Source organism: Urocitellus parryii, chromosome 7 (genome assembly GCF_045843805.1).
Source record: "Urocitellus parryii isolate mUroPar1 chromosome 7, mUroPar1.hap1, whole genome shotgun sequence".
Taxonomy (NCBI): domain Eukaryota; kingdom Metazoa; phylum Chordata; class Mammalia; order Rodentia; family Sciuridae; genus Urocitellus; species Urocitellus parryii.
The window spans coordinates 105,842,659-105,964,554 of record NC_135537.1 but is presented as its reverse complement, the minus strand read 5'-3'; the positions used below and the strand labels follow the sequence as shown (position 1 = coordinate 105,964,554).

Genomic DNA, 121,896 nt, shown 5'->3' with positions numbered 1-121,896 from the left:
CACCCCCTCCCCAGCAGCTGGTCCTGGCCCCAGCTGGGAGAGAAGCCAAAAAACCAACAGGTGGCAGTCCCCAGTGAAGCCCTGGTGGGCCTTGGGCTGAAGGGGACCCAGGCCCCCCTTCTCCTAGCCTACCCCCATTCCCAGCCGCAGCCCAGGGGAACGTGGGCAATGGGTCCAGATGACAGGGCCTCATGTCAGGACTGGGAAACTGCTGAGGTGGGGATGTGTGGGGGAGGAGGGAGGTTCCTAAGTTTGTCCCTGAAGGTCTTCGAGACTAGGATAAAAAGTCCAAGGCAGACAGACAACAGACCTTGACTTCACACCGGCCACTCTCCACATGAAGTCAAAGCCAGTTCTTCACATGGTCTTTTCTGTCAAACGGGGCCTGCATACGGTGAGCCGTGGCCCAGGGCTGTGTGGAGGTGGAAATGAGCTGTCATTAGGGTGCACTGCCTGGTGGGTAGGGTGGGCAGGGATTTGGGCGACTCAGTCATCCTAGGTCACTGGGGCCTGAGGGGTTTCTTGGGAAATGACAGCTTCAGTTCTCCAATCTGGACAGTCTCTGGTAAACTGGGACACACTGGTCATGCAAACAATAGGCTCCACTATGTGTCTCTGAAGACTCCCTCCCACCCCACATGACTTCTACAGTGTTTTGCTGTGTAGAAGACTCCCCCCACAAATCTCCATGATTCTTCTTCAGGAAACTTCCTGGCCTTATGTCACTGGGCATCTTCTTCTCCATCCTCTTCCTCTCTCTGCATCTGCGTCCACAGGTGTTCCTGCCATTCTAGGCCTTGTCCCTTCCGTCCCTCTGCCACAGGACCCATCGTTTCTCCTCTGAGTTCCCTGTGTCCCTGCCACACAGGCACACATTGACTATTGCTTCTCCACTCTGTCTAGGCACATGGACTCAGCCCCATCACACACACACACACACACACACACACACACACCCTGTTCACCTGAACCTCAGCAGGAAGGATTTCAGTTTGGCTGAGGCACCTGCTGACCCACAGTAGGATCAGGCTTCAGAGATAGGTGAGAGAGGAAGTCACACACTTTTCCTCCTCAGGAGCAGAGCCTTTGAATCTAGAAGAGTGGTGAAGAGCAGGGTGTCATCTGGGGGAGGAGGGTCAGCTGCCATGAGTTCTTCGTAGCCCATGGTCTGCTTCAGGGGCCCCGGGTGGTATCCTTTCCCCACAGCCCCTGCATTTGAGGCCTGGACATCCCAGGCCAGGAGCAGCACACCCCTGAATTCTATCCCGTTGGTGTTGGATGGAGGTGTTGGCGGAGTGTGTGAACTGTGTCTATTTTGGGGGGCATCAGTGGTAAGGAAGCAATGGTGGGGAGCAGCCCCTTGGATGCTGTTCCTTTTCTTCAGCTGGGGACATGCCCTGAGCTGGCTGGGGCAAGGGACACAGGCATGGGAAGGACACTGCCCTCTCCTTGGGCTCCTGGCTGCTGGCTCACACTGCCCCTCCTCAGCCCCAGAGGAAAGCTCCATCAACAGAATCCCTCCTACCCTGCTGCTGGGGCCATGTTGATCAGCACAGCCAACCTCCCAGAAGCCCTCCTTGTGGTGGCCTCAGGAACACAGATGGAGGGAGGCCCAGAGAGCTGGAGTGAGGGAGAGACGGGTGACTCAGAGGCCCACAGTGCGGGAGACCAGAGGGACAGCAGAGCTGGGGAGACACCGTGCAGCTCACAGATGGAGAGCAGGAGACAGACGCCAGGCAGGCACCCCTGTGGGTCAGCAAGATGGTGCTGCAGTGGACAGACCCAGCCAGCAGGCAGGACCCTGAGAAGAGCCAGGGCCCATGCCAGAGAGGACGGCCAAACCAAGACAGAAAGAGGCAGAAAGCAAGCCTGGCTGAGAGAGAGAGGAGGAGCAGCAGAGAGAAGAGAGACAGAGAAACAGGACTGGGGTGGCCACAGGAAAGGAGGGGCCAAGGAAGTCAGAGGCGGCAAGAGAGGCCTGGGGGGTCAGGATGGGTGGCCGCAGTGCCCCTTGGGCTCACAGACACAGGGCCAGCCCAGCTGGGCCAGTCAGGGCTGTTTGCAAAAGGAAGCCCCAGCTCTGTGGTCAGGCGCCCCAGGCCTGGCAGCGGTGGCCCCTGCACTTCATGACATGTTTGTTCCAAGCTGTAGGAGAGGAGGCCAGTCTGTGGAGGCCCTGCAGCGCCTCTGCTCCCACCCAAAGGGGGCCTGGGCCTGGGCTGGGCCCCGGGCGGCTGAGGGGCTATGCAGGAAAACAGCCAGACCAAGCCTGGCTGCAGAAGCTGCCAGTCCTCTACAGCAGATGGGGATGGTGGTGGTAGAGGGGCCTTGTAGCCTCTATCCAAGCTCTGGGGAGGAAGGTGAAGGGGGAAGGTTGTCCCTCACCTTGGGGTAATCTCCAGGGAGAGCCCTCCTTTCTCTGTGGGCCTTGATCTCCCCATTCACCCAAGGAAGAGCCAACTCAGGCAGGTGAAGGCCATGGAGAAGCCGAGAGTACGTGCCCTGGCTCCAGGGACAGCTGCCACTTAGCCCCAGCTGTCTATGGCCTTGTGAGTGTGAGCCCAGGATTACTAGATGGTCAGTGTTTTTTTTTTTTTTGAAGTTATAAATCTGGATTTTTATGTAGAAAACCCCTTTCAATGATGCCACATCATTTGTTCTTGATGTAGGCATGATGGGAGCCAAAGGAGACACTCAGAAGGTTCTAAGTGGCCAATAAGATGCCTGTTTATTGCCGTTTCTGGGGCCCACCTCACCTCTGACCATTGGCACACGGATAGCTCCACCAGCATCCTAAGCAGAGTCCAAACCTTGCCTAACATCATGCCCTTGGAGAGCTGGTGGAATGTTCCACCAGGAGGAAGCCACCTGGCAACCGCACTGCAAGGGTGGCAACACATGGTCCAAGATGCCAGGCCCCTGGATGGCCCATTTACTGGCCAGGGGTCTTGCTCTCTCTTTTCCTTCCAAAGCCCCCACCTCCTCCTATCTCTGTTCTTCAAAGCTTTGGGGACACCCTCTGCCTCAGCCTGATCCAAAGGCCTGGTCTAGCCCACACATGGCCAGAGCTGGCCTGGACACACAACCACTGATAGTGCTGTCCTTCCTTCCTCTGGCACTTGAATTCCCAGGACAGCACCCTGGCAGGGCCTGTTGCAGAAGGGAGGAACGGAGAAAGGGGACAGTGTGTGCTGAGAGGGGCCTTCCTCAGGCCTCATCCACCCCTCCCCTTCCCACTCTACAGCCCACACCACCAGCCGAGCATGACAAGGGTTAACTGGTTACCCCCAGCTGGGATCATGGAAACATAGGACAGGAACGGACCTGGAGGTCATCTGTCAGGGGTAGAGGAGTGATTTTAATGACCCAATTCTGCTGCACTGGAAGTACCTCTCGCTCCCACCCCCAGCCTGGGTGGAGGAAGAGGTGAGGCCAGCAAGGACCGCGAGGCTGGGAGCCCCTGAAGGGTACAGCCTGGCCGCATGGGTCCCCTCGTTGACAGTGCCAACCCTACCCCAAGTAGTGCCACGGGTTGGGAGGAGCACACAGCCCTTGGCTGAATATTTGACTAACAGACAGGACTAATGGCAGCAGGAGAGACTGTTGAGTGACAGCATGCTGAACCGGGAGCCAATGCTGAGGACCGTAGGCATAGCATTGCTCAAAGTCACTAAGCTAAGGAGAGGCTCCCACTCTAGCAGACTCTGCTCTTCATTTTTTTTAAACTTTTATTTTCAGTTGTAGATGGATACGATCCTTTTATTTTAATTTATTGTTATGTGGTCCTGAAGATAGAACTCACTGCATCACACTTGCTAGGCAAGTGCTTTACCACTGAGCGACAGCCCCAGTCTGACTCTTGAGTTCTTTAGGCTTCCTAGTCCAGCCTATGCTTCCCAGTCTTCTCAGTTTCATTCACAGCATGACCTTCAACAAGAAGACTCCCTCTGACACTTCTGTGGATAGAATGAGGAGAAAAAAAAATGAGTTTGTTGCAGCAAGAAGGCTTCAGGTCAGACATCAAGAAAGACTTCCAGAATGTGGGACTCACCACCAAGGCAGCTAGCTAAGTGCACTCTGCAGTCTCCTGGACTGAAGAGCCTGAAGCCCCATGGATGGGGAAGTAACATCAGAGCTAGGCGAGGAGAGGCTGGGGTGACATTTCTCTGTTGGCTCCCAAGATGGTGGGAGTAGCAATGCACCTAATTTCCAATCTACTCGTTTGGAGAGAATGGAAGCCAGGAATGTTCCCAGCCCAACATTGAAGTTGCTGATTGGAGGTGGAAGCCCATGGTCCCTACTGCTTTTTTTTTTCTTCCCCCAAAACCACTCAACGGGTAGAATCCAACCAAGGCAGATGGAGCCAGAGAAGCCCCTGAATCAATGTGGACTTGTTGGCTCAAGGCCCCAGGGCGGGTAGGGCTGGGCTGGAAGACAGAGAAGAAACTGGTGGGAGGGGGATGTTGCAGGAGACACCTGTCTCCATCCCAAGGCAGGGGGAAGAGAGAAAGACACGGACGTCTCTTGGGAACTCTCCATATCACTTTAAAGGGTGTTCCTAGTTCCCTTGCTCTCCACTTTAAGAGTCCTGAGGGTTTAATGACACTTTTAAGTGGCATCTTCTACAGGGAAGTTCCCATTGGCTACAGGCCCAGCCTGTGTCATTTCCATTCCAGCCATTTTCCCACAGACAAGCAGGACATGTACCCCAGTCCAGGAGTCAAAGCTTGATGGCAACTGGAAGTTCCTCTTATTATCCATCCTTTATCTTTCCTGCTGTAGTACCCCACTCTCTTTCCTTCTGGCCTATCCCAAAATGGAAATGAAGTCCTCTCTGGTCCCTGTAATGAACAAAGCTCAGGTTAGCAAATGAGCCTGCTGTTCATGAGGTAATCCCAGCACCCTGCCACCCGTCCTTCCCCACCCCTTCTATCCCCAGTGTGTCTGTCCTGGGAACTGGCCTAGGCTGTGTGGATTGAAGAGAGGCCTGGGAGGAGGCAGACGGAGTGGGCCCGAGCACCTCAGGAGGAGGGGAAAGAAGTGTGGAGAGGTTGGACTGGGGGCCCTTGGGCCAAGTCGGATAATAAACACAAACCCCCTGCTGATGGAGCCCAGAGTATTGATCTTTAATCACTTGGGGACTCTCACATCTGCTAATGAATTTCTCTGTTCCCAGAAGGTCCCTCCAGGGCCACCCCCCTCTGGGCAGGAGGCTGAGATGGCCGTTCCAGGGCTGGGGTCAGCTCTCTGCATCTTCCAAACCTGTTCCTCCTTCTCCCCTTTCCCCCCCATTCAGGTTGCTGTGTCTTCCTGCTTAGTGGGGGTGGTGGAGGTGGGGCAAGGCTTGGGGACAGCTGTGTGCTCCAGGAGCCCTAGACAAGAGTGTCCAACCCCTGTAAGCTTTGGGTCATTCAATTGTAAAAGGGGACCATCACATCACACCTGCCTCATGGGTTTGAGGATGAGTGAGAAACATAGAAGAGAAGCCCCTAACCTAAAACCTGGCACATACTAGGTGCTCAGTTTGTCCAGTTTAGTCTCCTTCTCTGCCTGGAATATGACCCTGAGAAAGGGGCCCAGAAACTCTTGGGCCTCAAGAAGGAGTGATGAAAAATGGTCACCTAGGGCAAGAGGTGTGGCTCAGCGGTAGAACACTTGCCCCACATGCTCAGGGGTCCTAGGTTCGATGCCCGTGGGGGCGGGGAGGGAAAGCCATTGAATGAACTTGATGAGGAATAAAAAGCCTCCTGCTTGCACTGTTCATGTCAGCAGTTCCCAGCACCACGTGCGGGGACTGCAGGAGTCCGCTGGCCCCAGAGGTGGTGGCCGTGTGGACTGACATGTCCTGCCTTAGTGTACCTTATGGCTTAAAGACAAAGGGCAGTTCTCTGGGCACAGTACCAGACTGCTGGTAGCAGGCCTGCCCTGGCCCCTGGGGACTCAACCCCCAGTTCTTTGTTCTGCATGTCAATGTGGCCAACTCACAAGGCCGTGACCCAGGGTTGCGGTTTCCTGTTTATCTGCCTCGAGCACATGTGCCTCACACGGGAACATCTTGACCTGTTTGGAGCCTCCTGTTAGGGGACGGTGGCAGTAACCCAAGGACGCAGTTATTATTCCTCCCTCCTTGCTTTTGAGTCATTTCCCGCAGCTGTTGTAGAAGATATATAAGGGGAACAAATTTGGCAATAAAACACATGCTTCATCCTGGATGAAGAACCTTGGTGTCCTGTGTTTTTCTAAACCCCACCGTCCCTCGCCAGACTCGGCTCTGTTAGCCGGACGCGGCACCAGACTGCAGGGGGAGCCAGGCCCGTGTCTCCAGATGGCCACAGCTGTCAAAGCCCTGGCCATGGCTCTACCTGCGCCCTCCCCATCCCCTGCCCACTGGCCGGCCACCCAATGCTCATGCAGACTCTTGCAATGGATGCGGAGATGCAGGGACTAGAGGGAGATGCTTAAGAAAGTGGAAGAGTTTTTCTCAGAGAGATGGCAGGTCAGCAGGAGGGAGACAAAAGGGGATCAGTTAAAGGGCATAGTGCGCTTAGGAAGGATACCCAAAGAGGCTAATCAATGCTTCCTTGAGGGACATGAACTCAGAGCCACAGCTCTAAGTTTCTGTGCAGGACAAGCTATTTGATAATGATGCTGGAGTAGGGTTCCATGCATAGGATTCAAGTTATGCAGTGACTGCAACTTGTTTTCAAACCTATGGCTTAGAATCTTCTTCTGGTTATTTTCTGCGGGGACATGCTAAGGTTGTATGATCATAGAGCCTTGCAGGGAAGTTCATCCTCTTATGTGACCTATATCCCATGGACCTTTTAGTTCTACCTGTAATCTCCAGAGAAGCTAGACCAGTACTCACCTTTGCATCCTACCTGGTGATATGGAAGTGTTGGTCAATGTACACTGATCCTTTCTCCTCTCCTGCCCTCAGTGTCTCTAACTGTACAATGGGAAGGATTAGATCCAACATATTCCAAGCACTCTCCCATGTTTAAGTTCTTCTTGAGGCCAGAGGAGGGCCAGTTTCAAAGACTGACCTTGTCACAGTTACAACAGAAAGCTCTTCAGAGAGGTGAGCTCAAAGATGATGACCCTGTTGCCTGGAAGTACTGTGGCGTTTGTTTGCAGTTTTGTGGTTACTGACTAGCTGGGTGACCTTAGGGAAGTGTTTTGCTATCTCTGAGCTCAGTTTTGTCATCTATAACATGGGAGCAGAGCTGGCAGTAATCCCTTACGAGATGTTGCCTCTATCGTTATAAAGCTAAATTCAGCAACTGGTTCTAAAATGGGGCGAGGCCAACTCAGTTCTGCTTGGTCCCAGCCTCAGGGGTCCTGGCCTCCTCCTTTCCTATAACTCTCCCAACAGGTGCCAAAATCCAATGCTTGCATTCCCTGGGGTGTTGATGGATGGAACCCAGACCCACAGCATGGCTCTCTAGAGCAGTAGAGCTCAGCCTAGCCCTTCTCTGGCCAGAGGCCCCACCACATCACCGCTGGATGACAGCCTAGATGAGCCTCTACCCCAGGGACACGGGCTGCTGGAGGCAAGGTGACCCACAAGGAGGAGGAGGAGCTGGTGGTCCCTGTGTGCCTCACACCTCCATTTCTGCCCATGACTCTCTCCCATCAGTGGACTGATACCTCCCAGTTCTGAAAGCCGGGGACTTCAGGACCATGGTGCTGACAGACCCAGTGTTCCGAGAACCTGCCTCCTGGTCTGGAGATGGCCTTCTTATTGTATCCTCGCATGGCCGATGTCAGAGAGGAAGCAAGCTCCTTAGTGTGGTGTCCCTTCTTAGGAGGGTGACAATGTCCTCATGAGGGCCTCACCTCCAAATACTATCACATGGATTGGGGAGACAGGCAGAAACAACCTGTCCACAGCACCTGCCCCCCTCCTGCCTCTGTTCATGGAGATCTCGAGAACACCAGGCCTCACAGACTGCATCCATGACAACAGCAGGAGTGAAGAAAAGGAGGCAAGAGGGCTGTGGGCACTGGCCTGGCCGAGCCATTCCCACAGTGAGAACAGCTGACTTCCATGGGGCCTCCCTGTGGTCTAGGTTGTGGCATGCACCAGCTAAAGCAAGGCCACACACAAGGGCCAGGAACTGGAGGTCACCACTGTCTCTGTCTTATAGATAGGGAAACCAGGGGTTTCAGGCCAACTGACTGGCCCAAAGCCAGGCAGCCTGCAAGTGGCAAAATCTGGACTTGAACCTCGGAGTATCTGCCCCCAAAGTTGATCCTCCCAGCTTGAGTGCTCCAGAGACTGCCTTGGATTGATTCCCACCTCTTTCCCTGACAGCATGACACCACTGCCCCTGTGTCGGAACTGACCATGGCATTGCAGGGTTTCTAGGCTCTCCAAGTTCACATGCCTGCCTTCAGGGTGAAGGAAGGGGCAAAGAAAAAAATGTTGCTTTTTTTTTTGGTACTGGGAATCAAACCCAGGAGCACTCGGCCACTGAGCCACATCCCCAACCCTTTTTAAATCTTATTTAGAGACAGGGTCTCACTAGGTTGCTTATAGCCTCACTAAGTTGCTGAGGCTGGATTCAAACCTGCAATCCTCCTGCCTCAGCCTCCTGAGCCGCTGGGATTACAGGTGTGCACCACTGTGTCCGGCAGCATTTTTGTTCTTTAGTTTTCAATTTTTTTGTTTTGTGTATGTCTGATCTTAGAATCAGGATTTTAGTTTCAAAAAATGAATTGGTAAGTGTTCTTTCCTCTTCTATTTCCTGGAAAGGGTTGTATAGAATCAGTATTAGGTTTTTTTTGTTTTATTTTGGTTTTTGGTACCCAGGGGTGCTTAAGCACTAAGCCATACACAGCTCCACCTTTTAAAAATATTTTGTTTACACAAAGAGTCTCTCTAAGGTGCTGTGGCTGGACTCAAACTTCCAGTCCCCCTGCCTCAGCCTCCCAAGCTGTTGCAGGGATTACCAGCATGCACCACTGCACCTGGCCACAGAGCAAAGAATATGTGGAGAAATATTTGTGGTGGATGGCATATGGGAACACCAGGGTAATACAAAGGGGGTGTCCAGAAGAAGAGAAATGAATGCCCTGCTGGTCTATGGGAAGGGAAACATAATTGAAAACCACCATCAGATACCGCCCTGCCCCTGTTCTGAGGGCCACCATCAAAATGAGCAAAAGATGGCCAGTGCTGGGAAGGGTGGGGAGAAAAGGGAGGGCTTGTGAACTGTAGCTGAGAGTGTCCAAGGATGCAGTCACCAAGAAACATCATGGAAGTTCCACAAACAAAAATACAATGACCAGATGATCCAGCAAACCTGCTTCTGGAGATTTCTCCAAACATATTGAAACCCTAGATGTGGAAACAGACTCTCTCTCTCTCTCTCTCTCTCTGTCTCTCCCAGTTTCCCTCATTCTCTCCTTCCTTCCTTCCTTCCTTCTCTCTCTCTCTCTCTCTCTCTCTCTCTCTCTCTCTCTCTCTCTCTCTCACAAATACACACATTCAAAATGCAACATTATATTATTCAACTTTAAAATAGATGGAAATCCTGTAACATGCTGCAACATGGGTGAACCTGGAGGACATAGTGCCACAAGCCACACACAGTACAAAACCTGCAGGATCCCACTCACATGAGGAATGTGAAATAGTCAAATTCATAGAATCAGAGAACAGGATGGCTGCAGGGACTGGCAGAGAGGGAGCATGCAGAGCTGCTGTGCAATGGGTAGAGAGTTTCAGTCCTGCAAGATGGAAGATTTTAGCCAGGAGCAGTAACACATGCCTGTCATCCCAGCAGCTCTAGAGGCTGAGGCAGGAGGATCACAAGTTCAAAGCCAGCCTCAGCAACAGCCAGGCCCTAAGCAACTCAGTGACACCCTGTCTCTAAATAAAATACAAAATAGGGCTGGGGATGTGGCTCAGTGGTCGAGTGTCCCTGGGTTCCATCTGCAGTACAAAAAAAAAAAAAAAAAAAGTTAAGCTGGGTGCATTGCCACATGCCTGTTATGACAGCTACTCCAGAGGCAGGAGGAGCACCAATCCAAGGTCAATATGGGCAACTTGGCACAGTCCTGTCTCAACATGAAAAGGTCTTGGGATGTGGCTCAATGGTAGTACACTCTTGAGTACCCAGACCAATAAAAAGAATATAAAGTCACCAATGGCTTTCCCTGGTTAGTAGGACTCTGGATTCTATTTTCTTGTGTGTGGTTTTGTAATCTCTATAGAAAGTGTGCATTACTTTTAAAATTTCCTCTGTCCCTCAAAAAAAATGAAGAAACAAAAGAAAGCAACCAACCAAGAAAACTGGCAGTTTCGGAGTGACACACGCAGAGGTTCTGTCCCAGCTGTAGCTCTCACTGGCTGTGCGACTGTGCACAAGTCACCCTGGGCCCTGAGACGCAGTGTTTGCACCTCCGTGCTGGGCACTGCAATATCACATGTCTTGGTCTTGGCTGCAGAACCAACTTTTCTTTTGGATCCTCAAGGGAGATGGAGAACCTAGGTGAAGGAGCTGGCACCAATCTAGAAACAAAGCCTCTGAGGACAAGCATGCTCTGAGTGGGGCCCCAGGCCAACCATAACTACCTTCTCCTGCCAAATGAAGACAAGGACGAGAGTGGGGCTGGATCTCTCTGAGGCCTCCGTTTCTGAACCTGGAAAGTAAGAGTGTTGGATCCTCTGTCCTGGGTCAGGAGCGCTCAAGGACAGCTGCGGGTTTATCCTCCAGGCCTCCTTGGCAGCAGGACAACAGGGCTGGGGTGTAGCTGTCATCTTCTCCCACCTGGCCCACTCTGCCAATCACCACCAACTCTAACCATCTTCCCTGATCCTGGTGACTGACGTCAGTACAGCTAGGACAAGCGGTCAATCAGGGGGTGAAACCGTGCCCCACAGAAGCTAAGCCCTAAGCCTAGAAAAAGCCTCAGCTTGTCCAAAGGGGCTGCAGGTTTACTGGCAGCAGATCCCAACCCCTTTCCAGCAACCTTGAAAAAGCTTGCAAGCAGAACCAGGCACTCTGACTCTAGCTTGTAATCAGGCACTCGGGAGGCTAAGGCAGGAGGATCACATGTTTGAGGCCAGCCTCAGCATTTTAGTGCAACCCTTAGCAACTTACTGACATCGTGTCTCAAAAAAAAAGAATTAAGGATGCAGTCTGATTATAAAGCACCCATGGGTTCAATCTCCATTGTCCCATTCCCTGCAAAACATCCTGCAAGCAGAGGGGTAGGGACCTCTGCAATTGACCCTGCAGAGGCCTCTCCCTGTGCCAAACTCCACCCTCCTCCACTTTCCACCTCTGTTTTCCTTCCAGCACCCTCTCCGTCTTTCACTGCATTGGTCGGATGCAGCCCCATGTCCCAGGGGCTTCTCTTGACCAGGGAGTCAGACATTTTGGAGTGTTCAACATGCCACATCTAACTCCTCACACCAATTGGCCCTGCCCTGTGCAGCCCAGGCCTGCTTCCCAGAACCCGTGGGTGCACCGAGAGGCAGGCCAAAGGAGTCATCAGCATGGCTTTCTAACTCTGTTGTCTCTTTGTTTTGTTTTGTCTTTTCTAAGAAATGGAACCCAGGGACACTTTGCCACTAAGCTACATCCCCTGCCCTTTTATTTTCTCATTTTGACACAGGCTGGAAGCCGGACTGGAATTCTTGATCCTTCTGCCTCCACCTCCCAAGTCACTGGGATTACAGGTGAGCACAGCTGTGCCAAGCTCCGCCTTTGGTTTATAGGAACATTCACACTCATGCTCACTCCCCATGGGACAAATGACTCGAAGAGTTCCCATCTCTCCATCTCTCTGTCTCACACGTATCAGTATATTATCCTTCTCTTGCCTTGATCCCTTGCTCAGTCTCCCAACTCCCCCAGTCTCTGCTTGTCTTTACACCTCAGGCCATTTTTTTCTCCCCACATCCACCCCATATTTCTTGACTTTTCTCTGTCTCTCAGTGGCTGGGGCTTCTTCTCTCTTGAGCTCTGGATCTGGCCTCCTCTCCAAGTTGCCCTCCCTTGCTCTTCATGCTCCCTGTGAGGGCTGAGAATGACCCTCACCTCACCTCTCCCTGGAGTGAGCAGGGATATCTGGAACATGCTCCAGTGACACTTTCGGGAATTTCGACCCATATCTGGAGGCCATGCTGAGCCACGACAGAATGGATGGTTGGCAGGTGGCTCCAGGCCTGGCTCTTTTTGGGAAGTCCCCTTCCTGTTGTGTCAGATCCTTCCTGAATCTGGCCTTGGGAACAATTGTCCCAATTAAACCTTGAGGGAGGACAAAAATTGTTCTATATTCCTTGAGCTTCAGGAAGCCAAAAAAATTGTGGCCCAGGACATACAACTAGACAAATGGCAGATCCAAAGAAAGGGTCAAATCTGCACAGCAAACCCCCACTGCTTTGGACTGTCTGCACTCCAGCTGCATTGGGAACCCAGGTGCTCTGGGCCAAGGAACCCCGAGGGGTGCTGCATAAAGTAAGGACTCAGTCCACAGAGAATCACTCAAGTCCCACTTCAAGGAAGAACCTGGGAAAATGCAAGGACAGACTCTAATAGACGCTCATGTCTGGAAGAGATGCCATTTGCAAAGTCGTCTCTCCTACATCATTGCATTCGCCCTTCTCCTGACAACCAATGTAAATAGTGATCCATCTCCTGCTCCTTGTGTGCTGGGGAGTGAATGGCAGGAGGAGTTAGAGTTGGCTCATCTGAGCCCTCATTCACAGTCTTCCCACATGTCTCTCCAGCATCAGGGCCCCTAGCAGCTCAGTCACTCTGTGACCAGGAAAGTTGGTAAAGAGCACAGGACAGACATGAGGGCCTGCTCAGAGTCACCTCTCAGGGCAATACCTCTCTTCCAAACAGGTAGAGCACTGTGGGCAGGGAAGGGACGTGTCCCCAGTTCTGAAAGTGGCCATCTTTCCTTCCAGGACCCAGACGCAGGGATTGGCTGGCCTAATGTGGGCACAGGGGCTTTTGTGGGGGAAGGGCAGAGGGGCTCCCCTCTGAGACCAATGCTCGAGAGGAGAGAAGCTGGCATGACCCAGAGACACCTGGCCTTGCTTCCTGCCATCAACCCTTACATTGAACCCAGGGATGCTTAACCACTGAGCCACATCACCAGCCCTTTTATTTATTTATTGAGACAAGGTCTCACTAAATTGCTTAGGACCTTACTAACTTGCTGAGGCTAGCCTCCAGTTTGTGATCCTTTTGCTTCAGCCTCCTGAGTCACTGGGGTTACAAGTATGTACCCCATACCCAGATGAACTGGCTTATTAAGGAACATTACCTGTTTCCTATTTCTCTGCCCCGTATTATCTCAGTCCCATGAAGGCAAGGATTCTTTTTTCATTTGGGACAGTAAGTTTTGGAGGGTCCTAAAATTCACTGGGTCTGTCTCTGCATTGCTTCACACCTGTTATTGCATCATCAGCCAACTGACAGTGCTAATCAATCACATATACAGGATCATTTTTAAATCATGAAATATAATAAAATGCTCAGAAGCTAAAGATTTATATTTCAATTTATTTTTTCAGATTTCAATTTAATTAGCAATAAGCAGTATAATTTTAAGGTGCAAAATAAAAGCAAAGCAAATTGCTCTTTAGTGAAGTTTTCCACTCCCATCCCCTTTTTCTTTGTATCTTTACAGGTTTAAATACCACATACCAATACAGCAAAATATTGCATGACACATACCTTGTTTTGTACCTTGCTTTTTTCTACCCAGTAGATCTTGGGGATTTTTCCATATTGATACATAGAAAATTTCCTCATTCTTCTTTAAAGACCATGAAATCTAAATTTCAATTCAAATTCTATGAAGTCCTGGATTAGACTTTTCATCTCTCCCTGACTAGGACCCTTATGTGTTTCTGTTTCTTAAAGATCAGTTAAGATCTTTAATTGGCATATCAATTCAGACCTCCAAGAAACAAATACCAGGACAGATTTAGGAAGATAAGAGATTTACCAGGGGGAACACATGTGGAGGGTAGAACCCATAGGAAACATGGATAGATAGGGAAAGCCTCTGGATCATAATACAGGTCTGAAACTGGTGAAAGGGAAAGAGAGAAGGAAGAATTGTGCCAAGGAGCCTCAGACTGCAATAGCCCTAAGAAAGTTTCAGCTAGGTCAATAGGGAGATCAGAAAGTATTACCCATCAGAGGAGGCATGAGCTGAGAAGGAGTGACCCAACTTTTGTTATCCCACTGTGCTGAGTTATTGGCTGGAAACGGCTTGGGTAGCCTGTGGCATTGCCAAGAATACTGTGGGGGATCCAAACCTGCAGCAGCTTGAGGCTGTTCATCAACCTCACTCCTTGCAGCAAATTCTCTTGGAGGAGGATCTCTAAATGGTGCATATCCATGACCACCACATGGTCCCCAAACCACTGCAAAGATCATCTCCACATATTTGGAAGCAGCTCCCATGAGCCTCTCTTCCTGAAAAGAAGCTTTGAAAAGGGAAATTAACAGGCCAATAGCAGCCCCTGTTGCTGTAGTTGATTTTGAGGCTACAAATGGTTCTCATCTTCTCCCTCATCTCCATTCTAAATTCCTCTCACCCCCAAGTATGACATCAGCAGGTTCTGGTGGTTTCTCTGGTGGTGTGACCCAAACCTTCATTTCAGGAAAGAATGAACCCTTTGTATGTCACACCCTTCTCACATGTGTATCCATAGTAACAAGGCACCAGCAGAGAGCCAAGAAGCACTCTAGTGCATTAGCTGGGATCTGCACATACTCCCTTCTGTCCCCATCATATAAAAATCATCCTTGTCAGTATGGTGATTATTCTTTTCATCTGAAGGTCTCTGGGCATAAGTCACTGAAGTCTGCCAGGCAGCAGACATAGGTTGTAGTTCAAAAGAATTCCTGCTTTTTACTCTAGATTCTCCTCTAGAGACCCAGAAGAGCCCAGTTGCCTCTGCTTGGCTGCAGGCAGGGTTTGGTGAGGCTTCTTCTGGGGCCCTGGCCCTGTGTGAGCACTATGGGTTATCAGAAGTCTAGGTGGCCAGGTGGAGATGGGACTCTTGAAGATGTTGCCTTTTTGGGCACAGAAAAGATAAAAAAGCCTGAGTAAGTCACTGGATAAGACCAACTAGGTACTGATGCTTCCATCTCTTAGTTCCCTAGTGTACATATTCTTCCTATTAGAGATAATGTCATAGAGCAGTCTTATTTAGTGCATATATTGCACCCCAAAAGACGCAACTGCATCTTTGCAGATTATACCAGAAAACTGCAACTTTGCTGTACCTCTAAGGAGATCATTCTACCATTCCATGAGGTTGGCTCTTCATAGATAATACACATATGGGGTAATGTGGTATGTGATAGGATAAGGGGCGGGTCTCATGATCAGAGCCCACTCCAGCACATTCTTCACTATGAAGTGGGTCACCTGGTCAGACATTTGTTGTATGATATTCCATGTCTATGGATCTGGCACTCCATTAGCTCCTGGATTGTGGTGGCAGAGGCTGAGGCTCTGGACAGAAAGGCCAATCTATACCCAGAGTAGTTGTCTATCCCTAGTAAGGATGAACCATTTGCTCCTCCAGGCTGGAAGGAGCCCAATACAGTCAATCTGCCACCAAGTAGGTAACTAGTATCCTCATAGAATAGTCTCTGCTGCTGGCGGTTTAGATAGTCAGAGGCAGCAGCCACTAAACTGGCCTTGATAGGTGGGAGTCCTTGTTGCCCATGTTTAACCGGAACCTTTGCCACTGAGGCTGCTAAATTTATGTGTCTCTGGTTCCAGATGTGGGATGGCCGATGAGGAAGTTGACTAAAATCAAGTAGCACAACCCTGTAGTCTACTTGGGTTTTCAGTCCCTCCTCCATGAAGGCCATTAGCCTTCAGAACAGAACCCTTCACATTCTGTCTACTTCTATACTTTCATCCACATGCCTCTACCTGGACCTTTATGTCTCCATTCTTCTAGTTCTCCTCCTTAGAGGTCCCTGACATGATGACCAGGCTGTTGGTCATTGCTCAGAAATATACATATACTCACACACTGGGCCATTTTTCCTTTCACATAAAATATATGTCGTGGTTCACAGCTCACAGCTGTACCCATTGGAAAGATTTTCCCTGTCTACAGGCTTTCCCTGAGTGTGGGTGTAATGCAATCCCAACTCATTTCCAGCTAATTCATACCCCAAGCTTCTATCCAGAAACTATATATGGTCTTTCCTCTTCCTTTAGCTGGTTGTATAGAATCCCAATCTGCCCAGAGAGCTGGAATGCAACCCTGGTGGAGGACACGGAGGACTAGGCAACCTGTTCTTGGAATTCTTGTGCCCTCTGGTCCTGCCCAGTCTGGTCCTGGATGTACCATGTCTAACTTAGATTTCTTCAGATCTATTCAACTTTGTCTTGGCAGGTTCAACATACCCAGTTTATAATGGGAAATATTGGACAAATAGCACTTGGTCTCATTGTCAAATATTTCTTTTCTTCCAAAGCCAAGTAACTTACCAAGAAGTATTTTTTTTCCCCGCGGGGCTGGGGATATAGCTCAGTTTGTAGAGTGCTTGCCCCACAGGCGTGAGGCCCTGGGTCCAATCCTCAACACCACAAAAAAAAAAAAAAAAAACCAAAAACAAAAACAAGAAAGAAAGACACTTAATTCTCTATTGTAGTTAATACTGTCTTGCTTTAGGTTCTCATAGACCTATGTTGTAGTTCTTCCACTGGGGCTTGCCATATCTTCACATGTCTTTCTCACCACTCAAACCTCCAACACCACATACCTACTTGATCATACAGGACCTAAGAAGCAGGGATACTTGCATCACAGCTTGAACCTCCAAGCAAACCCTGTCCTTCTCTAAGCCTTCTCAAAGCTGGTAGCTTTCCTTCTGTCACCCAGCAATAAAGGCTGGAGCCGTTTTGAAGGGTGCCACATGTTGCTTCCAGAACCCAAGAACTTTACCAGGTGCTCTGCTTCCTTTTTTTTTTTTTTTTTTTGCACTTACGAGACACAGGATGCAGTATTTGCCTCTTAAACTTGGGAGGGTATGTCCTGGGCAGAGCATGACCTCACATGAGCACTGCTGCACAGCTGAAGTCACAGCAGCTGGACGCTGTTTGTCAGGCTCCATCTTCACTCCAGGTTCTCTGGAAGGGAGATCTAGTACCTCCATGACCTCCCCATGGAGGGTTCTAATGTTTCAGTAGGCTTATAAAGTGCTTGCCATGTGCAAGTAATAAGTGAAATGCAAGCGGTGACAAAAATGCTAGAGCATGATGAAGGAAAGGAAGAGGAATGTAGGCTGAACATGGAATGCAATCAGTATCCGAAGAATCCCACAAGGGCTTTGAGATGTGTGTGCTGAGGTGCTATACAGACTGAGGCTGCAACACTCGGCACGAACAGAACACCCCCCCCCCCATCATGTAGTTACAAGAAAGCCTTCACTACTGTTGGCTATTGTTTCAAATCCAGTTCCAGAGCTCGAAGAACCCCATCATTCCTCAATTATAATTTACATTTCTTTAACTGCCTAATAGTTAATTTTTTCCCTTTCCTTCACTATGAGTCACTTAGCTGATTTACTCCATAGCCATACTTTCAACAATATTGTGTGTCTTCCCTCTTTATTCAGCTGCCTTATGAAAAGGTTATCACACTAATTTTCACAACTTTTAATATCTTAATACTGACATTCCCAAATATGCTTTCTATTCCTTTGCCATCCCACATTTGCGCTATTTCAAATACCGACTTGCCTTTCAGCCATATCTTCAGAACAAAGCACTGTGATTTTTAAATGCAGCATAAGGGAGATGAACTCATCGTATTGTCCCTCAGATACCAGGCACACCTTTTCCAGAGGGTCTCTTCTATTCTCACACTTTTATATGGGGTCCCCTCATTCCTTCCCTACCTCGAGTGTCTCGGCTCAAGAGCATTGCATAATGATGTCTGGAAGGATACGCCTTCATTATATCTAAAGGCTAAGCAATATGCCCATGATTCCCCCCAAATCATTCAACCATAGTAGTCCCTTGTAATTCTATTATTTTTTCTTTTTTATCTCCTGTCTCTGTAGAGATAGAAAGAAAGAGCAAGGACTATGCCTTACTTCTGTGTCTCCAAACCTAAAATATGTATCATATATACACACATGTGTACACATACACACATACTTATACATTTTATAATTTTTTTTTCAGGTACTAGGTCTTCAAAATAGATTTGCAGCCCAAACTGTATCCTCAAGTTCACTACTCTTTATTAAGTATCCCTTTAATCTGTCAATACTTTTTTAATTATTGGAACTTTCCTGAAACCCTCTGTAAATTTCATCACTAGACACGGATGCTATGTAGGTCTACGTGGAGCTTTCCCTACTAGGGAGAATAAGCAGAGAGCCACAGGGGACTAGTCATGGGAAGAAACCAAAGTACTGCCCTTGAGATTTAAGTAAGGCTCAGCTGGTGTTTTATATAGGAATTAGACCATTTCTAAATTAGACTCTTGGCCTCTAAAGCAGGATTGCCTTGTTGTACCAGCCAACAAGTATCCAGCAATCACATAAAATTCTGGTACCATGAACCATCCTGGCTGGAACACTGTATGTAGCCTAGAATTAAGGAAGCTAGAAAGGGATACAAAAAAGAAAAATAGGAATGAAACAGTTGAAGTGGTGGGAGAGGAAGAGGGAGAGAAGCAAGAGACAAAGATTTCACAGAAGCCCGAGAGATAAGTGCTCTCAAGTATGAAATTCATAGCTGCCACCAGCAGGATGGAAACGGATGAGATGTCACTGCATCTGTCAAATAGGAGGTCCCCAAAGGCTAGAGAAGCTTCACTAGACTAGCGATAACATAATGCAAATCAAGTGGTGGAAGAATCAGAGGGGGAGAAGTAAACACTGGAATGTAAAGAAGGTCTGCAGCTTCAAGACTAGACAAAGGACACAAGGACCAAGTGGGACCAAGAAATTAGAGCTATTTTAATATGGAGGACACAAAAGCACGCTTGCTGGCTAGAAGGGAAGAAAAACAATAGGGCCAAGCAATCATGTACTGAAACCTGTGGAACTGTGAGCCCCAAACATAGAAGATGATTTTCTCAGGTAATCTGTCACACAGTGATGAAAAGTTGATCAACATAGACATTAAGTTTTGAAAAGAAAGCAAGCAAGGGTGTTCCCTATATGTTTCCTCCTCTGTAAGGAAAAGACAAGGTCTCATGCTCAGTAAGAGGCCTGGGGCTGAGGGGGTCTCCAGGACAGTGTTAAACATCTGTAAGTTTAGGAAACTAAACATCTAGGAAAAGATCTCCCACGGAGGATGGAGGTGCTCAATGCTTGCAACCACAGTTTGCAGTGGCAACTGGTAAATGATGTACTTACCTCCGAAGGGCTTCCAAGGAGCAGGGGATGGAAAATGAATCTAACATGACTTACGTATGTACATATATGAATACACCACAGTGAATCTCCACATCACGTACATCCACAAGACTGGGATCTTAATTAGAATAAGACACACTTCATGTTTTTACAAATATGTCAAAATTACTCTTCTATCATGTGAGGCAAGAGCTCTGTCACTGAGCTACAGCCTCAGTCCTACTTTACTGTCATGTATAACTAAAAAGGAAAAAATTAAATGTTGGGGACTGGGCAGACAGATGCACCAGAAGGCCACTATGAAAAGGAAACTGAGTGCCAGGGATGGTGTGGCAGAAGTGACTCATAAGAGCCTCCAAGCAGAGTAAGGAAGGGAAGAGCCAGGAGAGGAGGAAGGACATAAAAACAGTGGAGGCTTTGATAAGAGTCGATGGTGTTTGTTCAGTGGGAAAGACAAGAGAAGGCTGTCAAAGGGTGGAATTATAACCTTCCAATTCTCAGAACTTCCCTATGTCTGGGTCAAAGTAAGATCCAGGCTGGGTCTGGGAAGTGAACTTTAAAGCTGAAGGTCATGAAGCTGCAAAAGGCAGTGGTTCTGAAGTCAGGATGAAGCTGTCCAGGACAAGGCAAGGCAAGTGGTCAAAGAATGAGTCATAGAAGAACATGGGAGAATGGCCTAAAGAAGATGCTGATCAGAGTAGGGCACCAATGGCATGAGTGCATAGTTCAAGTGGCAAAAGGAGGTGCTACTGAGAAGCGAAAAAATGAGAGTTATTTATTTAGTGAGAGTTATTATTATTTAGTTTTTGATCTCTAGTATTCAGTTGCCTACCTAACATCTCTTCAAGTGTATATTTCGGGTTTTCTTTCTTCTTCTTCTTTTTTTTTTCTTCAGTACGGGGCAATCAAACCCAGGGCTTACATATGCTAGGCAAGCGCTCTACCACTGAGCTATAACCCCAGCCCTGGTGAATATTTTGGAATCATCCTCTACTAAAAAAACACATCTTCTCCAACCCCTGTAATTCCTCTTCTATCTTTATTTTGTTTTTAAAATTCTAGACAGGAGTATTGACATTTGCCCAGTCAGCTATTAGATAAACCTAAGAAACAAAAGTCATCCTTACCACCCCTTCTCACTTCCCACCCAGGCTCCTCCTCCCTGCTCTTAAGGCTTGCAACATGCTCTCAGCCTCCATCCAATAGAATAAAAGACTAACAAAGAACCACCTGCAGGGTACATAGGCTCCTGGTTCAGGTTTGATCATTTACACTTTGAATAATCCAAGGCACACAAATGTCCTAACCCTTTTGTCTTCTTATTTTCTCTTAGTTATTATGAGACATTTTTTGGAGTGGAGATTGAACCCAAGTGTGTTCCACTACTGAGCTACATCATCTTCAGCCCCTTTTTATTTATTTATTTATTTATTTATTTATTTTGGTACCAGGAATTGAACAGAGAGGTACTCAACCACCAAGTCACACCCCCAGCCCTAGTTTGTATTTTATTTAGAGAGAGGGGTCTCACTGAGTTGCTTAGCACCTCGCCATTGCTGCGTGAGGCTTTGAACTCCAGATTCTCCCAAGCTGCTAGGATTACAAGCATGTGCCATGACACCTGGCTTATTTTTTGAGACAGGGTTTTCCAAAGTTGCTGAAGATGGCCTTGAACCTCTGATCCTCCTGCCTCAGCTTCCCAAAATGCTGAGATAATAGGTGTGAACCACTGCACCCAATATGAGACTAACATGAATTAATACATGTGAAGAACTTAGTATAATATCTAATAATATTATAATATCTAACAAAACTGACAAACAGTTGCCTTTAAGAAGGAATTAAAGATCTAAAGCTGGACCTGGGGATATAGCTCAGTTGGTAGTAGTGCTTGCCTCATATGCATAAGGCCCTGGGTTCAAACCCCAACACCACACAAAAAAAAATCTGAAGATCACTAATTTTAGAATACTGTTTGTTCTTCTGATCTCATTCTGCCTGCAAAGCTTATGGTCATATTTCTTAATTATTGTATTTATTAAACATTACATTTTAAATTTATTAAAAATTTCTTGAATTTTTATAAATGCTTAGATGATTACAAATAATCAACATATTTTATTTGATTTTATAAATCAAGCTAGTAGTATTAATTTTGAATACATCAAGTGATTTCAACTGTATGTGTTTTATACTTTAATTCATTTCCTTAAGGCAATAAACACCTACAGATTAGCTGCTTTGTAATTTTTTTATTAAAATTATCAATAATTAGTTCTAATATATAAATTAAAATCAAATTTTTCAATGTACCTTCATTTAAAAAATAAAACATCATTAAATTCTAAGCAAAACACCTTTCTCAACATTTTGTTAACTGCACGTATTTATACTCTAAGTGGCTCACCATTTGTTATAAAAGTTTTTAGAGTAAAAACATAACAGCTAGGTTTTAAGCATGGAGGAAAACAAACTGTTAGAGTGGTTGTTGGCCCCTGGGCTTTAATGACCTCCCCCATCCCACCTGTCACACCAACATTCACATTGTCTTTTTACTAATCCCTCCTTAAAGCTAAATTCAACTCCCCCTTATCCAGGGCAAAGGTTCAGCATGAGAGGGAAAATAAGGACATTACTAACCCTGAGTACTGAACTGCAGCGTTATTCTACTGCTACGCAGTCATTCTCAACGCTTCCTCTTCCTAGTTCTCATTGCCAATCTTCTACAAGCAAAGATATGGAACCTGAACACTAGGGTTAACAAATACACCTGTGTGACAGGAGAAACTTCACCTGTGGTGGTAGTAGGTGAATGGAAGCATGGCTTATATGGTTACTTTGCCAAAAATTGTTCAGGATACCAAAACTTTCTTTCATGAAGAAACTCAATGGCAGAGTCAGGTTAGAATTGAAATTTAATAGCACACATGCAGTGGAAGGTTCTCATTTTTAATTAAGGTTCCTTTCATGGGAAGAAACCAATGAATGACCAGGTCCATTATCCTACTGAAATCTCCATGCTCTACCCAGATGCGTGTGCAATGTCATCCTTTGCCCTTCTACCACAAATGGACGAGTTATCCATTCAGAAGCCAGAAACCCACTCTATGCCATGTATGCCAGAAGAATTCTCATTTCTGTGAGAACTAAAGAGAACCTACTAACACACATGAGTGGGGCCAAAAGCAAACAGGCAAAAAAGCAAAAGGGCAAAAGCTACTGTGAAGAAAGCCCATTCAAAAAGGGGAGGAAAAAGATATATTAGCTTGAGCAACCACACTGTTTCTCCTATCAAACAGAGCCTCAGAATAGATGGGAATGTGTCCAGCTCCCAATTCTGGTGTATGCCATAACAGGAAATAAAATTATGGCTCAGCTGCAAAGCTCTGGGCCCTCTTTTTCCCAGTGGCCTAAATCAATCCCCAGTCCAGGACAAGATGCTGAGCGAGATGCCTAATTATTTCAGGCCACTAGGGTAAGCACTATTCCTGGCAACTCTGCGGGTAGCGCCATGGATGAGGGTTTCTAATTCTCTTTGGTGATTTGGCTCAGTGTAAACTGAGATTTTTCTTTCAGTCTTTCAGACAGATAAGCAGGGAAGATCAGCTCCAGTCCTAAGAGAGACACAATCAAGGTCAATTTCAGTTCCTTTTCTGTGCAGGAAAGTCTACTTTTGCCCTGCTGCCTTCCTGACACCTGTCCTTACATTTTTTTATCTGCTTATCAAATACCTAGTGAGAGGTATTTGGCAGACTCTGTTCTGGTCCTCCGCCAAAGGCCTCTCAGTCTAAGGAATAACAAGAGTTGCCTGCAAGGCAGTTTTCCTGAGAGGCCAACCTAAGACCCTTGGCTGTGAATCTGAGTATTTTAAGGGTGAGGTTGAGACCGGTGTCTCCTTAAAAGAGGCAATACTGACTGCTTCAACTTGTCCAGTACCAAATCCCTAATTCTTGGCTGGGCACTGCTCTCACAGTATACCCAGTTATTTCCTAACATTAAAAAAGCAAATCTAGTTATTTCTATTCAGAAAATAATGAAACTGTTTTAAAAGTTTGGGGGCTGGAGGGACAGCTCATTGGTAAAGCATTGCCTCATATACATGAGGCCCTGGAGTTCCAGCCCTACCCCCTACACACACTCACACCTCAAACACACACACACACACACACAAAGTTTAGAAGAGGTATCTAAAGTGAATTCAACAAGGCAGTGTTGTAGCTAGAAAGTGGATCAGCTGACACCTGTCCCTGGTTTTGTAGGTCACAGCTTCTTTGTTAGTTTAGAGCACTGTTTTACTTACCCTTCATCCTTGAAAACTTCTATTTACTTTCTTAAACCGAGCATACCAGTGGAGATGTGTCAAGTGTACATTTCAGGCACATATACAATACATACAGACTGAGTCTTCTGCCTGTTGGGTACACAGCTCCAGGATCAAGGATTTCTAAGGTTGTGAAGAACAACAAATGAGGCATTAAGGTAAGCAGGCTCTAATGGAAAAGAAAGCATCCTGTGCCCCTCCAAAGACAGCTTTAAAACCTCTTCTTTATTACAAATAAAAACTAACCAATTTATCCTGTGCTTTTTCAACTGCACTGCTCTCCCTCAGTATCTTCATTAAAGAAACCCAAACACATGTGCTTTGAAATGGGTAGGTGTAAAAAAACATTCTGCACAATTATATCTAGGCTGCCTCAGATTTATATCACATGCATACATATATTTGGAGGACATTAATTCACAATGACAGCTGAGCATGACAAATGCAACAGTACACAAGTTGGAATGCTGGAAAAAATGCAACTACAAACCCCATGCAGACAAACACATACAATGAGTTTTCCCTCATCACACACTGGGCCGCACTTACAAGGAGCTTAAGCACAATTGAAAAACCCCAAACACGGGAGGCTCCGGCGCCGCCAGCTGCCCTCACACATGGAGCCGCGCCTTCATCTACAGGCGTGATTGTCGCGCGGCCCCGGGTACAATTGCCCTCCCACCCGCATCCCACTGCGCAAACACACGCCCACCCGCCCGCCCGCCAAGGAAGCGGCTGCTTCTGGGGGGGAGGGGCCTGGGGGCAGGGCCCGTGGGGCGGGATCGCCGCGGGGCCGGGCCTCTGCGCCTGGGGAGGGGACTGGGGGGGGGCGGGCGCGGGGCGGGCGCGGGGCGGCGCCCGGCTCACGTGGGCGGGCGGGAGCAGCTGAAGGCCCACTCGGGATCCTGGGCTGTCCTCTCGCGCGCGGCGCTGGCCTGGGCGGCGGCGGAGGAGAAGGAGGAAAAAGGCGGCGGTGGCGGTGGCGGTGGCGAAAGAGGAGGGGAGGACAGGGGCGGCATCGGACTGGAGCCGAGCGGCGGTGCGAGCTGCTGGAGGCGCAGTCGTGAGCTCGCCCGCCGGGCCCCCACCCCCGAGCTACACCCTGCTGTGCCTAGCTCTGCCCGCGTCCGTGCCCCCGCGGGGAGCGCGCCGGGACTGCCCCCCGAATGACGGGCGGAAGGTTCGACTTCGACGCTGGCGGCACCTACTGCGGCGGCTGGGAGGAGGGCAAGGCGCACGGGCTTGGCATCTGCACGGGGCCCAAGGGCCAGGGCTTGTACTCGGGCTCCTGGTCCCACGGCTTCGAGGTGGTAGGAGGCTACACCTGGCCCAGCGGCAACACCTACCAGGGCTACTGGGCTCAGGGCAAGCGGCACGGGCTGGGGGTGGAAACGAAGGGCAAGTGGATGTACGGGGGGGGGGGGAGTGGTCACATGGTTTCAAGGGGCGCTACCGGGTCCGGCAGAGCCTGTGCACCCCCGCTCGCTACGAGGGTACCTGGAGTAACTGGCTGCAGGACGGATATGGCGTGGAGACCTACGGGGACGGAGGTGAGCGGCGTCGCTGGCGGCTCAGCTGCTCCACGAGACGATGCGGTGGGCATTGCCCAGGCTGCGGGGAAGCGGGGAGGACGCGAAGCGCACACTTCTAGAAACCCGCCAAAACACCTGGGGAAGCCTCCCACCCACTTCCCGCGCCCTCCCTCCCCCGGGAGGGTGCTTTGGGATGGGAGTGATGCGTGAGGGGTTAGTCTGACCCTGTTCTTGAAGCGGGCGATGTGTCCACACCCGGGGGAGTGAGGCGTGAATATACCTGGCCGGCACCGGCGCTGCACGGCCACCAGGAGGGAGCGCCGCCCGGGAGGGTTGGGCTGGAGAGAGGACGCTATCACTTGAGCCCGTCTGATTACGTTCCTGATCCCTCCCTCTCCCGGCTGGGTTTGAAATCACCACTCCCGTGGAGTTAGAGCGAACGCCCTGAGCTTGTGAGGCTGCGGGTCTGTGCGGACGGCTCCTCGGATTGGTTTCACGTGGAGTCTCGTATTTCGCATTTGGTCCTCTAGTAGCCTAAAGATAGAAGCCAGAACCCCATAACTAGGATGTTGGGGAATTGAACCTTATTTAGGGTGCATTTGGGAACGAACGTCCTGATCAAGGGAGCAAAGAGGCCACCTGATGCAGGTGGGATTCAGGTGGTGTATGTTTTTCTTTCTAGATTTCTTTTGCTTCCTTAAAAGTAATCTTTGCAGACCATTGGACAAATTAATGGGAAAATAGTTTAGAAATGGGCAGTGAAGTTTCCATTTAAAAAAAATTGAAAGATGTGTTCCTATAGCTGCAAAGTTAGCAACAATTTTGCTTCTGAGAATGTCATTACTAAAAACTGATTTGCATTAAGGTGTTGACCTAAACACTATTCCTGACTGTGAATCAAAATCACCTTATTTTAATATTTAACAATATTTGGGAGAGAAATTTTGTATACAGTAGGACAGAAGTTCCTGTTTTAAATTGGGAAAAGTATACATTATTGAAACAGGTCTCAAAAGTTGAATTTGTATGCAAAACTGAGAAAGATGAATGTCATGCATTGGCAAGGTACACTTTCTGATAATAAACATGATCATATTTAATTGAAAAGGATTGTGTGGAGGCGATCACCTTTTGGAATTAAGCCGCTCAGAGTTAAAGAATATTAAAGGGATCCAATTAAAAGTTTCTCCAGCCCACTGCAACCCCAGTTACGCCATTGCTTATATAAAAGCTTATACAATTTGTACACTTCACTTACTCAGAATACTTGGGCCCTGTTTCAAATGCAAAACAGCAGAATGGTAGGATTGGCTAAAAAGGACATCTTTTCATCCTACAGTATAAATAAAAGATATGGTTCTCATGGATTTAAAAAAAACAACTTTTTAATACTTTTCTGTGGGCTGTTTGAGTACTGAATTCCATAGTAGTTAATCAGGCCCCCTTAAATGTTCTCAATGGACATAACATGCCTTGATTGACAGCCCTATATTTGTTAATTTGTGACTAGGTTTTTATTGGAAGCCCTAGCTCATAACTGAATTCCATGCTCAAAAGTGGATTGCCAAATTTACTTTTTAAAAGTGAACATTATTTTATAACCCTTTTAGAAGACTGTGAATAGTTCTCTCACTTCAGTTTTAGGTTAAAAATAGTCTCCTTTTTAAGTTACTAGTCATTAAACAAAATCTGTTGGTTTCGAGTATTCATTATACCTGGTAATCAAAATATATGTAGCACAGTAAGATCTATCTATGTATGTGTTATAGAAACCAAATAAGTCTTCAGAATGACTTTGTGAATCTGTCTTCTGTTTATTAATTCAGCCTTAATATTTGATATTGCCATAGTACTGTAGTTTTCTACCTAAAACCCCAAAATCCTAATGTGCTACAAATAGAAATTAAAATAAAAAAAACTTAAAAAAAATCACTTTTGAATGTCAACAACACTCTGCTGATGACTGTTTTTTCCCTCAGATGTCACTTCATTAGAAAAATCCTTTAATAATAAAATGGTCTAAATGGAAGTATATTGCTATAACTTATTTTTGGTCAAATTAGGAATTATCACTTTCCCTATTCTTCTAAAGAGTTATTTTTGCCTCCATTCTCTGTACCACCACATATTCATTCCTGTACATCTTCTTATAGATTTAGGGAAAATTTAATTCCATGTATTTTATGGTAACATTGCACTAAAGGTTAAGAAGGAAGTAGTGATTCCATCTGAAAGTTATCAATTTATTAGTGATTTGTGTGTGAAGTATTGCTGAGCTAGAAACCCCTTGAGTGTTAATTAAGAATAAATTAGCATACTCCAGAAATCCAAATCTAAGGTACATGGAATTTTTTGTGCATATTCTGATCTATTGTACTGTTTTTTTCACCTGTCATAAAACTATTGAAAATATTTAGGAATAACCATTATTTTGTTAACTATCTTTGTAGCATATAAACTTAAGTTTGGCACGGAGCAGTCCAAATTTGACTGAATTTCATTCTGAACTGGATGCTTTCCACTATAAGAGTGTGCAGTTAAAACAGCTAGATCTAAAAAATCAGTTCCAAAGTGAACACAATTTAAAACAAAACCCATAAAAATAATTTTTATGCTTGTGAAATTTGCATTTCTATTTTAGGAATCAGGAGAAACTAATTACAACTTTATTTGAGCAGCAGGAAGAAATTGGAACCCACCTACTTTATAAAGAAATAGGCCCTTTTTTCTAGGTTAATTGACTAAACTAAATCTATTTTAAATTTCAGATGAACTACTTGCAATTTGACTGTAAAATCGTTTCTAGCAATGCCATGGAGGAATTCTTTCATACTGTGATTTTACAAAATAGGGGGGGGATTGTGGCCAATGCTGCTATTCCTGCCCCCCTCCCTATTTGACAGTTAAGCAAAGATTTAAACTTTCTAATTATTGCTCTTGCTTTAAACAGCCTAGATTTTCAAGGAATACTTCTTTAGAAATTCCATATACTGATCTTATTTTGGAGATACTAACTTGAAGAAACTAGCTATTAATTTTCCATCAATGTTAAACATTTACCAAGATTTTTATGTTTTAAGAAGTGTAAATATGTATTGATATCAAACAATATTTTTATAAACTGTCCTGGCAAAACAAACATCATGTAGAAAAGTTAAAAGAATATTATTATAGCGATTTTAAATACTAAAATAAGGTGGTTTGTTTTACTGTACATGTATCAGATTATATAACTTTTATCCTAGAATTTAGATTTTATCTATATAGGCAAAGTCAAAGTTGAACTTTCCTAATAATTCAGTTCCCTTTCCTGTTGTGGCAGTGTTTGGTGATTGCAAATATTCAGTAGGAAGCTTCTTACCCTAAAATGTTATTATACAGCTATCCTTTTGGGTTTATCCTTTTGAGAAAGCTATGGTTCACCCATCCCTTTAGAAGTTCATAGATGTCAGGTTAAGAGCACATCTATGAAGAATATAATATTCACAGTACCAGACCCACTTAGTATTCCATTGTTGCTCTACTGTTTATCTGTTTATATGATGGAAATATGTCAGAATGGTCAGAAAGTGAAGGTAGTCTTGGAATTGGCATCATTACAGTTTTAGCTTTTACATGCAATGAAATAATCAGCCTTTGTTTACACAAACCAATATCATTATTGCTCAGTATATTTTAAAAAAATGTATCCTATCTATTAGAAACCTGTGCATGGTAATATAAAATGCAAAGGGCAAGATAAAAATCTCCATACTCAAACAGAATAAGGTGCAGACAGACCATAACCAGAATTTATTTTCTGACATCATAAATTGTCATGATTAACATAGAAGTAATTACATTTTAAAATTCCAGATAGCTGCTTTTGGGGATACTATAGTGTAAAATTTTGCTTTGTTTAAAGAAAATGGGCTTGACATTGAAAAGGGAATTCTAAATTCCTTAATTTAACCTTCATTTCCTCAAAAAATTATTTAAAAACCTGTACCAAGTTATTTAGACATTTGTACTTATTTAGTAGAAAAACACTTCAGATTATTCTGTAGAAAACACTTCAGATTATTCTCTCTCTGAAAAAGCGAATATTCATTGAAAAACTGATCTGGTACTAACAGTTTTAATGGATACTCTCAAGTACATCTTTTCTCAACATAGGTTTCCTCTGGCCTTATCTCAGTTTTTCCAGTGCTAATGAGAGTATTCTTTTCAGCCACCGTAGCTGTATAGTCATCAAACATTCCAGCTTCCACAGGACACATAAGCCAGAATTTGGGGATTTCGTGATCCTTTTTGAAGTAATTTCTTCCCTCAAGGTGCTTCCAGTCTGTAATGTGATTTACACTGCACTGGTAAAGGCTGGGTAAATCTATAAAGAGAAAGGCCAGGAGAAACAGGTTTAGCAAGTAATATGGTACAAAACTTCATCTTTTCACTTGAAGGGCAAAATGTTAAGCAAATTGCTCATTTTTTTCCCATGATGGTTCAATATATTCAGGATGGATATTGTATTTGTCAAGTCACTCAGCTCAGAAAGATTCACCCAAATCCAAATTGTATATTTTATATATTAAATGGTTTTCCCTAACCTAAAAATAAGATGCTGAGTGTGACAGAAAATCTAAGACCATTCATTTGACAACCTATGTCCCAGGCATTCAGATCACTGCTAGTCATTTTAAGCCTTTGTGCTTGTTGGAATATTATACTAACATAGACCTGAGTCATTTTTAGAAATTTTCAGCTAAATTAACAAATTAGAATAAGATTTACAAATAGTTCATTTCATCTTCTGTTGCACTGCCTTCCTAAGGAATTTTTGATATATTAATATCAAAGAGGAAAAGTTGTTTCCTAATGTTTGCTCTGTTTGTATTAGAAGGGAATGGTTTTCACTCAGAAAAATTTAATGAAATTTAGAAGCAAAAATTATCCAACTTTTAGAAAAATCCTATATAGTTGAAGTCATAAGGCGAAAATTGCAGGGCCGAAATTTATAAGTGGATGAAAAGTATATCCTAGAGTGGACTTGGAAGTGTGTCCTATTTGACCTTGGGCCTACCTGCCCTGTGCTCTGAGTTATCCCAGTAGTCCCAGTGCTCACAGGCGTCGCACCCATGTACCCCTGACTCATGCTGTGCTTTCTTGCGATCTCTCCAAGGTACCTACCAGGGCCAGTGGGCTGGAGGCATGCAGCACGGCTACAGTGTGCGCCAGAATGTGCCCTATGGCATGGCCACGGTAATCCGCTCACCCCTGCGCATCACCCCTGCGCACCTGGCTGGCCTCCCTGCGCAGCGAGCAGAGCAAGGGCAGCGTGCTCCACGATGCAGCGGCTGCAGCTGACAGCCCGGCAGGCACCCGTGGAGGCTTCCTGCTCAACTTCCATGCTGATGCCGAGCTTGGAGGCAAGAAAAAGGGCGGCCTCTTCTGCAGGGGCTCCCTCCCTTCTCGGAAGCATGAAACTTTGCAAGTCCGAGTCCAAGTCTTCCATCTCTAGCAAGTGGAGCTCCGTCCGCAGCGACACAGCCGTGAGCAGAATTAGTTCCAGCGATGCCAACTCCACCATCAGCTTTGGCGACGTCTATTGTGATTTTTGCCCCTTGGAAGACCACGTGGACGCCACCACCACTGAAACCCACATGGGCGAGTGGAAGAACAACAAGCACAATGGTTTCGGCATCAGCGAGTGCTCCAACGGCATGAAGTATGAAGGCGAGTGGGCAAATAACAAGAGGCATGGATATGGCTGTACCTTGTTCCCTGATGGCTCCAAAGAAGAGGGAAAATACAAAAATAATATTCTGGTCCGTGGAATAAGGAAGCAGCTTATACCACTAAGAAATACAAAAACTAGGGAGAAGGTGGACAGAGCAATAGAAGGCGCACAAAGGGCAGCCGCCATGGCGAGAACCAAAGTGGAAATTGCGAATTCAAGGTATGTAAATGCAAGGTGGGTGGTTTTGCTGAGTCGGGTCATTCAAAATATTTTGTCTGTCAGTCTGCTGGTGACATCACAAATAGGTTTCTTCACTTGCCAAAAATGAGCCCAGTAGAATAAAAGTCAGAGATGATGTACTCGCGCTTTTCTGAAAATTTACATCACCCCAAAATGTTGAAGATTCATCATACTTCCTTTCCTGTTCTAACTTATTTAACACCATGATGGTGTTCACTCAGAACCTTTGCACCTCTTCCTTAGTTCAGGAAGTTACCTTTTTAAAAGAACAAACCTCTGAAATACTGCTACAGAGAGCTCTGTTTTGTGTGCCATAGAGACAATCTCTCTCCACATAGAAATATACCCAGTATTAATGTCTACCTTTATTCTAATGTTTGAGTTGAACAGATCTGTAAAATTATCATAAATTCAAACTTCATTGAAGTCTTAATAGGTGAAATTGGTTTTAAGAAAGCCACAAAAATCTAGCTAGATATGGCAAAAGTAGAAAGTTAAGATAAGATCTAGTGTGTGTAGTTTTAAACAACAGAGCTCCTCTGAATGAGAAAGGCAAAGAGACTCAGGCTTATAAGAATGTCCACATTCTGTGCAGGAAAGATTAGATCATTGGTATATTAAAAGGTCTGGGAAACTTGACATGGACAGATGGGACACTCACTGTGCCAAGGTTGGAAGAAAAAGCAGTAGAGAAGGGCTGGAGTGGGAGATTAAGAGTGAATAATAGATTGATAATGGGGAGGTAGGGTCAGGAGGACTTTGTACTTGAAGTTTACCATTAATATCTAGATTTGGGGATTCAGCAAGAGGGCTGGAGGAATATGTTGGGAATAAAATTTTATTATGTATGAGTATCATAGGTTAGACAAAAAGAAAGGAAAAAGTTGGTTATATGTGGAGATTTTGATGTATATTTAGATAGATACCTACTGGCTGTAGTTTTGTGTGACTTGAAGCATCAGTTTGGCATAGAATGTTAAAAGTTCTGTTTCTGCCTCAGTAGTAACTCTTCTACCTCTTTTTGAAACTGCAAAGTATTAGCATGTCTTCAACTTTTTATTCTTAGCATTGAGTTAATGGACACCTCCCCCTTTTCAATTGAACCTTATGAAATTTCTGATAACTTTTTGTGTACAAAAAATGGGCAGTTTTATATGATTCAACTTAATACTTCTGGACTTATAGAGAGATTGTTGTTGCTGCTGCTATTTTATTTTTAATGCTATCTTAGGGTCAATATTTACTTCTGAGCATCCCAAACACTAATTGGAAAGTGAAAGAGGCCATCTTTTTTTTGCACTCTTTTTAGATAGATATTATGTTGAAACTCCTCAAGGTTTTCCTCTTCATCCCAAACTGAATCCTATTTTAAAGTGAATGTTTCCTGTTCACCAACACAAACTTTCATGAAGGATTTTTTCCATTTTCTCCACAGAGCATCTTTTTATAAAAAATTACTTTTTTTAGTTGTAGATGGACACAATATCTTTATTTTTTAATTTGTTTTTATGTGGTGCTGAGGATCAAACCCAGGGCCTCCTGCCTGAGAGGCAACTGCTCTACCACTGAGCCAGAATCCCAGCCCGAACATCTTTTATTGTAGATCATGGTTCTCTTTGGTCAGCAAGTCTACTTTCAGTTTACTTGTCAGCTGGGCTACTTGGCACATCTAATCTTGCTGGTTTCCCTGGCCCTCAGCTAATTTTCAGAGCAACTTTATACCTTTTGCTAGGCCCAATCCTCTAATTTTAAATGCATTCCTGGATTCTTCCATTTTATTTTCACACTACAACCTAGTGTATACTAAAGGCAAGTTCATTCTTGACGGATGATAAACCGGTACAGACAATCTAGCAAATGACTTATTATTGACTTTTATGACTAGTTTAAATTGGAGGAAACTACATGATACAAGGGGGCTACTTGTGATACAGAGATGATCTCTGATTATGTTAGTCTCATGAAAACCCATTTACCCAAGTCCTATTCACATTTTCTCTTTTGAAAGACTTTTAAGGGTAGGATCATATACTTTGTGAGTACTATATTTTATAGTTATAACCTGGAGAACATTATCCTAAAAATCTTTCAGACAGCTAACTACTGCAGATTTTACTTAACTATTTAAAAAACACTCAACTCGTCATGCTAAATGCAATAAACCAGCCATGGAAGGACAAATACTGCATGATCCCACTTACATGAGGTATCCAGAATGGTCAAACATAGAAACTGAATACAGCAGTAGTTGTCAGGGAGTGGAGGGGGGAAATGGGGAATTATTGCTGATGAATAGAAAGTTAGTTATGCAAGTTGAATAATTCTAGAGATCTGCCATACATCACCGTGCCCGTAGTTAACAGTACCAGATTGTGCATTTAAAATTTGGTGAGGGCAGGTCTCATGTTAAGTGTTACCCCAGTTTAAAAAATACTGCTATTTGGGTGACATAATAGAAAGATTAAAAATAGAAACATTCAACTAAACTTTTATATTTTGCTTATTTCATTTTTTTAGTTCTTTTCAGATTTCTTGCTATAATTACTACTACAGATATAGAGTTTTGCAACTTGTTTTTGGAGAGGGTAGCTGAAGGACTAACATTCCCCATGTATTAGCTCTTGAGATTAGAATTCTACTGTCTTTTTAAATTTTTTAATGGAAGATTTTCTTAAGGTTTTAGAGATTGCTGCCTGGAAGGAGGACCTTCTAGCTATGTTATTAATAACTGTGGCTCTTTATAATGCCAAAGTATTTGCAAAGTCCTTCTGCAGTTGCTGTTACTGTTGAGTTTTGGGTCCCCCCCCCTCCCAGTGCTGGGATGGAATCCTGTGCCTCCTTCATGCTAGGAACACACTTTATCATTGAATTCCACTGCCAGTCCAATATTTTAGCTTTTAAAAATATTGAAAAATTAAGAACATAAAATGATGGGTTTTCCTGTCCCCAGCTCGGCCCAATCATGTCAGAATAAGAACTAGAAACTAAGACTTCTGGAGCTTACTGCTATGGAAATCACTAGTTCACCAGTAGCAATACAGGAAGATGACAACTTAATAGTTAACAGCCATTCAGTTTGTCCACCCAGATGGTATTGATCTTGATTCTGTTATTTTTTATGTGTTAGAGGCTTTTGTTTGTTTCTTACATCCCAGAAAATATGTCTGCCTTTGTACCTTTACCCCATGTTATCTCACCCCAGTTTATCTTAAGCAGAAGATAAAAGTTGACTTTTAGGGACAATAATTGTAGCCTTTAACAGTGTGCCCTAAGGGAGATAGGAGACATAGAACCAACTACCTTTGGGATCTATAGACTTTGTTTTGTTTCTGTGAAGGGAGAGGGAGTGCTGTTTCTCCCAGTCAACACTTAGGAGGTAGGAGGCTTGTTTCTGCAGGATTGTTGTGCACCCTGCATAATTCTCATGATGGGCATGACATAATGGTGGGTAGAAGACATCACACAGTAGACTCTAGGTACTTTACTAGCAAGTCAAAACTGAAGGAATGTTCATTACTTGCTGAGTTCTAGAAAATTTCTTTAGGTTTCTGCTGCAATGCAAAAAGTACTGTGTTGATGAGATTTAACCAAAAAATTTTCCCCTTTTGTCTTGGTTGAGAGTAAAAATCACTACCCTTAACTAAGAAAAATCTCAACATTGTTTTTAAAGAAATGTTCAAGAGGTGGTAGAGCAACTTGGAATATATGGAGAATTAAGCATGCCTGGCTTTTACTGAAGCTGCTCCATGCCAGTAGCTGACACGCCAACTCTCCGCCTGTAATGCCACCTGTCCTGTTTTGTAGAAGCACACACTACCCTGGGGGACTTTAGGACAGGGAGAGCCAGCACCCACACCCAGGCCTCTCAGTCTTTCCTTCATCCACATTTACCCAGACTGTTTAGTTGGATCCTTTTGAATCACTGGAAATCTGTTTAGAGCATTGTAACTAAAATGGGTCTCCTGATACTTTCTAGAAAATATAATGGACAGACTGTGTTTTGGTAGAGAAGACTGAAAGCCCCTAATCTCCAATCTGGAAGAGTCATGAAATCTTGTCTGGTCCAAGGACCTTAATTTCCAAGGCAGAGACTGATCACTCCAGTTTCGTACAGTTCCTTAGGTGTTCAGTGGCTATTTCCTCACCTCTTACCTGCAGTAATTCCTTGCCGTCTCTGTCATTTCAGTCACATTTTTCATCTGGTTATTGTTGACTCCCATCAACTTTTTAAAAAAAGATGTTTTAAAGAAGTTATTACTGCTTGAGTAAGATGATTAAAGGAATAACTTTAAGGGAAGGCATTTGATTAAGAGAGCAAATGAGAAGTGACCCTTGGGGAACTGCACTTCTGTGGAAATGAGTATGGACTGGAGTATAGCTCAGTGGTAGGGCACTTGCCCAATATGTGCAGGGCCCTGGGTTTCATCCCCAGCACCGTGAACAAACAGGGAAAGAAATAGATAATTCGATCATTTAGGAAGGGGTAGAGTCAGAAGCAGTGCTTTGTGTGCTCTGAGCCGTGGGGGAAGTAGTTGCCATGCTAGAGGATAGAAGATACACAGGGAGAGTGATGGGAGACAGCTGCCTAAAGCAATCAAGAACCCCAAGGGTTGGCTTATGCTAGCGGGCCATATCAGACCTGTGAGAAGAAACCAGAAGGTGGGGCGGGGGTTAGAAAGGTAGTTAGAACTACTCCATTCTGCCCACCTCACCTCACAGCTTCACTCAAGCTAGTGGAGCTCACTGGTGCATAGCTGGCTGATCTCCCAGCATTTCCCTGAAGGGTCAGTAAGTGGGACAGGCCCACCAATCATGTGGGACTGTGCTGCTGCTGTCACCAACCTCTCTCCGACCATTAGTGCCACTTCAGGTGATAACAGTGGCACCTAGACTGGTCATGACCTAGACAGGTCATGTTAGGAAGGATACTGTTCTCCCTGCTGCCCAGCCTCAGCCCCAACCATATGACATTGTCACAGGTGTGGCTGGATGAGGCATGGAAGCAGTTGGATAGAATGTGAAGGGCCTCCAGTCTGGGTGAGCTTGCTACTCCATCTGTCCTCAGAACTAGAGGTTGGATTCCATGTTTGCCAGTTTTAGACTTAAAAATAAAAATGATACATGCTCTTACTGTAGGATTTAAAAAAAAAACAACTCTTTCCCTTACTTTCTATTTAGGATACAGTTCCATGCCACACTCCCCTCAAAGTGACTCAGCTGTGACAGCTTTCTTTACCTGGGGAGGAGAGTTGATGCTCAGCCCTTCCCTCTACATGGTCAACTCCACAGTCCTCATTCAGATTTAGGTATAAAGTCTTTTCCTCACAGGTTCCTGGACCCCACATCCTCCCATTCCACTTCCATCCTCTAGATTTAAATCCCCCCAGTTACACTAAATTACCGTTGCACATCAGTGCATTTATTGAATATCTCTTGCCACAACTGGATTGGGAAAGACGGACTGATCCCAAAGGACAGTTTGCTCCCTTTTGTGTCTTCATCATAAGCTTAGATCAGGGACGTAGGTAAGTGTTCTAGTAATGATGAATGAAGAATTGAATTCTTACCACTTAGGGTATGAGTGCTCCTTCTAATTTGATTTTGCTGGGCATTTATGAACTATAGTTGGAAGTAAGGAAACTTAGCGCCCAATAATTCATACTATACTAATAGTCCAGAAAGTGCAGAAATTGCAAAAGTGTGGGTCTTAAGTGCCCTTTCAACTTCATTATTATCATTATAAGGCATGGCCAGAGAATAGAACTTCAAGTTAAGCCAAACTTTTCTGCATTCTTCACAGGTATTGTGCTGATCAGTGGTACATATGAATGTTTCTCTTAAGACATGGCAACTCCAGGAAGTCAACTTACCCTAACTCTAATAATATTGTTTCATCCCATATACATTTGACATCATGGCAGTATATACTAAGTCAGGAAATGGGAGTTTATTGTCTTCTAAAACTCAAAGTCTGCTGAATATTCAGCTGTCCTTACTACTTTTGAAAATTTTTCTTGTCCTGACATTTGGGGTCGGGGAGGGGAACATTGTTCTTAAGTTCAAATAATATCAGTTGAATACATCAGGTTGGGTGGGGTAGATAGAACAGTGCTGTGTAAGATTGCTTGACTTGATTCACACCTCACTCATGAGTAATTTAAACCCAATGTCAGCCATGAGTCAGTATATGTTATGTATCCAAATTAAACTGAATACTATTGATTTTTAGGGAAAGATTCATTCTTTGCCAAGTTATTATGAAAGGACAGGACTTTAACATTTTTAATTTCTATTGCACAAAAGGATACCCTTTCTCTTTCACAAATCAAAATTAATTATTTACATAATTAATTGTTTCTCTTCTGTAATATTAGTGGTCATATTTCTAAAAATCAACCTTAAATTACCTTTTCCATGGCTTTTTTGTTTTTCTTTTGTTTTTGACTGGGGCTCTGATTAATTTTTAGTTAGCACAATGATTATTGTAGGAAGATGAATTCCTTCTAATGCCTTGAAACTTATTTCTTGAGGAGACTGTTTGACAGGTCAACTTACAGGAATTTACAGCTAAAAAGAACATTACTTGGAGCTGGGGTTGTAGCTCAGTGGTAGAGAGCTTGCCTGGCACGTGTGAGGCACTGGGTTGATCCTCAGCACCACATAAAAATAAATAAATAAAATGAAGGTACTGTGTCCATCTACAACCCCCCCAAATATTAAAAATAAAAAAAGATCATTATGTAATTATTTTCTTTAGTGGTGATGCCTGTCTTATTCCATATCTGCACCGTGGCTGCCCAACCCCATTCCCACCTATTATAACCAGCACTTCTCTGAACAAGTTCCAGAGGTTTGGTTAAAAGCCTCATCTGAGGCTCAAAAAAGTTACTGGAAGCAGAGGCTAATATTCACCTTGCCTTCACAGTGGGATGGTTTTGAAGATTGAATGAGAGAGAATGTCACAGGGCTTTGTAAATGATTAATTAGTGAGTTCAGTTAATGTCCAGGGAAGTATTTCAATCCTAATAGTACCATTTTCAAAAGTAAAAGTTGGTAGAAGACCAAGAAGCCAGGGTGGGATGGAGGTAAAATGGAGTGAGGAAGAAAAGGGAAGGAAGAGAAGCCTTGGGAGGCAGCGGTAAGCAAAAGAAAAGGGATGAAACCCATCAAGCCCACCACCTGAACATAGATGTGAGTACATATCAAGATTTGCTGGGGAGGGCCGAGGGGCGATTGCAGAGAGTGTACTTAGCATGCATATGACTCTGGGTTCCATCTCTAGCACTGAGTTCTGTGTGGAGTCAATGTATTTTTTTTTTTTTTTGTCAACAGGCAATCATCCAGCTATCTATTTATGTATACATATAATGGCTTTCTGTTTTTTTTTTAATTGATATCAGGAATTAAACCCAGGGATGCTTAACCACTGAGCCATATTTCAAGCCCTTTTTTATATTTTATTTAAAGAAAGGGTCTCACTGAGTTGCTTAGGGCCTTGCTAAATTGCTGAAACTGTCTTTGAACTCGTGATCCTCCTGTTACAGCCTCCTGAGCCACTGGGATTATAGGCATATGCCACTGAACCCAGCCAGTTACATATTTTTAAAGACTGAAAAGAAATGGCATATGTATTTCTATTGAATTATGCTGGGCTACTATTCTGAAGACAATATAGGATAATAAAATATTTTTACCTTCATATTGTTTAAGTATGTTTCTGTAGGTCATTATGGTCCTTTTATGCATATTATAATTTTTTTATTGTACAGTAAGGGTTTAAATGCATGTTTCTCCTCTTTACCAAAGAATTCCTGTCTCAAAGGGAAGAAAGCATGGAGCCTGATCTAACTTCCTCACGTTTGTCTCCATGCTGTTTAAAGAAACTAATGCTTCTCTATCCAGGACACAGGAGCATGCACCAAGGATTCTCTGTGGATGTTCAGAGAGAGCAGCTGGAACCTAAAAGATGACCTCCAAGGGGGCAGCTGTGTCCTGCCCCCAAGGAAGGTCTAGGCTTGGATGCAGTAGTACTAGGAGGTGTAAAGGAGACACGGAGCTCCAGTGGGGGCACCCCTCCTTCAGCTCTGCAGTTACATCACCTGGAGTTTAACAGGCCATTATGCACAACATGGGAACACATTGTGTTAGGAGAACTTGGTAAAACCTTCTTTGGGTATTTTGCTTCTGAAGATCTTTCTTTTAAAACCTCTTCCCCAAGCCCCCCACCCCCACAAGTCCAGGCTCATTCACAAACTCAGAGGCATTGAGGTGGGCATGCATTTCCATGACTAATAAGTAGGTTCAATTGAATACAAATTTAATGAGAATTAGTTGCAGGTCATAATTAATGGAAAGATCACACAGTAATCCAGACTTTTAGGTTATTAAAAACATGCATTTTAAAACTCAAGTCTTGTAGGCATGTCTCTCTATTTTTATTACTGAACAAGGAAGGCCAGGCAGGAGAAGATGCTTTTCTGTGCCATGAATGGGATATGAGATAATATTTAATTGTGCAGAAATCTACTTAGTGAAAACTGGCTGGGAATACTAGAGAAAAAAAAAAAAAAAACCTAAAACCCAGAATGATGGCAAGCGAGGTTTGGGGGACACATGTTGACCTTATTTTAACTCTAGAGTTTGCTTAGATCGTTCAAATTTAAACGGATTCCATCTCATTTAGCTCTGAAATATAACACTGTCCTGGTGGTAAAAGTTTGAAGAATTAAAGCAGTAGATTGTTTTTAGTATAGCTTCATCTGTAACAGAAAACACCCTACTATTATAATTTCTGGAAAGTCCCCCATATTGTGACAGCATTCATATTCTGGATTTCAGCATTGACTGGAGAATTCTGTTTGGGGCAAGTGGTAGAGTTGGTGTACAAGCTCACAGAGCTGGGAGGCTGCTCCTAGCAGCAGCTGCCAGGCAGCCGAAGCACCCTGCTCACAATTTTCCATTATGGATTAAGCTGACTTTGCCAATCTCACTTTACTCAAGACACCAGACTGGATGCTTGCAAGACTAGTGCCTTGCAAATCTTTGAGATGCTTTTCTTATTATAGATGAAATATGAACATTGTGTTTAGGAACAGGGTCCAGCAAATGCCAAAGGTATTTATGCAAGTCATTCAGCTTTAGTACAAGAGCCTCCTGAGAATAAAATCAAATCAGCTTTTCATCATTTTGCCCTTCTATTTTAATTGGTGTTTCACATTTATTTGTATAGTATGCTAAATGAAAAATAAGCTTCTTTCTCAGAAATTTAATATGTAAGGAATCAAAATTGCCTTCAAAACAGTGTAACACTTTGAAGTCAATCTTCTTAGAATTTCCATGTGGCCAAAAGAAACTTATTTAAGCCAACTAAAATATATTTATTCACTTTCTAGCAAAACAATAGATTTTATGCCAACGATCAACAGATAACTTCTGTTATACTTTTTTGCTATTTTTTAAAAAATTCTAAAGAAGATTAAACCTTTTGGCAGATTTTACTCTGTCAAGTTTTGGTCTCAGTTGCTTGGGTCTGAAAGTTCCTATCTGTTTAACTTTTTACATAGATGTGGGATATTTTCAAATTTGATTTTTGAATTTCGAGATTTAATGTATTTTCTTGCATTAGGGGAATGGTTAGTCAGAACACGTTGAGGAGATACACCACAGAAACCAGAAATCTAGGGTTCGGGGGTAAGAATGGAGACACATCAGGTGATGGAGTGTTACCTACCCTCCCACCAACCCTGGTGACTCGTTTCCATCCTCACTCCTGCTTGGCCCAGTGATTTGAAAATCATTTGAGCTGTGGATGGATTTTCTCATTGTATTAATAGATTGTCATGTAAATGTAAAATCATGATTAAGACCTAGTTCTTTCCCTTCATGGAGTCTGGTTAGGCAGATTTTAAAAAGCAGTTACCTATCAGATAATTGGCATGTTGCTGTGAGCTTAGGTAGCACATAGCAGGGGCTTAATCATAGTCTGGGGCTGGAGGCAGGATTCTGCAGGCAGCATCTAGCCTGGCAACCACAGGATGTTTTTTCCAGAAGACACAGGAGGGTGCAAAGGACAATAGCCCTTATATATTTGAGGGCATGACAAAATGTGGAATGTCGTTGGAAAAGGGAATGGTAGTTGTGGGGGGTGGGGAGGTCTGAGAGATGAATAATAACGGAAAGACAACTGTGGCTGCAGGTAGCAGAGGGATTGGAGAAGGTAAGGGGCAGTAAAACTGGAGACAATTTTAAGTAGTCACCTGGTAACTAGTAATCTGGGTAAGAGCCCACAGTTTGAGCTAAGCAGTGGCAGTGGGGAAGGAAAGAAGCAAATCCATGGATGAGAGCCCCCCACCCCTGCAGACCCACTAGGACTGACCAGGTACTGAGTAGGTGTGGGAAGAGTCAGAGTGACTCCTGAGCTCCTGGCTTGGCCAGCTGGATGGATGGTGGCCCTGTTTATTCAGACAGGAAACTTGCGGAGAAAGATTAATTTGGATTTTTCACTTCTTAAATTTTGAAATGCAATCCCAAATGATAACAGAGAACATGGGCCTGGGACTGTGAGAAATTAGCACTGGACTTGTGATCTGCCACAGGGTTCAGTTCAGATCCCAACTCTAAGAAACAAAGACGTTTAGGGGACTTACAGAGGAAGGGGAATCCTGTGTGTGTGATACTAGACACAACTCTTTTTAAGAGGTACAGGTCAGCAGCTCTCGCCTTAAATGAGTAGGAATCCATTGCCTGATGACAGTGCAATTCAGGTATCAAAATTTCTGTTCCTGAATTTACAAAATTATGCTTTCTAAGATTTCTGACCAGGGAAACTACCCAGTGAGCAGCCAAGATCTGTTGGATTATTTTTCCCCCTTGGCAACATCCTGGAACAAAATACCTCTCTCATAAATTATTATTCTAAAGAAACATCATTTGGCAAACATTTATGTAGTGCCAGCTCTGTCCAGACATGGCACTAGGCCCCGGGAATACAGAGATTAATAAGAAACCTGCCGTTTAAAGCAAATAGCCAGCTCAGTTTGTGGTGGTCTTACACAGCTGGCAGATGCCGCAGGGCTGCAGGTTGGAGGGACCTCCACCCCAGGAGGCAGCCTGGGCAGGCTCATCACAGACACTTCTCTAGGATCTCTGCACAAGCAGCACTCTCTGTCAACAATGTCCTCACTCCAGGCCAGCTCACTTTGTCTAACTTCTCTTAGTTGTGATTATGTTTAAGGTCCATAGCAGGCTCAATGACGCAATCTCAGAAAATGTCTCTTCAAATAAGCGATCTTGCCCCTGATAATAGGAACACTTTGAACAGGAAATACATAAAATGTCTACAAATTTCATAATGCAAAAGGGAAAGTGATTAGTGGTTTTTTTAAAAAAGTTTAGAGAATCAAATGATTCCTGTGTAGAGTCTGTAGAAATATGATTAGGTGTGATAGAGGAATCCTGTTAGCAATATTTCGATCCAGAGACATCAAAGTTGTTTGGTAGTGAATTAATTCTTTTTGGCAGTGTTTCCAGATAAGGAAGTCATGTAGACATTGCTCAACATTTTCCTAAAGGCATCATATGCTAGTACCTGTGCCCTTCCCATTTTGGTCTGAGGATACTGAGTTGGGTGAAACCTTTGGGCCACGTAGACAGCCAACAGCTCTTTGAGTGGTTATTTGGTGCCTGGATTTGTGGTGTGACCTTGACATTATTATCTCCTCTAATCTTCATCACGACCCTGTGTGTCTGTAGAAAATTGATGGCTCTAGTCTGAGTCTCAGGTAGCATAACAGGCTTTTCATCTCTGGGTTTAGAGAATTGGGTTAGGAATGTTTTCTTGAACCCATGTACTTTTCTTCAGTTCATAAAGGTCAAGCTGTCAGGGGATGGTATTATTTAGTCACAAACTTAGATTTACCATTGTGTCATTGAAAAGATGTTATTCTTCAACTACCACAAAATTTGCAGGCCAAGCATGAACAGATAATGTCAGTATAATAGAGTAAATTCTAAGAAAAAATGCTCTGCAAATGCAAAAGAAGAAGGACCCTGAAGGCACATGGGGCTTAATGGAATGAGGCTGAGCTTGAGTTGTGAAAAGGAGGGGAGTTTAGGCTAGAAGCAAATGGCAGGGATGTTACAGAAGGAAGGAAGCATCAGAGCAGAGACACAATGAAATGAAAGTGTATGTACAGCCTAAGTTCCTGCAAGCAGATGGGCCTGGAAGAACAATGTTTCTCTAGGGCAAGTGGTGCCCTCCAGGATGGACACCATTTATCCACCCGTGGCAATCACAAGGAGTGCTCAAAGTTCCTGCTCTTGGGGCTGGAGCTATAGCTCAGTGGCAGAGCACTTGCCTAGCATGTGGGAGGCACTGGGTTTGATTCTCAGTACCACACATATCAAATAAAATAAAGGTCCATGAACAACTAAAATTTTTTTTTTTAAAGGTTCCTGCTTTTCTATCCAGTATCGAATTTAACATTTCTTAGGATGAGGCCCAGACATTTGCATTTTACAAGCTTCCCAGAGTGTATTCTGAGGTTTGGTAGGTAGAGACTGGGACATGATAGGCAACAAGATCTAGATTTGGAAGCTGCATTTTTGACTGTTGGCTTTAGGAGGTCTTCAAAGGGATTTGAACAGAGAGCCATCTGCCTTTGAGATGAGTGGTCTGATGTCTTCATGGAGAAGGCATTCAGGGGGACCAAGACTGGAGGCCTGGTCTGGGAGGAGATTTTGGTAAAGATTCTGGTCAAGGGCAGGAGCCATGGGATAAAATCAGCAGGATTTGGTGCACTGGAAATAGTGGGTGAGGAGCAGAAGCAAGTGTAAGATGTTGTGTGTTGCCCATGAGGTTAACGGAAAGGTTCATTCATTCCCAGAATATGGATGATTTATTTCAAACATATAAAGAAACCCTTCTTTATAAGTCTCAATCAATAAAATGGATGCAAGAAGTGGGAAACTTTTCCAAATTATTACAGAAAACCTGAGCCTGGGATCTCATTACTGTGTGAATTTTCCCTCTTCTGCCTGTTTTTGGACCTGACTTTACATACCAAAACCAACGATGCTTCTTATAGAAATTACTCAGGAAACAGTGAGATATCACTGACATTTTCACTTTTCCAACTCCACATTTGTCCTCGGTCAGAGGATTGGTGGATTGAAAGGGAAACATTCCTACGGTGTAAACCATTAGGAATGAAAGTATAATTAGGAAGATCAAAATTAAAAACTTTTTAGAAGTACCCAGGATCATTACTTGAATGCTGATCATTCTTTTGTTCATCTCAGAAGTATTATCAAATACACACTTCATACCATGCTGGATCCAAAGGACAAAGAGGAGTGTGGGCCTGACCCCATCACTGGCTTAGAGTCTGACAGAGGTAACACATACAGACAGGAAGTAGTTAAAAAATAGCGCAAAAACAATTCAGCCAGCACTGTTGAATACCGCCCTGCTCATTCCACGAAGGTTTCAGGACAGTTTATTTAAATGTCATAATGGTTGGGCTTAGAGGAATTAAAAATGATTAATTGGCTTATTCGTAAAGCAGTTCCAATGACTGCTTTTAATTTGGCCTCATATCCTGGTAATGTTTTCTTTTCCCCTCATATTACTGTATGAATTAGACATTAAAAGAATTTTGAAAGTTATCCTTCTTACACTTCACTAGTTCACAATAACTTTCAGCCCATTGGAATTCTTGAAATCTGATTAGCAAACAGACAGTTGCTAATGTTTAATTCCACAAATTAAAACAAGAGTAAGAAAAGCGTATGTAAAAGGGTTTTTCTTTTTCTTTTTTTTCACCCTAGAATCTTCAGTGATGTGTTATTTTTGCAGTGTCAAAGTTACTAAATGTTATTGTATTTGAAAGTTTAAATTGCAGTTGCCATATTGGTCACAGTTACAGAGCCACCACTGCATTCAGTGCCCAATAATAAGATCTTTAAAGGTGCTTCAAGGGAAACAGAAGGAATAAGCCAACAAAGAAAAGAAAATGGGCCTCCCACTCCCCACAGTGTTCACGTAAACACGTGAGTGTATGTGTGAGCACATGCTGATCATTAAGAGGCAATGAGTTACAACCAAAGGCAGAAAAATTAGATGGCATGAATAAAGGAGATCTGATATAATTTGCACATTGGGTGCCAGGTAGAGTTGGTCTGGAGTGACTTGAATTTGATCAGTGAGCAATGTTTTCAAAGGAGGCTGAGACATGATTGGCAGAGGTGAGTGGAGGTACTTGAGGAGAAGGAAGCCCACTCTGGCAGTAAAGACCACCAGTGCTCCTTGTCTGTGGGCAGTGACATTCCAGAGTCTGCTGGAGAAGGTCTGATCTGGGCCTCATTGACCTCTTGACATTCTGTGTTGATGTTCCTGCATGACTCTTGTGGTCACTAGAACTAGAAGACAAGGATTTTCCCCATGCAGACAGCTTCCTCTAGTCTTCATCCTACCACTAGGAAAAATACAATCCAGAAAGTTCATAAACTTATGGAGAGCAGTAGTGGTGCTAGTCCCAAAATTCCTGAAAATTAGTGTTTCTGGTAGCAAAGAATTTAAAAGAAGAAGAAAGAAAAAAAAAAAACAGGAAAGTAGGAGGCTGGAGAAGCTCAATACAACCCTGCTGTCATATTTAGACTCTGGAGCTTCATCCTCTGAGGAGTCTTATTCACAAATGTGAGTACAAAAAATGTACTCAAAAACCCTTCTGAATTCTGCACCACCCTGTCGGGTGTATAATCCAAGAGGCCCATTGGATTGCTGTGGTGTAGAGCACAGCTGGGTCACGGAAAGAGCAGAGGACAATTAGATATGAGGTGCCTGACTATGAAAGACTCTTAAAAGCACTAATCAGGTATTATGCAACATACAAATGGAAACCATCTCCAAGTTCCGAGGAAGTTAGTAACATGAGCAAAACAACATCCGAGGAGGGTGATCTTAGCTGCTGTGCACACAGCAGATTGCAAGCCACAGAAGTTGGGGACAGGAAAGAAGACATCAAGGACATGAATAAATCAATTCAGGCAAAGAAAACTAGACCCTTGAACTTTATAAAGGGAAAATCATCTCAGATGCAGCTGGTTGTGTACGAGGCAGCTAGAACTCTAAAGATACTAATACAGTTATCTAAAAGCACCTGTGGAACTGTGAGTATTGTTGAGACACTTGGGGGAAGACAAGAAGGAATCTTGCTTGGGCATTCAAGGTGGAATAAGGTACATGAGTCTCATGTTTGGAGCTATAGATCCTTGAATGTTTAAGGACTTCCTGAGGAAATGAAAAAAATCAAAGATTGATTGACATTTATCATAAACAGTTGTTAAGAAGGGGCTTAGGGAAGAGAGATCTCTAAGGAGAAAGCAGAGATGATTTTATAATAAGATACCAAACAAGGTTTGATTGTGGTTTGAAATGTAATACATTAGTGTAATTCCATCATCTAAAATCTAATCAAATTAGTGAAGACATAATCCATATAGTAGTTTTCACACTAACTAGTCCACCGTGATGTTATCATGAGCTTTAGCTAACTCTTCATGCTGCTAGTTGTCTTTGACTCAGTCTGTATAAAAGGATGAAATTAATACCTGTGACTTTCTTTGCCTCACAAAAGGCATTTTTCATTTTTTATTAGTTCTTTGTGTGCAAAACACAACAAAAGGATAAGCACAGTGTCTTGTGTAAAGATATTTGTCTTACCAGTTAGAGTGTGAAAACTTGCAGCAGCTAATGTTTGACATTGCCAGATAGTTTAACTACATGAAGGAGGTAGGATGAAGAGTGAGTTAGGAGTTCTGCAAAGAACACTTTGAGTTCAGAGTAGGAACAAAATCAAGGGGAGCTGAGGGCCTGTTCTTTGTTCATGACCCAGTACCATCTATATCTTTTCTTTCCCTGGTCCCTACTCTGCCTTCTGGTAGGGTTGCTTTGTTTGACCTTCGTCTCTGGATCAGGATGAATAATCCATGGAGGGCTTGAGAGCTATCCTGGAGCATAGTCCAGCCTTCTTGGTGGTGGTCAAGTCCTTACTTGAGCAGGCCCTCAGCTCATCTCAGTCTGCTACCCCTCTGAAGGGAAGCAGGAAGGTGTAGCGGGGTCAGCAAAGTGAAGGGGTCCCTGTCAGGCAGTCTCATTTCTCTATTAGGAAAATGTCATTACAGAATATTCTACTCTAGTTCACCAAAAGTATTCCTTAAGGGTTATAAAACAGGAAATTATGAAAAAAAGTATTTTTACTCTTATTAATAAATGAGTCAAAATATAATTGTTTGCATCACAAAAACTTCATAAATTCTTCCAGCTTCAAGAAGTAGACAGGGGAAGAAGAACTTTCCAAGTAGAGGTGTCAACATGGCTAAAAAAAAGCCTGGAGGAATGAGAGATTTGTTTTTTTTTCCCCTGTTAAAATGAAAATGCCGTTGTCATTCATACTCCTGGTGTTCCAGGGCACACACTGCAGCCAGAGCCGTGCTCGTTGCTCTTGCACAATCATGGATTGCATTGAGTGGTTCTTTATACTCCTGGTCTGTATGAGGACTTTGAGTTAGCAAGAAACATAAAATGTTTGTTTTCAATCCACAGAAGAGAAGAAGGGATTGCTTGGATATCTTAATTAGCTCAATTTAAATTTATTCATATATGAAAACATTCATATATGAAAATTATACGCTGTAAACATATGTGATTTTTACTTATCAATTATACTTTCATAAGGCTGTAAGGGTGGGTAGGAAAGGCATTTTCTGATGGGTTAAATGGAATTTTTAGGCAAGTTGCTATCTTTGCAGGAGATGCACCAAATAGGTATAAAGAACTTTGGGAATTGAAAATAGGCTCTCGGGGCTGGGGATGTGGCTCAAGTGGTAACGTGCTCACCTGGCATGTGCAGGGCGCTGGGTTCAATCCTCAGCACCACATAAAAAATAAAACTAAAGATATTATGTCCACTGAAAATTGAAAAATAAATTAAAAAGAAAATAGCTCTATTACTGGATTTTCTCATGACATTTTCAGGAATTTCCCCCCCGCCACCCTTTGCATCTTTATTAGTATGAAATTCTCACTTGAATTCTAAATAACTGTCATAAGTCTTAATTAATAAATAATAACTAATGAGCTATAAAGTCAGATAGAATTACTAAAAGATTCTCCTAATAATTAAACATAAATCTAAAGCAAGATATGATGGCTTTTAATAAGAAGTAACTCTGGGTCTGTACCAGAATAAAATGTTTACTCATACGGTCGGGAAGGAAAGTGATAATTGTGAATAGGTTATTTTTAGACTTTAGGGGCCTACTTCATGCTTATTAATCTATACCATATAGATAATAAAAATTCAGTTTTTATTCTTTGCATGGAACTTAACACAGATGTCAAGACATTGTAGGTACTCTAAATAGTTGGTTGTGATTGGTTTATCTTCTTTGAATTAGAGGTGTTCTTTAGAGATTTAGAATATGCAGTACAGGCTAAGGTTTAATCAGGTTTCTGACAGTTCATATTTCAACTCGACACTGCTATATTACATATGCATTTTTTAAGTCTTACCGAGGTTGTTGCATACAAGTTGTTCAGTTAAGTAGACATGAAGTTATTTTGTGGCTAGTGACACCGATTTCCTTGGGCTCAGCTGAAGTACACATAAATGAAATGAGATGAGCAAATGAAGGAGTTGCAGCTTTCGAGGTCCCACTGGCCCATGACCTGGAGACTGTACCTACTCTTTTTCACAGGTCTCAGATCAGGTCCCAGGAACAAGAACCCAAGAGATCCACCTGCAGGCAAACTTCATGAGAACATCCTGCTCTGCCCACAGTACTGGCTCCAACCTGTGTTTTGGTACAAGGATGCCAGAAAGACTCTGGGACCTTAGACTGAGCTGAGGTAGGATATTTTATTCAGGTAGAATCTGAGACCTATGACACCTTAGCTTTCTTATCCAAAAAACAGGACAATTTGGCACCTAGTTGTAGGAGATTGGAAGAATTAAATAAGATCAGGTGAATATTTAATAGGTGCTTAATAAATCCTTACAACCAACAATTATTAAATGCTTCCATGCCAAGTATCATGAAAGGCAGCCCTTGCCCTCAGAGATCTCATAGTCTGAGGCAAGAGATTGAGAAGAAATCTCGCACAGGTCATCTAAGATCTTGTAAGCAGTGACAGAGCAAAGGACAATATATGTAAGAGCCCAGCAGAGGGTCCCTAACCACTTGGAGACACTAAGAGACTTTCAAGAGTTCATCTTGAGCAGGATCTTGAGGGAACATGGAATTTCCTAAGGTAGAAAGGGAAGGAATAACTTTCCAAGCACAGGGATCTGCATGGGCAAAATCCTGGAGGATTAAGAGATTTCATTATTTCTTCCCTGAAAAAATGAACATGCTGTTGTCATTTATACCTGTGTGATTCCAGGGCTCAGAGAGGCGGTGTGTGTGGATACTGGTTAATAAGACTTACTCTGCAGCTGGAGAGTTGGCTCAGACTCTGTGCTGCTGGCTATGGGAGTGGGACACCTGGCTTAACCTTGGCATATCTCACAGTCCTTCATCTGCAGAGTAGAAGAGTGGTAGATGCTCAGCAGACTGTTATGTGCATTAAACTTGAATTGGCAGGTAGACACCAAATATTTATGTTAGAGTGAATTTTGTAATCATTTTAACCAACACGTCTCAAATGCCTACTCCAAGTAAACCAAGCACAGTACCTTGGGAGAAACCAGGATGAAAAAGATGTCCCTGTCATCCAGGAAATTGTATGACCAAGTGACAGAGGTGGATATGGAAACAACTAGCAATGCAAGAGCTACATGGAAGTCGGGCAACGTGTGGGAGCAATACCCAAAACAGTTGTTAGAAGGAAGAGAAGGAATTCCTAGGAGAAGAGAATTGGGTATAGAATTGGTACCCAGTGCTGGTTTTAGCCTACTGTGCCTTGGCCTGTGTGACTCGGGGCAGATCCATCCCGGCCTGCCATTTGTTGGCCTGTTTGAGTCGAGGTAACTGACATTGCCTTGGCTTTTCTCTGTCTTCCTTACAGTGTTCACAGGCCTCCATTAGAACTGAGACTGGAGACATGAATGAGATAGGTCTGTGGTCAGGTTAATCACTCAATAGGCTGAGAGAGGTGCACAGAGAACAGGAGCTGGGAAAGTTGATCTTCAGCAGGGAGAAGTCAAGTTACAGAGAAGTCCCTAGGCCCTGGGCACGGGAGCTCATTCACAGGATTCCCCTTCAAGCCCCTTGGGCCGCTTGTGTTTAGTGGCTGCAGGTTGCATGGCTCCACCAGCTCCCTCCTTCAAAGGAGCTCACTCAGATTTGCAGGGTTGTCACCCCAATCCCATCCCACAAGACAGACCAGAATGAGCCTGTGCTATAATTTGGAAGGTGAGTCTGAGATGAAGGCAATTCTGAGGAACCCTGGTCTTCATGCAGTAGGGTAGTCCTTCCTCTCCAGGAACTGCAGGTGAGAGATGGGCATCTTGGTCCCCAGGTCTTCTAACACAGGTCTCCAGCCTATCCTGGCACTGCTCTGTAGTTTCACCTCTGATAAAGGACCCTCCCTCATTTTAGTCAGTGTGGTCCTGGGAAGGAGAGGCAATTAGCCAGCTCAAGCCAGCTCTCATTTCGATTGTGATTCCTAAAATCAGAAAAGAAGTGAGCGTGAGCTACATAACCAAGAAATTCAGAGGGGAGAAAAGCGAAATGATTCAGCTTTAACATGAGGGCCTGATTTTCTTTTTTCCTCAGAGAGTTTTAGGGAATTATTTTGAATTATTTCTGCAGTATGGGGTAGTGGTTAAGAACACAGACTTGAGAACCAGAAAACTGGCTCTGTTGCTTTGAGTGGCCTCACAAGCAATTGACTTTGCATCTCCATGCCTTGTTTCCCTCATCTGTAAAGTGAGGGTGATTGTTGATAGAACCCACAGGGTTAGTGTGCACGCTTGATGAGTTGCTATGCCGTAAGCATTTGAAATGCTGCTCAGCATCTGTGAGCTCTCTTACCCCTTAATGGGGCACATCAAGAGTTTTTCTGCTGTCACACTGGACATAGGATACTGCTTCTGAGGCACTGTACCCAGTGGGACTGTTGGTGCTCATAAGTCTCACTTCAGAAATTCTCATCCAAATTCCAGTTTAGGGTAAATAGTTTTAAGTGCACTGCATACACATCTGAAAAAAAAAATAAAAAGAAGAAGAAGAAAGCCCAGGCTGCACCTCTGTTTAAGTTCCTGAAGCTGATCCAGGGTGTATGCAAACTGTGGCTATAGAGACAGATACTTGTACTGCAGGTTTCCCTTCTGAAACTCAGTCTGACCTGATTCTCCACTGGGTGCATCTGCTACAAAAGTTTAAACAGCTGTGGGATGAACATGGGCTGCTTTGTCCTGGGTCTCACCTTGCTGAGCAGGACTTGGTTGGACTTCTCAACACAACTACCAACCTACACACCTGCATTTTTGTATTGCTACCTGCATTACTTTAGTCAGCCTGTTCAGAAGAAACAGCCAGATTTTAAAATATGAGGAAATTCTTAGACTAGTCTGCATTTCACAGTGTGAAATGTCTGTCTTAAGCTTATTAGAACATCTTCATTTTATCCTTATCTAAGTGTGTCTGTGTAGGCTTTGGGGAAATAAGTGAAAAGCAGTTTCTCTCTGTATATACAGTAGGGTAGATTTGTAGTCTATAAAATGACACTGGAAGAATTAATTTAAAATGGGAGCCTATAAGTCAGTCCTCCAGACCCAGTCACCCTGGGTTTTGTGGCATGAAAACTTAGACCACTCTCCTTTATTAACACGCACTTGTCAACGTGACTGTGAGCAAACACTGCAGGGTATAGAAGGAGTTCTGGAGGGAGCTGTGGGTTCCCTCACTGTGACATAAGAAGAAGAGTAGGGGACATGACAGAATCCACTGTGTTTTTCAGAATCTTTTAAGTGCTGGATAAAGCTTAGAGGAGCAGAGGGATTTATCCATGTGGAAGCTTCAGGAAAGGCATCATAGGAGGAAAGAAGGTTAGAGTTGGATCCTGAACCATGAGAAGGGTTTGTTCTACACAGAGTGTGGAAAAAATGGGTTCCAAGTGGCTGTGGGTGGCAAGGGCAGCACAGTGGGTATCTGAGGGCCTTCTTGGAACATACCCAGCTCCTGGTGTGCGGTGGATGGGTTATGATTATAGTGCATTTTTCAATTAAATATCCTTGGGATTGTCACTCTCTTTTTTAGCATCTAAAGCTTTAATTACCATTATTAATCTGTTAGACCATCCTGCTGTTCTTGCTAAGCAGATTTGCATTATCATCTTTCTCAGCAGCTAGTGGCATGTCTGTGATGGATATCGTCATTGCTGCTCCTGCAGTTAGGTTAGGCCACCTTGGTCATTTCCTTTCAATCCTATGTAAAGAAATGAAAATCAGACCCAAGTGAACTATTGCTCCATTTTCTCAGGACGATTTCTATAGAAAAAGTTTTTTCCCCATTATTAAAGTTTGCTTGGTTTAGTGGGTCCTGAGTTTTTTGCGTAGATGTATTTCTTTGGACTAGTTTGCTGGTGTCCCTCAGTTTACACAGCAGCTCTCCCATGCCTTTGGCTTCACGTGTGGATGAGCCTGTGGTTGCCCAGCCATAAACTCTCCGGTAAAATCTTCATTCCATGCCCAAATGGAGTGTGTAGTTTGAGAGTCATCATAAACTGAGTCAGCTCTACACAGTTCAAATACTGACTAGTTTTGTCTGAAATATGTGAACAAAAGATTCTCCAAATCACTTAAGGCTATCATTAAAATTATGTGAATCTATGGTTTTGTGCCCTCTAAAGATGGTGCACCCATTCATCTCTGGAGAGACTAAGGGCTTAACATTCTTTTGGTTTCACCTTTGTAGTGCAATGTGTCCTTGGCTTTTTGTGTGCTCCTTAACTATCCTCTTGTTTTATTTGCTCTCTACTTATATCTGCCTCCCAGTTCCTCATTTGTCTTTCTTTGCCCACTTCCCCCTTTCGACCCCCATTCTCTAGTCCTTCAGGGATGTCCCAGCTCTGCTGTGACCATTTGTACCCTAAAGTAATGCATCCATCAGGCTCATCTGATGGCTGTTCATGGAAAGCCTTCCTGTGCATGTTGTTCAAGAAATGGGTGGAGCAAATTATGTTCCATGCTTTTGCAATTATGTCATAATGAACCCCAATATTATGTATAATGAAAAAGCACCAATTAAAAATGTTTTTAAATTTTGCTGATAGGAAAACTAGTTTAATAAAATGACAAAGTAGTAAGGAAAAAAATGGGTTTTCAAAGGCATCCCTTAAGTGAGACAAACATATAAACAACCAATTGCATCTATATTAACTTATTACTGGTGCATCTGAAATTCTACAATGGGCGGCAGGAAGCTTAGCCACCCAAGGAGGATGGGAAGATGAAACCTGACCCTGCCAGAGCCCCCCCTGGGGTGTCTTCTCCAGCTACTTCATCTTCCTTCTTCTCCACCATACCATTCTGCACAGACCTCGGTTTGGGTGCTTATTGGGCAATAATATACTTGTTTCTTTAAATAAAACTAGCCAGTTCTTTAATAATTGTACACTGGCCAATAGAACACATCCAATAAACTATGACTACTCTGAACTTAGTTTTTTCATCTGAAAAATGAGAATATTGACAGTAGTGACTTCAAATTATTGACAAGGTTTTTCTGGCTTTAAAAAAAAACAACAGCAACACTGATTATCAGCTAGAACAAGTACATAGTTGTATTGAAAAGTACATGGGTGTAGTTTTGGCTTCAGTTTGTGCTTAAAAGTATACTTCTTCAGTAGGATTAATTTCTAAGAAAAAATGTACTTGGTTTGGTTTTGAATGCCAACACCAAAACAGTGGATTTGAATGAAATGTATAGTCAGAGGGAAAATTTATCTTGCTGGATGGAATTTACCCTTCTTCAAAAGTCTCTGATGTTTGCCTTTAAAAAGGAAAGGAAAAAAAAAATAAAAAGAAACTGACTCAATAGTTTGTTGTTCAATTAGTATACTAGGCAAAAATCGTTAACTGATTGTTAAATTGCATGTGAATACCATGTCAACTAATTGTTAAGCTGCCAATGTATACCAGTACAATTTAGTGACCTTTACAAAGATCGTTTTGAAGTGATTTCAAGGATTGTAAGAAAGATAAGCATTTGAGTTGTCTCTAAATTTAGTAGCCCATGTTTTTAAAGTATTTTTTACTTTTAGATTCCTGGGGACTATTAATAACATCTGTACGTAATTTTTTTCTTTAACATTATGGGGAACAAATATAGTTTTTAACCCTCAGTATTTCTTAGTAGGTCATTTCACATATATAAGTAAGCACTCTGGAATGTAACTGGGGTCTCTCCACCGTAAGTGCATGTATCAATAGTCGGGTGGTAAATTCAGAGCAGCATTCTGTCCACCCAGGGCTCTGTCCCACACACATGCGCTTGTTATTCCAGACACTATTTGAGTCTTTTAACTCAATTATGTTTTCCATTTTATTTTCATTATAAAGACTTAATGGGAAAGTATTGTTTTATAAGCATAATTCAGTTTGGCAAATATTTATCACTTAGTCTTTGGGGATTCCCTGGAAGGCTTATTAGGAAGACCAAATATGCACACAGTGTAAATTAACCATCAATGTAAGAAAACTGCCCAGTAAAAATTTTAAAAGCAAATTATTTCATCCCTGTTTCCATGAACTTCTAGTGTTATGGAGAAGATAGAACAAAGTAAGTATGCTTGTTTTATAGGGTTACATAGTTGAAGTAAGCACAGGTGGATTAGAGAGAGAGAGGTTTCATTTAAGAAATTGATTGTAAACAGTGTTTTAGAAGAAGAGGGGGCTGCCTTGGAAAGACTTGGCACGCTTAAAACGAGAGTCAAGAGAAACTGGAACTTATGACCAGGAAGGGTTGGTCAAAGGTACCCACCCACCAACTGTGGGAGTGCAGCATTGCCTTCTGAAAACTTGTTAACAGGATGTATTTTAAATAGATCGGGCTCTGGCCATATGTTTACAAGTTGTAATTTTTTTAATTTTAATTTTATTTCTTGATGATTCATGTTCAGTGGTTCAAAATTTGAAAATTACAAGATGGTTTAGACCAAGTTTAAATCTCTCCCCCACTCCTAACTCCAGTTAACCAGGAACCTTTCCTGAAGGCAGCAAATGTTATTAGTATCGTTATAAATTTTTTCCTGATATTTATATATCCAAATGTACGTTTATCCCCCTTGATGCAGATGTTCACATACCACATATTTAGTTACTTTCCAAAACCTTTTGGGTCCAGATATGTTTTAGAATTCAGAACTTACTGGATTTTAGAAAAGGAATATAGTGCATATAGCATAAATTACATGATATCCTCAGGGGGTCTGAGCAGCACCTGGTAATCAAACACATTATTTCTCCAGGGAAACTGAATACTCACACTAAGAATAAAAAATAATGAACCATAAATGCCTGTCAGTTGCTTCCAGGTGTTACTGTCAAGTTTTCACACTAAACTTATAAAAAAGAGAGATTTGGGTATTTTTAAAGCTTTTTAGATTTTGAAATTAAATGCAGATAAAGGATCATTTTGTAATATGCACCATCTACACCCTAGATTTTTGTTACTTTTTTTTTTTGTGGGATTTTTTGCTTGGTTTTTGTTGTCGTTGTTTAACAATATATATTGGAATTCATCACATGTTCTCACACAAAGAGCTTCCCTATTCTATAAGCAGTTAAAACTAACTGACATGCTAGACTTGTTAAATCACCATATGTATTTCAACTATTTTTTATGTATCTGTATGACTCATATTGGTTCTTTTAATAGCGTCACATATCTAGATCAAGTCACTGATTTCTAATATAAGGCTCATTAATACCATAATGTGTGCTGGAAAAAAATATTTTCAGATATAGTTTCTCTACTGAAACTATGGGGGAAATTGTGCAATTTACCTGAGCCAGTAGTAATACTATGCAATATTAATTTGTTCATTGTTATGGGGGGAGCCTTTAACTTAATGTGTATTCCTTATGAGAAGGAAAAAAATTTAGCCCTTTGCTAAAATAACATATTCAGGTTTATTTGTAATATATTATCATTATTATCTGCAGGCAAATCACTAGTAGGCAAGGCAATAGGCTGCTTCAATAGTGGTCACACATTATTTAATTGGTGTGTCAGCAGATGACTGAAAGGAGAAAGACTTGTAATAGCATGCACAGTTGTCACCATGCACCCGTGTTTGGACAGAGAAGTCTGGCTAAATAAGGCAACGCCCAAGTGAGCCTTATCAGCGTTTGACCGGAATCCGGGCTAGCAGCTGATACCCAGTGCCTGTCCAGTGGCTCTGCCATTCCTTCGCTTCTTGGCAGATGTGTACTTATCACATCAAAAGTTACTGCCTGTAATGCTCGGAGTTGTTGCACCTGCATGTATTTTGTATAAAGTTGAATAAGAATGGCACCTAAGTCTCTAGAGAGGATAAAGGAGAGAGTTCGGTTTACTGTTCCAAAAATGTGTTATGCATGTAAGCATACTTATTTTTAGTGATGTGTCAGTGGAGAGTTTGTTTAGGAGTTCGTTCACCAGCCCTGGCTCCTGAAGGTCTTTTCCCCAAGCACCACAGTGCCTCCCCAGCTGGCCTGAGGCTCAGGGACAGAGGTGGGGGTCCAAGGGAGGGAAGTTTGCAATCACTGCCACCCCTTGGACTCAGTAGGTGCACGAGTGGGGAGAGGAAGGGTCATGTGTAAATCCACTAGCACACCACTGTGCTTTTCTTTTTCTTCACCTCTGTGTCCTCTATATTTTCTGCCAGTTTATATATTTGTGAAAAGAAAATGGAACAATTTTTTGTAGGATTAAATCCAAGGTTCATTTTAGTGGCCAGCAGGTAACTATTTTCAGTGCTGTTTTAGTGCTCACGGGACAACCTGGGCTTCTGAGCAGGGCTTGAGAGGAGTTTCTGTGTATGCTCAGGCACATGGTTAAAGAAGTTTCTGAAACTGATGATTATAATGTGCCACTATCAAGTAAAAATAAAACCAAAAGATAAAAACAAATGTGTGGGATCAGAGCTCTGAGCTGGGTTGGTAACATGTGTCCATCCTCTGATGATATCCGTACCTGTCCATCTTCCCTCCTTCTCACCTTAGCCCTTCAGCATAGAAGGGTAAAGTATTCCCAATCCTCAGCTCCACCTTCTCATAGGCAACCAGCTGAGGAAAGCCCCTCTCATTTTCTCCTTTCCCAGGCTCATTCCCTGTATGACACATTGAGTAACGTGTGTCCATTACATGTCTTTGATGATGTATAAATTGAAAAACATGGCATTATTCTATTTTGGGGGTTTACACAAATGACACCATTCCACACAGCTCATTTCCTTTTATTTAGAATCTTTTTCATCTTGTAATATTACATTTTTCAATTTTATATGCATTTATATTTATACATATGTATTTTTTTTCTGCTGTGTTTTGAAATTGATCCATGTGTCACATCTACTCTGTTGATCCTGCCTTTCATAGTATTCAAAAGTGTACATACACCACATTTGCCTTATCACAAGCAGTATAATAATCATTGTATTAAATATCTTTAAAAAAAAAACCAAAATGCCATTCATTAAAATGCCTCTAGTAAAACAATGGGGTACCTGTTTCAATTCAAATATACACTCTCAAGTTCTTAATTTGTTTTCCTACAATGACTGTTGGTGCCTACCACAGCATAGTATTGTGAACCACTCTGGCCTGACGGCCCAGAAAAAGACGTAACATTTCTGATGGAATGTGGAATGCATTTTGTGGTTGGGTGTTCTGTTTTAGAATAAACTATTCATACATCTTCCCTAATAATAGTTTGGAACTTTGATAGGGAAAGGTTGATGGAAGATTCTAAGGATGGTAGGCACACAAGGGGGACTCGTCTGATTGACTCCATAATCTAAGGTCGTAGAATGTGGGAAGGACACATGCTTTCAGTCAGGCAAAGTCTTGGCTCCACCTAGAGCAAGTTATTTTAACTTGTGTTACCTTTGGTGTCTTTATTAGGAGACTTACAGAGCCCTCCTCATAGGGAAATCAAAAGGATTAAATGAGTCCGTGTATGACCTGGATTTTGTGTAATGTCCAACCTGTACTGAGCCTTCAATAAAGGGGCAGCTAGAGAAGATCTCCCAGCCTTGGGTTGGATTAGACAGCTTCACCAGTGTGTTTCTGAGGTCCTTGGTCACTCGACGCAGCCTCACCCCAGCCTCGCATCTGCTACAATGTCAAAGCTGGCTGCTCTTCAGCTCTCTCCTGGAAGGAGGAGGCTGATGGTGGGTGGTACCAGTCGTTAGAAGAAAAGGGCAGGGAGTGGGAGGGGGAAATCCAAGAAGATTTATGCCATGACCTCAGATCACAGAAGTCTGGATGTGAGGGGATGAGTGTGGAATGAGTTGGGTCGGGCTTGGGGCAGCTCCCGCTAACCACACAGGACAGATGAAAACAAATCTACCCGTGGCTGTGAATCCGGGACTTGGTACTTGGATTCCCAGCAATCACAACTTTCAGCATTTTTTTAAATACATATAGACTCTCACTAACAAGAATGTTCTTGTCAAACTTTCAATCAGAAAGTTGTCCATAGACACTGGCTTCCAAACAAGTGTGGGGTCATTTCAGCGTGTTGGATACCAAGGTTGGGTCTGTTGGACTGAAATAATTGGGTAAACACATCTGCCCACTTAGTATTTTCAGCTCCCTTAACCAAAGTGGCTGGCTGAGGGATCAGTAGGGCTTTTGTTCCTACTATATTAAGGCAAGCCTTACATGCCCAAGTGACCACTGGTGACATTCTGATCCAGGGAGGTTCATGGTAGACAGAGTGAGTTTAGCAATGCTAGCTAATTTCCAGCCAGTGATTGATTTTATCTGTAGCTCACAGAATTGATGCAAATCCCCTTTATCACAACAATCAATGTTGTGAGAGTTCACTTTTAAATACAAAGTTTAAGATGTTTGAGACTTAAATACAAAAACCAGTATGATAAGCAAATGGGCATCGCAAGTTGGCAGATTTTCCCCATAATGTTCTAATCTCTCCAGCTGACAGGCAGAATGATGTGGGGGAAAGTGCCTAGGCTTTATCATTAAACATGGCCTATGTCACTGCTAGTTCTGCTGTCCAATGGTGTGTACTTTAGACCAGGATCTATTGTATCCAAACATGTATTATTATACATGAAATGGACAGAATAATAACTTTATAGTGTTGTTGTGAATGTTTAATAATTTTGGCCAGGTACAGCAGCACATGCCTGTAATCCCAGCTACTTGGGAGGCTGAGGCAGGAGGATGGCAAGTTTAAGGCCAGCCTTAGTGACTTAGCAAGATCCTGACACAAAATAAAAAATAAATTAAAAGGACTAGAGATGTAACTCAGTGATAGAGCACCGCTAGGTTCAGTCTCCAAATACAATTCAACCTAATTATTTTGTTCATAAAGTATTCAGCAGAGTGTTGAGGATGTAATACTCAATAATCGGACAGTATTACATATTTTCATACCAATAGGGTATATGTATCTATATGCATGTTATAGTTATAAATCAAAATTAAAATTTTAATTTTCACATTCCTCTCAGGATCTTAATTAAAATAGTTCCTTGAATTAATTTAACTCTAGAATGGTTAGGTGCTCTTGGCCAGGCCAAACCCACAGGAAATGATGTCTTACTCTCTCTCCTGAATTTCCCAATCATCCACCTTTGTCTCCGCTGATCCTTGCTGCTTTTCCTCCTTCCTACCTCCATTCACTTCATGACTAATAAGCAAGGCAAGTGCATTAATAGTATAACCAAGAATAAAAACAAATATTGGCTTTGCTGAAGAGTAGTCCAGTTCTTGGCAGTAGCCCAGTTCTCTGCCCTCCCTGAACATGATGACCTTACAGGCCATGAGGGTGGCAGGTCACCCCCTACCAGAGTTTCACCACCTATGGATAAAGAAGTGATACCTTTTGGCCAACCCATTAGCAGTCTTTGTGCTTTGTATCTTGCGTGTGTCTGTTCTGATGCCTCCTGGAACTGAACAGGCTAGGATCATAATGCCTGTATAATTATATAGATTGCATGTCATGCAAACACTTGGGATACACACATGATGGTGGAGCAGGGGTGCCACTAACTGGCTAAGCCTGGCTTCCTGGTCTACATAAATCTGTTGGAATGAAATCAGCTCTGAGATCTGAGTTTCTGTAAAATGTATTAACATAATAGTAGTTCTGGGTTGACGTGGCTGGCTACAGGATAAAGATTTTGGCTACCATTCGAGATCCACTTACTAAAATAATCAGCTGTTCGCATACATCTATTGCTAGACTTTTCAATCTGTAGTTACAAAATACAATAACTTCGTGGATAGGCCCGTTATTTAGCATTCTTTGTCATTCAAATAATAATTTTAGAAGGTATATCTGCCTCTTTCCACCTGAATCTAATACCTCTAACTTTATTTTACCAAAGCAAAATAATTCATTTGATTTACTGGGAAGATTGTCATCTCTTAGAAAAAGCAGATGTCTACTTTTAGTTATATTTTTATTTATTTATAATAAATGAATTTCCCTAGAAATGAACGTGTAGCTGCAACAATTATTGATTATTCAAGCTGAAGGGAATTTTAGAACTCTTCAGTTTTCCAGTGGTTTTTCAAAGTGTGTTCCTCAGACTTCGCAGGTCTTACAGAGCAGCTGTTGGTAGGAGCCAGGAGAAAGCTGAGGAGGTGGGAGATAGGCACCTGTAAGCCAGAACACGCACTTCTGTCCCTTTCCATAGGAAAGGGAGAGAAAGTGTTAAATTTCTTATAAGAAATAGAATTGTTCTAACAACCTAATTTGTCAGACAAAGAAACCAATCCATTGCAGATATGGTAAAAGCCCTCTGGCTATAAATGAGAAGGAAGACATGGGCAATAGAAGGAACCCAAATCTAAATCTCTGGAACACCCATGCAGAGCTTCCCCTCAGCCAGTCCCCCCAGCGAGCTCCCAGCTGCTGCCTGCCTCAGGAAGGGGACAAGGAGAAGGATGGGCCTGCCAGCCATGTTTTTAGAGCACTCATTTTGGTGCTTCTGAGGATAAGAAAACTGAAAGCCTTTGATATGACTTCTACTCTGCTTCTGTTTACCTGTTTTATTTTCAAACTTTAAGCCCAATGTCAGGTAAGAATTACTGTTGACAGAAATTTATATCAGCTCCCAAAAAACTGCATCCATGTTGAAACTTTGAACATGGTCATTTGAAGGCAGAGTGCACCTCATAGCAGGTCTTTGTTGCTCAAGGAAAGTGGATCCAGTGACCCTAGGCAGGAAATGTCCTTAGGCCAGCCAACTCTTGAGTCAGAAATAGGGACTTTGTGTTTTCCATTGCCACTATTGGTACTTCCAGAGTAGAAAGAGTGGACTTGTGGACTGTAATAACTTCTAACTGGTAATAACACTGTAATAACACTGTGAACCCATTTGTCTTGTTTCACTATTTGCAAAACTCTTGCATACATACTTCATTATGTCCCCATAACAAGCATGCTGACTGTACCACTTCTACACCTGCAAGATTTAAGTAGTCTGCCCAGTGTCAGACAGCTTGCCACGGGCAGAACAGAACCCAAATCTAGGCTTTCTGCATACCACCCCCTCACCTCCTGCTGCCTTGTGTCATCTGGGTGGTTCCATTCACTGCTGTCCCTCACCAAGGTAAAGGGGTAGGACAATACATTGCCTTATGCTGTACTTGGTCACTGTTTTCTGGTTTCAGTTTATAAAGATACAGAAGTATTGCATAGACTGCTTCCGTCTGCTTAGAAAAGGAGGAAATAGGATTTTATAGTCATATTTTCTTGTATTTACTTAAACTCTGGGAAAATCCTTTTAAAAAAACAACACTGGTTGGGTATGGCTTGGTTAGTATTGGGATGAATGGGAGATTTTTTCCTTTTTCGGAGGTGGGGGGGTGCGCAGTACCAGAGATTGAACCCAGGGGCACTTAACCACTGAGCCACATCCTCACATCCTCATCCCTTTTATTTATTTATTTATTTTTATTTTGAGACAGGGTCTAGCTGAGTTACTTAGGACCTCGCTAAGTTACTGAGGCTGGCTTTGAACTTTGTAATCCTCCTACCTGAGCCACTGGGCCTGACATCCATTATTTTGTAATATATCCTTGACCCATGTGAATCTACTGCTTATCTAGAAACTTGTTTTAATGTTATTTAATCAAATGAGTAAATATTCTATATATGAATTTAAGTGCTTATTCTGTGCCTGGCTTTGTCTATGTGATCTGTGTTAGGACTTTACACGTGTTTTCTGTGGTCCGTATTTAAACCTGAAAGTTAGGTTTCACCATTATTTATGTTACCAGGTGAAGAAACTGAGGCATAGCCAGGGTGAGTAGCTAGCCCTGTGTTTCAGGCTCATGATTGTGAGAACTCACGTCTAGCCAGACTGATTCTAAAACTCTGCTTTTAACCACTATAGGAATGGATTAGACCAACAGCAAGAAACTCGACTTTGAGTGCATTCTGATATGATGTAAGAGGTATTTTTAGTTTGGAGCTTTTGAAGTTCATGAATCCTAAATAATGTGTGTATATCTCTGGAGGAAATCCAGAGAGACCGTGAAATTCCCATTATGCTAATCTAATCCAAGGATTACATTTATGCTGTGTTTGTAACAATATGCTGTGGATTGAAGTGGGCTGGTTTTCAGAGCCAAATATTACAAGTGCAAAGACACCTAAGGACATGCCCAGGGCAGTAGGTGGGGAGGGAACAGCCAGAGCCTCCAGATGGCTGGAGCACAGCAGTGACCAGGATGAAATGCAAGTGTGGCCTCAGGGTGGCCTGGCAGGCAGGAGGCTTCATATGCCACCCTTAGGGCATGAAGTGCCTGCCTTGGAGGGTTTGGCAGTGTCACCCCCGAATCCCAGTAACAAAGATGCTGACCCAGCTCAGCAGCTCACACACTAGCAGCATCTCAGCATCCCACCAGGCCAACAAGAGATGCTACCACTTGACACATTCCTTATGTTGGAGTAAAATCATTTGAAGAATTAAGTGCAGCTGACGATCATTTATTCATTGATATTGTCCATCATACTAAGAATTATTTATCCCTGAAAGGTCATTACATCCAAGAATCAACACAGGAAAATGGATATGTTAAGAAAATTTTTAAAAATTCTATCTGGAAGAAAATGGACATCTCACAGTAATTTGGTTAATGAGGGAAAGCATTGACAGAGTGGAAAGAAAGACCACCATCAGAGAATTTTAAGCTTGACTAGATGGTCGGTGTGGACGTGTATGTGTACAGGAAAAATTCTCATCTTCAGTTCACACCAGCTAGTGGTGGGAACCACCCACTAGCTGATAACCCAGCGTGGATTATGGAAGATACTCCTTGTAAATTTCTAATTAATGTAAATTAACCCTGGCACATAATCAGCACTCAGTAAATGTTAACCATAATCATCATTATCATCATCATCAATACTGGCTTGCTTAACTTAGTTCAATCATGATTCCTGTGTATTTGACTTTCCATCAGTAATACTTTATAGATTGCAAGTCACTGACCAGGAAGGGTCCTTTGTATATTGTCCTATTACTTCTACCAACTTGGCCAAACTGACCTCCTCTTCACAGAGGGCAGAGTTCACAAGTCATCTCCCAGCTCACGCCTTCACAACTTTGAATAAACCTCTTGCTCAGGATGAGTGGAGCATGAGCCCAAGGCCCCTGGGGACCTGTCTTATCCATTCATCCCTCTTTTCCCTAAAAACAAGAAATTTGGCTTCATCTCCCTTATTTCTGGCTTCTGTACTTGGAACTCATTTGTTTAGTGGTATTTCCTTTCCTGGCCTCCTTAAGAACTGTGGCATAATTTGTCTTCTCCAAGACCATAATTCATTTTAATCTTGAGAGTATTGTGATCTATATATGTGTGTTAATTGCTAATAATTACAGGGAAATACACAGAACAGCAAAAATTGAAATAATTAGGAATTTTTAGAAGTATATCTGTAGGAGAGATTTTTGGAACAGCAGATTCAGAAGTGGCATGGGAGGTGGATATGATCAAAGTATTTTATATGCATGTATGTTCTGTATAATTAAAATGCATTAATTTTATTTTTTTATATTTATTACTTATTTATTTTTGTGGTGATGCTGGGGATTGAACCCAGGGCCTTGTGCATGTGAGGCAAGCACTCTACCAACTGAGCTATATCCCCAGCCAAAATGCATTAATTTTAAAAAAGAAAGAAATATATGTTTATAACCTAATAACACTCATTTCCATTTTTTTATTAAGACCAAAATTGGCCTCTGTTAGTTCCCTGTCTTGATTCTAACCTAAGTAAGATGAATTTTTCAGAAATCTTTCTTCTTCTCAAAACAAAGAATGGGGAAGGATGACTTCATAGCCTTGCTTTTGGAAGAAAAGGTGATGCTTTTTGGAGTAGTTACAGTAAAGTGCTATGAGGGGCATTATGTTCCCATTATCTGTTGTGATGTGGCCACAATTATGTCTCCTTGGCAGCATCCACGTGGCAGGTTCTTGATCCAGATAGTAAATACATGACTTATTGCTACACATATTTATGTGGAAGAATATCACACATTTTTCATTGTCATGCTGTTTTTAAGAATGAGCCTGGAGGGTTGAGGATGTGGCTCAAGCGGTAGTGCACTCGCCTGGCATGCATGCGGCCCGGGTTCGATCCTCAGCACCACATACCAACAAAGATGTTGTGTCCGCCAAGAACTAAAAAATAAATATTAAAAATTCTCTCTCTCTCTCTCCTCTCTCACTCTCTCTTTAAAAAAAAAAAAAAAAAAGGAATGAGCCTGAAGCTGGTCACAGTGACACACGCCTGTAATCCCCAGGAGCTGAGACAGGAGGATTGCAAGTTCAGAGCCAGCCTTGGAGCTCAGTTGAGATCATCTCAAAATAAAAATCTTTAGAAAGAGCTGAGGATGGAGCTCAGTGGCACAGAGCTTGACTAGCATGTATAACATTGACTTAATTCCCACAGCACCACCAAAATAAAAGTTTAAAGGGAGAGAGGGACTGGAGGTGTAACTTAGCGTTAGAATACTCCTGGATTCAGTCCCCAAGTACCACAAAACATCATCATTATTCTTATCATTGTTAGGAAGCCTGGAATGCATTCAGGAAATAAGGTGGAATCTTATTTATTGAAATTTAGAATTAGCTCTCTGAAAGCTCAGAGCACTAAAGGTAGTATGGGATTTATTTTTGAGTCATGTTTTGATGCTATTCAAAGCATAATTATATTCAGTGCCACGTGTATGCCTTCCAGTAAAAACAGACACCTCTGTTTTGATACATGCACCTCTGTGTGGCCACTATGTAGATGAGTTTAAAAGTCTGTATCCCTGACTACATGTAACCAAATAGTCTGCTAATGGCTCTTTTTTTAAGGACATTTTAAAATGGTTTCATGTTAATTGACTAGTCTATGTGGGCAAATATACTTCAGCATAACATTTCTATGATGGTTTTTCTACTTATTCCAGAAAACAAAAGTCAGGTCTATTATTTACTACCTACTTGGATAGTAAAGTTTATTAAGCAAAGAAACCAAATAGAGAGATTTGGTTGACAGCAAGAAATATTCCAAGAAGTCCAAGGAAATATCTGCAAACTAAATAGAAAGAAACCCTGGTTTCTAGATCTAAGCACTTCTAGATCTGCAGCAAGAATATGATCACATACATAGGCTGGATTTTCACTCTGCAGCTAGCAAAATGGGAGCATCAGCACCACATACATAAAGACCCCAGGCAAAAATCCTTGACTTGTAAGTTCCTGAAAAGTTAACCATTTTCTGATTTGCCAGACAGAGTGATAAATCTGGCTTTAGGCTAGCTTTGAGCTGGGAGTATTTGTAAGACCTCAGCACCTATTCCGGAGAAAGCTGCTTTTTACATTTTTCTTAATTTTAATGATTTAAGGGCATTTCCAGCCCATTTTTCTTCTATAAAGTAACAGCATAACTCCAGGTAGGAACTCAGCCTTGTGTCTGGCACACAAGTGTTTACAGCTGATGGCTGTGGAAGTGGAAGGGCAGATGGGGAAGAATCAGTTAGAAGCAAGTGTTTCTCACAGTCCACTTCTAAAAGCTCAGAGACCTGAGAAGGCTAGCTTTATGTGTGCGTGCAATTTCCTCTGAGGCTCTCTCCATAGATATGTTGTACTTTATAAATTCCTACCTGTAAATGGGTCTTTGGAAAATTATTCTGCAAATATTCCAGTGGTCCTCAGCCAGGGGCGAGGGCCTCTTTTCTTCTCCTTTGATTATTGTCCATGTTTTCTCAGTGGACTCTTGGATGTTTTTGGTGGCATTTCCGTCGGTCTCTGCCACAGTTCATCCTCCCCAGAAGATTCTGCTGAACACTTGGGGAGTGGGAGTCCAGCCCCTTGCATGGTGGGGCATATAGTGCAGAATCCCACACAGCCTGATACCGAGCCAGAGCACAATTGGATTATGTCAAAGGTGCCACGTGCGTCCGCTGTGTTTCTTCACAGTGCAGGCCAATTTAAATATAGCCTACTACCACAACTTGTCCAGAATTAAAATAGCACAGAACAAATGGCAAATGGCAGGGACTAGGGCTCTTTGCCAGGAGATGGCTAAGGTCCGGGAAAAATGGGCTTTTGAGCTAGACCATAGGGCTCAAAATAATGACAGGAGATGGGATACCCTGTGATCCCGCAGCGTGGCTTACATTTCAGGTGAGTGCACGTTCTCAGAGCATGGATGAGAACACTAGTTCGACACCCAGGAGAGTAGAAGCCCATTTCGAAAACTGAGTAAAATGGGCTACATTATTTTAAAAAATAAAATCTGGTTACTGAATCCTCCGGTTCGATGATTCTCATCAAGCATCAGGGTCAGTGCCATTGCAATTGTGTTTTCCAGGCAGAGGAGACTTTAACCATGAATTGAATTACATAATAGCCCTGTAATAAAACCTCATTTGACAAAGGAGGCTGGTATTGTACATAATGAAATTATAATTAAAAACTATGAGCAGCCCTAATTTAACAAGTTGCCAAGGCAGAGTTAGTAGTCAGTACAAGAGGGTTAAACTGTTTGTTCCTGAAGTTTCTTGTTGGGTTGGTTGGTAGATTTTCAGTTTTTTTCAAAATAAAACCAAAAAAATTTTTATTAAAAGATAATAAATACAGTTAAGTACTAGCTCCAAGCGAAAACAAACCAAAAAACCTTCAAGTAGTCCTAAGTGTTTAACATTGGTTGCTGCAGATAATATTCCAAATATAAATATTAAAAATGTGTATATATTATGCATATTTACATTTATTTATGTATTCACTCCAAATTCACTGTCAAGAGTAAGCCTACCAAGCATACATTTAATACTTCTTTGGATGTTTTTAATAATACAAAGGACTCATCATCTTATAGCATTTAAATTCACAGTTATGGTTGACATGGTTAAAGTGATAGTTAAGATTACAAAGCAGATTTAAAAATAAAATAATCCTTCCAATTTAGAGTGGAAAAGATCGTGCTTCAGAAATTAAATTTGGAATTACAGAAGTAAGGAAGACAAACTGCCTTCTGGAATTCTCCACCTTATACTTTAACGAGTAATTTGCAAGAAGCTATTTGTCATACTAGTGTCACTCGTGGTGACGTGTGTGTCTGTGTGTATGTGTATGTGTGTGTCTCTCTGTGTCTGTCTCAGCACCCAGGCCATGCAGCAGTACCCCCTCAGACCAATATCAGAACCTTGTTCATCTAACTCTGCCAAACAAGATCATTTGAGCTGCTATGACTGTGACATCTCAGAAAAACATTACAGAGAAATTCTCATTTGATATTGACTTGCCAGCAGTCTTCATCTGCCAGAGAGAAAATTAAGGGGAAAGCAGCTTTCATTTCACATGCAGAATTTCAGAGGGGCTGGAGCTGGATAATGATGATGCAGGCAATCATCATTGCTGCAGTGGTTCCTGTTACCTGCAGCCAGCCGTGGTCCACAGATATTAAATGGAAAGTTCTGGAAATCCCACGATTTATAAGTTTTATTATAGTATATTGTTACTCTCTTTTTATTTATTGTTCTATCTTTTTATTATTGGTAATTCGCTGCTGTGCCTAATTTATAAATTAAACTTTACCACAGTTATGTACATATAGGAAAATACAGTACATCTAGTGTTCAGTACTGTCTGTAGTTTCCAGCATCCACTAAAATAGCCATTCCCCATAAGGAGGGACTAAGGCATATATAGTGAGTATGGAGAGGAAAGTGAGTGTGTATGTAGAATTAGCAAAATTGCCTGTGTGCCCAGAATGGCAAATAATTATGCAGAAGCATTTCTAGGCATTTGTATGTTGAGGTTTTGTTTGAGGTAGAAAATAGCAGTAGATTATCATGAAATAAGGATTTGGTATCAGGAAAGACAGGCCAGGGTGATTATTCTCAGGAACACAAATTCAAACGTGCTCTGAGGGGCTGGGGTTGTAGCTCAATGGTACATCACTTGCCTGGCATGTGTGAGGAGGCACTGTGTTCGATCCTCAGCACCACATAAAAATACAGGTATTATGTCCACCTAAAACTAAGGAAAAAAATGTAAAAAAAAGTGATCTGAAACCTGAACCTGGATCCATAGGAATAACAAGGAATGGGGAGTGTTCATGAGGTCCAGGAGAGCTCCTAACAGCACAGAAGCCAGCAGTGAGCAGCCTCCAGCTTCTAACACTGTGTCCTTGTCATGGGTACACAGAGGCTTCTTAACTCTCCTCCTGACTCTGGAACAAATGCCATACCAGAGTATTCCAGGTCCTCCTTGGAAAAAGTCCTGTCTACTAGAGCTGAGGGTTCTATACCTGTCCCTAATGGAAGGGAGGTCCCTTCAGGGTGGGCCTCTTCTGGACATCATGGCTGATTTTCACAGCTTCCCCTTTCCTCAGTGACTTTCATGTGTTCGGGTAACTGGTTGACCCCAGGGACCTATATGACACTATAACAGGGCTTTCTGTGCCCCCATTTCCTTCATGACAAGACAAAGCATAGAATATGAACCTGTCTTCCAACACACTTCTTGCAGTATTTTCTGGGTCCCAAAATTATAAATAGTTTATAAGTTTCCACTGGAATCCTGGATCTCCTATCATGGCTACATGTTCTCCACCTTAAAGACAAGGGGGCTTTTCACATTCATGGTTCAGAGAGGACAGTTAGCTGATAAAGCAGGGGCATGTCCTTTGTCACTGAATCTGTTGTCATTTCAGAGGCAAGACCTATTTCCAGTACTCATGGCTGGCCAAAACTTGGCACATTGAACAATTCTAACCTGAAAGGATGGCTGGATGCTCTGGGGCCAACTGGAGACCCTGCTAGAGCCACCATCAGATACCAGCCAGGCAGTAGAAGCTCGGATCTTAATACTAAGGTGGCAACTCTCCTGCCCCTCTGGAGTTCAACCTGCCCTTACCACAATCACAAGATGACAGAAGATCCTGAATTCTTGGACTTGAAGGGAAATCGCTACCTTGGTGGGAATGGCATCCTCTGTGCCCCTCCCCAACCCTTGGCCTTGGGTTGTATAACATCCCCTTAGTGCCTGGAATTCTTCTTGAGTGTCTTTGGACTTGGGCTGATCCTCCTGTTGGGGAGGAGTGGTTTCATTTGTGTTAGTACATCTGTCACTAAGGCAGTGAGTTGAGGAAAGTAGGCCCTTCAGTGGCTGCAACAGGGTCAATCCAGCTAACTAGCAAGCCCCGGATTCAGTCAGTCCCACCATGAAAATAAATAAAATTTAAAAGTTCATTAGAATGTTTCTAGAGTCAATGCATAGGCAGACAGGAGACAACTGGTCAAGAATATTCAAAATACTGTAAGAATATTAATATAACCATCTATCAGGACCAGAGGAAAAGATTCCTATTCTTTGAGCAAGATTCTTGGACTGACCTGATTTGAATCCTGCCTTGCGTTTCTACCATCTCTAAGTATTGGTATACTAGTATCTCAGTGTTCATGCATTCATCTTTAAAATTGTCTTTGCCCCTCCATTACACCAATTGTTACTTAAAGGTGCTAAAGAGAAAACCAGCAGCCCTGGTTTACATGTTTGTTTCCACTTCTATTTTCCTCGGTATCCTTGGATAAACTGCTATTTTATCGAGTTTTAAAATGAAAATTTTCTATTCTCAGTTTAACATAGCAAATGCTGAAAATAGGGAAATATGACATAATTTTTTGAGATTCTCATGACGAAAAAGAAAACTTTTTAAGAATTCAGGGGGAACTAGATGATCCTCTGATATTTCCTTTTAAACTTGGAGGCGTTAATTACTAATTTGGTGATTTGGGGAAGGCAACTCTGAGTTGGATGAATCTGTAGTATTTTTAACACCACCTAAAAATGTTCCTTCTAAAGAATAACCTTGATGAGAAGCAAATCTACCCTGTAGTCTTTAGTAAGATGTTTCCTAAGCTGTGTTATTTCATTTGAAAGTCAGCCAAAATTGGTTTTAAAAAAATGTGTAGGAGAAGAAAGCTGAATATTTGCATTTTTCAATAGTGGCATTAGTCTATTTAAAATAAAGATTGATTAAAGAGAGCAGCAACAGATTCAAAGAGAAAGCATAAACTATGAAAATGAGGGGATTTTTAGAGCAGAAAGAAAAATGAAATAATTACATACTAGAATGTTTGCTAAAGTAATACAGAAGTCTTTCTCAGAACATACTTGCTTGCCGTTATCACAAAGGGTAAGAGACTTGGGTTCCATCCATTCATTCCACAAGATAGCTGTGTGACTTTGAATATGTTTCTGAGTCTCTCTGAGTCTCAGACCTCTACAGAAGGAAAAAAAATTGCCTGACCATCAGGGAGGGAACCACAGAATTCTCAAGAGACTTTCCAAGTTACAACTGTGTTTTTAATATGTCTGGTAAAGCAGAAGATTGAAGAGTCACTTCTTAAAATCCAGAGGCTTAGCATGTATCAGAGCAGTACCTTCATGCTTGTAGTATGTTGCAGAAAAGGCTGGAAATTTAAAGTAAAAATAGTTGAGGACTCCTTGATTGAACTATTGAATGCTTTCTGGTCCCAGACGAGGCATGAGGTAACTGGAGTAATGGAACCACAGTTCCTACCAGGAAATGTGAAATGATGAAAACTAATTTGCTGAGAGAATAACCACACGTCTGACACTTTAGTATTTCTCCCAGAGTCTTTCTTTCCCAAACTATAGCTTCAAAATGTGTACCTCTGAAGTGGTAAGAGCTCAAGATGATAGCTACTCCCAAGCAAGTTCGTGTTTGTACCGGTTAGCGTCAGAAACCCAATAGAGGAATGGGTCCCTCTATTGCTCACTGGTTAGGCTCATCTGGGCAGAACAAAGTGAAGGGGCAGCTTTGGGATCTTAAGAGCCATTTCGGATGATAGAAGATGGATATCTTATTACCTTAGCGATTGTTTTTCAACTTGAGTTCAAGGAGAAGATCTAAAGGCCTTGTGTCATTTTTAAGGAATGAATGGTGATTGCTTAATTTTTTTAAACATATAAGTATTTATAAAATGGAATTATTTAAGCACCAGGGGTATGCATTTAATGGACATTTGCAGCAGCAAGTGGGGATTAGGCCAGTTTATGATCCATAATAAATGATCTGTCCGTTCTTTAACTGAAGACCTCGAGCTGCCATCATGTGTTCTGACCATTACGCGGTCTTAAATTGCTCTAATTCTTAGCCATAATTTAATTTGTACCTATAACAGACCCTTGGCAAAAGACAAGAAACCTAATACTGAAGATAAAATAAAAACAGTATTGACATTTTAATTTTTATCATTATCCAGAAGTAGTTCTCAGATCCTGAAGCTGCAGAGTTCTTATTAGACACATCCAAGTGTCTCTGTGACAGTGCCCAAGAAAAAATGTACTTGTGATTATGTCTAGCTCCATCTTATAGAATATGCATCTACCTTAAAATAATTTGGTCTATCTAGTGTTGCCAAAGGCCTACTAGCACCCCCCAAAAAAAAATTGACCTAAAGATATATTATTTAATAGCAAGCCAGATTCAGTCAAAATAATACACTATCTATATAATTTCTCATTAGGAAAGACAGATCTTATTTTAATCAGCTAAAAAATACCTAAAACCATAAAATCTACTTTGATAATGACTTTACACTTGTCTGATTACCCTCACATTTTTCACCCAGTCTTAACTTAGCTCCTTATATTTCATCTGACCCAATGACCACCTTTGGTGGTGGACTCTTCCTCCCTGCCCACAGCTCCAGGTGATTCTATGTTGCTCCCCATCCTCCTTGATCCAGGTCTTTGTCTCTGTGTCATAGCCACATTCTACCTCCTCTGCTTCTCCCAGAGAAGAACCCTGCTAGAGAAAGATGCAAAGTCATAGAAATCCAGGTCAGGTTCTCCTGGGCCACTGAGCATTTCTAATATACTTTTCTTCCATTCCTTAGAACTTTGGTACAGTGATGATTCTTCATCTTCACCTCTTTTAAGCCCTCAAAATCTCCCCACTGTCTCTTAATTTCTGCAGAAGACAGATAATGGGCATTTATCCAATAAGTACCCTAAGTTAATACTAAGAACTTCATATAAATCAATCCTGATCTCAGTCTAACTCTACACATTAATATTGTCCCCATTTTACAGGTAAGAAAATTGGGGGCACAGTCAACATGATGACCTGGGATGACAGCCCAGGTCTTTCTGGTTCCAAAGCTCCATGACACTCTTGTTCTCTTTCAAACTTACTATCCTTTGAATAACCTTAAAACATTGGATCAACTCATACCTTTTTAAAAATATTTTTCCTGTTTTGTTTCTCTCACCTCATCTAGGATGTGGCTCCAACAATAGTCATCTTCTCAAAACTTCATATTCTCCTATTCTTTGGGCATCTTCCTTCCCACCTTCCACTAGTATCAGTTCTCATTTACTTAAAATGCAAGTAAAATGTCTTTTCCCTTGACCCAGCTAATTCTTCTGGTTACTGTCCAAATTTCCTTCTTCCTTTCTGGGTCAAAAGTCTCCAGCATGTGCCCCACACCTGCTTCCTCCATTTCCTCTGCCCAGTTCCTCACCGACTCCCTTCCATCTGGCTTCAGCCGTGGCCTTCTTATTCCAACTGCTCTCTCAAATAGGTCTCAACAAGTTCAGCCGCCTTGACTCAGCCTTCACTTTCCCTAGCACGGGGGGATTGACAGACTGTCCCTTCCTCAGATCCTCACCGCATTGCTAGTGGCTGCCATAAATCATAAATCAGCCAGTCAGGCTGAGAAAAATGCAGCTACCCCAGAGGAAAGACAGATTCTGATGTGACCCACTTAACTCCTAAAAGGAGCCCAAGATTCACCCAAGAACCTAAAGGGATTCTGTGTATGCTCCCTTCTCTCAGGTTATTTTGCTGTTTCCTCCACCCAGTCCCCAGGACACTCTGGTTTCAATACTCAGTTCTTTGCTTTTTGACAAGTTCAGCCAACTTTCCTTGAATGCATCATGATGTTCACACTTCTGTTTATTGCCATGTCCTCTAGTTTGCATCATAGCCCTGTATTCCCAAGTATAAATGCCTATCACATAAACTCCTACTTGTGTAAAACTGAGTGTGTCATCACCTCCAAACTGGAGTAGGGCCTACACAGTTGCTATCTGCTGTGAGACCAGGCATTTGAATACCTAATTGGAATCTTGGGGTTATCCCTCATGCTTCTCTCCTCCTCACCCATTTATCCCTTCCACTAGGATTTTTGAAGACGGCTTCTATGGCAGGTTTTATGGTAGCAAAACCGACAGGAAAACTGTCTGCATGTTTGAAAGTTCTGACATCTTTCCAAAAATGTCCAGCGGTTATTTCTTTACTTTTATGACTGATCCCTCAGAAGTTTTTCATCTTGCAAAACTGAAGTGCTGTACCCACTAACCATCTTTCCAAAGTCTCCCTCCAGCCCCTGGCAACCACAATTCGTTCTTTCTCTATAAATTTGACGACCCTAGCTACCCTATACAATATTTGTCTCTTTGTGACTGGCCCACTCCACTTAGCATAATGTCAGCAAGGTTTATCCATGTTGTAACATGTATCTAAATTTCCTTTTTAAAGCTTGAATAATATGTTTACATCTACCAATTTTTTTGTTTATTCATCTATTGACACTTGGGTTGCTTCAAACTTTTGGCTCTTATAATGCTGCTATGAATTTGGTGTGCAAATATCTCTTTAAGACCCTGTTTTCCTTTACTTCTGTGTCTATATCCAAAATCCAATTGGCAGACCATGCGACAATTCTATTTTAAATTTTCTGAGGAGCTGCCATAGTATGTTCCAGAAGAGCAGCAGCCACTTCACCTTCCCGCCAGCAGTGCAGGGGGTTCTGGTTTCTACACATTCTTATAACTTTTCTGCTTTGGGGTAGTAGCCATCCTGATGGGTGTGAGATAGGATCTCATTGTTTTGATTTGCATTCCCCTGGTGTTTAGTGATGCTGAGCATCTCTTCATGTTCTCATGGCCATTTGTGTATCTTTTTTGGAGAAATGCCTATTCAGGTTTTTGGCTTATGTTTTGATAAGGTTTTGTTGTTGAATTATAGGAATGTTTTATATATCCTGGATACTAACCCCCTTTCAGATATGTGATTGGCAAGTATTTTCACCCATTTACTGGGTTGCAGGTGCTTAAGCTTGAAATAGATATTTTAATATTATTTAATGATAATGTGCTTGAACTTTAAAATGACCCTCATTAAAAAGGACTTTTCTCCAAAGATTATTTCAAGAATAAAACATGCCTTAAGTTTTTTTGATATCACATTTTTTTCTCATCTGATATAAATAACATCGGGAGGTAAATCTCAGATAATTTTTATAAAATAAAAATTTATTGTTGTCAAATAAAATGTAGGGGCTGGGCGTGTAGGTCAGTGGTAGAATACTTGCCTAGCATGTAAGATAGCTTGAGTTTCATCTCCAGAAGCAACCAAAAAAAAAAAAAAGATAAAGTGGAATTACTTTTTACTTTATTCTCCTATTCCAATGAAGAAGTAAAAATGTGACTTTGGCCTGGCTATCAAGAGAATGTAGCCTTTAAGCTTATTAAATTGTTGATCAGATGAAAGGGAATAAAGTCGCTAAAGTACTGAAGAGTGAGGACTGATTTTTCTAAGTGTGAAAATGTTACAACCTAGAGAAAATCTTATAAAAGGAGACTGAGTAGTAAACACCGCTGTTCCCAAGTCATTACACCTGTCCCCTGAGTATTAGCACACTGACAAGGGCTGGAGCTCAAGAAACCAGTGTAACAAGAATTTATTGATCCGGGAATTGGCTTTGTGTTTTGTGTAAATATCCTGTTGGTTTCCAGAAAGTGCTTTTAGGGCCCTTTCATCTGTCACATTCACGATAGCATCCCTGACGGTGGGAGTCTAGCATCAGAGCGTGTGGTTAGATAGCTACGTGCTTATATGGAGGCTGCTTTAACTCTAGGTTTTCTGGTGGCCTTAAGGAGAAGAGAAACAACAGATTGTGTAGTCCACATTGTATGGTACAAGGAAGCAAACCAGTTTATCACCAGAGACCAATTTTTTTCCTGGCACTGAACAATGAGAGGATTGCATCACCTAAATCCCAATAAACATGACAACAATAGACATAATGGACAACATTTCATGAAAGGTATAGAAACATTCTTCTCTGCCCTTGAAGAAAGCCAGGGACTGATACTGACTGCAGTTCTGCAGAGACATTTCTGTGATAAAGTAATGTAGTTTAACTTTTGATCTCTTCAACTAGAACCATTTGTGGCTCAGATGGGCCTTGACCTGATCTCTGATTAACAATACTTCCAAAGCCTGTTTTCTAATACATGTGCAAAAATTTAGACCTGTAAGTATCAAATACCTAACTTAATAGCAATATTCTGGCCCTTAGTTTACCTTTTGTACTGGATATATTTCAGAGGAAAGGAAGACATGATCTCCTGCATTAGCAAATAGGACAAACTATTCACTGATGATATAACATGTTTTAAACCAGAATCTAAGAATTCTTGTTTCTTGAAGTTACTACTTCAGGTCCGGTCTTTTATTTCTTTTTTTAAAAAATGATAATTTACGGAGAAAATTAACATTCAAGAACCAATAGATGGGATAGATGGGGACCCCTAAGATGTAGTCTTCCCAAATCAATTCCTGAGAATGGAGTGATAGCAGAATCATTGTCTATTCTAGATTAAAATCTTCATCAGCTGTCACTCAATCACTGTGTGAAAGATTGAGATTAGAAGGTGGAAGAGATCTAAGGGCCCTGTGCGTTGCTGAGCACCAGGAGCATGTGCTGAGCCTCACTGGGTTGTCTTATCCAAGAACCAAATCCAGATTGAAGGACCAGTTTCTTACCAAGTGCTAGTCACCTAGAAATCATGGTTCTGATTTTCAATTGCGATTTCAGGAGCCAGTTGCTTCTTCTCCTATCAGGGAGTATTCCTTGCTCAACAGACTAATTTCTTCTTTAAAAGGGCTGCAACTGTCTGCACAAGATAATTGGTTTTCTGAAATCTACGTCTCACATAAATGAGTAATGTCACAGTCCAAAAGGAAGGCTCACAGGTCATATTTTTTTGCATTTTATCCGCCATGATGCCATAACCCAGGAAAGAATTTCTGGTTATTGTCAGGCATTTTCAAGAGAACCAGAGGGAAATAAAATGTCAAGGAGATGGGCTCTGCCTTTGCAGTAACCCTGGTGAGATGTTAATGCTGCGACCAGGGCAGGAGCAACAGTTGGATTGAGGATGTATTTTGAAGGTGGTGCCAACTGGATTTGCTGACAATTGATGGGGCATGTGAAAGAGAGGGAGGGATCAGGGATGGCTCAGAGAGTTTGGCTTGAGCAACTGCAAGTGTGGTATTGCCATCTGCTGAGATTTGGGTTTTCTCAAGCTATCTACCAATTGCTCTTATTTTTAAATTCTCCTAATAATTAGCTTTAAATACTTGGTTGTCAAAGCAAATCACAAGAGCAGACACTGAACCAATTAGAGTATAGCCTTTGACATCAAGTTTTAAGGGTTGGATCAGTAAAATAACTCTGACTTAATACATATAATACATTTTTAAAGGACAGCAGAATATATATGTGTGTGAGAGAAAGAGACTGGAGATTGAACTCAGAGCCACATGGATGTTAGGCAAGAATTGTACCACTGAGCTAAACCTCCAGCCTCCAAATCAGCATACTTTTGAAGCAGTTTATTGTTGAGAAGAGAATGTATAAAAAGTAGAAATAGCAAATTTTGTAAGTATCAATTTCACAATTAGCAGAATTGTGGTACATTCTAGATTAAAACCTTTATCAGCTGTGTTGGGGGTAGACATAGGAGCTATCAAAAGCTAGAAGTCATGAGTAGACATTTAAGGACCCTGAGCAGCATGTTCATTGGCCAGAGGAGGAGTGTAGGTAGAGCATGTTCAGTGTAGAGTTGAATATGCTTTTTATAAAAGCATTGTTATATCTAATAAAAATTGAATGTGTCAATTAGGGAGGAAAGTGAAAAAAAATTGGGAAAACTCCATTATTGTTTTCCAACTAAGGTGCCCTGAGAGGTTATGAAGCACTGTTTTGGTCCTTAAAGAAAAAAACCTTGGATACTCATTAGGTGACTGATTCAAAAAATAATTTGTAGTTACATTCTTAACTCCCAAGTTCTGCCTGGCATTAAGAAGTTTTGGTTCCTGGTGTGTCTGTTCACAGCTAACCTCTGCAGGGCTGGTGTCTGGGAAAAAATTATCAGGCTGCAAGGTCTCTCTGTATATCAGCATCATTCTCATGGCTTTGCCCACGTCAAAACTCTCCACAAGTTAAAACTTTGGATTATTTGTAAAATGAGAGCCCTAAAAGTCAGCCACTGATGCCTCACTAAAAGGAGATGCTTCCTGGTTATTTTTACTGCATTCAGTGGGGGAAGCATATGTGATAATGGTATGTGGAGTTTCTTAAAAGGCCTAAAAGACTTGTAAATGTCAGCAAGCTTTTGAATGAATGAAATGTGTCCTGGGTACCAAGCTCCTTCTGTGCACATATGTTTTCCTTGTGACAAGCTGCAGCAGCAAGGCATCCCGCTGAGTGGTTTCAGCTGATCTCTGCAGACTGCCCAGCCCGATGCTGCACCCCAGGAACAATGGCCATGCCTGTACAAGCTGGCTGATTAAAGGGGTCGTGTGCAGCTCTGGAACTGGGCCTGGGATTTGAACACATGAATTCACTAACATGAACCAGAGGCAAGTCCAGATTATTCCTGGGCAAAAGCTAGACATTCCAGTAGCCGTGGGCACATGTGACTGATGGTAACAGCAAACTCAGAGCTCCTGTTCTGTTCCACATCTCAAGATTGGGTTCACCAAAAGCTTCTGAGCAGACTTCTGGGTTCAAGTTTGGATGTGATTTAGACCAGTTTGGATGTGGTTTTGACCAGCCATGCAGCAGTACTCTGTTCAGCATGGAGCTGGGCTAGACAAGGAAGTCCTCTCCCTCAGTTTAGTCTTACAGGAAAGAGTAAGTAAAAAAGTAAAGAGTTAAGTAAAAAAGTGGCAAATGAAGCTCACATAACACTGTGCTTTCAAAATGTATCTGCAGAAGAGTAAGCTGTATTTGTCTGTTCTCCAGTTTAGCCTATTGTCAAAAGTGGTGGAGATAATACTACCATTTTATTTGAGTGTATATGATGGCATATTGCAGTTGTATCAGAGTAAGTGATTTATTTGTGAGTTTTATAGATTTATCATCGAAGGGCTAGCAGACTACATGATAAGGCAGCGCCACTGTACTCTTATGGCTTCATTAATTATGATACCTAGACATAATTAGGCTCTAGCTAAGAATAGCAGATAAAATGGAAGATCATTCTGGGAAAGATTCTGAGAAACTGAAAGAGCATTAACAGAGGGCATCTCCTGACTCTCAGACACAGAACAAAGCCTCCTCTACCATCAAGGATGGCACCACGCAACCAGCTTCTACAGAAGTTGCTTAGGAATATGTTCTCTTAGCCTCTTGGTTTTGTGTCCATTTCATATTTTAGGATACCCTGTAGACAGAAGTAATCGGAAATATCCTGCATGATTCAGAAAAAAAAATTTTGGAAGTTAATTCATTCATTTTTAATTAATAGTCTATTTTTTAGACCAGTTTTTAAGTTACTAGAAAAATTGACCAGAAAGCACAAAGAGTTCCCATCTGCCTCTTCTCCCCACCCAAGGCCCATGTGCAGCTTCCTTCATCTTGCATCAGTGAGTGCATTTGATATAACTTGAGGAGCCACTATCAATACATTAACATTCAAGGCTGTCATTTGCATTAGGGTCCATGCTCTGTGTTGGGGAGTCTGTGGATGTTGACAAATGCCTAAGGAGCATCCCTCAGCTCCACTCATTCCCCCTTTTCCCACTTGTACTCTGAACTCCTGGCACCCACTGTTCCTTTATTGTCTGTATGGTTTTGTCATTCCATTTATTTGTAAGTTAACTGTCCAGCTGTTCTGAGGAAGTGTCATTCATTTCTTGATTCATAAAGTGGCCCCCCAGTAGTGTGCCCAGGTAGTGTTCTGTGCATTGCATTGGGATTTATAGCAGAGGAGCAAACATCCAAACTCCCACTCTTTGTGAAGCTTCCAATCTTTGTGAAGCTTCCAATCTTCATGAAGCTTTCCATCAAGCCTCCAGGCTTGGCTGGGTCCTAAGAAGACAAATGGGCACCATGAGAGCCCAGGATGAGAAGAGGGGGTTGGAGAAAGTAGGTTGAGCATGGAGCCTCCTACCAGTGGTCTCAGGCCAGCCCCATCTTCCTATTTTTCCTTCTGACCGTGTACCTCTGTGGGTTGGATCTGTTGGCATCAGCCAGCTGTCAGCTGTATTTCTCCCTGAAGACCAGCTGCACAGTGCCATTTCCCAACTCTTCCCTTCTCTGTTGTCTCTGGGAGATGTGCATGTACTTCTGTCAGTCTTCCATTCAGCTTTTACTATTAGCTATTTATAGCCCTGCCTACTGATAATAAAGTGATAGAAAATTTAAGCAGTTAGAAAAATTAGATACCCATCATTTCCACCTAAAGACTAACTAGAGAAGGTTTGCCTGCTTCAGAAGTGGATAACCCATGGTTCTCTGCCTGACCTCCACATCCTCTCTGCTGGGATTGGTGATGTCCATTCTCCTGTGTTGTCCTAAGAAGCCTAAGGCTTTCCCTGCCTCCTTCTCCCCTGCCCCTAGCCCTTTGGAAGTAGTAGAGATTTCAGGGAATACAAATAGGCCAGGGAAGAGGTGGAAGACCAAGAGATCCATTTTGTCTGTGTCAGCTCTGCCCCGTTTTCATTTTTATTTCATACAAAAAAATATTGCTTAAAAGTGAACTAAGTAGGCTCTTGGGTAACCCTCCTGAGCAGGCAGGTAGGAGACAGTAATGTACATTTCCCAGCAACATCCCTTGTAGCATTATGCTGGTCACCCAAAAATTGCCCATGTGAGAGTTTTTAAGCCATGGACATTGATAAAGAGTACCAATGACAGTTTTGCTAATCCCCACCCGCAAAGCCACTGTAACAGAGGTTGCTTGATCAAACTTTTACATTGATTCTACCGTAGGAATTCAGTGTATAAACACTATATTAAATCATATGCTCTCTCCATAGTTTCAGGGTGGGTAATACCAACCACAGCCAACAGATTTGGTCCAATAAGTTTCGACAGCTAGACTTAGCATCAGGCTACACAGGCCCCGCTCATCCTCTTCATTTTCCCCTCAAATGACAGAGGTGATTTACAGGTAGCTTCATCTCTCTTTATTGAAATCCCACTGTGATAGGACACTAAAGCTTAGTACTGCAGGTATCAGGCCATGATCCTAATGAACAGTTCTTTTCTTAGATGGACGTTTGCTTGTCCACATGTAGTTAATAAGGTGCTACCTTTGCTGACTGGCCCTTTCGTGCCCCATGTAGGACTGCACACGCAAGAGCGAAAGCTGACGCTGCTGACCAGGCTGCGCTGGCCGCCCGCCAGGAGTGCGACATCGCGAGAGCTGTAGCCAGGGAGCTGTCACCTGATTTCTACCAACCAGGTAAAACCCTTCTCCTTTGATGGGAAATATTGGAGCACTGCCTTTGGTTTTCTTTTATTTCCTTTCTCGCATAAAGGTCCCTGTTCATGACTCAGTAATACTACAAGATCAGTGGGAGTGTATATTAAGTAACAAAATATCCCCTCAAGTTTGTCAGCAATGGAGATTTGGGGGGTACTCCCTGTCTGCCTCTGCACTCCCAGCCACATATCCCCCCAGTTTTGAGCCAAGAGCTCTAAACAAGTCAGGAATCTAAAAGTATCTGACTTATGAAAAATTGTGTTAGTTGCACATTCCATCACAAATGTCTCCAGATTCAGATTACCGATGGACCCCTTGCTTATGAGAGACTGTTTTAGTTAAGAAGGAGTGGAATTACATTTTCCCACAATATTTCTTTCCCCTCAAATGCTTTTACACCATACGATAATGGCATCAGCAATAGGAGAAGAACTAGTAAGTACTGTGGGGTTACTTCGTTTGTTTTTTTATGTATCTAAACTGAAGCTCAGAGGTGTGTTGTTAGTTGGCAACTACTTGAAGACAGATTAACCGTAATAGATGAAGAGGGAAATGCATGTCATAATGGAAGAAATGGAAAGTGACAACCTCAAAAAAAAAAGTCACCTTGATCACCTGTCTCTCAAATATCAAAAAAATAGCCACCAACAAATACTTGCAGGAAGTTTAAATTTAACTCACTTCCTAGTAGTTTCCCAGTAAGCTGTTTTCATCCCTTTCTGTGATATACTAACAGGATTTTTGTTTTCAAAATAGCTATACCTTTGAATGTATGTGTCTCCGTTTTTCTATATGCAACATCTTTCTAGTGATTATTTACAGAGATAAACAGATTTTTAGGTAAAGAGATCAAAATGTTCTAAATTTCTATTAAAATTTGTATTTCATGGTAAAGAATTTCCACCCATTGATTTTTATTAAATTGGTCAAGCTGCATATCACCCCATACCTCCCAGCACCCTGAGTGGTGTGGGTGTTTGGTTTGCTTCTGGTTCTGCTGAGGGTAAGACAACATAAGAACCAGGGGCATCTCTGAGTCCCAATTTACAGGGTAAGTGAATGTGAACAGAATGGCAAGAGCCATAGAAAATCTAGAAACTTGGCTTTAATAAAGGATGGAGTAATGCAAAAAAAATTGACCTGCTGATTTGGGGGTATGCTTATTTTTTGTTTTTGTTTTTAACATTTAGTTTTTAGTTGGACACAATATCTTTATTTTATTTATTTTTATGTGGTTCTGAGGATCAAACCCAGGACCTCAAATGTACTAAGCAAGCACTCTGCCACTGAGCCACAACCCTAGCCCCCTTTTTTTTGTTGTTTTTTTGTTTTATTTCATTATTGTTTCTTGCAAAGAAAGACAGAAAAGGGCTAGGTTAAAAAAAGACTCAGTTTTTGTTTTTATATAAGGGGCCCAGTTGGATGCTGAGATGTTAGATACTGCTCTCATGGAGTGAACTCTCTAAGAGTCCAAGACCAACACAGAGGCAATCACTGATATGGGTGTTTTCTCTCATGTACATCTCTTGAAAGCTGGTGGGTAGATTTGAATCCTGTATACATATTTATATTTTGTTGCAAAAGGATTCCTTTGATTTCCTCTTCCGGTACTGATAGATAGTACTGGAATCACCTGTTTTGTTCACACTTCCCCAGTGTGTAAGTACTTTGGTGAATTAGCTGTTCTAGGAGGTGTTCAGCAAACCTAGTAGGTGTTCCTGGGCTCTCCAGGGAGCTGCCATGGTAGAAAGAAGCTGGACAGTGAGGAGACACTGGGCTTGGGCTGCTTTGAAAGCAAACAAACTTACTATTGTTGTCTGCAGACGCCAAGTCCTGCTGGGAAGTAGGGTCCCTCGAGACTTCTATTAGGTGTGAATAACAGGGAAATGATATGGAAGGTCATCTCAGTTTTCCAGACTGAATGGTTTTAAAGGGCTTTTATGGTGTAAAAGCATTTGAGGGGAAAGAAATATTGTGGGAAAATGTAATTCCACCCCTTCTTAACTAAAACAGTCACCTATAAGCAAGGGGTCCATCAGTAATGAATCCATCCCTGGAGAATGATATGACAGTGGGTCTGTTGGCAGCCGGAGCTCCCGGAAAAGCTGCACCCACAGCCAGCATTTCCTGTAGCCACTGGAGAGAAGGCCCTTTCTGTAGGGAGCATCACAGGTCTTCTCAAGGGCCTTAACTCATGCTTTCCACTCTGCATTTACAGGTTGACCATATCACATAGACATTTGCTAACAGGGCTTTCAAGGAATTCTTCTAAGTCAGGCTGCTCATTGAGTTTACATATATCAGACATAAATATCTCCATTGTTTTCCATGCCTGTGCCATGCCTAGACACTGCAAGCCCTGAGAAAAAGGATGTCATAAGCTTACATTTTGGACATTTTCATGGTAAATCGATTTTTTAGGAGCTGGTGGTATTTTCAGGTATATACCATCTTAATTAAATCTTATTGCCGTAGTTCAAAAAAAAAGAAATGATTCTATAGTTGAGTTAAAAATACAGGAAAAAACAGCCATATGGGCTGTTCTCAAAGAGTTAAGTTCCAATAATGAAAGAGCATACAAATGGATGTATGTGAGTGTGTGTATAGATGATTACATAGAGACAGTTGAATTGTTAGCAGTGTGAATGACATAGTGAGTCACTCCCAAGAACTCAGAAGTTTGCCCTCTGAAGGTTAAACTTGAAAATGAGCCATGACACTGCACAGAGAGAGGTCAGATGATCTGCGGTGATAGTGTGGCTGCAAGAACTGCAGGATTTCCTCGTAACATGACTGGGTGTAGGACAACACCTCCAGAAAGAATCAGCAACCCGAGGAAGTAGAGAAGATAAGTGAGTCACAGAGGCAAAGATTGGCAGTGTTCATCCAAACCCTGCCCAGAAAAGCCTGAGCCAAACCTGGGATCATTGTAGTTGCACTGGCAAGGATGTTGGGGGGAAGGAGGCAGGAAATGATAGCCAGCGGTGTGTATGGCTGTCTTGGCAATATCATCCTCACCCAGGAAATGGCTGCATCAGGCCAGCTCAGCTTCATGCCATTAGGTAGTTGATTCATCTCATGCTCCTTGTCCCCATGCCACATTCACCAGTAACTAATTTTGTGATCAGGCTTTCCACGGAGATCTGTCAAGAGGTAGAGCTTGCTGTCAACTAATGAACTGGCTTTTCGGTATCATACATCAGTCTTGTGAGTTGTGGTCATGTGAGTCTACCCCAAGCCATGGTTGTGCTGGTAAAATTGTGTTCCTAAGCCAGGTGGGCTGAGATGAAGGTTTGGAGGGTGATCACCAAGAAGATGAAGGGGTTGGAGAACAAGGACAACTGGGAAATTATACACAGGATTCTTTGTCCTGTAGTTTCAGTTTGTTCCCTATCAAGATTCTTGTTTTGTTCTTAATTGCAAGTTATGTTAAATAGGATGTAAAGATGGTTTTATTTATCAGTGGAGCTGGCCATGGGCTAAAGAAATTGAAACACTGTCCCAGAATGTGGTGAATTTATGAGTCTGAACCCCTTTGGGAGACAGGCAGCCCACTTCCTTAGGCAACATGCTTATTGCCCTGTTTAAGCAGGTTGTGCTCACACACAGAGTACACTCATTATCAAAGGTGAAAGTGAAGTCTCGGGTGTAGATTATTATGGACTAGTGTTAACTAAGCTTGCATTTCCGACAGGAGTTAGAAGTCTGTAAAAACATAATTGCCTATGCCTCTCCTTAATCTGTCCTACTTTGGGTTAAGAAAAATGAAGCATCCAGAAACAGATGGCTGTTAAGCTCTCCTTCCAAACCTAAAATACATTTTTTTAAATGAAGAAGGGAAAGCAAATAATCCACTAGCACACATGAAATTAGTAATTCTTAAGTTTTCTGGTTATTCTCACCATATATTCATTTCCATGTATTCAGTTTCACCAAATATGTATTGAGTGCTGGCCCAGGGCTGGGCACCGGAATAGATGTCCCACGGATCTCAGGCAAGTGCTACAGCTGTGGTCACAGACGGTGTGGCATGGTTACAGATGGGACTGTAAGGTCCTAGAGGAAAGGAGGGGACGCGAAAGTGGTCCTGCTACTGATTAAATCATGCTTTTAGAGTTGTTCAATCTGGTCCTCATTGATTGATTGGCAGTCTCCTGAGAAAATTCCTAATTTCTGCTTAATGACTTCTACTGTCACTACGAAGCATTTGCTATGGGTACTGCCCTTCTAGAAATTTGTTTGGGGGACTGTTCATGGTGCTCCTTCTGCCCATAGCCAGCCCATGGTGGCTCACCTCTGAAGTTCAAACTGGATTCCCTGCTGCCACCATCTGCCATTGTCTGTACACAACCTTTGTGCCAACCATGAAGACTTAGCTTCCAGTGTCAGTGGGTGGGGTGCTGACTTACTTCATATAGTGTGGCATGTCACTGAGAAGGTGACCTGCATCTGACTACTTCCCAGTTTGAATCCCCAGTGGGGACAAAGCCCTTAGAATTCATAAATGGTGTCTATAAAAACACGACTGACTTAAAAATGCTGACTGCATCAGCACTTGTCATAATTTCCCTCCCTGGCAGCGTTCTGGCTAGTCCTCTTAATGAACTGCTGCATCTCATCAGCTTTATGTTGCTGGCACCACACTGCTAACACACACAACCACACAGGACAAGTAGCGGGCACAGCATGTGCCTTCCAAGAGAAAGCCTTCCAGGAAAAACTTCTGTCCTCTGCATTATATTAAATGTCTTGTTTAAAAATCATTCCATCTTACTGTGGAAAAGCTAGCTATATATATCCTTATTGTTTGGCCAGCTATCACATGACTATACTACTTTGGAACCGTTTCCAACTGGATGTAGTCATATGAGGCTGATTTGAGGACCACATCCAGTCAACATGTGCATTTTTTTTGCGTGCTTTCAAACACCTGTGACTTGGTGTATACTAGGATCATCTGGAGCATTAGATGAACATTAAGATTTCTAGGGCTTTGATTTGACTTACTAAATAAAAATCTCTGGGGATAGCACCTCAAATTTGGCTGAGGATTGGCTGCAAGAATAGTTCCCGATGGGATTGTGTGTATATCTTTAGCCAGCCATTTTCAAAAGCATAATAAAGCTAGGCATTTTTTTAAAATCTAAACTTTGGTGCTAAAATATACTTTCATTGTTCTAGTAAATTCTTTTTTGTTGTTGTGGTGGTGATGGCATCATGGATTGAACCCAGAAGTGTGCTACCTCTAAACTACACCTACAGCCATTGTGATTTTATTTTGAGACAGGGTCTAAGTTGCCCAGATTGGCCTCAAACTTGGAACATTCCTGCCCTAGCCTCCTGAGATTACTGGTGTGGGATTATAGGTGTGTGCCATCACACCCGGCTCTAGTCAATTCTTTGAGCTCAACAGATTTGGAGTATCATCAAAGCCCTGTTGGTGAATCTGGGTGGATATACCTGGAAAAACTCATCTTAGAAGAGTAGGCAAAAGCAATTATGTAAGACATGCTTTTCCTCATGCACTTGGGGTGAAAAACCTGTGCCACACCAGGCTTCTGAAATTGAAAGAGTGATTAGACTTGTATTTGAGAATTAAAAAACATGATAAGAAATGAATTCAGGAGCTCAGGCTGTGGCTCATTTGGTAGAGTGCTTGCCTAACACATGTGGGCCACTGGGTTCACTCCTCTGCACCACATAAAACATACATGAAAAATATTGTGTCCACCTACAAATAAAAAAATATGTTTAAAAAAAAAAGAAATGAAGGCAGGGGTTGTGGCTCAGTGGTAGAATGCTTGCCTAGCATGTGTGAGGCACTGGGTTTGATTCGCAACACTGCATATAAATAAATAAAAATAAAGTCCATTGACAACTAAAAAATCATTTTAAAAAAATGAATTCAAAGGAGTCCAAAATTTAGCTTTATAAACCCATTAATAAAAATTCCTTTAATGGACAAATTATCTTCAACTTGACCTGTTACTAATAATACAGTGTAAGTTAAGAAGTAGGAAGGATTCTCTTTACTCTTTATAAAAGCATATTTATGGATTGGGTATGAGGAGTCTCCTCAGAAGCCCTTGTGTTAATGCATGAATGTTCAGAAGTAAAGTGGTTGGATTATGAGAACTCTGACTTAATCAGTCCATCCTAGTTTGAATAACTAGGTGGTAACTGTGAGCAGATGGTATGTGGATGGAGCAGGTAGGTCACTGGTGGTGTGCCCTGGAAAGGTGCATCTTCCCTATGGCCCCTTTCTCTTGCCCTCTCTCTGTTTCCTGATTCCTCCATGAACGGAATGGTTTTCTTTCACTGGGCCTCCTCCTTTCGCCCTGATGTGTTGTCTCACCTTGGGCCCAGAGCAATAGAGTTGGCTGTCTATGGACTGAGACCTCTGAAACCATGAGCCCCAAATACTTTCCCTCTAAGTTGTTCATGACAGGAATGTTGGTCACACTGATGCAAAAGCTAAGTCACACACCTACATAATACATAATGTATAATATTCAAGTTTTATAGGAATTTTCCAATAATTAAAGTATATCCTAAAGTGCTGTCTTACAAAATTAATTTTTCTTGAACCAGTGTAATTGAGTTGCCTAAGTCCCTCCCAGCAAACAGCATCTTGTACTGGTCAGCTTTTCCTCAGTCTCCACCTCAGCTGACAGCTATCCCTTTGGTTGGGTATCTGTCGAAGCAACTCCCACTTCTGCTGTTTGTATTCTTTCCACAGTAAATGCAGGTGAGGCCAAGTGTCACTGGGATTAATCCTGAATTTGTAAGCTGCACTGTCACAGTCCCATTTTCAAAATGAAACACATGGGCCTTTTATCATCTCTCTCACCATTCAGCATCTCTTTACTTTTATCTTCCAATTTTAAAAATACATAGCTAATCGTGTTTGCCAGAGTATATTATTTTATCCACATTTTTCTATGTGTGTAATTAAGTTAAACATGAGCATTTAATGTTCCTTAATCTTGAGATAGATACTGGTGATTTTTTTTGCAAATATAACTTTTGCACTTATCCTTTAAGGACATTATAAGAACTTAGTCATTTGTGTAATTGATTCAGTGTTATGTGGTTTACATTAAAATTCCATCAGCTCCAAGAGTCTGGACTATCTTAATTGTCTTTGCTCCATACATTCACTTCCAGACCTAGATGGGTAGGTTCAGCAAAGCTATAAAATCAAATGACAGTAAAACACAAATAAAGCCAACTCTGATGGCATTTTAGACAAAGGGGTGACATATTTTAGGATATGTGTCAGACTCTCAGGAAAGTATACTTTACCACAGAACATAAGGATGGGTTGTAAAAGTAAATCTGCAATAGAATCACAAGGGGCTTCTCCCCAGAGGAGCAGTATGAAAGACATTTTGGACTTTAAAGAGTAGGGGCAAAGGTTGGGAGTGCAGCTCAGTGGTAGACCTGGTGCTTAGCATGGGTGAGGGCCTGGATTTGATTCCAGGTGTCAAAAATAAATGAACAAATGTAAAAAGCAGGACTGAGTCTTCTGATGGGAAACATAATCACCTCTTGTGCTTCCTTCTTCCCTCAGTATCCAGCACATAGCACCAAGGAAGAATTCAGAAACAAAGATGTCATCTTTTGCACGTATTACATTTGCCCCTCTTCTTCATCCGATCAATGCCTCTTGCTGGGCCAGGAAATCGTACCACCATCTTTGATGGAGGAGTTGAAAGAAAGTAGCCAATTTTGAAAAGAGGGCACTTGGCTGAGGCTGGTGGTATGTACCTGTAATCCCAGTGATTTGGAAGGTTGAGACAGGAGGATGAAAAATTCAAGACCAGCCTGGGTAACCCTGTCTCAAAATAAAAAGGGTTGGGGATGTGGCTCAGTTGTAGAGCATCACAAAAGACAGTGCGAAGGATGCTTACCAAATTAGGAAAGGAAATATGAATTATTTTTTATTAATTTTTATGTATATATGACACTGGAATGCATTACAAATCTTATTACACATAGAGAGCACAATTTTTCGTATCTCTGGTGGTATACAAAGTATATTCACACCAATTCATGTCTTCGTACATGTACTTTGGATAATGTCCATCACATCCCACCATCATTTCTAAACCCATACCTTCTCTCTTCCCCTCCCTCCCTTCTGCCCTATCTAATAGGGTTCATCTATTCCTCCCACATTTCCCCTCCCTACCCCACTATGAATCAGCCTCCTTATATCAGAGAAAACACTTGGCATTTGGTTTTGGGGGATTGGCTAACTTCATTTAGCATTATCTTCTCCAATGCCATCCATTTACCTGCAAATGCCATGATTTTATTCTCTTTTATTGCTGAGTAATATTCCATCATGTATATATACCACATTTTTTTAATCTATTCATCTACTGAAGGGCATCTAGGTTGGTTCCACAGTTTAGCTATTGTGAAATGTGTTGCCATAAACATTGATGTGGCTGTGTCCCTGTAGTATGCTGTTTTTAAGTCCTTTGGTATAGACAGGATAGCTGGATCAAATGGTGGTTTCATTCCCAATTTTCTAAGGAATCTCCATACTGCTTTCCATATTGGCTGCACCAATTTGCAGTCCCACCAGCAGTGTATGAGTGTGCCTTTTCCCCCCACATCCTCACCAACACTTATTGTTGTTTGTCTTCATGATAGCTGCCATTCTGACTGGAGTGAGATGAAATCTTAGTTTTGATTTGCATTTCTCTAATTGCTAGCGATGATGAACATTTTTTCATATATTCATTGATTGATTGTATATCCTCTTCTGAGAAGTGTCTGTTCAGGTCCTTGGCCCATTTATTGACTGGGTTATTTGTTGTTGTTGTTGTTTTGTTGTTATTGTTTGGTGCTTAGCTTTTTGAGTTCTTTATGTACCCTAGAGATTAGTGCTCTATCTAATGTGTGAGGGGTAAAGATTTTCTCCCCAAATGTAGGCTCTCTATTCACCTCAAAGATTGTCTCTTTAACTGAGAAGAAACTTTTTAGTTTGATTCCATCTCATTTATTGATTCTTGGTTTTCATTTTTGTGCCAAAGGAGTCTTATTAAGGAAGTTGGAGCCTAATCCCACATGATGGAGATTAGGGTCTAGTTTTTCTTTATTAGTCACAGGGTCTCTGGTTTTATTCCTAGGTCCTTGATCCACATTGAGTTAAGTTTTATGCATGGTGAGAGACAGGGGTTTAATTTCATTTTGTTGCAAATGGATTTGCAGTTTTCCCAGCACCATTTGTTGAAGATGCTATCTTTTCTCCAGTGCATGTTTTTGGTACCTTCGTCTAATATAAGATAGTTGTAATTTTGTGGGTTAGTCTCTGTGGCGTCTATTCTGTACCATTGGTCTACCAGTCTGTTTTGGTGCTGGTCAGTGATCTCGCAGCAAGTAAGAGAGGATGGCTTCCTCACCGTAGACTTGAGAGATGGTTTGTCAGCTCCTGCTCATTTACAAAGGTGGCCAACCACATTGTGTGTGACCTTGACCTCATATCATGGTAATGGAAAGCAGCTGGGAGGAGTGGTGGCCAAAGTGTGCACAGGACTAGGTCCTGGGGTGAGACCTAAAGTGCCTAAGAGGAGGGTGCTGCCTTGGAGAACTGTCCCAGGTCCCCCAAGTTGCCCCAGTCAGTACCACAGGCATCCTTAAGTGCTGTCAGCCTGTGCCATCTTTTGATGCACTCTGCTTCTTTATAACTTATTCCTGGTAAAAATGCACTTTTTAAAAACTGAACATTTTTCTATTCCTAGAAAATAACACTATTGTTACAAACATCATGAAGTATATAAAGTAAATCAAAATCCTGAGGCTAAAAATCCTGAGGCTGCAGCCTCAAAGACAACTGCTTTGTCTTGACTTGGACACCTGCAGAACATCTGTTTGTCACAGCTGTGAGTGGACAACCTGGAAAGGATTTGTACAGCACATCCTAAACTACAGGAGTTGTCCCAACTAGAAAGTTTTTGGTTTGGGGGATTTTTTGAATATTTATTTTGTAGTTTTAGGTGGACACAATATCTTTATTTTATTTTATTTTTATATGGTGCTGAGGGTGCTTCATGCATGCTAGGTGAGCGCTGTCCCCCTGAGCCACAACCTCAGCACCCAACTAGAAAGTTTTAATGATTCTTTGATGACAGATCATTACCAATATGTTATCTGCAGAGTTTGCCTTACAATATTGATACATTATTACATTTTCAAATACAAGAGTCACTTCTTTATATAAGAATGTGCTTTCTGTGTTTTAAGTGTACAGTGGTAATTTGGATAAATAGGTTAATTATGGTGTTCCTCTACCAACATGAATTTCACCTCTATGTTCTGCAGGTACAGAAGAATAATACAATTAGGGAAGTTAGAGTTGATTGATTGTTATGGCTATCAAAATAGGACAATTAACAGAATGTATTGTCGTAAAAGTACCCTTTCAGTAATAAACAGTATCTTTTCCTGGAAAATGAAATGTGTTCATGCTTAGTCAAAGCCTTATAAACAGATTTAAAGGGGAAAAAGTTAATCTCCTTTAGAAAAAAAAAAAAAAAGACTATAGAGAAACCTGATATACAAGACTTTACATCTTATTTTTCTTTTTTTCTTTTTTCCCATGCCCCGATTACATCAAACAGAGATTGCAGGAAGGTGTAGATGCTAAAGAAAACCCAGAAGAAAAGGTACCAGAAAAGTCACCTACCCCAAAGGAATCTCCTCATTTTTATAGAAAAGGCACGACACCCCCGAGGTCTCCTGAGGCAAGTCCCAAACAGAGCCACTCTCCCCAACCTCCCTCCCCAAAGTCCATGAAGAAGCAAAACCCCAGCTCCGGGGCCAGACTCAATCAAGATAAAAGGAGTATGGCTGACGAGCAGGTGACAACTGTCGTCAATAAGCCCTTGATGTCAAGGCTCCCTCAAAGGAGGTCGGCGCCATCGTGTCCCAGTCCAAGTACTCTGGCCGCCACCACATCCCCAACCCCAGTAATGGGGAGCTGCATTCTCAGTATCACGGCTACTATGTGAAACTGAACGCCCCCCAGCACCCTCCAGAACACATGGGGGACGATGATGAAGCGCGCCGTCTTCCTCAGCACTGGTGCACAATCCATTGCCTAACAAGTGGAGTCCCCCCAAACCTGTGACAAAACCAGTTGCCAAAGAAAGCAAAGCTGAGCCAAAAGCTAAGAAGTCTGAACTTGCTATACCAAAGAATCTAGCAAGCAAAGATTCGTGCCCTTTGGAAAAAGAAGCCAATTCAGTAAGTCTCACCACAAGTGTTTTCTTTTCCTTCCTCCCCTTTGGTCCTTTCGGGGAGCCACAGAGGGTGGTGCGCATCTCCATAACTGCCTGGGCTCACAGAGGTCCTAGGGTCACGGGGTTATTTAGAGTTTAACACCTTGGTAGCTTGAGCTAGCCAGAGCTCTCCAGGCAGGTGTTCCAGGGGCACATTCCGTTGCTACCTTAGACATTAACTCAGGCAGGCGAGACCTGACCAACCTAGGACCACCTCACATTCTAGCAAGCCTCTGTCCGCTCTTCTTGGTGATCTTCATGGTGGCTTCTGCTCTGACTGCTAGAAAGGAAACATGCCTTTCCCTCCCAGAGCTCTAGGAGGGAGTTCTGAACCCTCCCTTGACCCTCCCACTGTGGTCAGCTTCTTTACACAAAAAGAACATCTCTTCTAGCATTGTGAATTCTTCTCATAAAGGTTTAGCTTGGAGTTTACTTAATGAGCCTGGCTTTGCAGCGAGAACATTTTTCTTCCCCAAAAGAGAAATTTTTTAGTAGTTGAAGAAGATGACTTTGGTCTTCTAATTTCAGAATGTAAATGCTCTGGCAATTTCAGTTTTCTGGTAGATCCTAGTTATTATCAATGAATCTTGAACATTTGTTATTTGGCCAGAATGTTCTGTGTTAATGAAAAATGCCTATGTGCTTCTTCATGTCTGATTTATTTGTTGGATAATATGTGGAATTAATATGTTATCAAATTCTGTAGAATTCCTATTAACCTGAAGCTAAGTAATTACTGATTTAAAAAAATGACCTTTGACACTGAGGCAGTGGGTGTTAAATGTAGCTAGGGAATAAGCCACAGCTCACCTGATATGTACTAGTTATGTCAGAGACATGTGCATACTGATGTAGACTAGTGTCTTGGCCAACAAGGTTATAACATTGGTTTCTCAGTTTTGGCTGCTCCATTTACTCATAGGATTAAACTAACACAATTCATCTTTTGAATTAATTTATACTTGAAATTTCTCACATCTCTTTTGCTAATGTCTGTAAAACACTAGCTCTCTTTGTCCCCAGGTTTTCAACTTTTAAATTAGCTAAATGTAAATTAATCGGATTAGCTGGATTACCCAAGAGTCAACCTCTATGGAGCTAAATGATTTTTAGAATAGGCTAATATTATGAGATTCTGGCTGTTCAGCAAGCATTCATTTTTAAAATATTTAACATTAATTTGTCAGTATCCTGATATTAACTTAATATTATCACTGCTGAATTTGTTAAATGTAATAATGATTTCTCTTATGTGTATCCATGAGATAGAAAAAGGAGATAGACTGTCTATTTCTAGATAGACCAGTATTATCTGATTTATAAGGGAGAAATTCAAACAGGCCTTCAAGCTTATATTTTTATATATCTAGTAGTATGTTCGGTGGACTTCCATAACTCTACAGGGGAAACATGTGTTCCAGTGTCCTGCTCATTAGGCTGTGGTTTAAAAAAAAAAAGGCCCTGTTGACTTTCCTAGTTTTAACCTGCAAGCATCTTCTGTGAAGCAGTACTGCAGATATGTTTGGTGACTTCACAGCCTCCTGATTTAGAGAAAGCATCTGTTCTGCTTATATGAGGAATCATGGTTCTTGGATTTGGCCAGGCATCTTCAACCTGCAGGGGTCAGTCTTGAGGGTTCCTGTTCACAACCCAGGGAGAGAGAGGGCCCAGCAGCTCTGCAGCCTCCCAGGCTTCAGGCTGCCCCTATGTGTGAAGGTGACAGCGTCACTCGGCACCTTTGTGTGAAAATATTGTCTTCTTCATGATGACAGAAAGCTGCCTTTCATAGTCCTGACAACCTCCTCCAGGATTTAGGAAGTGACACCATCGTTTGACTGTTTTAGTCAGCTTTGCTCACTATGACCAAAAGAACTGATAAGAACAATTAGAAGAGGATAAGTTTATTTGAGGCTTATAGTTTCAGAGGTCTCAGTCTGTAAATGGCTGACTCCATAGCTGTGGGCCCAAGATGAGGCAGAACATCATGGCAAAAGAGTTTAGAGGAGGAAAGCGTCTCATGACATGGCACCAGGAAGCAAAGAGAGCTCCATTCACTAGGGACAAAATATCAATCAACCCCAAAGCACACTCCCAGTGACCCACCTCCTCTAGCCACTTCTCACCTGCCTACAAGTACCACCCATATAAGTTAATCCAGGTTAGAGCTTTCATAACCCAATCATGTCACCTCTAAACTTTCTTACATTGTCTCACATGTGAGGTTTTGAAGAACACCTCATATCTAAACCATGATGATGACCAACCTGAATCTGAGATTTTATAGTCAACCAGCTTACCTGATTGAGGTAATACTGACTAGTAGCTAAGAGCACAGATTTGAAATATCTGGGCAAGTTTACTAACTATTCTGCCTTAGTTTCCTCATACGTTCATTCCTATCTCAACATTAAAGAATTAAAGTGTTAGAGATAACACAAAGTTCTTAGTACCGTGCTGAGCACATGCTCAGAAAGCATTGCCTATTATTATGTTTCATTTCCAGTGTACTAGTTGAAGCGTAAATAGTTCCTAGGTATTCTAACAGATTTGATCCATCTTCAGGATCACCCTGGATATTGATCTCCTAGAAATACAGAAAACCTTCTAGGACACAGACTAACACTTAGAGCAAATTAACAACTTGATCATGAAGTAGGAGAAGGGAGGCTCAGAAGCCTTAGGAAACTTGTGATGGATGTGGGCATGGTTACCTGTAGGCTCATGTCCAGGAGTGTGCATCCTACGTGATGTGGATATTCATAGAGGGTTTTAGAACATGGAAACTCTGGTAAGAGCCAGAACAACTGTCTGAGCCTTATTACAAGGCAACAAGTTAAGAGTCCTCCAATCAAGAATCTCCACCTATCCTGAAAGCTGACTGCACTTTTTTTCTCAGCCATTACTATGGTCAGCTTCCAAGTTTGTTTTGAGATTTACCTGATCTTTCTTTTGAATTTATGCAAAACTTAAAGCATCCCTGCGGGTTAAGTTTGAATCTCACAAAAAAATGTAAATTCATATAATTGAATTTTCCTATTAATACTAAATTAAACTTTTCTCTTTGCATATGATTTTAGTTAGGGAAGTTTTTACATTTGATATAAATAAACTCTATTTCCAGCAGAAAATTTCTCACAATTTTAAATGTGAATGATTATCTCTTAATGAAAAGAAAATTTCCATTCATTCCTTAAGGTACAATTTCTTTCCATATTTTGACCCCCACTTTTGCTTGTTTAACGGTCTTCTAATATGGACTTCAGTTTGCCCGTTGCTGTAGTTTCCATTACACCTGTCCCAATCAGTCTTGAAGAGCAAGACTTTTTTTTTTTCCATTTTGCTATTTTAAGCTACAACTGGCCCGCACAATCATATTTATGGGACTTCACCTTAAAGCTTTTCACCCCATGGCCTGCCTGGGTATCTGAAGAACACCGAGGTCACGGCTTGATATCTAAAATAGTGTCCCAGATTTTCATTTTTCACCTGGTGTTGGTTTGAACCTCTCATAACTGGATTGCTCTCACCTTCACTGAGTCATCTTTAAAAATAGTTTTATAAATGGAGCTACACTGATAGAATAAATATGTATGTGTGTGTTAGAATATTTCCAGGATAAATATATATGTGTTCAGAAAAATGCATATTTATTTATTTTTCATTCTGGATAAGGCATTTATCCAGGCATTTATTCATTATTCAAGGAATCCAGATTATCAGTATAATGAGATGTGAGCCAAAACTTGAAGATGAGAACTAAATTCACCCCAAGACATTATCCAGACCCAGAATACCAACCAATTCATAAGAGACTGGTAAATTCACAGAACTTTGGAAGGATTTATAGGAAGAACATTAATTCAGGGTATCATAACTTTTGGGGGGAGGGGTGCTGAGGATCAAATCTGGGCCTCATGCATGCTAGACAACTGCTCTACCAACGATGCACATCCACAGCCCCACATCTACAGCCCCTACCATAAGCTTTTAAAGTTGGCTTTACTAAAGGTACCTTCTCGGTTGATTCCCCTTTTGCTGGGTCCCCTTAGGATACTGACTCTGCATTATATATTGTCCAGATCCAGTTCAGATCCACTTTCCCTCATCTTTCATATCACTAAGTTATCTTTGGAGAATTACAAATTAAATGCATTGACCCAAAAGAGTTGAAATAATACCACTCATGAATCAAACCAAGTCAAAGTATATAGCAGTAATGGCATTTCCTTAATTTCTGTACTCAGTTATGAATGTTGAAAGATCATCATGATTATATTCAGAGTTGTAGGAATTTCCTAAATTATTTCTGCATTTCTCAGCCCTGAAAAATTGTGTGAAATGTTGTGCAGGTTAGTACTCTCCTATGAATTTGGAATATAACTCTTCCAAAAGAGCAGTTGGTCCTTCGCAAGATTTGGTGCTTATTTGATACTATGGAAATTACAGGACATAGATGAAAATGTGATATTAAAGAATTTGATGGGAAATTGCTTTTAAACTAAGGCCCAGGGCTTTAACAAGGATGTAGAGAAAAGAGCCTAGAGCTGCAAGTGGACAGGATAAGGTTTAGGTCTACCTGTGTAATTTGTTCAAAGGGGCTGATGAACTTTGGGCAAGACATCTACCCTCTTGAAGCTCTGTAAAATGGAACTAATAATCTCATATGAAGAATAAACAACAAATAATCTACTTATAAATGTTTAGCCCTCTGCCTGGCATTATGAAAACCTATTTTCCTCCCATTACTTGGGGCTTAAGAACCGGGGGTCTTCTTTTCCTTGATACTCCCTCTCTCAAGGGCACCTTGTTTTATTCCCCCTCCCGTTTTACTCATTACTCAGGTGTCCTTTGATCAGTACCTGAATCTGTTTTGAAGATGCTGGGTCTCATTAAATAGGGTTGCCCCAGTGAATTGGGCGCCCCCACAGCTCATGAACTGCATACAGTGGAGAACAAGATGAGGCCCCCATAAAGCTCAGGGTCCAGGTGAGAACATGCAGTGCAATAACAGATGACAATAAATGTGACAACAGAACAGGGAAAGAACAGAGCACCCTGACCTCTACCAGGGAGATGTGTCTCAGGGCAGGAGGAGAGCTCCTTCAGGAAGTGACATATGACCCAAGCCCAAGGCCCAGAGAGAGAGGGCTCCACAGTGGCAGTTCCAGCCTTCCTTACGCTGCCACTAGAAGGACATTTGAGGCCTCAACAACATTGTTTTAGTCTTGTCTTGTTTGATATCCAAATAGAATATCAATATTTCCTTATCTGTAAAATAAGAACAGTAAAGTTCCCTGTCTTACCTACCTCTTAAGACCAGTTTGGAACACTTCAATGCTATTTAGGAATTATATGCTCTTTTAATAGTAAACACCAAGATTGCATCTTTCTAATGAAGGTAGCCTCTCCGAGGGCCAGTCCTGAGCACATAGGCCCTGAGAGGCCTATTTGTTTGAAGTTAACAAAATCTGAGAGCCTCAGAGTATCTGGTACTCCAGTCATCAAAACAGGATTCTGCATTCTGTTAAATATAACTTTATTTCTGTAATGGTGAAGTTGTGATTAGAGGAGTAAAAAGTTAGACCTAGAGGAATAACTTCTGAAAGTATTCCAATTCCCACTTAAACATTTTTACGTACTAAAGAAGGTAGGATCCCAAAAGGGGACCAAGAAAAAGTAGGAATTAAAGAATCTCATTTTGAATTTTTCCTGATTTTTTTCTTGGCGGCTTCATTGTCCTCAAATTTTTACTCTCATTTTCTACCTGCCTTGAGGACACACTCTTCCTCATCTGAATGGATCTAACCACAACCGCTAATGCCCACCAGCCTGCAGCCCCCATGTGACAAACTGTCTCAATCTAGAGTGGGGTGCACTATCTTGAGGTGAATAGAGCATGTTATTATCAAAAACATTTTTAACCTAATTCAAGACTGGATTCCATTTTTAAAATATATATATATATTTTCTTGGTTGTCAATGGACTTTATTTTATTATTTTATTTATTTATAGGTGGGGAGAAGTCTGTGTGTTTGGGAAATCTGGAAACTGTTCTACATGCTCTTTTCATGCAATAACTATTTCTCAAAAGAGAAAAGCAAGCAGGCTCCCCAGGCACTGAGTGCCATTTGTAGTCTTCCCCTGCTTTGGAAAGTTGTGGAGCCAGGTCTTTCCAACTCAGTAGGTGGCTGCAGACGTGGCATATGCTGCCCTCCCGTCTAACTGTTCCTCAGACTGCATTCAATTGTTCCAGGTTTGAGAATTACCTGTGGGTCCGGCACTTCCCTCTCCCCCAAAAGATACTAGAGACCCCCATATAAATAATGCAGTTATTACTTCCAGGTGTTAGCAGGTTTATCAACTTAAACAGTCTCCTAGCAAATCCTAAAGCAAGAAGGCACAAAACAGGCTTCTGAAATAGGTTGGGAAAGGTACTGGAAAGGACATCAGTATTCTGGAGTAGACTCTCTAGGGATCTGATTTACAGGAGGAGGAGAAAACAGCCAACATACAGAATACTGCATTGCTCAGTAGTCACTGTGAACATGGATGGAATTCTGGCTGTGATCCCTTTTGCTTGTGGATCCTTCCCTAATTCATGCCCCTGGTTTCCTCATATATAAGGAAGGAAATGACCTTATTGAAGTGCTCAGTACAGTGCCTGGCAGGGGTAACTGCTTTGTATATTAGTTCTTACTAACTAGAAAAACTAGGATAAAATGTTTTAAATTCCTATTAGTGTCTCAAACACATTGAAAAGTATAGTGAGTCCAAACAATGCCTCTGTACAAAGCTTAATTATGCTGCAGGCCCTATCATGTCCTTTCCTCAGTGGAGCTTAGTATACCTTTCTCACACCTAGAGTTACCCTCTCTGATGCTAATGTGTGATTTCTGGTACAGAATATGAGACTTGCTTTACAGTGAACTTCCCTGTCAGTGTCTCATTGGATTCTTACAACATCCCTGTGGAAGTTCTCCTGCCATTAAATGATTTGCCCAAGATCACATATTCAAAAAGTTGAAATCCTGTATTGGAGTTCCAGATCTGACTAAATCTTGTGCTTTCTCATTTTATATATTGGCTAGCATTATTCTGCATTGTCACACATTGGTCATGAATATGTGGCAGATGCCATGGAATACAAGGTAACAGTTTGGGTCGAATGAATCCATTTCCGTAACTCTCATAAACTCCTTAATACTGCCAAGCTGACAGAACTATAGCAGTCTTAAAAATTCTGAATAGCATGTATTTACAGTTCTGTAGTTTCATGACTTAGTAAGGTACTATGCATTTTATATTTGATTTGAAGTTTATGAAGTACTAAATATTACTGAAGGATAAGCATTTAAGTGATATCTTGGCAGAGTTAGAGGCATGCTCTAAATGAACTTGGTGTGTGTGTGTGTTGAACGTAATCTCAGAATTAAACTGCACATTGGCATCTAGAAGATCTAAAAAGGTTTAGACCAATTCTGTGGTGTACTTTTGACATTGTATATCAATATTCCATAAAACTTTCTTGTATCCCAAGTCTGACTTATATGAACTATTAGTAGAATTAACTTGGAAGTGAGGGCCAGTGATTTATTCAGTTATGGATCAATAAAGCTGTTCACTTATTTGGTAAAAAAGTATATCAGTCCTTGAAAAGAATGGAGACAGATGAATTCAGTGGAAGAATATTGTGCTGATGTACAAACCCTTCCTTTCCCCCTCCTTGTCCCAAACTCGTGCATAAAATGTCAAGAACAATACTGAACATTCAGTGGAATCAATGATGATACTTGCCAAAGGAAAAGCAATGAGGGTCTGCAGCTTCAGGATTGTATGTGTCACAATTTTGTCATTTATGGCACATTACAAAAGAATCTGACAGATATGTGCAGTAAGAGAAGCAAAGGTGAGAAGAAGCTTTCTTCCTATTCTTGACAACAGTGTCCAACCAGTAGAGCAAGTACCCAAAGGTCATGTAGCTGCTTCGAACATTGATGGAAGATGCTAAAACCCTATAACATGTTGTAGAGCTAAAAGGTGGGGGAATCTGTTGAGCTCAACCAGAGACGGCATTTAAAAAGCAGCTTTGCAGCAGATAATTGGATCAAATTAAAAGTTAACAGAGGTTAGAAACATTCAAGTCCATACATTATTCAACAGGATAAATAGATATCAAACGTGTTTTTCTCTAAAACTAAGCAAAAATTTACATAGTAATATCACACAAGAAGGCACTAAAGAATGAGATATGTCTGTGCTCAGTATGATTTTTTTAAAAATTCTCTTTTAGTTGTATATGGATACAATACCTTTATTTTATTAATTTATGTGGTGCTGAGGATTGAACCCAGTACCTCACACATGCTAAGCAAGTGCTCTGCCACTGGAGCTGCAACTCCAGCCCCTCAAAATAAGATTTGATGTTATCTACACCTCTTTTGTCATGATATGTATAATGTGAGACATTTGAGGCAATTTTTCATTTCTTAGTGTCAACTTTGCTATTCGCCAGCATTTTCTTGCTTTATGGATTAATTTTCTTCCACTAGAATGTCTATGCATAGAAATATCTTTCTGTGTTTTCTAATCATGTCTCCTTTTTTCTCCACAAAATAGCATTTACTAATCTAAAAAATTCTAGTAAAATATATTTTGGTGTTTCCATTGGTTTGCTCAGTCTAATAACAATTCATCTATTTTTGTTTCAGCATTATAAAGATTACCTAAAGAAGGTTATAAAGGGAGCAATCCCAACCTCTTGTTACTCTGCTGAAACTTTAACTCTGTCCATGTGATCAGCACACTATTTCATGCCTCAGAGCTCTCCTAAACCTGAGCTCTGCTTTGCACCTAACCACACAGCTCCTCCTTCATCTCTCCAGGTCAGAAACATATTTCCACAAGCAGTTAACTAATGCAAACTATTTAACAAAATTGGATTAATGAAGTCCTCAATTCAAGCATGCAGCATTCACTTTCTCAGATGCCACTTTCATAAAACCAACCATACACTTCGTTTCACATCTTTCCACACTGAGTGCCTGAGCACTAAAGTATCTGTGTCCATTGTGGAATACTTTTAAAAATTGTTTTGGTGTCTGTAAAATGGAAACAATAATATCTGCCTAAGAGCTTTGTTATAAAAGTTCAAAATAGTGGACTCTCAGCATATAATAGATACTATTACAATGAATAGTCTCTCCATTTTTAGCAATTGTTACTTATTCTGTCATTAAACATTTATTACATGCTTCACACACGTGTACTAGGAATTGGACACAGGGCATCCAGCATGCTAGACAATTACCCTACCACTGGAGCTACACCTCAGCCCTGATGCTTCTTTTAGAAATGAAGTTCTATGAGCCTTTGGTCATTAAAGCATCACATCTTACTCTAAGGACTGCACTGTGCATATAGAATCACTTGTAGTTTATATAAATACATAGGTTCCTCTAAAAATCAAGTGTCAGACAATTAACATTCAAAGCTCCTGATGATCATCAAAAGGTACACTGGTGATCACTGATGCATCTCTCATAAAAGGCTTAGGAATATCCAATGATATAGAACACTCATTATGTATACTAAATACTACTATTCATTAATATCACAAAAACTGCATAATCAAAAGATTAAGGTATGAGAAACAAGCCTGAGAAAGGTTGGCCATAATGATTGTACTCTTGGTTGGAGGAATGAATTTCCTGAAGTGAGGGAGTTTTTTGCTGATAATGCAGATGTGTTAATGAGTCTAGTATTAAGTTTAATTGCTATGGCTAGGAATAGAGACAAATGATTCTTGGATTTAAATAAAAATACATTTAATCAGAAATTATAGCATGACAAAATGCCATTGCTAGATGTTCCAGAACTGAGTAGTCAGTGTAGCAACCATAAGTTTATGAATTCTGAGATTAGTAAATATTAAGAAAAAAAAATCAGAAAAGGAGATAAACCTATCTGCTCTAGAGCAGTGTAGACATCACATTGCTTATCTCACATCCTGTAGTAAGCTTAACTTTTCCTTTTCTTCCATAAGTAACAGGAAACAATTCTGCTTGAAACATGTTTTATTTACTATTTTAAGGAAAACCTAACAGGTTGAAGGTACCCTCCTGAGACTGTTTTATTATTTAAACACTTTGTCTTTCACCAAATCTCATTCTATTTGACCATCACACTATTGACAATGTAAATGCATTCTCATTTTAAAAAGGAAAAAAAAAGATAATTTGGTTGGCTGAAAACTTTTAACACACTTTAGAACCACCTGGAGGTAAAAACAGCTTGTGAAGCCCCTGCTTTCTGGCAGAGCTTCTGATTGTGTGGGCCTGAGAATTTGCATTTCTAACATGCTGACCAGCCAGGTGAAGCAGATGTTGCTGGTCAGGGATTTAGGGATCTAATTAAAGTGGTCCTCAACGGGGTTCCCCCAAGGACCCACTGTTCTTGTTAATCAAGCAAAGTGTAAGTATTAAGTGCCAATTTAATATTCAAGGCCCTCTTCTTGGTATTATGTGTGATGTAGTAAGGCAAAGAAAAAATAATGAAAAAGAATACACACCTAACATCTGTACAGCAACTTACTCTTGTGGTATTTCATGCTTATAATAACTCAGTGATCAAGGAAATGTCTTTCCCATTTTGCACATGAGAAAAGCAAGGCCCAGAGAGATGAAGATGGCTTCACAGAAGAGCTGAGTAGGAACAGCATCAGAACTCCTAGCCAGGGACCTCTGGTTTCAAGTCCTGGATGTTCTGACCCCCTACATTTCAGGCAGCTTCGACTCTATCTTCTGGCCACCAGGTATTAAAGACACAAAGCACTGTTGAAGAGTCCTGACTGCCATCAAGCCAGCTAGCAGAAAGGCTGGGTCCTTGGAGTTGATAGGGGTAAGACTGACATGTGAGGTTGAAGGCAATGCATTTTCTAATTATATGAATGAGAGTCATTCTCAGATGCATGTAGTAGTTTCTCTATAGACACTTCTCTCAAACCGTATATGATATTGGACCTCATTCTTTTAAGATTTGCACAATCAAATACTTTGCTTTTATCAGACAGTTCTCACATTTGCAAGCCTACACATAACTCCCTCTGTCCATCTGTGTAGATTTTTCTCCCTTTTGACCGGAAAAACAACAAAACACAGTCAAGGATGAGAATGGTGTCTGCACGTACTGATTCCATCATGTCCTGCTGACCTTCCCGAGTGACCACCAGGCCAGAAGAGGAAGCTGGATAATTAGAGAGAAGGCAGAGCCTGGAAGGAAGCAAGGGAGCTTTTAGGAAAACATCCTGGTCCTTATTTTTGTGCACAGATGTGTGTAGGATTTGGGAAATCAGTCCTTCAAAGGACAAAGACAAGTTCCCTTTCTGTCCCAGAGTTATCTTTGAATACTGAGTTTTCCACAAACAGTAGGACAACAGAGACAAAAGAAAAGAAAAATGCACAGGGTCCACAAACATGAAAGGATGCTCAGCCTGACTGGTAGCTAGGGTTATACAACTTACAGAAGAGATTTTTAAAATCCAGGACTTGCCACATTGATTATATTCTTAGCTAAAATGGAAAAAGGACCAGATATGGAGAGGACATATCTTAAATTGAGGTCTTTACTTTCCAAGCCCTGGGAATCTTTCCTTGATCCTTCCATGCTGTGAGGGATGCCCCTGACCAGCGATTCCAGACCCCTTACCCTGTCCTTAGCACACCACTCTGTAAAAGCAGCCATCCATTTTTCTGTTCCAACCCAAGGCTGTGTGCTTCTTGCAGGTTGAGGCTTTGTCCCATTTCTCAACCCCTGACACATTTAGGTGGTGTATCAATGCTATTAGTTAATGAGTATGTAAATAAAACAAACAATCCTGTCCTGGGGCAGCTGGCACTAATGTAAGAGAGCCATTTACCATGACATGCCCTGAGGACCTAACCCCCCAATTATTTTGTCTTTTTATTGTCCACACTACTTCAGGAGGAGAATATTGACTATTTTGTGGAAGAGAACAAAATCTGGGGTACTTGCAGAAATTCTATCTTTCCAAATTTATGGCTGATGGCCTTTGTAAAATCAATTTGCTAAGCAACTTGATCATACATCCAAAAAGACCAGCAGATCATTGACCTTAAGAAAACTGTTTCTTTGCACTTTGAGAGGACCCACCATATTTAAGATAGGGGGATAGCAGGATAGATGCTAGAAGCCTATTTCTTAAGTGAGAGAGCCTAATTCCTTACTTACCTCAGGGTAGCGACTACGGGGTAGAAAAAAATGGGACAGGTAAAAGCAACACCGAGGAAATCCAATTAAGCTGATTCATGACTGATTTGGTGTGGAGAATAAAGGAAAAGTAGAATTCAAGAACAGCATCTGAGTTTCTGACTTGAGCAGTTGGGTTCACATTATTAATGCACTTACCCAAACAGGGAAGGTGAAGGGAAGAGCAGGTGTCCACAGGTTATCTGAAGACATGGAATTGAGCTTCAGAGCTGGTGGACCTGATGTATCTGAGATATACCAAGTAAATGGAATGTCATTCATACAAATCTGTGTGTGTGTGTGTGTGTGTGTGTGTATGTATGTATATGTATGTATATATATATATATATATATATATATATATATATATATATATATATATATAGAGAGAGAGAGAGAGAGAGAGAGAGAGAGAGTTTTCCACAAATAGCAGGACAGGATATATATAGAGATTTTTTTTTCACCATTTCAGAGAATACTGTGGCGAACATATGTACCGGTGTGTATCATGAAGAGGAAACACCTACTTATTTGCTATTATTCGTTCTTATCTTTACAAATTATTTTACCATCCATTTAAGCAGGTCTTTCAACAAGAATACATTTGAATTTTTTTATTGGGGCAAAATGGACATAATGAAATTTATCATTTTTAAGTTATAATTCAGTGACATTAAGTACTTTCACATTGTTTTACAAACATCACCACCATCCATCGTCAGATTTTTTTCTTGAGATTTTTTTTAATTACCTCTTCTTCAAAAAATATTTTGTCATTAATTTCACTAATTGAGGTTATTTTTATTGTGACAGAGGTGTTTGAGTTTGTTATAATCACTTTCTTTGTCACTAAGTCCAATGTCACTGAATCCCATATAATATATGTAATTCTTATAATTCATTTTATAACAAGGAATTTGATGAGACTACTCTTAAATATCTGTGAATGCTAAAGGTATCTTCAGCCAAATCATGAAGGGTTAAAAAAACATTTTTCTTCACAAGAAGGAGCCTGGCCTTACTTGCCATCAGCCCTGAGTGCTCAATAGGAACATCTGGAAATCACCACTGCCCAGACCCCTTCCTGTACCAGGGGAAAAGCGCTTCTTTGCCCTCCTTCCTGTACTTTCCACTTCCTGTGCAATTGAGGGTGCTCCCAAACTCAGACGAATTTATAAAGCAACAAGAAAGTTTAATCTTGAAATTCACCAATATTTTTTAGTTATTATCTAGTTGGAGAGATCCTCTACTTATTTATTAAAAGTTTTTAAAAGGAAGAAATAAAGGAACAAAAGAGGAAAAGGGGGAATTAAATCTCCTGTAGGCCCTGGAAGACCAAAAAGGTAAAAACACCTCTACTTCTCAAAAGGTCTTTCAATCCTCCTGTCCCCTACAACAGAGAGGAAATACCTATTCATCCATGGAGATGCTCTTTGATCTACAGTTCAATGATAGAATTTTGATGGAGGCTTTGACCTAAGTTACCAAAATCGCCACTGCTTAAAAAATCTTCCGCTAGGGCAGGGAGCCATCTTCAGGCCCTCCTGTTCTTCTCTAGCAAACACTGGCCCTCCCAGGCTTTTTAAACCATGGGGCATGACCATGTGACCTAATTCTGTCCAATTAAATTCACCTGGGTCTTCTACAAAACTTTGCTTTTCTGATTAAAAGGGATAGGTACCAGAGAACTCGATGGTGCTGCAGCTTTGTCTTATTTTTCTGTCTTAATGTGGACATGATGCTTGGTGTGTGGCAGTGATCTTGCAGCCAACCATGAGGCAACAAGTATAAGACCAAAAACCCAAGGAATATGGGGAAGCAGAAAGTTGGAAAGAGCCTGGATCCTTAATAATATTGTCAAACTTTTCATGTGAAGAAAATGATAAATGTCATTGTTCCCTAATCCCCTTTTTAAAAATCTCAGGTATTTCAGGCATGGTAGTGCATGCCTGTAATCCCAGCGACTCTGGAGGCTGAGGCAGGAGAATCATGAGTTCAAAGCCAGCCTCAGCACCAGTGAGGCACTAAGAACTCAGTGAGACCCTGTCTCTAAATAAAATACAAAATAGGACTGGGGATATGGCTCAGAGATTGAGTGCCCCTGAGTGTAATCCCTGGTACTCCCACCATCTCAGCTATTAAAATAGTAATAAGAGGAAGAACATGATTTCAAGCTTATATATAAAAGAGATTATCAGTAGTGTTCACACTTGTCCTTTGTATCTAATTCTGAAAAAGAAATAAGAAACAGTTTTACAAACTGTCTCAATTCTGGGCTTCAGAGACCTTCTCATCTAAAAGACCACAGATCCCAGTAGACACCAGCACACACTCTGACGCCTCCCTGAGCCACTTAGCTGGAACTGTCTCCTCTGCAGGCCCAGCTTCAGCTACAACCTCATAAATAGCAATAACCACACTCTACCCAGCTGCTGCCTTTGACTGAATGCTGACTGCCAGTCGCTTGTAAATGCCTTGGGATATTTTCTCATTTCATTTATTCTTTATAATAAATAATTCTATAAGATAATTATCACTATCCCAGATTTTACAAATTAAAAAATAAAAATCAGTTAAATCAGACTCCATGGTGTGACTCGTATGTCCAGTGGCACCTAAACAGCCAGTTATAATAGGGCTAGAATTTGAAACCACATCTATTTTTGAAGCCTGTCTCATAGGGTTTGTGAGAACTGACTTCCCAGTTTCTTTTAAAGGCATTATCAGCCACCATGCCCTCAGGGCTGAAACCGGACTTGTCTCTGTCCAAGCCATAGTCAGCTCCCACACCATGTGTCTCCAGTGATCCCTCTTTTCCATTCCCTCTGCCACCATTTTAATTCAGCAACTCAGTGCCAATAGTTAGGGTCTCACAGGCACACCCAAACTGATCTCCTGCCTCCAGTCTGGCCTCACCAACTGCTGCTGCCAAGACTTGATAGGAATGTCACCACTGAGCTCTAAGCCTGTAGGCCCTAGGAGACCAAAAAGGTAAAAATGCCTCTACTTCTCAAAAGGTCTTTCAATCCTAATTCAGACGTGGACCAGCTTCTTTGCTGTGGTCTAGAAATGAGAAGAAACAGGGTACAGCCACCCCAGGCCACCCCCAACACACACACACACACACACACACACACACACACACACACACTCTGAGGACTAGATCTGGCTCTTTCTATTAATAAGATTATAAGATTCTGGGGCTGGGGATGTGGCTCAAGGGGTAGCGCGCTCGCCTGGCATGCGTGCGGCCCGGGTTCGATCCTCAGCACCACATACCAACAAAGATGTTGTGTCCGCCGAGAACTATTAATAAGATTCTGGGTGTTTAAAGAGGAATGGTCACCCCACCATGGGGGCCACCCTGCTGCTGGGTCTTGGATTTTCACCTAGCCAACACCTGGCCATGAGAAGTCATCAGGGCCAGGGCAAAGAGCAGGCCCTGGTCAGTCACTGAACACCCTGGTAACCTGAGTGCTGAGTCTGTTCAACCACAGGCAAACCAGGCAGGCCTGACATGTTCCATCAGAATGTGCCCTCCTGTCACTGGTGCGCAAAACTGTCCCTGGGGTCCCCAAGTTCCCAGCTGCTGCTCAGCACTAAAAGGATCTCCGCAGACCAACCAACTTTACTTGGACACAGCCTCCTACTGCTGTTCTTGATATTAAGAAGAGAGTAACTCCAGTAAGGAGGGTCTCAGCTTTAAATATTCATTTTACATTAATAAAGTGGAATTAAGAATAACTGGTTTCATACATAATACAAACTACAGAAAATACATTCCAATGGAATCATCTCTCGTGGTGGGACTTGTAGAAGTTAGACTCTCCATCCTGCACATCTGTGATCCTTTCAAGCATGATTTTTTTTTATAGTGGCCCTGTTTATTTAACCTGTTTCAATGTTTTAACCTGATATGTTCATTTGTTTCACAATAGAAACCATAATATGTCTTATAATGGACCTTATGCCATGTAGTATACCTTATGTACACATAATTTAAAAAAACAACAAACCTTAGAGAAAAAAAATGATTTAAATGAAAATATTCTCACATTTATAACAGTGCTTAATATTTTTATATCCATCAAAAATAGGCACAGGCTTTTAAAAGATTGAGGCCAATTAAGTGTCCTTCTGGGACTCTGATTCTCCTTCCAGCTCAGCAGTGTGCCTCACCCTCCGCCAACACCAACCCCCAGCTCTCCTTCCCCACACCTGCCTCCTCCACCACCCAATGGGCACCACAAAGGAATGTGAAGGTTGGCTGCCTCCACTCCAGGGTCCTCCCACATCCTGCATCTCCTGTCCCACAAACACACACACTCTTCAATCTAACTCACCTAACGTTTTAAAAAAAAAGTCCCTCCCACACAAGGATGTTAATGAAGTAGGTAGACATGACAAGGACAGGTCCTATATCAGAGCATTAGTGGGCTCTTGGATATTCTTCCACCTTCTGTGTTGACCTTGGCCCTCTCACCACACAACCCCTAGGTGTGGGCTGAGTCACACAGACTCTGCTATAGTGCAAAGTTACAGGTCATTATCTGCATGTCACGGGTTGTGCTCCCCAGGAAGTATACTGAAACAAATTGGCATGCAGATATCTACTAGGAGTGCTCTGGGCCAGCACCTGAGACGGGGAGGGAGTAAGGAGTGGGAAGGATGGGCAGGGATGCAGTCCCAATAGGACTTCAACTGACCCCTGGGAGCTTGGGGGCCAAGAAAGACTTCAGAGCCTGTTCAAGTTAAGCAAAAGGCCCAAGCCTATAAGTCCAGCCATGTCTGGTATGGGAGGAAGTGGATGAACTTAGGTGAAGTCATTCTCTTCACCTGAAGCAAGTACCAGCGGTATGGCAGAGGTGTGGTAGCATATCCCACAGCCAGAAGAGTTAAGTCCCTCATCCCTAAGAAAGGTACTGGGCAGCTTGTCAGCATCTACCACCCTGGGATTCCTCTCTGCTCACTTTCCTCAGCTAAAATCCCCTTCCTCCAGGAAGCCCCCATCACCACTGCCCCTCACAAGATGAAGCCCCCTCTAGCCATTACAGAAGGTCACACAGCTGAGACAGATCTAATGGCCTTGAAACCTAAGCCTGCCTGAAGCTAGCTCTGCCATGCTACTTCTCCACCTGTGGAACAAAACCACTCTCCAGCTACAGAACCATGACATCTTCCCAGCCTCACCTAAGAATTCACTGCCCAGCCAGTCTCCTCTCCTTGCCCCTGCTGAGACCACTGTCATCTCCTGGAGCTGAACTAAAACAGCATTTTCTGTGCCTAAGGTCCCTGATCTGCTGATTTTAATTAACAGATCCCCTTGTGTAGGAAAAGACACTTCATTCCTACTTCATATAAGCTTTTACATCCTCCTCCTCTGTACCATGTCTAGTTAGTCCTGTCTTTTTCAATAGATTATAAACTCCTTGAGAAAAGGGACGGTTTCTCTCTTCTTTGTACTGATAGAACTCAGAATAAAGTGGGGGTGGTTGTTGTTGTTTTGGGCTTGTTTGTTTGTTTTTTTTTTTTTTTGTAGTAATAAGCACTCAAAATGCATCTGTTGAATTTCTTTAAAAACCATAGTTCTTCAGTTTCAGAAAGCCTTTTACAGCTCTAATTTCATCTCCTTAACAATTCTCATCATTATTTTGTTCAAGTGCCTTCTTACCTTGTCTACGGAAAGAACTTAGCTTGGAGAGAGCCAGACGTCCTGATTGGCTTTTGTGTCCAGTGACTGGTTCTTTTCCTCTTCATGATTTTGCATCTGCCCCAACACTTCAGACAGATAAGCTGGGCTGTTGGGGGCTCTGGTACAGGAGCAAACCAATGATGGGTTGAAGGTGGACCACGGTGAGCAAGCAAAGCCAAAAAAAACAGTCCACAACCAAGGACCACTCGAATGAGACTCAGGAAAGGGAGCTTTTTCTTATGGGGTCTTCAGGGTCATTGGGGTAATATCAAAACAGCAATAATTCTGCTTCAGAATTCTTTCCTTGGGGAACCAGGAAAGGTCAGTGTTTACCCCTAGCCTCAACAGAGGCAAACACTCTCATTTTCTGCTTGCCCCTCAATTCTCTCCTGAACACTCAAGAAAATTCAGAACCTGTTCTCCCTGGAGACACTGGGAAGTCATGGCTTCCATGTACCCTCCAAGCCCCATCAGTTCACTCGAGAATTAGCTGAGGAAGAGGGGCTCAAGGGTGTTGCCAATCTGCTGCCCGCTCAGAACACAGCTACTCAGGTGAATCCATTTGAACTAACTCTCCTGGAAGAACACTATGCTAAGTACTATGGGAAACAGAAATAAATTTGACTCCCCTATCCTCGCAGAGCTGATGTGCTGGTGAAGGAGAGGGCTACACACTGATTCTCAGACTCCCCTTGGGTTTCCTGGACCTGTCATACAAGTGCCCTGCAAAGCATCATACTGGGAAATCATAATTCGATTCTGCAAGCAAAAAGTAAAAATGAACAAATCTTGTTCAGGGACACTATCACCCAGATGAGAAGTTATGCTGGGTCACAGCAAAGGAAAAGCATCAGTAAAAAGCAGTCTCACTCTACACTCTGACAACCCCACAAACCAAACAATGCAGTAGTAAGAGCTCCTGAGATGGCGTGTGCAATTGGATTGTCTTCAGCCATCAGCTTTTACAGCACAGAGCAATGTGCTTCTAATTCCCAAAGAACAGGCTCTTAGTGCCGGGAGCCACAGCTGCACTGAGAAAAAGCTGCACTCAATGGTGGCTTAGTGTTGGCAGATTAAAGGAAGCATGCCCATTATCTGCATTTCCTATTCTAACAAGCAACACTTCCTCCTTGGGAGGCATCTGCTGGTTCCATGCAATGCTCTTACGAGGAGCCAATAGGAAAGCAAGTTTTTCTGCATCCATTGAGAGCTGGAGAGTTTTTCAACCAAAGGAGGAATCTCCACACAGTAGGCAATGGGAAAACCAGTGCCAGGAGCCAGGACTCCTGGGTTCTTTCTTTCTCCAACCAGCAACAGTTTAGTTCAACATAAATTTGCAGAAATGTTGGAAAAGAAAAAGGGGAGGAGGGAATCAGAGCCAAAGGAGGGAGGAAGAAAGGGAGGAGGGAAAAATACAGCCTGATTCATTGAAATGTTAATAACTCTCCTAGTTAAGAATTCAACTGGAAGAAATTGAATTGGGCTTCAAAGAAAGAATAGAACACTTAACCTTCTTGGAAGCCTTTTGAAAATTTTGAATCTGATTCAAGAAAGATGTTTAAAATCCACATTTAGATCCCTAACTGAATTCATCCTGTTCATGAACCACACAATCCCCCCTAGTTCCCCAAAGGCATCTCTTTTTCACTATCCAAAATGTAATCAATCAATCACCAATCGATTCCACTTCCCTGGATGTGTGTGTGTGTGTGTGTGTGTGTGTGTGTGTGTGTGTATAATATCTGGAATATCCTTTAAATCTATCTCCCACTTTATTTTCATACCTCTGATTTAGTGGACTCTGTCGTAACTTCTCACTTGGGTGATAGTGTCCCTGAACAAGATTTGATCATCTTCACTTTTGGCTTCCAGAATCGTGTTATGATTTCCCAGTATGATGCTTTGCAAGGTAACAGCTTCATGTTCATGTCTGCAAATACATCAGGCTTGCTCATAGGCTCTGTGACTCTTTCCATGTGCCTTCACCCCAACGGGATCATCCCCCCTCCCTCACCACATGTGTCCACCTGATAAACTTGACCTCCTACTTCCATGCTTGAGTTAATTATCATTTTTCCAGAGAAACATTCTCTTGGTTAAACCCAAGCTGAATGTACCTCTCCTATTGACATAGTAGCAGTAATTGTTTATTTTTCTCTTTTTCCTCCTCTACTGTTAGCTTATAGGAAATAGAAACTACTCTTTATTTCCTCTTTATTTGCACTATGTACTTGAACCTGGCACAAAGTAGTCACTCAATCGCTACACATTGAATGAATGAGTGAACAAATCTACTGAAGGAAAGTGAGCCAAACTAAAGGAAGAATGATACTGCTCAGATGTAATTTTTAAAACTTTTTGTTTTGTGAAAATTGTTTTAATTTCACCCCAAACTCATATCCTAGATTTAAATTAACTCAAAAGAATCATATACCTAAAGGGACCAGCCAAGAGCATAACACTCTTCAAGAAAATATAGATATAACTTTTCATGATCTTAGATTAGGCAATAATTTATTGGATCTAGCACCAAAAGCACAAGTGACAAAGAAAAACTAAATAACTTGGATGTCATCAAAATTAAAAACTTCTGTGCTTCAAAGGGCACCATTAAGAGAGAGAAAGGGTAACCCACAGAATAGAAGGGAATATTTTCAAGTCATATATCTTATAAGGGATTTGTATTCAGTATATGTAAAGAGAACTCACAGTTCAACAACAGAAAGACAAATAACCCTATTAGAAATTGGCAATGTATTTGAATAGACATTCTCCACTCCAAAGAAAATAAATAAGCATATGAAAAGAAGTTAAATATCATCAGTTATTAGAGAAATGTAAATCAAACCCATATTGAAATACTATTTCACACCTATAAGATAACTACAATTTTTTTTTAAATGGCAAGTTATTTTCTCAAGTGGATGCTCATTTAAGTTCTATGTCCCTTCAGCTATCACACAAACTGGTTAAAGGGGAAAAGAACAAAGACAAAATGAAAAGAATGATCATAGAAGTGAATTCTAGAAGCATCAACTTGACTATAAATATGGAGGCCTATATTGATTCAGAATCATCTTTCATAAGCCAAGCACAGTGGTGCATGCCTGTAATCCCAACAACAGGCAGGAGAATTACAAGTTGAGGGGCCTGCCTCAGCAACTTAGTAAGACAACTTAGCAAGACCCTATCTCAAAATAAAAATAAAAAGGACCGAAGGATGTAGCTCAGTGTTAAAATACCCTTAGGTCCAAGTCCCAGTACCAAAAAAAAAAAAAAAAAAAAAAAAGACCTTACATAAGAAATAAGCCCTGCACTAGGGATACAGCTCAATGATAAAGACCTTGCTAGCATGCACAAAGTCCTGAGTTCAATCCTTGCACCATCAAAACAAACAAACAAACAACAACAACAACAACACACACACACACACATCTTGAATTCATAAAAATTAAAAGGTTTAATAAGAAGAGTCACCTAGTGTTTCATAAGATTGAGAACAGGCAGAAGAGAGCTCTGCGTGACTCTAACCAAGATATTTTTCTTAAAGCATTAGTGCAAGTTCTAAATGTGCTATGGTCTGAGTATGTTGCCCTAAACTTCATAAGCTGAAACTTAATCACCAGTGTGATGGCATTAAACAGTGGGAACTTGAGGAGGTGACTAAGTCATGAAAGTCACCTGAGTGGGATTAACAACTTCATACAAAAGTGCAGCAGAGCTCTTTCTCCCTTCTGCCATATTGAGGACACAGCAACAAGGTTCATTTTAAAGTGGAAAGTGAGCCTTCACCAGACATGGAGTCTGCCTGGTCTCTTCGTCTTGGACTTCCCAGCCTCTAGAACTGTAAGAAATAAATTTCTGTTGCTCATAAATTACCCAGCCTGTGGTATTTTGTTATGAAGCCTGAAACAGACTAAGACCCAAGGAGGATATCAAGAGAAAAGTGGAAAATTTCAAATACGGTAAACAGAAGACCCTCAGCAATGCTGGGTATACAGACTTTTAAAAAAAATTGTTTTAACTCCACAACAAAATTAAACAATTTGATAACAAAATGGGCAAAAGACTTACATAGACATGTCTCGAAAAAAGATATACCAATAGCCAATAAGCACATGTAAAGATATTCAACATAATTTATTATTAGAGAAATGAAAAAAAATGAGATATTGCTTCACATCCATTAGAATTAGCTACTATAACAAGACCAAAAAATAACAAGAATTGGTGAGGATGTGGAGAAATTGGAACCCTTGTGTGATACTGGTGGAAATGTAAAATATCACAGTCACTATGGAAAACAGCATGGTGTGCTTAAAAAAGAAATAGAACTACCATATCTTACACTAGTAACATTAATGTACATAGAAATATTATTCACAATACCAGAAAAGTGGAATTAATCCAAGTGTCCATCAACAGATAAATTGATTAAGCCATAAAATGAATAAAATACTGATGTATGTCAAAAATAGATGGATCTTGAAAACATTATGCTACGTGAAATACAGACACAGAAAGATAAATATTATATGATTCCATATATATGAGATACCAGAGTGGTCAAATTCATAGAGACAAAAAATAAAATGGTGGTCACCAGGGACTGGGGGAAGTTGGGTAAAGGAGTTAGTATTTCATGAACACAAATATCAGTTTTGGAAAATGAGAAAGTTGTGGAGAAGAATGGTAGCAATGGGCACACAACACTTAATCTATTTAGTGACACTCACCTATATACCTACCAATGGTTAAAATGATAACTATGTTATGTATATTTTAGCACAATAAAAAAAATGAAATAAAGGTGCCCATTAATGGACAAACGGATTAAGAAAATGTGGTATACATGCACAACGAAATTTTACTCAGCCATTAAGAAGAACAAAATGTCATTTGTTGATAAATAGATAAAATTGAAGAACATCATCCTAAGTGAATTAAGCCAGACTCAGAAAGTCAAAGTTGAATGTTTTTTCTCATATGCAGAAACTAGGGAGAAATAAGTAACTTGCAAAAAGGAAATCCCATGAAAATGAAAAGGTGAACAATGAAGTAGAGGAAGGGAATCAAGAGGAAGGGAGGAGGGATGGGGAAGGGGAGGAACCTCCAGATGCTACTGGTCAAATTATGCTATGTGACTGTATGAATCTATGACAACAAATTCCACGTTTACAGGAATCTATAATGCACCAATTAAAAAATCAATAATGAAATAAAAGGGAAACCAGTAGAGTAGAGGAAAGGGAATGGGGGAGGGAGGATGGAAAGAGGAAGCCCTGGGGATTGAAATGGAGTGAGTTCCATTTACATACACGTATAAATATGTCAAAACCCCACCATTATGTATACCTATAATGTACAAATAAAAACATTTTAAAAAATTGATAAGGGCAAGAAAGCGAAATAAAGGAATGAAGTATTGACCCATGCTACAACAAGGGCGGACTTTGAAAACATTATGCACAGTGAAAGAACCCAGGCACAGAAAGACACACATTGCAGACACCATTTACATGCAGCGACCAACATAGGCAAATGTGCAAATCCACAGAAATGTAAGTAGAATATTGATTTATGAGGATCATGAGGAAGGTAGAGAAATGGGGAGGGGTCTATTTATGGATATAGGGTCCCTTGTGTGAATTATAAATCTGTTCTGAAACCGCATAATGGTCATGATTGACAATCTGTGAATATACTAAAAATGACTGGAAGGGAAACGTACTTATTGTAGACCTTTTGTATTGCTTGAATTTTTACCACATCCTTTCAAACCCAGCTTGTGGGCTTCCTCAGTTTCTCTAGCTTCAACTCTCTTCCAGCCCTCTGTTGCTTGCCCTCCCCATCTGCTGCCATTGTGACAAACTGGTCCCACCAGGTGAGGCAAATGGCCAGCCTCTGGCTCCTCCCACTATTTCAGACAAAGTGCCATATGTGGGATCTAACTTCTCTGGAAACCACCAAGAGGTTAAGGAATAGGATCACCAACACCCTGTGGGGTGAACTCCAGCTATGGGAGGACAGGAGATAGGAAAGAGCCAACAACTTTCTTCTTGGTTTATCCCCGGGATGGACTGCTCAGAGTAAGGTGTTTCTGTGTATCTTACCTGGAGCCACACTCTGGACCCAGCAACTGGCTCCCACCATCTGTGAAGCAGCAGCCAAGGACCTGTAGACTGAAGTTGTGTTCCACCTTGGTAAGCCTCCATCCTGCCCTACTACGGCAGCCTCTTCCCCCGACCCTGGCTACCTTGGCATGCTTCCTCCCAGTGAAGTGGCACCACATAAGCTTTTCTCTAAGCTCTGTTTCCTAGGCTAAAGCAATAAGCTTTTATATATATATATATATATATATATATATATATATATATATATATATATATTTTCAGTTAAAAAAAGCAGAAGACATAGAATTAGGTTTTTTTTTTTTTTTTTTTTTTTTTTAAGAAATCCAATAAACAGAGCAAAATTGGACTCTGGTCAGTGGATTTGGAGCTACTCTATCCCATAAACTTATTTCTGCAGTTAACCAAAATTTTAAATGTAAATCCTAGATTGTTGTTGTTTTTTTTCCTTAACAGAGCTCAATGTATTTTTTTTTTTGGTGTATCTAATTAAGTCCTTTTATAAGTCTAGAAAGTAGTAAAAGCAGAAAGTTTAAAACCACACCACATAAAAGGATCTGAATGTGTACTCGATGATTAAAACTCAAAGGGACAGAGCCCCAAACCAAGGACAGACGAGAACACCTGTCTGTGCCGTCCTGATCTGACTTTGTCTGAAATTTAGAGACAGTCAAAAGCCCATCACCCTGGACTCTGACCTCTCGGATTGCAGGATCCACAGAAGAGACTCGGAAGCCATGCAGCGGTGTCCATGTTGACACTGATTCTAAACTTCATTGGCAGCCAGGATGAAAACGGCAGGCCTACGAGCCATGTCTTTGGAACTAAATAACCTAAGTAAGAATCCTCATGATGGCATTTGTCAGAAGTTGTAGTAATGGCCACATTCTTCAGGCATTCTTCTCTGTAACCACAGCTTCAAGTCATCATCTTCTACTCCTACAAGAGGGAGCCAACATTGAGAGACGGAGGATTATCAGCCAAACACATACACAGCACTTACAGTTCTGGGGCATGGAAGGTCATGACCTCCAGCTCCAAGTCCATCCTCTGACTCTATTCAGCAAATTGAACAGAGTCACACACACACACACACACACACACACACACCACCTGATCTAGGAATATTGGGTGTGACATGTTGTATCCAGAAACAGATGAATTCATTTGCACAAACTCACACTGTACATACATCCCAATGTCACCCTGGTGTCCTCTCTATCCCTTAAGGTCTTCCTTGCAACGTGAGGAGATGGCAGTACACAGTGATCATTCTCACAGCAGTGCCAGGGACCAGCTGTTGTGTCTAGGCACCAATGAAGCATCCAAAATTCCATTCAGGCTCCAACAGAAACTACAGGCAAATCCCAGTGTACTGATCCACCCCAGGAGAAACACACGTGCCCACTACAGATAGGAGGTCAAAACTGCTGTTTTGAAAACAAATCAAGAACTTGTACACCCACACTTATAGCATTATTATTAAATAATAGTCAGAAGGTAAAAAACAACTCAAGTATCCATGCATGGATGGGTAAATAAACAAAATATGATATATACATAATAAAATGTTATTTAACTTTAGCCAAGTGCAATGGCACACACCTGTAATCCCAGCAGCTTGGGAGGCTGAGGCGGGAGGATTGCGAGTTCAAAGACAGCCTCAGCGAAAGCGAAGTGCTAAGCAATACAGTAAGACCCTGTCTTTAAATAAAATACAAAATAGGGCTGGGGATGTGGCTCAGTGATCAAGTGCCCCTGAGTTCAATCCCTAGAACCCGCCCCCACCAAAAAAATGTTTTAACTTTAAAAAGGAGTGGAATTCTGACATGTGAAACAACTTGGACGCAAGTTGAAAACATTAATGCTAAATGAAATAAACCAAACACAACAGTGCACGTACAGAATGACTTCACTTACATGAGATACCTAGAACAGGTAGATTTATAGAGGCAAAAAATAGAATAGATTACCACATACTTAGGGAGGAAGGAACAAGAGCTACTGTTTAATGGGTATGGAGTTTTGTTTGGGATGAGAAGCAAATTCTGGAAATGGATGGTGGTGATGATGGCACAAGGTGAGAATATATTAATGTCACTGAAATGTATACTTAAAATGGTTAAAATATTAAATTTTGTGTTATGTATATAACATAATTAAAAATATTTTTACTTTCTTTTTTAAGGCTAGTGCTCATCTCTGCTTTACTTTGGAATCACTCACAATTCCAAATAACTCTTATTTTGGGAATTAGATCTGTGTTTATTTTCATTTAAGAGAGGAGCCACCCTCAACGTTTTTCATTGATTTAATATTTAATTTGGGGTCTCTATATTAGCAGGGAGAATAAGTAAGGCTATTTTTTTTAATTTTTGGAATAGAGTATTGGAAGATTTCTGACACATATTTGGATACAGTGTCTCCTATATTAAAACAGCCATTTTAACAGAAAAAAAAATGTGGTATTCGAGTTTTAAAGACTCTAGAATCATCTGAGAATTGGTTAGAAATTCTTAGCCAGTCACATAACAGATTACTCACTTGACCAAGTACCCACTGAAACATGTGAAGGACTCAAGAGGTCATGGATCAGTTCCATTAACAAAATAAGGGCTGGGAGTATAGCTCTCTAGAGATACAGCTGTCAATCCTCAAAACTCACCCCTGCCACCCTAAAAAGAATATATCAGAGACCATTCAGAGGGCCCACCAACTCAAAATGTGTCACAATGACTGAAAGATAATACGTGGCTTTTCCACCATTCTCAAGTAGAGTTTGCAAACAAAATCAGTCGCATATTTGAAAAAGTGAGTGGATTGCCAATGCACACAGTTATGTGTCCTTAGAGAGATCAACTGTAGTTTGGGTTTCTACTGCAAATATTTATAAGTCACCTGACAAATCTCTGGAGTCAAACTAATTTATTTATGAATTCAAACGAAAATAAAAATATTCTGTGAACAGAGGTATTCACTTAAAAGTCAGCGACACTATTAATGTGTACTCATTAATTTTCTATTATGTGCTAATTTGGGGACCTGATTTTTTTTGAGAGGTGTGGATGGAAAAATCTCAGGAATGGTCAATGCCTGAAAGCATTTAGGTAATCAAGAAATCAGTATGGGAAAAAATCAAGAAATAATACTCATTATATATAAAACAGAGTTTAATGATATATTAACATGTGTGTTGTCTTCACCCAATTCTCTCTCATTTCACTTAATCCAAACAATCTGTGGCACCAACCCAAGATACAAATTCATAAAATGTAGACCTTGCTACGGTTCTGTCTGTTGTTACTGTTATTTTATAAGAAAAGAACTGAGATTCTGTGTTAGTCAGCTTATTGTCACTGTAACCAAAACAAGAACAACTTAGAGGAAGACAAATTTATTTTGACTCATAGTTTCAGGGGTTCAGTCCATGGTCAGCCAACTCCATTGCTCTGGGCCCCAGGTGAGGCAGAACATCATGGTGGAGGCATGGCAGAGGAATACCTCTCTGTCCCTGGAGGACAGGAAGCAAAGAGAGAGAAAAGGGAAAGGGCTGCAGAGAAGATGAACTCTTCCAAGGTGAGCCCCTAGTGACCCACCTCCTCCATCCATGCCCCCTCTGCCTATAGTTACCACCTAGTAAGTCCTGTCAAATTATGAATCCACAAACTGAATTAATCCATGGATTAGGTAATAGCTCTCATCATCATACCTCTGACTATTCCTGCATTATCAGTTTTAGAGGAATACCTCATATCCAAATCATAACAGATGAAGAGGTTAATAACCTGCCTAACAATCATAATGTCGGCATGACAAACTGCCTCAGCCTCTCATGTTCCTCTTCAGGAACCAATTGCTGTGACTCTCTCATCTCTTTCAGCCCGGCTGTTAAAAATTAAGGGAGATACCAATACACAGGAACTACATGGGGAGGGGAGATGAAGAAGAGACAAATAGATACACATAGGGAGAAAAGGCTGGGGCCAGGTGGGTAGCCAAGCCTTGGTGAGGCTTGACTGACTCTGAGCTAGCTCAGCAAGTTTATTATATAGGTTTCATCATTCAAAGGTTAATTTTGGAAAAGTTTCAGCAAAGCAAGCAATCTGAAGGATTCGGGACTGGCAAGACATTAGGGTCATGTATTTTTGCTCAGAATTCACTATCCCTAGGAGAAGGTGCTGAACTCAAGCCCTGCACTGATACCACATGTGGCCACCCCTGGCTGGTATAACCATAGCAACTGGGGCATCTTGACCTGCATCTTAGCTCAGTTGGCTCCCAGGGCAAACACAGCCACTAGAGTCAGACAGGCCATGATTTAGATCACCACTCTCCACAACAAACTAGTTAGTGAACATCAATGTTAGCTTATTCTACTAAATTACAACCACCTCAACAAATAGTTCTTTTTAATGTGTGGAAATGTACAATCTTACAGGGTACAAAACATCTGTTCTCATTATATTAGTTAGAACACAACAGCTATAACACATATCAAAATAACAGAAATTGAAGCAAAATAGGGTTTACTTCTCCCTTGTGTAATGGTTGATATTGTGCTGTCTGTTTTTGACATATATTTTTAGGGGTACAGTTTGAAATTTCAGTAAAGATATACAATGTTTTTGATCAGGTCAGGGAAATTAAAACATGCCTCACCTAAAAAAACTTACATCTTTGTGTTGGGAACATTAAAAATCCTCTATACTAATTATTTTGCAAGATACAATTAATTTTTTGACTCTGATTATTTGACTATGAACATCATAAGTTATTTCTCTTTCTATAATGATGTTCCTATGGTGCTAGAAACACAGGCTCTTTTGATTTTGTTGTTCTGCCATTTTCAGTATGCAGCTTCTATTTTGTTGTATAATATATGGCTGCTGTTGCTCTTGCCATCATGCCAACATTCTAACCTATGAAAAGGAAAAAAGGCAACTGAGTAAAAATCACATCTGCTAAGGGCACACAACCCAGAAGTTGTGCCTATCACTTCTGTTCACATAATAGAATTTGGTCTTACAACCACACA

General features: G+C 41.7%; 2 long non-coding RNA genes, 1 other non-coding gene and 1 pseudogene across 4 annotated transcripts; 1 reads left to right on the top strand and 3 right to left on the bottom strand.

Moving 5' to 3' along the window:
- Window positions 1-3,792: 3,792 nt before the first annotated feature.
- LOC144255920 (uncharacterized) lies at window positions 3,793-24,350 on the bottom strand. The gene is made up of 4 exons (XR_013344000.1): window positions 24,253-24,350; window positions 23,683-23,826; window positions 4,708-4,841; window positions 3,793-3,956 (listed from the first exon to the last, which is right to left on the bottom strand). It is a non-coding gene; the product is annotated as an uncharacterized LOC144255920 (long non-coding RNA).
- Window positions 24,351-24,614: 264 nt separating this feature from the next.
- LOC144255919 (junctophilin-1-like) lies at window positions 24,615-103,990 on the top strand (annotated as a pseudogene). Its single transcript, XR_013343999.1, has 5 exons — window positions 24,615-25,253; window positions 30,394-31,170; window positions 81,340-81,458; window positions 92,094-92,738; window positions 103,892-103,990. The product of XR_013343999.1 is annotated as a junctophilin-1-like (transcript).
- Window positions 48,582-66,835, bottom strand: LOC144255921 (uncharacterized). The gene is made up of 3 exons (XR_013344001.1): window positions 66,539-66,835; window positions 52,472-52,620; window positions 48,582-50,857 (listed from the first exon to the last, which is right to left on the bottom strand). It is a non-coding gene; the product is annotated as an uncharacterized LOC144255921 (long non-coding RNA).
- Window positions 64,461-64,533, bottom strand: Trnav-cac (transfer RNA valine (anticodon CAC)). The gene has a single exon. It is a non-coding gene; the product is annotated as a tRNA-Val (tRNA).
- Window positions 103,991-121,896: the final 17,906 nt, after the last annotated feature.